This window comes from Vipera berus (genome assembly GCF_964194415.1).
Source record: "Vipera berus genome assembly, chromosome: 2".
Classification (NCBI taxonomy): Eukaryota; Metazoa; Chordata; class Lepidosauria; order Squamata; family Viperidae; genus Vipera; species Vipera berus.
Window position 1 is genome coordinate 280819080 of NC_138203.1, and position 144179 is coordinate 280963258.

Sequence of the window (144179 nt, forward strand, 5' to 3'; positions counted from 1 at the left end):
CCAGCCAGACTCTGGGAAGCATAGAAGGAAGTGCCTCCTGTCTTTCAAGAACCAAGGTGGAAAAAAAACATGGAGCTATTACAGGCCAGGAGACCATCTCATTAGTATAGTTGTCACTGCATCAAAATTACAAGATATAATGTTGCCTTTCAACATGGCTCCATGTCATCAGTCTCAATCGTAAGTCATTATTTATGAAGCGGTTGCATTCCCTCTGTTCGCAATTCTGACTATTTTTCTTATTTCGCTTACTCTTATGTTGCAGAATTGATCTAATTTCTTGAATTGATTTAATTTCCATGTCTTATTATGTGGAAGAGACTCAAATCCCAAGATGGGCAGAAAATACTTGAAAGAACTTCAGGTTATTTTCCTCTTTCCATCCAATCCTAAATCGATCAATTGAATATTGACTTTTGTTTAAAGATGTGATTGAAATGGTTGCAATAAACCTGGAACAGCCCATTTTCATATAGTTCAAACTGCTCATTGATAATCAATTCCTAATCTTTATAAGAATAGAGAATGACTTGTTTTTAGAGTTGCTTTTTTGGGTCATTTATGAAACAGCCTCTTCTTTTTGAGACGGTTCTACTTTAGTGATTGAATTATGTTGAATCCTGGTTATTGGGCAGATGAAAATTAGTACTGCTCTAACTAATGGTTTATTTGTGATTTTTAACGCTGGTGGAGGACTTTTTCCATCCCAACTTTGTAACACTAACAAATATTAAGTTATGATGGGTGACTATCTTTAGTGCCTGATTTTGGATCAGTATTGACTCAATAGGCTTATGGAAACAAAGGGGATTATATTGGGGAAAAAACTATTTTGGTGTTTCTATTATTGATGATGGTAATAATGTGAGCACTTTTTTACAGTACTTTATCTTATGATGCATCAAAAATTCCACGTTTCGTTTTCAACTTTGAAGTAGTCAACAGGAATCCCCAACTCCTCCACAATCTCACATTGGGTTATAATATCCATGACAAATATTTTAACACATTTGGCACTTCATAAGCCTTGCTGGACATACTCTCTACTGGAGAAGCCAATGTTCCCAACTACAGTTGTGGAAGGAAAGACAATCTTTTGTCTCTTCTTGATGCAGCTAAAAGGGACATCTCCACCCAGATGTCAACATTAGTAGGCACCTACAAAGTTCCACAGGTTTGTATGTGTTTCTCCATGTGGTAATGTGAGTGTGGTGGTGGTGTCTGTGAGCAATAGATGCAACTGTATCTTATCTATGGAGTTCAAGAGCTGCTTCTCACCATGGCCATTGGGGGTGTCATAGATGGAGATTGGGATGCTCGGTAGAGAGGAAGCAAGGATCAGAACAGACATATCCTCTCATGACACCATCCTCATTGCTTTAGGGCAGACATGTCAAACTCACGATGTCACATGACATTGCACAACGTATTGGGACAGTTTTGCCATTGCTGGCAATAGGGTGGGCATGGCTTCTGCATGACGCATCCGGCCCGCGGGCCATCAGTTTGACACCCCTGCTTTAGGGGCTTCTTCTATACACCTGTGATGGTGAAGAAAGGCTTTGTGTTCCATTAAAAAATCTTCTCTACAAAACTATGGTGCAGTAGTGATGGGAACTTGATATTTGGTACATGATATCAGCCAAAAGTTGAAACCTAATATTAAGAAAACCAAGATCATGGCATCCAGCCCTCTCAATTCCTGGCAAATAGATGGGGAAGAAATGGAGGCAGTGACAGATTTTATTTTCCTGGGCCCCAAGATCACCGCAGATGAGGACTGCAGTCAAGAAATTAAAAGACACTTGCTCCTGGGGAGGAAAGCCATGGCAAATCTAGACAGCACACTAAAAAGCAGAGACATCACCCTGCCAACAAAAGTGCGTATAGTCAAGGCTATGGTCTTCCCAGTTGCAGTGTATGGCTGTGAAAGTTGGACCATAAGAAAGGCTGAGCGCCAAAGAATTGAGGCCTTTGAACTCTTGTGCTAGAGAAGACTCCTGCGAGTCCCTTGGACTGCAAAGCGATCAAACCGGTCGATCCTAGAGGAGATCAACCCTGACTGCTCTTTAGAAGGCCAGATCCTGAAGTTGAAACTCAAATACTTTGGCCACCTAATGAGAAGGAAGGACTCACTGGAGAAGAGCCTAATGCTGGGAAAGGTTGAGGGCAAAAGAAGAAGGAGACGACAGAGAATGAGGTGGCTGGATGGAGTCACTGAAGCAGAAGACATGAGCCTAAATGGACTCCAGAAGATGGTAGAGGACAGGAAGGCCTGTAGGAACATTGTCCATGGGGTTGCGATGGGTAGGACATGACTTCACAACTAACAACAACAATCAGCCAAAAGAATTATATTTACAATGGTGTTCAAATCCCAGATTCATGAAAATGATTCCAATGGATTTATCTTACCTACAACTAATAATGCATACAGTATGTGTCTTATGGAGGGACCAGAGAATTAACTAACCACCTTATTAAAAAAATATTTGCCAACGTGTCAACTCCCTCCAAAACGTTCATTATCAAATTAATCATAAAAGGCTTGAAGATCAATAAGGACCCTGCAGAGTACTGGCTACTGTCTGAACTATTCAAAGCATATCCCACTTAGGGGAGCCTTTTATTGGCAATTCATTTATAGATATAAAAGATAACTGCTACATCCAGTTGGGTGGAAGATGGCAGTGGTAGCTTCTATTTATATATAAAAAGAAAATAAAAAAGGAGCTAGAAGTTACAGAACCAAAAAACTTTTGCTGCCTTTTAAGTGTTAGTGCAACATTTAATACAATAAACAGAAATATTATTGAGTAAATTGATTGCCTTTGCAATGGAACACAGACTGTTGGTACTGATCAAAGCTTGATTCAGAAACACTTGTTTGAGATTGTGGTTTGGTCTCAATGGAGCCATGAGAAGAAGGATCAATCCTTGCCAATGACAATTTTTATTAAGTCTAGACATTAATAACTTATCAGGATTAATGAAACATTCTGACATACAGATCTCTAAGGCACTAAATGCACATTGTAACATCCTGTTATATGTCAGCAATATATTATTATCCTAGTTGCATGTTGGGTTGTATAGGCTGTTAAGAAGACTTGGCTCCTACCCTCATAATAATTGTCTGTATTGATAAATCAAAATCAAGAGTTCTGGTCTAAAGGTTTTTGTGAGGTTGAAAAGCAAGTTAATACCTTTTCTTATCTGAGGTAGTTTATGTCTTAGACTGGATCTTGGCTTCTTCATCAAAGTAGCTCATTTAAAGAAATGACATGAATGAATTTATTTTATTTTTATTTATTTATTTTATTACATTTATATATTTACTGCTATTTTTTTAACAAAAAATCATACTTATTCATCTTCCAAAGCTCCATATATTAATGTATTTAATGTGAAAATTACCTCCAAGTTCTTATATCAAGCTGATATTTGGGATTTAAGATATATATCATGACTAGAAAAAACCCAGTTACAACATCTCACAATTATCTTGGGAGTGGATAAAAGGACTTAAGTTTCTGCTCTCAAACATGATTTGGGAATTTATACAATTTGTTTTTTTCTTCCTAAAATCATGGCATATAATTGTTGTAAAATTAAACTATTGAAACTGACAAACTGCCCATATAGTGTCTGTTTTGAACAAACAAAATTTCAATTACACAACTATTGAACATTATTATCTAAGGAGCTGTGGTCTTCCTGTCTCCTGTACAATTGGAGAAGAAGCTAAAAAGATTTCTGCACAAAGAATCTGAAATATTGAAGCAGAAAAAGATATTGCCATCTTCAGTATGGTTGGCACACTGGATGAGTGCTATAAATGTATCTTCCCAATTGTCATATATTTTAAACCAAAAATGCCTAAATATCTTTGGGTATTGTTTACTCGAGCAACATTTCTGCAGCTAGACACAATGGCTAATTTTGGCAGATTTAATGAAGTCTCTTATAATGAATAGAATTGAATTTGTGAAGTTCAAAAGATAGAAGACATATCTATTAGTTGAATATCAATTGTAACAAATATAATAGATTTATTATTTAATGTATAAGAAAGAGAGAGATTGGTATGTTGGACTGCACATTAGATATACAATGTATTGGGATCCTTATAATAAAAGAATATATATCCTGTGTAGTCAGAATTCAAAAAAATGCATACAATAGGGTCCCTTATTTATTTTTTTAAAAAACTGTTTAGCTAAGATCTGTGTATGGGTATCATTCTGGTAAATAGTAATAATAATACAGAAATATGATTTGCATTCTTTGTTCATATTCTTTTTTCATTTGTTGTTTTTTATTTATTTATACCTTATACATATTCTTGTTAAATTTCTGTGTTTTATATGCTGTATTTTAATACTGCCTAATATCTAATTAGAAATAAATAATTATAATACGTTCATGAGAAGCTACAGTATTAGGATTTATTTTAAAAAACAATATTTTGGACTTGATCTGTCCTCATATATAACACAATTTTCTTCTTTGCTTTTTCAGATTAGTTATGGTTTTGTTTCTGAGGCTCTGAGTGATAAAAGTCAATTCCCTTTTTTCCACCGAATGCACCCAAAACAAGGGATCCAGTACCCAGCAATTGTTCCACTGCTCCTTCATTTCAGATGGACCATGATTGGTCTCTTTGCCGCAGATACAGAAAATGGAGAGAATTTCATGAGGACTTTGACTCCTATGCTTGTCAGGAATGGAATTTGTGTTGTTCTATCACAACAGTTCTCAACAACTGGACATACAGCACCCCTCAAGGATGCCCTCTCTAAGTGGAGACAAGTCAATGTCTTTGTTCACTTCATAGAACATCCTTCCTTTTTGGATAGACTTCTTTATTTTCATTTACCACTGGAAAGTTTGCCAGGACCTGTTCAAAGGAAAGTCTGGATCATGACACTCTTTTGGCATTCAGAAATTCAATACTATTCTCTTTTCAAATATGTCCATAGTATTTGGACCTTTGCTTTTCAGAAGAAAAAAAAGCATAAAGATGATGACTTTGAACCCAATATCTTTGTGCAACACCAATTTGCAGATCAGTCCTTTCACTGTTCTTTTTCAAAGCATGTCTTTTCTGTGAAAGGCAGGAGAAGGTGCACCCAAAAAACACTCCTGGAGACCCCCCAAATATGGAATAGTAAATGGATCTCAAATGACCACGAGGTTTACACTGTCATTAAGACTCTGGTCTATGTCTTGAATGCTGCATATTCCTCCAGATCCAGGAAGAGGAAGGATGGCAAATATAGGTTGGCAGATCCAAGGCTACAGCCATGGCAGGTATGGAATCTTGACAAGGATCCATCCAATGTAATTCCTTTTGAAAAGGATTCCAAAGTATAATGAGGGGAACCACCTCAACCTACCAGTGCTAAGAAAGGTCCACACTGCAAAATGGAGGTTTTGGAGTGGGGAGAGAGACATACTTCCTAGAAATGATGAGTGGGGGAGCCTTACAATAAAGTAAAATTAGCCCATCTGGTCATGTTTCCCATTTTGTTACCTGAGAGAAGGTTAGCCTGGGAATTTTCTCCTTGAGCAATCCATGCTTTCTGGCAATCACAATGCTGTCCTGAAGAGTTTATGAATAATCTCATTATTTGTTTGTTGAATGTATTTGTGACTTACTCTACAATGTTCCCTATGGGTGAAAAAAATGGTCAATTGTATTTGTGTGTGTGTGTGTGTGTATTGTCAATATACAATTGACAAATTTTGCTGAACTTTGTTTTTCACTTTTGAGGATAGTGATAACATTTGTTCTCCTGAATAAGAATATTTACTAGTTTAAAAAACACAGAAGAAAGATTCAAATATGAAAAGACCATTATGGATGAAGAAATCAAGTCTTCTGCTTTTAAAACAACTGGATGTCTTCATTCTATTTATTTATTTATTTTATTTATTTTATTGATGGGATTTATATCTCACCCTATCTCCCGAAGGACTCAGGGCGGCTAACAACAAAACATATAATAAGTACAGAAATCAAGATAAAAATAAAATTGAAATCATCTGTGCAATAAATTAAAATTAAAGAAATTAAAAATAAATTAAAAATTCTAAATATAAATTTATATACATATAAATATAAATTCTAGTTCCATCCCTTTCTGGGGAAGAATGAGTTTTGCAATATTTCAAAGATGAAACTGTACTTGGACCAAAATGGAGATGTAGCAGCAGATCTGGACATCATAAGCTGGGTGGTTGTCCCCGGGAAGAATACCATCAAAGAATTACTGGGGAATTTTGAAAGACAGAAACTTGTTATCAACCGAGATGCTGTATCACGGCTAAATTTGCTCAACAAGGTGAGTGAAATATTGCAGTATTTTCTCTGTTTTCCAAAGCCTTAGGACCCATTTCAAGCAGGCTAAGTCTAATCAACATGGTGGATGATCTTTACTGAGAATTTGGTGTGGGGACTAGAATTCTTAATTTTCTGTGGTTGCTTTAGGACTATTGACCATGGTGTCCTTCAGATGCTAAAATATGGAACATAGTTTCATGCTCATTCAGTCATGTCAACATGAATGTTGGGTGATTATTATTTTTTTAGGGCACAGATCATGGCCCTTTTCTGTTCCTTCTACAATTTAGTATTTCTGTAAAAGTGGTGAGAGAGGGCTTAAAGTGCTGGGGATTGTGTTTACTTGTTCCTTTTTCTCAAAGAGCAAAACAGTAGGCTATTCTCTGCCCAAATTCATGTTTGGACTGAATCTGATAAATTTCAATCAAGACTGAATGGAGGTCCTGTTGGTCTCAGTGGGAAATAAGCTTTATCTTTTCCTGACTGGGGACAATCAACTAAGCAATCCACAGAAGGCCAGAGTTATCCTTGCTTCTCTTTCACCCCACAGGGATAGTGCAATAGGCCTCCTGCTCTTAAGAAGAATGTCCAAGACTTTTGGGTTATACCAAGTTAAGTGACAGGTCAGATGTAAGTTAATTCCCTCATCCAGAATACTGAAGCTCTGAAACCTGACTTTGAGCCAAAGAAAAGGCCTTTTTTGATAAATAATGAGTATTGAGGATCAATTTGAAAGGAAATCCTAGTTAGATTTGGCCTTTGGCTTGGAAGAGAGCAGTTTATCTAAAAAACTCCTTGAAAACAATTGTTTGTCGTGATTGTTAACTACATTAAGAGTCTCTAGGCAAAAAGGACCCCCAAATTTAACTAATAATAAAATGTGGATCTATCTTTTGATGCCAGTTGGTGTCACCTAATTGTAGTTCTTAAACCATAAGCATCTTGTCTTGATACATAGCTGGTTCTTAGAAACATCCCTTTCCGACACAGAGTTCAAATGGATGTGCAACACACTGCAGCAAAAGATGTCTGATCCTCTTTTAGGGTCACTTTCTCATTACCTCAAGTCTATCTCAATCAGAATAGAGCTGGAAGGGATCTTGGAGGTCTTCTAGTCCAACCCCCTGCTCAAGCAGGAGACCCTATATCATTCCAGACAAGTGGCTGTCCAGTCTCTTAAAAGCCTCCAGTGATGGGGCACCCACAACTTCTGAAGGCAAGCAGTTCCACTGGTCAATTATTCTCACTGTTAAGAAGTTTCTCCTTAATTCCAAGTTCTTCTCTCCTTAATCAGTTTCCATTCGTTGTTTCTCGTTTTGCTTTCTGATGCTTTGGAAAATAGGTTGGCTTATTTTACTGGAACACTGCTATCATGTCACCCCTAGTTCTTTTTTCTAGACTAGCTTTGTCATCTCACTACAGTTCAAGAAAGTAACCAATCAATTTTAGTTTTATTTAACTAAGATGGCAGCTATCTAAACTGAAGAAATGCAGCAATGAACAAATAACATCTCCTTTAAAGATGACAGCCCTAATTTTTAAGGAATTCTTCCTTTGTATCTTAAATAGGAAATTGTTTTGGATTACTTTTAAAGGCAAGTGGCTTTGCAATTATTTGAGTAGTAAAGGTAAAGTTTTCCCCACACATGCATGCTAGTCATTTCCGACTCTAGGGACCAGTGCTCATCTCCGTTTCAAAGCCGAAGAGCCAGTGCTTGTCCGAGGACGTCTCTGTGGTCATGTAGCCAGCATGACTAGATGCCAAAGGTGCACAGAACGCTGTTACCTTCCCACCATAGTGGTCCCTATTTTTCTACTTGCATTTTTACATGCTTTCGAATGTAGGTTGGCAGAAGCTGGGACGAGTAACAGGCGCTCACTCTGTTTCGCGGCATTCGGGATTCGACCCGCCAAACTGCCAACCTTCTGATCAACAAGCTCAGCATCCTAACACACTGAGCCACTGCGTCCCTTATGGTTCACAAGAAATACTTTCAAATACTGCTGGTCAGAAGTAACTTTTTTCCTCAGTTTCATTTGAATCTAATAGAAAATAATAATAATAAATCTTTTAGAATAAATTTTATCCTAAATATGACTAGATCTTCACATTTTAAAATCATGACTATATGAAGAATGGATGATACAGCCATGTGGAGGAACCCATTGGTTTTTGCTTAATGTTTAAATCTTTTCTCAATTCTATCCCTCTAGATGTTAATATTTTGAAAAGTCCTTTATTACAATTTGATATGGCAGTAGCCAAAGCTTAATGGACAATCTGCCAGTAATTGTATGTCTGACAATTCTTTGGAGTTAGTTAGAGATTTTATATCTTCCTAAGTGAAGTCCAAAGGGACGCGGTGGCTCAGTGGGTTAGGATGCTGAGCTTGTCAATCAGAAGGTCGGCAGTTTGGCGGGTTGAATCCCGAGTGCCGCGTAACAGAGTGAGTGCCTGTTACTCGTCCCAGCTTCTGCCAACCTAGCAGTTCTAAAGCACATAAAAATGCAAGTAGAAAAATAGGGACCACTACGGTGGGAAGGTAACAGCACTCTGTGCGCCTTTGGCGTCTAGTCATGCCGGCCACATGACCACAGAGACGTCCTCGGACAAGCACCAACTCTTCAGCTTTGAAACAGAGATGAGCACCGGCCCCTAGAGTTGGAAACGACTAGCACACATGTGCAGGGGAACCTTTACCTTTACCTATCTTAGCCAAATTACTATATATGTAATGAACCAGGAATTACCAAATATTTTAAGTGAAACCTTTTAAGTGAAGTCCAGAGACTGCAATGTTCATGTTTAGCCCAGTTTTCCATGTATGGTGAGTTCTAAAATACATTCTTTGGTATTTCTCATTTTTTTGCTTAGTCTCTGCCTCAGTCCAAATGTGTGGAAAAATGTTATCCTGGATTTGTCAAGTGGGCTCGGGAAGGGGAACCAGTTTGCTGCTACGATTGTGTCCCTTGTCTGAAGGGGACTATCTCCACTCAGGAAGGTGGGTGACACCAGAGGATTCATTCACCGCATTTTGTACTGGAATCATTCATTGCATTTTGATCAATGTGCATTTAAAAAGACAAATCTAAGGTTGACTATTTTGTTCTGGTTCTTTATTTTCAACAGGAACAATTTCTTACATAATGGGAGAAATAAGAAAGGATCTTGAAGGATGAGCTCGGAAGAGATAGAAGGACATGGTAGATTGGGCAATGTTATTTCTGTCAGAGGAAATCTCTCTTCTGCTTTTCAGTTTAATACTGTACTTCCGTGTTTGCCTTTCTTAAGAATGCTGAATTCTTTGACATTTCAGCAATGGTTTCAGTGAACGGTTCTACATCAGTCAAACAGTCAATCTTTACTAAGATGATATAAAAGTCTGATTTGGAGGACCAAATCAGAACCAGTGAGTTCGAGGAACAAGAGAAAAGCAAGTGGATTGTTCACAATAAAATCCATCAAGAGAGAATTAGTATGAGAGAAGGGTATATAAACTAAATTTATCATTATAAGTAATAAAATCTGCCTCTTTTGTCTCCAAAGCTTTAAATGTCCATGTTATGGATTAAGAGGTAAAACCAGGGCTTTTTTTTTCTCATAGAACGCTCAGAACGGATTTCCAGCACCTTTTTTGGATGGAACCTTGTAGGGTAGGCAAGGCGGGTTGTATGACACGTGTGAGTTCCAGCACCTTTTTTGGATGGAACCTTGTAGGGTAGGCAAGGCGGGTTGTATGACATGTGTGAGTTCTGGCACCTTTTTCTTTTACAAAAAAAAAAGCACTGGGTAAAACACAAATATAGTTTTAGACTAGTTCAACAGTTGTAGATTCAGCATAACTACCATCATGGATTGCTTGGTAGGATTGCTACCTAGTAGGATTGGGACAGCTCTTTTTCCAATTTTCTTGGTTATTAAATAGTGAAATACAAACAACTGCAATACCCACAAGAAAGGAATATAGTAGTGGTTCCAAAAGGAATAAAAGTCTTACATACAGTGTCAGGATTAAAAGGAATCAGACCTAAGAGAGAAGAGGTGGGGAAAAGAGATTAATAAAAAAAAATCCCCATAATATCCATTTATACCAATGTGGAGCTCATTCAGTCTTTACGTTTGTTATCCAATCTAGAATGGGAATATTTTGTTTCATCTTCTCATTTTTAGAATCATTTAAAGACTGCCAAAACAAATAAAAGACTGAATTTGTCTTCTTGTAGTATTTCAGGAATTAAGCTTATTTTGTGTTTACATCAAATTATTTTATCCATTTATTTCTTAAATTTACATGGCTGCCCATCTCATGCAAATTTACTCTGTGCATCATACAATAAAAGCAACAATAAAATATTTTGCAAAACAAGGTTAAAATAATGAAACATGATGCAGCCATCTCATATTGAAAGAGCAACATTTTAAGGGATTTCCAGAAGGCCTAAGGGTTGGAGCTAATCTCAATTGTGGGCAACTAATGCCTTTTTCCAGGAATGGATGTTACCACCAACTATCCTGAAGAGGGCAGTAGTGTGTTTGTCAAGTTTCCGACGTGTGGGCTTTTCAAGTGACTCTGAGGCATTGTTTATCTTAAAAGTCCTTTATTAGCCTAATACACCGGCAAATGCATGCTCGAAGGACGCTGGAATCTGAAATCTCCACCCCCTTGCACAATATATTAAACACAATTCTCCACCTTTCTAATTTTGTCATTAATCATATTCTCCAATCAATTTAAAGAATCAGTTTCCCAACCCACCAAGTTCTTATCTTCTTTAATTTCATATGGCCTTGAGGTACAATTTTCCTCCTCCCTCCTCCCAGCCTTAACCCTATCTCTTAAAGCAATATACAAGTTTAACATATGAAATAGTTGCTTCTTCATCTCTTGTCAAGCAAGAACATTTGATGTCAGCAGCGTTGACATTGTCCTTTTCTCAAGAGGCTCTTCATGGATCCAGCTGTGTCAGACAACCTTCATCCACTGTTCAACATTTTTAGGGAAGTTAGTTGAGAGCATGGTTGTTATTCAGGTACAGTACCAAGGCAGATAGTTGAGGTATAGTGGTGAGACAGAACAGGTTTCTCTTGTACATGACCTCTGGATAGGTGTTGTGTAGCTTTCCTGGCCCTTCTAGATTTCTATGTGGTCATTGCCGCTATCAAACATGGTATCCTTCTGGGTCAACTTGTGGTAGTTGAAGGCAATGTTTCTCCTTTCTCAGAAGGTTTCAGTTGGTGTTATTGGAGATTCTCTTCTTTTCTCCTTAAAATTTACATGAAACTGCAAGGTGAGGGCATTTGCCACCACATGGTGTGGTATTATCAGTAACCCACCCAGGGCTGAGCAGCAAGTCCTTAAGTGGACCTGGCAAAATACCTGGAGGTTAGGTGGATCTAGAGGAGAAGATCTGATTTCAACCTAACCCAGCAAGATATAGTGGCTTTTTTTTGTTTTTAGTCTCCAAAAGAATATGAAAAATTATCCCTGACTCTGGAATGGGGTGTTACTGCCTGGATGGAGGTGGTTCACAAGTTGGAATCTTCCTAAGCTCACAGTTATTGCAGGATGAGCAGGTGGCAGCCATGGCTAGAGCGGGGCTTCACACACATTCCTCTTGTGTACCAACTATACTCTTTCTTGGACGAGTGGGACTTGAATTACTGCAAAGTCCTCTCCATGAAGTTCCTTTTGAAGACCACCTGGAACATATAAATAGTCCAGAATGCAACAACATTGTTGGCTGCTGCTGCATTCTACCATATTATACTCCTATTATACAAGCTGTACAGGCTTCCTCATTTTCTTTCTAAATGCAATTAAATCACCTTTAATGCCATATATAGTATAGGACTGGGATATTGGTGGGGCTTCCTTTGCTTGATGATATCTGCTTATCCAACCAAAGCTGATGTAACAGCCACACTCCAGGTCTGTTCTCTCAAACATTGCTACCTTTTGGGTCCTTGGAAGCCTTCCTTTTATGTTGCAACTCATGCCCTATGGAACACACTCCCATTTGACATCCAACAGCACCCCCACCCTCCATAACTTCTGATTCTCTTCCTAAATGTTGGGATAAGGTGAGGTTGGTACAAAATAAGAATGTAGTGGGTTGCATCATAATAGTTGTTTGTGGCTCCAGGTATTTCATTTTTTTTTCCTTTTTGCTGTTATTATTCTTTTTAAAATTATATACATTGGGGCTGGGGTTGCGTTTTAATGTTTCCAAGGTTTGGTTTAACATGGCTGGTGAAAAATAAGTTCATATATATTTACCATTTCCTATGGCATTCTTGTCTCTCAACATAACTATAACCCAAAAATGTAAAAGGAAAAGCTATAAAAAAATATTACTGTCTGTTTTCTCAGATACTGAAAAATGCACCAAGTGCCCAGATGATCAATATCCAAATGAGAATCGAGTCCATTGTATCCCCAAAAGAATAACCTTCCTGTCCTATGATGAACACCTTGGCATCATCCTGGTCTCCTTTGCCCTACTCTTGTTCCTAACCACAGGCTTTGTTTTAATTATATTTTTTCAATACTTAGAAACTCCCATTGTCAAAGCCAACAACCGGGACCTCTCCTTCATCCTCCTGGTTTCCCTCCTGCTTTGCTTCTTGTGCTCCTTATTCTTCATTGGACAACCAAACAAAGTCACCTGTCTTCTCCGACAAACCGTGTTCAGCATTGTTTTCTCCGTAGCTGTGTCTTCTGTGTTGGCTAAATCAGTCATGGTGGTGCTGGCCTTCCTGGTCACAAAACCAGGGAACAGTGTGAAGAGATGGTTGGGGAAGAGCTTGGCCAACTCCATCATCCTTTCTTGTTCTGGAGTCCAAATTTTCATCTGCTCCACCTGGCTGGGAGTTTCTCCCCCATTTCCTGACTCTGACCTGCACTCCCAGCCTGGAGAGATCATTCTTCAATGCAATGAAGGGTCTGTCACTATGTTTTATATTGTCCTCAGCTACATGGGTTTCCTAGCAGCCATTTGCTTCATTGTAGCTTTCCTAGCCAGAAACCTACCTGGGGCCTTCAATGAAGCCAAGCTGATCACCTTCAGCATGCTGGTCTTCTGCAGCGTCTGGGTCACCTTCCTGCCCACTTACCTGAGCACCAAAGGAAAGTCCATGGTAGTTGTGCAGGTCTTCTCCATGTTGGCCTCCAGTGCTGGTTTACTGGGCTGCATCTTCTTCCCCAAGTGCTATATTATCATCCTGAGGCCAGATCTAAACACTAAGGAACATCTCATCATAAAAGTAGGAAAATGACAGAAAAATGTTTTTTTTTTAAAAAAACAAACTTCTAACTGTTAATTACTTATTGCATATACTGTATTACTGGGTTTCCATTCTTCCTTTTTTATCTCTTTCACAATTAAGGTTATTTAAAACTAAAGGAAAAATATGAAAAGTGTAAGACTAATCAAAATCCAAAAGAATAATCAAACAGTAAAATAAATGATTTAATAATTAAACAAGAGCCTTGGTGGAGCAGTGGGCTAATGCCTCCTTAAGTAACACCAGCTGCCTGCAATTATTGCAGGTTCACATCCCACCAGGCTCAAGGTTGACTCAGCCTTCCATCCTTCCGAGGTAGGTAAAATGAGGACCCAGATTGTTGGGGGCAATAAGCTGACTTTGTAATAATGCCGCTGGGGGGGGGGGCGCGAAAACCCTAATAATAAGCAGGCATATACATAGAATGAAGGCTATTGCTAAGCACATTTGATTTGTGCTTTAAATTGTAAGCTGCCCTAAGTCTTCGGAGAAGGGCGGGATATAAATGGGATTAAAATAAATAAATATAAATAAATAAAAATTAACATTGTGATTATTTATTTGCCACTTATATTGCTATGGTGGAGCTACTCTAAACAGCTTACAGTGATAAAAAGGAAGGAATAAAAAGAGTGCAAACAGAACAGAAGATAGTAGAACCATAAAATAAACAATGAAAAAGAACACAGCAAGAATACATTAATATGATAACCAAAATATGGAGAGCTGGAGAGCAAAGAACAAGGGGGTGGAGACGGAGTCTGCCAACAATCCAGAAGCTACCTTCAGCATGAAACTCCCCCATTGGGTCCCTGGGCCAACCAGCACAGCCATGTCTTCGGCTCTTGTGGAAGGATAGGAGGGTGGGTCAGATCTTACCATAATATATGGCATAACCGCTACTCAGATCTCCATTTTGTTGTGCCAATTTACTTTTTCTGGGATGGATGCTTTGATGGAGATAGCAGCATTTGGAAGAGGCAGTTAAGGTCTCTCTGCTTGTGACAGTAACAGGGAAGAATTAGGACAGAGTTTTTGAGGGAAGAAATTGGAATTGGTTTAAAGGAGGGAACTTGAAGGTATTTGTGAGGAATGTTTTTCAGGGAAGGAAGAAATCCCATGAAATGGCAATGGACATCGGTGATTCAGAAAAGGAGGAAAGGGGCTCAGAACAATTCCTGTCTCCTCCCTCCAAGTCTCTGGTTAAAATGAAAGTGAATGAGAAAGATTATTAATTTTTGTAGCAGTTTTAGCATTGAAAATATTCTCTTGTTGGAGCAATGAGGTTGGACTGCTGGGTTAGAATTTTGTAATGGTGCTGCTTTAAGTTAAAGAATGTTCTTTCAGGGAGTTGAATTAAAAGATTGAATCACACACACACACACACACACACACACACCTGGGGAAATGGGCAAAATCAGCATCCTCTAAACAACTCCCTCTCTCACAGAGGCATCAAAAATCATTGGGATTGGAGATTATGGACTGCTGGAGAAATCCCATCTTGCAGCAGTTAAAGAGGTGAATGTAGCTTTCTCTCTCTTCTTATCTCCCATTCCTTCTTTAAGGACCTGCATCAACTAGATCTCCCAAGAAAGCAGAACTCTTGAAACAGGGATTGTCTCAAAAATAACTCTTGTAATGTGTGTTCTTGTGCTCTTGTAATGGTTGGGGCAGCCAATTGCCATGGGGAAAGTAGAGGTTAAACCACTTCTGCCTTCACACTATTATATTGTGGCATTCGTGACAGCATGTTTGCTAGGATGTTCTTCTCTCCAGGCAGATAGTGAATGGAGAAATTAAAATGATGAAAGTGCTTGGCCTGGCCCACTTGCTTAGGAAACAACCTCCTGGGAGTTTTCAGAGCTTCCAGGTTCTTATGATCTGTCCAAACCTGGAAAGGGATTTTGCTTCCTTCTAAGAAATGCCACCAGGTTAAGAGGGCCCATCTTATTACGTATGCTTCCTTTTCCCAAGCAACCCACCTTTGTTCAGTCTCTGACAGTTTTTGGACGTGTAAGCACTGTAATTGGCCCTGCTGTGTTTTCTGCAGTAGCACTGCCCCCATTCCTACATCACTAGTGTTTGCCTGAATCTCAAACAACTTTTCCTGGTCTGAGTGTTTTCATACCGGTGCCGCAGAAAAAACTCTTAAGATTCCTTAAGTTTGAAATTTCCCATTTGCCTTCCTTCCAGAGATTTACTTATCTGTATGATCACTGTCCACATGTGGAATTGGAAGGTATTTCTGGCTGGCCTTCCCCTTTCCTTCCCTGTGTTGATTATTGTAGTCCTTGGATTCATGTCTCAGGATGTTTCTCTTCCAATGGAGGAGGAACAGCTATTTATGATTATTTTATACCTTTCTTTCACAGCCTCTGGAGGCAGGAGTGAAGGCAGTAGACCAATTCCCAGCCTTGGCCCATAGCAGGCTTATCTGTTCATTTGAAAAGCATTCATTCACCAATCAAAGTCTGCCTAAGCTCTGTTTTGCAATTCCCTCCCTGCAAAGTACCTGCTTAGGAAATTCATACATTAAGAAATAGGAAAAAGGCAGTCTGAACAGAGCCTCGGGGTCAGTATTTGCTTGACATAGAAAGGTCACTCTCACCCATCCTAAGCCAAACTGCACCTTGCTTTCTGGACACCTCCAGTGATTACTCAGGTGGGAAGTGAGCATGAGACCATAAATGGTACACAAACCTTAGTAGAAAAATGGAGTTTTGCACAGATATTGTTGCCTTACACAGCCTCCTAAATGATGCCATTATTTGGAAATGGGAAGGGTCATGGGATCAATCTCAAAACACCCACCCTACAGGACACCCCACCTGTTGGCCCTGGAAGCAACATGAAGATTGTGAATCCCACTGCTGACACAAGTTTATATAAAAACAAATACCACAACCCACCCCCACCTCCAATAATCAAGGCTCATTGCAGTTATTCTTTATTCAGTGGACACTCGAGGAATTTCCCTCCAGAATATAATGAGAGGAAATCCTGTAGACAAAAGGATTCTCTCATACTGATACATTTCAGGAAAGGAGGACAAAATGATAATAGCACATATGCATATTTCATACATAATCTAGGCATGAATATTCATAATTAGCAAGTCTCAAGTTATTTGACCACCAATCTACTGTTACTATCCTCAAGAAAAAGTTATTGTCTAAATAAAAAGTAACATATTAATTGCATTGCCATAGCAGCTTTGGTAAAATGTACTCAGAAACAAGGATGTCATGGTCGCAACCTGCAATCCTTCTGTATTTCCAGCTTGTTAATACTCTCCCACTACTGCAAGAACTAACCTTCCTCACAATCCTATCTGCCAATAGCCCTTTAGTGATTTGAAGCAAAAAAAAAAAAAGATGGCCTAGTCATCCATGGACCATATTCTAGGTTTGTCCTGTTGGAACATGTTGAGAGTTGACATTACCCTGTCTCTACATTTCTGCATTTCTTCTGGTTGTAAGGTGCTCCTTTTTATTCAGGTCTGGCCTCAGAATGATTATGTAACACTTGGGGATGAAGATGCAACCCAGAAGACCAGCACTGGAGGACAAGATGGAGAAGACCTGAACAGCCACCATGTATTTCCCTTTGGTACTCAGGTAGGTGGGCACAAAAGTCACCCAGACACTACAGAAGACCATCATGCTGAAGGTGATCAGCTTGGCTTCATTGAAGGCCCCAGGGAGATTTCTGCCCAGGAAGGCCACTGTGAAGCAAATGGCAGCTAAGAAGCCCATGTAGCTAAGAGTGATGTAGAACATGACAACAGAGCCTTCGTTGCATTGCAGAATGATCACTCCAGGCTGGGAGTGGAAGTCAGATTCAGGGAATGGGGGAGAAACTCCCAGCCAGATGGAACAGATGATAACTTGGACAGCAGAACAAAAAAGGATGATGGAGTTAGCCAAGCTCTTCCCCAACCATCTCTTTACTCGGTTTCCTGGTTTTGTGGCCAAGAAAGCCAGCACCACTGTGATTGTTTTGGCCAAGAGAGAAGAAATGGCAACTGAGAAGATGATGCTGAACATTGTTTGTCGGAGAAGGCAGGTGGCTTTTTTTGGTTGACCAATGAAGAGAAAAGAAGACAAGAAGCAGAGCAGGAGGGAGATCAGAAGTATGTAAGATAGGTTCTGGTTGTTGGCTTTGACAATGGGAGTTTCTCGGTATTTAATGAATATGATTAACACAAACATTGCTGTTAGGAACAAGAGCAGGGCAAAAGAGATCAGGATGATGCCCAGATTTTCTTCGTAAGACAGGAAGGATATAACTTTGGGGATACATTGGATACGATCCTTATTTGGAGATTTATCATCTGGACACTTGGTACATTTTTCTGTATCTGCAAAACCCCAAAAGAAACATTTATTTAATATTCTATCCTTTCACTTTTCAAGAAATAACTTCTTTGGAAAGCAATTGATACTAGGAGGATTTTCTAAGATGCATCTCTTAATGTCTTCACAGAAACTATTTTTTTTAAAAAAAGCAAAAAAACCTAGTTCTGGAAATAGTCTGGAATGCCTACTCTCATCAGTAGTAACATTCATGTAAGCAGGTGCACCCGTAACTATACAAATCAACTCATTGTGGACCAGCAATTCCTTCTAGTGATGATCAAGGGGAGACCTATATAGAATAAATTTCAAAGATTCTTCTAGAGGGTAGACCTAAGATAATTCCTCAAATTTCAAAGAATTCAGATATTCACAGAAAGATAAATGTGGAAAGAGAGATCCAAAATAAAAAGCAGAAGATATATTTTCTTTGGTAGTAGTAAAACCTGTCTCACATGCCATACATTCCTTCAAGGTCTTTTGGCTATTCCTCCTTTTAGGTAAGAAATTGTGACATTTGAAGATAAATAACATTTGACCTTTAACATATCCTTTAATACTGACTTCCATAAAAATGCTCTAGAGGCATCCCACAGTTCTGCTCTTTTCCTTGGTGTCACCCACCTTCCTGAGTGGAGATGGTCCCCTCTGGACAAGGAACACAGTCATAGCAGCAAACCGGCTCTCCTTCTCGCTTCCGCTTAACATATCCAGGATGACAACTTTCCACACATTTGGACTGAGGCAAAGGCTAAGGAGAAAAATAAGGAATGCCAAAGAAAATGTGTCTGGACTAAGCATCCATTGAAAATGGAGGTAGATATGAAGATTAGCTGAGTCCTCTCTCTGGGCTTCACTTCAACAAAAATATGAATTCTCTAACTAGTTTCAACTGATTGCAGGGGATACAATGAAAAATTCATATAGTTCCTGCCTTTCACTTCTGGCATATTTCATGGCAATAAATGACTTTTCTACTTAATAAAGTGTGGAAGGAAGGAACTCAGGAAAAGATTTTAGAATTAAATAACCACTAGTTGGTTCCTCTTTATGGCTGCATTAAGATGCATTTTTTCTATTTTTTATATATGTGTTGTTGTTGTTAGTTGCAAAGTCATGTCTGATCCATCACGACCCCATGGACAATGTTCCTCCAGGCTTTCCTGTCCTCTACCATCTTCTGGAGTCCATTTAAGCTCACGCCTACTGCTTCAGTGACTCCATCCAGCCACCTCATTCTCTGTCGTCCCCTTCTTCTCTTGCCCTCAGCCTTTCCCAGCATTAGGCTCTTCTCCAGTGAGTCCTTCCTTCTCATTAGGTGGCCAAAGTATTTGAGTTTTAGCTTCAGGATCTGGCCTTCTAAAGAGCAGTCAGGGTTGATCTCCTCTAAGACTGACCAATTTGATCGCCTTGCAGTCCAAGGGACTCGCAGGAGTCTTCTCCAGCACCATATTTCAAAATCTTCCTTCAGTGCTGGAGAAGAAAGAAGGATGATTTTTCATATATACATGATTATAAAGTATGTTGAACATATTAAATTTTAGGAAAAAATATATTTTTATTCTATTAGATTTGTTAAAATATAATAAATCTCTAATGAAGAAATAAATTTCTGACTAGATGAATCTGGAAAGGTTTCTTCTAGAGCAGACATGTCAAGCTCATGATGTCACGTGATGTTGCACAATGTATCGGGCCAGTTTTGCCATTGCCGGCAATGGGGTGGGCACGGCTTCCAGATGACGCATCCAGCCCATGGGCTGGCAGTTTGACACCCTTGTTGTAGAGTATATGAAACATTGCAAAGCTAGCCTCCTTTGATAGTAATTCAAAACTATCCTTCAATTAAGATATAAAGGAAAACTTCCTTACCAATTAGAGCTTACCAATTAGAGCTTTTGCCCAGCTTCGTCTGGTGCGCCAGTTGCGGCCCTATCTGGTCCAAGATGCCCTACGCACAGTCACCCATGCGCTCGTGACCTCCCGGCTAGACTACTGCAATGCTCTCTACATGGGGCTGCCCTTGAGGACCACTCAGAGGCTTCAACTGGTGCAGAATGCAGCCACGCGAGTTGTTATGGGAGTTTCCCGATACTCCCGTGTAACACCTCTTCTCCGTGAGCTGCATTGGCTTCCGGTTGCCCTCCGGGTGAGATTCAAGGTGCTGGTAATGACCTATAAAGCTCTAAATGGCTTGGGTCCGGATTATCTAAGGGAACACCTGTTGCCGGCATCAACTTCCCATCGTCCTGTGCACTCCCACAGGGAGGGCCTTCTAAGGGTACCGCCGGTTAAGGAATGCCGGCGGGTTATTCCCAGGGGAAGGGCATTCTCTGTGGGCACACCGGCCCTATGGAACCAACTTCCCATGGAATTCAGGACTGCCCCTGACCTTCGCTCATTTTGCCGGGACTTGAAAACCTGGTTTTTCAAGCTGTCTGGCCCAGACAGAGGGGTTTTAACTAATTTAATTTAATTGGGTTTTAGTTTAACTTCAGGGACTGTGATTAATCATAGTTTTAACTGATTTTAATTTTGTATGTTATGTATTTTAATTTCCCCTGTAAACCGCCCTGAGTCCTACGGGAATAGGGTGGTATATAAATTTAAATAATAAATAAATAAATAAATAATAAACATTGAAGGAGATGTTCTTTCTTTCTATATACATTTATTAATTGATATGGCTTCCATGCTGCAAAACTAAGACTAAAATTGACTGCCTAGTTTCTAGAACTGGAGTGAGATGAGATGGAGGTGAGGTCATGAGAACATGTCCCTCAAACAGGATAAGTCAGGCATATTTTGTCCCAAAAATGTTTTTCCAAAAGACAAATGAACTTTTTTTCCACCCCCTTGAAAATGTTTTGCTTCTCATCCAAGAAGCTTTTTCAGTCCTGACTAAATGGTGCAGAGTGAAAAGATTTATATTCTTTGCAGTCATCTGGTCATTAACTCTCTGAAAGTGGTTGAGGCCACTTGGGGGTTTATCTGTGCCCTCAGAGTCACCTGAATCAAAGTGCAAATGGATGTGGAATCTTCTTGGAATGGCTGAAAAGACTGTGTGGTAGATAGATAGATGATGTTCAATTTTAGCAGAGATGATCACTTTGACCCTTCTTTCAAATCAGTGGTCTTTGCTTTCTTCAAATAGGAGCCTTTGTCTCTCATATCTGCATCTTATTTCCCACATGGACCAATAGGAACTCCAACCAGTTATGATTATATTCATCTCATTCAGTCCAAACCTAATGCAGACACTGCTTAAAAGACTTTGAGGCTATTAGCAACACAAATGACAGAATGTAGATCAGGTTTCTCATCAGTTTGAAGGAGATTCTAACTTATAGAAGAGATACAGAAAGAACTGTGGTCTGTTTCCTGAAGAATAATCAAGCAGCATCTGATGTTGAACATGGATGAATCAGTTTAAAAGAGTATTCCATATCATAGCATCTGAAAGACACATTTGTGAGTACTACTGAAGCCCCCCTCCCCTCATGCAGTCTAAGAAAACTGTATGTTTTCTCCTCCATACATTCAACTCCAACTGAAGATCATCCACTCATGTTACTACAAATAACTCACTTGAAATGGGTCCTAATTTTTAGAAAAAAGAGAGAACACTGCAATATTTTACCTACCCTGTTGAGCAACTTTAGCAATGAAAGAGCCCTTTGGTTTATAATAAGTTTCTGTCTTTCAATACATCCCAGTTTCCTTTTGATCAATTTCCTACTGGGGGAAACCACCAAGCATTGGATGTCCATATCTGCGGTTACTTCTCCATTTTGGTCAAAGTAGAGTTTCAAATGGGAAAGATTGTAGAATTCATTCTTCTCCAGAAAGGGGTGGAACTAGAATGGAAACATCCAGGGATTTTAAAAGGAGACACCTTTGTTTCTGACACGGTCTGATATTTCACATATGAATCTTAGTTACCAATAAGTTGATAAGTGAACGAAAAGGTTTCAGCAAAATTTGTCAATTGTATATCAACAAAATAGGTATTGAATTGTAAAGGGAAACTCCTCCCCAGAAACCGAATATTCCCTCATATCTTACCATTCCAAAGAATCCCCATAAGAATTAAACAAGAAGCTTCTTTTTTCTTTGCTGAAACAATTGCTGGTCTAAACTTAGGGAAATTATGTTTTATTCAGAAGATACAATGTTGCCCATTCAGAAAATACTAATACTAATACTAATACTAATACTAATACTAATACTAATACTAATACTAATACTAATACTAATACTAATACTAATACTAATACTAATACTAATACTAATACTAATACTAATACTAATACTAATACTATCTAAGGGAACACCTGCTGCCGGCATCAACTTCCCATCGTCCTGTGCGCTCCCATAGGGAGGGCCTCCTTAGGGTCCCGCCAGTCAGGGAATGCCAGCGGGTGATCCCCAGAGGGAGGGCATTCTCTGTGGGCGCGCCTGCCCTTTGGAATGATTTACCTGTCGAACTCCGGACTGCCCCCGACCTGCGCTCGTTTCGCCGGGACCTGAAAACCTGGCTTTTCGATCTGTCTGGCCTGGACTGAGGGGGGCGGGTTAGTTTTAAATTTTAACAATGTTTTATTGTTGGGTTATTATTAATTTAATTCTTTTTAATTCTATTTTTATCTTAATTTATATTGTCTTTTAAATATTGCCCTGTAAACCGCCCTGAGTCCTTCAGGAATAGGGCGGTATAGAAAACCAATTAAATAAAAATAAATAAATAAATAAACAAACAGCGAAGTGATCTCTGAGCTGTCCACATAAGAAACAGATGCTGATCACCCAGGCTAGAGATAAATTAGAACATTAAAGGCGCACTTCCCTTTGCCCTCAAGGATCAGCTACAACACTTTACATGACAAAAGGAGAACTTATAACAAAAGTGAAACCTACTCCCTCCCACCCACCCACCCCCGCACCCCAGTTCTGAAAACAAGGAAAGAGCCCATCTTTATGCCTACATCTAAACACCTTGGAACAAAAGACACAATAAAAACCCACTAGGTCACCACCCTTTTTTTGTCAGCTGCCCCCAGTTGCTGTTGCTCTTACTGAGAAAATAAATGGCACCTATTTTCCAAACAGCAGCATGCTGCTTCTCTCCCAGTTGCAGAAAGAAACAGACCCTAAATGGAATCCATGCTCCATCATGGGGTGACACGATGCAATTGCTACATATTTTCTCATGAAGGATGAGATCTTGAAGTTGCTCAAAAAGACCCAGGGAATTGCCAGATGGCCACTCATAATAACCGCTCCTGGACTTCCGGATGGCAAGGCGTCACCAGAGGCAGCCATTCTTAGGCTGTCAGACTCGCAGCTCCGTAGAGCCACCGAAAACAGCGCTGATCAGCTGTTTCGGGAGAAGAGGAGGGGGCGAGCGCCCAGGTAGGGGTAGAGCTCTCCGGGGCTACAAGAACTTAAAGTTTTGGTGGCTGAAGGATTGAGCCCCCCCAAAGCCTGGGCATGCTCCGGACTGCGAGGCGCTTCTGCTCCGGGCTTTTTGGAGCAGAACAGGGCATCCGCAACCATCCCTGCTAGCAAGAAAAAACTTTGGAGAACGAGGACACAGGCAGAGCGATACAGGAGATTTAGGTGAAAATGGTCTTTTGATCTTTAACTCAATGGACTTTGCTGAGCTTGAAAGTGGAAGTGCGTAGCAAACAATAGTGGGTGAAAATGGCGGCTATATCTTCTAAAGTTCCTGCTCTGGTGCAGCAGTCTTTGTCGCAAGCCTTATTGCCCCTTGCACCCGTATTTGCATCAGCCCTTACAGTTAAAGATTTGCAGAATGTGATGCAAGAGATTATGGAAAAGCAATTGCAACAATTTGCTGAGATAATGGATAAAAAGCTGGAGGAGAAGTTAACAGAAAAATTAGCTGAGGTTATGGATGAAAAGATTACAGAGAAACTAACAGAAATAAGAGCAGACATTTTATCTGCATTTCAAGGCATGGCTATATGTATTGAGAATTTGGATGAAAGAGTGGAAGATCTCAGTCAAAATGATACTAGACTGGAAGTAAAAATGACAGAAACTGAAAATGTGGTAGAGAAAATTGATTGTGATTTGACCTCGGTACAGTATTATCAGATGGAGTTTGCTGTAAGGATTAGAGGCTTAAAAGAAAATCCTAAAGAAAATTTGAAGAAAATAGTTTCTGAGGCTCTGGAAGGGGTGCTGGGGTGAACAGCAGATGAAATAATGGAAGATATAGATAAAATTTTCCGTGTTAATTCGTGGATTGAAAGACAAAGGAAATTACCCAGAGATGTGGTGGTTTATTTTACAAAGAGAGTGATTAGAAATGAAGTTATTCAAGCCTCCTACAACATTGAATTTGTAATTGCTGAGCAAGAAGTCTTGATTTTAAAAGAGATCCCTCCAAGAATTTTAAGAAAAAGGAAGGAATTTGCTTTTTTGACACAAGAATTGAGACGACGTGATATCAAGTTTAGATGGGAGATACCAGTGGGTATGGTGGTGACCTATGAAGGAATGAGGCATCGTCTTACTACGGTGATTCAGGCATGTGATTTTTACAGTAATGTTTTAAAAGCAGCCCCCATACCACTTTTGGAATCTACAAGGAAGAAAGGTGAGAGAGAGTCTCAACGACACAGAGAAAATCTACAAGGTGCTGAAGGAACAATGCAGACAGATGAGAAAGTTACAGGAGTGGATCAAATTTCAGTGTCACTGGAGGAGGCCAGAAATTGGAAGAGGCGTGCTGCTTTTAGACGAACGAGACAAGCCTGAAGATTTAGTTGCAGAACTGAAGGAGATAATAATGCAATAACTATTATAAAGGGTGGTTTTAGAAGAGTAAACGGGAATTGAAATTGTTAAAAGAGTTAAATATTTGGGGATATATTTTTCACCCTCAAATGTAGAGTTATATAAAATAATTATGTTTTGTAATATTTTATGTTGTTTTAATTTTAAGATAATTACGAAAACTTAATTGGGAAGAATTGTAGTAGTGCTTACTGAAATTTTGAAGGTTGTGATTTGCTATTTGGTTGGTATGTATATCTATTGTGTGATAAGAAGTGGATAATGTGTATATACTTTGTGACATGCTCTGTTGCAAGTTTGGGAAAAACTATAGATGGAAGCTAACTTGTAAGCTATTTTTATGGGCAATAATGAAACATGTAATAGAAAATATAAAAATGATGTGATTATATATAAAAAATTTTAAGTTCGGAAAGTAATGTATGGTACTTGAAGCTGTATAATATATTAAGAGAAGGAAAGATTGCATAAACTTGGTTTTAGTATGGAAATTTAAAGCCCAGCTGGAAAGAAGAATAGAAAATTGGTTTTTTTAATGATTGATGTAAATTTGTTTTGTCTGTAATTGTTTTTATTGAGTATTTTTATTGACACTATTGTTGTGGATATCAAGTGGATGTTGAATTTAACTATGGCAGTAAGACTTTTAGTAAAAAGGAAGAACTACCGATTATAGAAGAATGGACTGTAAAGTTTTCAATTTCGAGGATATGGCAAAGACTTTAGTGTACCTGAAAGACTATTTGCAACAGAGAGATACTACGGAGTAAATATGGGACTAAAAAGTATTATCCAGCATTTGAATAATTATTGATGTGATATTTATACTGTTTGGAGTTAATTTATATGAGTTAAAGTGCGATAGTTTTAATAGTTTATGATTGTTTGCATAAGTTAGATTATGATTGTTTGTATTCTTATACCCTGTACTTAGCTCTGGGAAGTTGGGGAGGGGGGAGGGGGAAGGGAAGGAGGGGCTGGGAGGGTTGGGGAGTGGGAAGGGGGTGGGAGGGGAGGGGGTTGGGAGGGTTTTGTTTTGTTTTGTTAAAGATAAAATGTATTGTAAAACTTTTCAATTAAAAAAAAAAACTAACCGCTCCTGTGAGAGTTGACTGGCCACTGAGTTGTCCTGACTGGGATTATAACATTGCAACTCACTGGTACAAATATGATTCCACCAAAGGGATTTTTTGGGGGGAGACTTTGCAAGAAATTGGGTGTAGCATACAACTGAAAAAGGAAAGTGGAAATTGCCAGATGGACAGTCATAATAACCACCGGGGATGTTGCCCCAGTGAGAGTCACCTGGCCACTGATTCATCCTGACTGGGATTATAAAATTGCAATTGGGATGAACATAAGGGAATTTGTTGGAGATTTTTTCAAGAAATTGGACAGAAGCCGTTAAACTGGTCCGAGTTCCAGTAAATAATGCAAAAAGGGAAGGGGAAATACCAGATGCTTTCTGGGTTCACCTTCTGGAAGCAGGGGTTGCCCCTGCCCATTGAGATATGAGCAACCCCAAAGATGAATGAATCCTCTGACATTGTAGACTAGTCTGGCCGTGATAATAAGGGGCCATTTCCACCAAATTGTATATAACTGGTCTACTTTGGAGATCCCGGAGTTGTGCAGAATCGCCAACTTTGTGTTCGATCAAAAGGGAAAAAAAATGAAGGAGGAAGATAGAGAAAGAAAGGAGGAAGAGAAAGAAAAAAAGAGGGAAAGAAAGAGAAGGACAGAAAGGAGGGAGGACTTAAAAATGTTTTGCTACCCTATGGAACAATCGAAGGCACCCTGACTACCGGACTCCAGACTGACAGATCATGGTGTTTCCAATGTGAAGAAGGGGGAATGTTTTCATAAGAACTGCCCAGATTGTTTTAAGTCAAGAAGAGAGGGACATGTAAGAAGGTAATGTAGAGAAGCTTCCTTTACAATAATAGAAAATACTTTTGTTGTTGTTAGCTGCGAAGTCGTGTCCGACCCATCGCGACCCCATGGACAATATTCCTCCAGGCCTTCCTGTCCTCTAGAGTAGAATAGAATAGAATAGAATAGAATAGAATAGAATAGAATAGAATAGAATAGAATAGAATAGAATAGAATAGAATAGAATAGAATAGAATAGAATAGAATAGAATAGAATAGAATAGAATAGAATAGAATAGAATAGAATAGAATAGAATAGAATAGGGAATAGAATAGAATAGGGAATAGAATAGAATAGAATAGAATAGAATAGAATAGAATAGAATAGAATAGAATAGAATAGAATAGAATAGAATAGAATAGAATAGAATAGAATAGAATAGAATAGAATAGAATAGAATAGAATAGAATAGAGCTGGAAGGGACCCTTGTTGTTGTTAGCGGCGAAGTCGTGTCCGACCCATCGCGACCCCATGGACAACGTTCCTCCAGGCCTTCCTGTCCTCTACCATCTTCTGGAGTCCATTTAAGCTCACGCCTACTGCTTCATTGTCTCCATCCAGCCACCTCATTCTCTGTCGTCCCCTTCTTCTATTGCCCTCAATCTTTCCCAGCATTAGGCTCTTCTCCAGTGAGTCCTTCCTTCTCATCAGGTGGCCAAAGTATTTGAGTTTCAAAAATACTTTTAGCTCAGGTTTTAGATTTTGGCAGTGGTTTTCTCTCCAAGCTTATTTAGACTATACTATATTATACCTAGACTATAACCCAACCAAAAATCCCTGATATCAAACCACATTGAGATCTGTACAGCACGGAGACGGCATTGGTCGCGTTGGTGAATGATCTTTGGAGGGCTCGGGACAGGGGATATTCCTCTGTCCTAGTCCTATTAGACCTCTCAGCGACTTTCGATACCATCGACCATGCTGCGGCGCCTCAGGGGATTGGGAGTGGGAGGCACGGTTCTTCAGTGGTTCTCCTCCTATCTCCTGGGATGCTCGCAGTCGGTGTTGGCAGGGGGGCAGAGGTTGACCGCGAGGCCTCTCGTTTGTGGAGTTCCTCAGGGGTCGGTCCTCTCGCCTCTCCTGTTCAACATCTACATGAAACCGCTGGGTGAGATCATTCGTGGTTTTGGAGTTGGGTATCATCAGTATGCTGATGATACCCAGCTTTTCATTTCGACCCCAAACCACCCCAGTGATGCCCTCGACGTGATGTCCCGATGCCTGGAGGCGGTCCGGGTCTGGATGGGGAGGAACAGGCTTTGACTCAACCCTGACAAGACTGAGTGGCTGTGCGTACCGGCATCTCGGGATATTCAGGATATCCCGCCCCTCACTATGGGGGTCAGTTATTACCCCCTGTAGATAGGGCTCACAACTTGGGTGTCCTCCTAGATTCACAGCTCTCCCTAGAAGACCATATAGTAGCTGTGACTAGGGGGGCCTTCGCCCAGGTTCGCCTGGTGCGCCAGTTGCGGCCCTATCTAGACCGGGATGCCTTACGTACGGTCACTCATGCGCTCGTGACCTCTCGACTTGACTACTGCAATGCTCTCTACATGGGGCTACCCTTGAAGACCACTCGGAGGCTCCAACTGGTACAGAATGCAGCCGCAAGAGTTGTGTTGGGAGTTTCCCGATACTCCCATGTCACACCTTTGCTCCACGAGCTGCATTGGCTACCAGTTGTCTTCCGGGTGAGGTTCAAGGTGTTAGTAATGACCTACAAAGCCCTCCATGGCATGGGTCCGGAATACCTTGGGGAGCACCTGCGGCCGGCGTCAACTTCCCTCCGCCCAGTACGCTCCCACAGAGAGGGCCTCCTCAGGGTGCCACCGGTCAAAGAATGCCGACTGGTGGCCCCCAGGGGGAGGGCATTCTCTGTGGGTGCACCGGATCTTTGGAACCATCTTCTGGTCGAGCTCCGGATGGCACCCGATCTCCGCTCCTTCCGGCGCGATCTTAAAACCCATCTTTTTGAACAAGCTGGCCTGGCCTGATGGGACGGGGTTGGATTTTATAAAAGGATTTTAACTGTTAATCTGTATTAATTTATTATGGGCACTGTTTAATTACTTTTTAATAATTTTTAATTTTTGTATCTTGTTTTTATGTATTGCCCTGTTCACCGCCCTGAGTCCTTCGGGAGAAGGGCGGTATACAAATTAAATAAATAAATAAATAAATAAATAAATAAATAAATAAATAAATAAATAAATAAATAAATAAATAATAGTTCAATTTGGAACGAAAAAAAATCATGGGGCATGCCAACCCCTGCCACATAGGTGAATTTATTGAAGCTTGGTATTCTACCAAAGGAGCAATTAAGAAGCATATTGATGTGCCCGTCTTTACACTTTTTATACTTGTCCTTTTCATTTATCAGAGAGTTGTTTGCACAGCCATGCTGGTTTCTATTCAGATCTTTTATTTTTCTTCTTCATTGCTATTGTGCTAGGCTAGCCTTTTATAATACAATTTTTCAAAGTTTTCCAAACTTCATGATTTGTTTTCCCTTTCAGGATTTCCATCCATGGAATCCTTCCCAAGCACTCTCTAAATTTGTTGAAATAGGATCTCTTAAAGTCCAAGACTCTAATTTGATTTTTTTTATTTCTTATGCGTGCATTATGTTTAATTCTAATATTCTATGGTCACCCCCCCCCCCTCCCAGGATTCCTGTAACTTCAACCCTTTCTATCATTACATCTCTGTTAATGAAAATTAAGTTTGGTATGGCTGACCATCTAGTTCCCTTCTCTACCTTTCCTTCTCTACCTTTGAATTGATCAAGTTATTTAGAAATAAGCCATTAAAAGTTAGAACTGATGACCCAGTGGATTGTCTAAGTTCCCCCTTCATTTGCCAGCTTCCTTGCAAAATTGACAAAGAAACTACAAGCATGCAGAAGAAAACACCTGACAATGATAGGTTTAGCAAGGGTTTAGTATCGAAAAGAAACTTTTTGTGTAAATAGCTAAGCCAACTTTTTCTCAGGGCCCTTCATTTGGACCTCTGTCCTAAGCGTGAGACTCTCTGTTCCTGCAGGAATAAACACCTGAAAGTCACCTTCCTCGTTCCACTGTGATGTATTGGCCACTCATACCAGAAAAAAGAACCCAGGCCTTTAGGTATTCTCACAGAATCCTTCAAATTTATAAATTAAAATTCTACATTACTAATCACAAACCATACATACAGGAATATCTTTAAACATGCAAACATCCTTTTAAAATTAGTAGTTTTTGATATCAAAACATATCTGATGCTGGCTCCTTAATAAAATATTACCCAAGGAAGTAGACCGGGCAAATCTGTTGACTTTTTATAGCACAAGGAGGATGAGATGGTTCCCCTTCTTCTCCGGTGAATTCTTTCTACAAAGGAATTTAGTTTGCTGTATCATTGTTGGGACCGCATACCTGCCATGGCTGCAGCCTTGGAGCCTCCAATGTGTCTTGGACCTTCTTCCTTCTCCTCCAGGATCTTGACGAATACGCAGCCTTCAAAGCATGGGCCAAAGTCATAAAGATGATGTAAACAGAGTCACTATTTGCAATCCGGATGCTGCCCTTTTCCTCTTGGGTCTCCATTAGAGCTTTTTGGCTGCATCTTTTCCGGGCTTTGACAGAAAAGATATGCTTTGAAAAAGAACAGTGAAAAGACTTCTTTTGAAACTGGCGATCTATAAAGGAATAGGGTTCAAAGGCACCATATTTTGGACTCATTTTTTTCAGAAAATCAAAGCTCCAGATACTATGGAGGTACCTGAGATATCCATGATGAAACATTAAATACTTTCCCAAAGTTGTGGTGATCCAGACTTTCATTTCAGTGGATCCTGATATACTGTTAAGTGTTAAATGGAAAGAACCAAATGTGCTTGAAATGATAATATATTCTGTGAAGTGAACAAAGACATTGACTTGTTTCCACTTAGAGCTGGAATCTCTGAGGAGTACCGGAGGTCCAGTTGCTGGGAATCGTTGTGATATAACAACGCAAATTCCATTCCTGTCAAGCAAAGAAGGAAAAGTCCTCAGGAAATTCTCTCCCTTCTCTGTTTCTGGAGCAAGAAGGCCAATCAAAGTCCATCTGAAGTGGAGGAGCAATTGGACAATAGCTGGGTATTGAAACCCTTCTTTGGGGAGCATCTGATGGAAAAAATGGAATTTGCTTTTATCACTTAGAACCTCTGAAGTAATTTTATCACTGATCTGAAAAAAAGCAATGAAAAATGCTGCATTATATATGGGTTTAGGTCAAGTCCAAAATATAAACTTTTAATGAATCCAACTTTGTTCTGATGAACATATTAGAATATTGTTGATTAGCCATTGTTTAAAGGATTAAACACAAAATTTTAAAAAGACTACATATTAAACGTGGAATGCAAGAAACAAATTACCGGTAAGTAAAAAGAACAACAATCAAAATGCAAATTACATTTATCACCTCTACAGTTTACGCACAGACATGTGTGCAGATATTAACTGAAATCTATTGTTTTAATAAAGTGCCATGTTTATTTAATTTTTGAAGATTGCTACATCTTTATAGAATTTAGACTTTCTTCCAAATTATACAAGAGAAATGGAGACCACAGCTCCTCATATAATTTGTCAGTTGTCTAATCCAAGAGGTCTTTAGTTGAAATTTTGCCTTACTAACAGACACAATTATAGGAGTTTGTTAGTTTCCATAGCTTTAATTTTACACTATTTTTTTTTTATTTATTTTTTTTATTCCATTTATATCCCGCCCTTCTCCGAAGACTCAGGGCGGCTTACAAGCTTAGCAATAGCCTTCATTCTATGTATATGCCTGCTTATTAGGGCTTTCACACACACCCCAAGCGGCATTATTACAAAGTCAGCTTAATTGCCCCCAACAATCTGGGTCCTCATTTTACCTACCTGGGAAGGATGGAAGGCTGAGTCAACCTTGAGCCTGGTGGGAGGCGAACCTGCACTAATTGCAGGCAGCTGGTGTTACTGAAGGAGGCATTAGCCCACTGCTCCACCAAGGCTAGTACTTATATGCCCTCATTTTAGATAAAGAAGAAATTTTGTAAATTCCCAGATCAGCTCTGAGGGTAGCACATCCTTTTAACCACCTATAAGATATTTTAAAATACTATGATTTTGTTTTGTTTTTTCTAGTAGTGATATTTGTTTGACCACTAATATATGTTTCATTAATGCCAAATGCTGCAGTAAGATCTATAAAGGCAGTGGATCGTTGTTTCCCTGACTTACATAATATTTTGTAATTTGATGATTCAAGAAAAAGTCAATGATGAATCAACTCATAGAATCTCAGGGATGAAAGGGAACTTAGAGGGCTTCCAGTCCAATGTTCTGCTCAAGCGGGAGACCTTATACCATTCTGGAAAAATGGCTGTCAAATCTCCTTTTGAAATCTTTCAGTGACAGAGCACTGACAGTTTCATGAGGTAAACAGTTCCATTGATCAATTGTTCTCATAGTCAGGAAATTTGTCCTTAGTTCCATTTGAATCTCTCTTTAATGAGCTTCCACCCATTACTTCTTGTCCTCGCCACAGGTGCTTTGGAAAACAAGTCAAGCTCCTCTTCTCTCCCTCTAGTATCATGTCACCCCTAGTAGTTCCCTTCAATAGACTGGACATACCTAGTTTCCCTAACCATTCATTGTACATTTTAGCCCCTAGACCCCTTAGCATTTTGTTGTTCTTCTCTGTGCTCTTTCTAGAATCTCCGTATCATTTTTGTATCATGGTGACCAGAACTGGAAGCAGTAGTCCAAGAGTGGCCTCACTAGTGTAATATAAGTATAACTTTCATGTTATGATTCCTTGGTGCTTTCTGAGCTTGGTTGTTTTCTTGCAAACTTTTTATTACCCAGTAATATCATCTGTGCCACTAGCACCACTAGAATGTAAATTGAGAGCAATGGTGGGATTCAAATATCTGAACAACCGGTTCTCTGTGTGGATGCCGCTTCTGGAAGTCCATTTTGGGCTGGGCAACAACAACTAGATACCAGTTCTGCCAAACTGGTACAAACCAGCTGAATCCCACCACTGATTGAGAGGAAATCTCATTTCTTACTAGCATTGATGATGTTACCAAGTTTTGGTAATAAAATATCTGCAAGAAAACAATTAAGCTCAGAAAGCATCTAGGTAAAGGTAAAGGTTCCCCCGCACATGCGTGCTAGTCATTTCCGACTCTAGGGGCCGGTGCTCATCTCCGTTTCAAAGCCGAAGAGCCAGCGCTTGTCCGAGGACGTCTCCGTGGTCATGTGGCCGGCATGACTAGACGCCAAAGGCGCACGGAACGCTGTTACCTTCCCACTGGAGTGGTCCCTATTTTTCTACTTGCATTTTTATGTGCTTTCGAACTGCTAGGTTGGCAGAAGCTGGGACGAGTAACAGGCGCTCACTCTGTCACGCGGCACTCGGGATTCGATCCGCCAAACTGCCGACCTTCAGATCGACAAGCTCAGCGTCCTAACCCACTGAGCCACTGCGTCCCTTCAGAAAGCATCTAGGACCCGTCATTTCAACCCTTAGCTACAAATAATCTACTTTATCGCCTAGGTCTGCCTTAGTAGCATATAATCTATAACTGTGCATTTAGTTTTTCTTGCCTAAGTGTATGGCCTTACTTTTCTCTCATAACTGAGGTGCCTTTTGTTGGATTGGGCCCAGGGCTGAAGTCTGTCAAGATCTTTCTGAATCTTGAGTTAATCTCTCAAATCTACACCGCCCTGAGTCCTTCAGTAGAAGGGCGGTATAGAAATTAAACTATTATTATTATTATTATTATTATTATTATTATTATTATTATTATTATTATTATTATTATTATTATTATTATTATTATTATTATTATTATTATTATTATTAAAATGTTAGCAGTTTGCCCCAGCTTGGTCATCTGAAAATTTCATGAGTTCCTCTTCTTTCCCCTCTTCTAGGTCATTTATGAAGATGTTGAAAACCACTGGGCCTAAGGCAGAAGCTTGGGGTAGCTCAATCCATGCTTCCCTCCATACTGATATAGTTCCATTGAGGAACTCATATTATATGATCCTTTGATTGAACCCAGAGCCTCTCCTCACCTTCACAAGTGTGCAGCAGAAGCCCCCAAAGCAATAGGGATGGTGTCATAAGAGTATTTCACTGCTTTAATCCATTCTCCCACTCTAATGTGTAACCCAATCCCCAGCCATGAAACCTACAATGGACATAGTGAAAAGCAACTCTTAAATTCCTTAGAGAAGATATAGTTGGAGCCGGACTTCAGCAGTGAGGATGGTCGGATTCGACCACCGGCCCTTTGATCCCGCTGATGTGGTGGAATAGCCAACGATCAGCTGTTCCGCCACTTGAAAACCCCTCTCCTCGGGCGAAGAGGGGAGGGGGAGCTTCCAGGTAGGGGTAGAGCTTCCCTAGTGCCCCAGAACATTTGTTCTGGGGCATGAAGGGTGAGAGCCCCCCCAAAGCCTGGGAATGCTCCGGAATGAAGGACTCTTCTGCTTAAGCAGAACAAGACGCTGAATCCACTCCTGCCAGATCTGATTGTCATCTTGAGTGACTGTAGCAGCAGAGCTGATGCAGGAGCAGTATAAATAGCAAGTACAAAGCTTTAACTCTGAAACTCAAACTCTCTTCCTGCTCCAACGATCGTTTTAAAGAAGGGGAAGATGGTGCCTGACTGACTTTTTTTTCTAACAAGAAGTGAAAGTGTTTTTCTTCAAAGTAAAGTGACTGTTTGAACTGAGTAGGAATATGTAAAATGGACTTTCAAACCTTAAAAGAGTTTGCTATAATTTGGAGGTGTTAAAAAGTTATTTTCAAGATCTGGTTATTTCACAGTTTAACTACAAAGTAATAAATAGACTAGAAAGTGAAAGTGTGTATTGAAAGTCATTAGTTGCAAAAATGGCTCCCAAACCGCATAAACCCGTTTTTAAAAGTGTGGAGGCATTGCTTGTTCAGCAGTCTGGAACGCAGTCTTTGAAGTTACCCCCCGAAGCTGCTGCAACTGTATTGACTTTAAAAGATTTACAATATGCTTTAAACGATGCCTTAAAAATCCAGTCTGAAAAAATATTTGAGAAGGTGGCAGAATTCATTGAAAAGGAAAGCAAGAAAATAAGGGAGGATACTTTGATGGCACTTCAAGTGTTTTCAGGCTGGATGAACGTGTGGAAGAAGTGAAACAAAATAATCTGATGTTGGAGGCTAAAATAGGTGAAGTGGAGAATAAAATGGAAAACCTTGAAGATGAAATGATGATGATGCAATATAGAGATATGGAATTCGCATTGAGGATCAGAGGTTTGAAAGAGAACCCACAGAAGAATCTGGAAGAGACATTGGTGGATACTTTGGCGCCTATTTTGGGGTTTCAACCTGAAGATTTTTTTGGGAAGATAGATAAAGTATTTCGTGTTAATTCTTGGATTGCTAAACAAAGGAAACTGCCAAGGGATGTGGTTGTGTATTTTACAAAGAGAAAGATTAGAAATGAGATCATTCAAATCTCTTATAATAAAAGACTTAAAGTGGCTAATCAGGAGGTTTTGATTCTGAAAGAGATTCCTCCAAGAATTTTGAGAAAAAGGAAAGATTTTTTCTTTCTGGCAGATGAATTAAAGAAACAACAGCTTTGGTTCAGGTGGGAGATACCAATGGGGATTGTGGTGAATCATTCTGAAGAAAGATATTGCCTTAATACAGTAGGGAAGGCACGTGATTTTTATTCTAATGTATTGAAAGCAGGCTTACCGTCATCCTCAGAAGTTAAAAAAGGAAAGGAAGAAGAAGAGCGACAGTTACAAGAAATAGTTTTGGAAACTGTGCAATCCTTGGCTTTATTTAAAGATCTTAAGATTCAAAGAATGACACGGGCTGCATCTAGATTCAAGGAATAACAATAATAATAACAGTAGAGATTAAAGTCAAGTGTATGTAAGGAGGACATTGATAGAAACAAGATTTAGTAATGGAACTTGTTAAAGATAGTAGGATAATCAAGAACTAATAATGGTGGACATTTGGGGATGGTATTTACAGTAGATCTTAAAAATTAGTATGTATGTATTTAAATTGTTAGTCTAAATGTTGGAGATGTGGTTGTGATGATGCAATGTATTATTATGTATGGTTGAATTGTACAAGATTACAATTTTAAAAGTTAAAGTAATTTAGTGGAATATGTAAGATTTTTAAGAAAAAGATAAGGTTTTTCTTTTCTCTTTCTTCTTTTTCTTTTTTCTTTGTATAACTATTTTTGTAGGGTACTATTATAGATTGTATTGTTATAGAAATTAAATTTAATAACTATAGTAGAAATTTTGGTACGGTTATATTGGAAGAAGGCTGATTTGTTTATTATAGAAGAATGGATTTTGAAAGTTTTGAATTAGGTAGAAATTGTAGAATTTGGAATATGTGAAGAATATTTGTAATGGAGATATATTGTGATGTTTAAGGAGAGTTAAAGCGTGATTGGATTTAAAGTGTAATTATAGTTAGTTAGTATATTTTAGATTAAGATTGTGAAAAAATACCCTGTATTCAGCTTTGAGAAGTCAGGGGGTGGTGGTAGGGATATTGGGTGGGTTAGGGTATGGGTTAGGGATAAGGGGGGATGGGGTTTATGTCTAAAAATGTACTTTAAAACTTTTTAATAATAATAATAATAAAAAGATATAGTTGGAACCATCATGCACCCACTACCATCCCATTCACTTTACCAGGTAGGGGGAAAAACCCCCACAAACCTGCGCAACTTTGTAGGTGCCTACTAATGTTGACATCTGGATGGAGATTGGCCTGTCAGCTGCATCAACAAAAGTCAAAATGTTGTCGTTCCTTCCACAGCTGTAGTTGGGAACATTGGCTTCTCCAATAGAGAGCATGTCCAACAAGGCATCTGAAGTGCCAAGTGTGGTCAAATAGTTCTCATGTATGTTGTAGCCAAGTGTGAGATTCTGCAGGAGCTTCTTGTTTTTGTTAACCATTTGAAAGAAGTAAATAAAGCGTTGTATTCCTTTATGTCCATAAGGTTCGCTATGTAAAAACAAAATGCCCTGGTTAATAACAGCATGATCACAGCCATAATAAAATAATTTTTTATTTCAATTTCATCCACTTTATCAACACATGCCCATTGAGTCTGAAGCCAATGCTAATCCAAAACAAGAGGCAAATGATAGTCACCCATCAACAGTTAATATTTGTTACTGTTGAGAAAATGAGAAGGAGATATTCCTCCACCAGGGTTAAGAATCACAAATTATTATTTACAGCTGTACTAATTTTCATCAGCCCAGTACCCAGTCTGCAAAATAAGTCAATTGTTAAAGTAGAACCATCATAAAAGAAAGCAGATATCTCATAGAGAAATGCCATTCCCAAAACAAGTCATCTTCTATTCCTATAAGGACCAGGCATTGAATATCAATGAGATAAATAAAAATATCCAAATGAACTGGTCAGGGTTAGCTACAACAATCAGTACTTTAAACAAAAGTATTCAAGTCATGAATTCTGGATTGGATGTAGAGAGGAAAATAACTTGGATTTCTTTCAGGTACTTTTTCTGCCATGACTTTTCATTTGTGTCTCTTCCATAAAATAAGACAAAACAGGTAACCCATGGAAATCTGATTAACAAAAGTACTCAGTTTTTGAAATATAGGAATACGTGGAATAAGAAGAAAAGAATGTTACAACAGCAGATGGGAGGAATACAATTCCATCATGCTTAATAACTTACTAGTGAGACTGACTGTAAGGAGGCACTTCAAAAGTCAACATACTGCGCGCTAGTGTGTTTGCACTGGTGACTATACTAATGAGATGGTCTCCTTGCCCGTAGTAGCTCCATGGTCTTTTTCTATTCAAGTGTTCCAAATTCAGTGAGCACTTCGTTGTAAGCTTCACAGAGACTGTCTGGGGTACCAGCAATATAAGAAGCAGAAGCAGGAGGTCCATGATTCACGGGGCTGAATCAATCTCCTGTTTCCAAAGAAGAGTTAGGTTAATTCAAAGCACTCTCAGAAAATGGAATATCCAATGGCTTTTATCATTCAAACAGGGGGAAAAAAACTGAGCTTCATCTGAAAAAGAGAGAAGAGTGTATTCAATAGCACAGCCCCTACCTGTGTCTTAAATCTTGTGCAAAACATTCAGTGTGAGTATAGGCTTTGATGTGTTTTTTTCTGATGCAAGAGCCATTCCACGTTACTTCAGTCTGACTGTTATATCAAAGTCAGTCGCTGGAGAAATAGCAGACAAGATCTCAAAGACTGGGATCATAATCATTACTGTGGGTGAGAATTTTTTTTTTCCCTCTGGAACTTCTGAACTTCTTCCAGGACACTATGTACAGGGGGCAGCTGGAGGAAAAAAAAATGTTTGTGAAATGTTGCAGATACATCTCTGGGGATACTTTTCTATAGTGATTATCTTGCTTTCTTCTGTCAGGACATGTCCAGAAAGTAATGCTGGAGAAAGATACTGGAAAAGGGAAAATACTGCAGGAAGATACTGGAGAAGATAATCAAAAAAACAGATGTGCAAACATCTAGAAACAAATAAAGTTATAACTAAAAGCCAGCATGGGTTTGTTTTAAAAAAATCACATCAAACCAATCTTATTTCATTCTTTGACAAAGTGACTAAATTAATAGACCAGCGAAATGATGTGAATGTAGTATACTTAAACTTCAGCAAGGCATTCAGCAAAGTAGACCACAACCTACTTCTTGGTAAGCTAGAAAAATGTGGGATAGACAGCATCATCACCAGATGGATTTGTAACTGGCTAATAAACCATGCTCAATAGTAGTCCTTAATGGTACTACATCTACCTGGAGGGAAGTAAGCAGTGGGGTGCCACACAGTTCCATTTTAGGCCCTGTACTCTTTAATATCATTGTTGTGATTCAGGGTCAGCCTGTGGGTTCGGCAGTTGGGTCGGACGACTCAGAGGAGGATGGGGGTGTTGAAGAGCTTGCTGAGGGGGTTGGAGAGCTTGCTGAGGGGGTTGGAGAGCTTGCTGATGAGAGCCCTCAGCCAGGCCCCTCCCACCTGGTCATGACAGAGACCCAGCTGTGTGAGCCTGACAGCGTGGATGAAGATGACCCACAGCTGGCCCTGTTCAAGGATGCCCGATGCAGGAGGCAATCAGGAGTAAACAGAGGAAGGCAATGGGGCACCTCGGAAGGAGGCAGAGAGAAGCCACGCCCTGAACTGTATAAAAGGGGAATGCGTGGGAGGGCTGGTTTGCTGAAGGCAACTGCTTGAATAGTTCCTGTTTCATAGCTCATGTTTCATGGTTGGTGTCTTGTTTTGCTCTGTTTTATGTTAATAAATTTGGCAGGCTTAATTCCAGCCTCTTGCCGTTTGTAAAGGGGTTGTCCCTGCCTTTTCTGCAGGGCCGGTAGCAGGCTGGTACAGAACAATCATCATAAATGACTTAGATGAGGGAATAGAAGGGGAACTCATTAAATTTGCAGATGACACAAAGTTGGCAGGAATAGCCAACACCCCAGAAGACAAGCTCAGGATCCAAAAAGATCTCGACAGATATTGATAGACTTGGGCGTATCAAAAAAAAAATGAAATTTAAAGTGGAGAAAAGCAATATTTTACACTTAGGTAGGAAAAAAAACCCCAAAGGTACAAGTACAGTTTAAGCAGTGGCGTAGCGTGGGGGGTGCAGGGGGGGCCGGCCGCACCGGGTGCAACATCTGGGGGGGTGCGCTCGCACTGAGCTGCTCGGTAGCCACTGAGGCTCTGTGTCATTTCTGTCCGCGCCGCGGGCTGCGAAGAGGCGGGGCGGGGCCAGGCCGCCGACATACATGCCGCCCAGTGACAGGCGGCGCACGCGGGCCCAACCAGGAGAGGCCCCCTGCTGCAGAGGCCCTCCCCCTCTCCCGGCCCCCGCCCCCTCCCGTGTCTCCTTCATCCGCTCCGGGAGAGCGAGCCAGAAAGGGTAGTGGACGGATGGACGGGCGTGCGGGAGGGCGGCGGCAGGGTGAGTTTGGATTCCAGTTCCGCGAAGGAAGAAACTGGGGTCCCTTCTTTCTCAACGCACCGGACTGCTCCAGAATAAGAGCCTTCCTTAAAAGTCACCCGGTTCGGCTCCGTGATAGCCGGCGATGGAAAATATCTGGTCCAAACCCAAAACCCGAAGTGAACAAGTGCACGCGGTCTCACGCCTGCGCTTCCTGCTTGGAGAGCGCCGAGGGACTCTGCGCGGACTCTTCTTGGAAAGTCTACGCCGCTGCGGGGCGCGTCTTTTCAGCAGTGCCGTGACGTCACCGCCCGCCCGCCCCTCTATTTCCGCTTCCGGTTGCCTTGCCCCGCCCCGGGTGCTGACAACCCACGCTACGCCACTGAGTTTAAGTGAAACCTGGCTCAAAAACCAGGTAACCGTGATAGAGTGATAGTGGATGATCTTTAAATATGAGCCAGCAGTGTGCAGCATCAGCCAAAAAAATCTAATAAAATTCTTGATTACATCAACAGAGGCATAGAATCAAGATCACATGTAGTACTAGTACCGCTTTATATAGCCTTAGTAAGGCCATACCTCTACTTTTGGTCACCACATTACAATATAGATGTTGAGACTTTGGGAAAAGCGCAGAGAAGAGCCGGTTATTTTAAAAAAAAATTATTTTTTTTTTAATTTTTTAGCCGGTTATTTTAAAAGGTTAGGGAGGGGGAGGGTAGGGAGGGAATCTTTAACCGGCACTCAGTATGGACCTGTTAGAGGTCCTGACGGGACGGGGTCGGGGGGGTGGCTGCTGGTTCTGGGAATGTGGGGGTGGGGCTTCAAATCCCCACGGCGATAGGGAATGGCAGCAGGTGTTTGCGCGGAGGGCCATATCGACACCTGGGATCGCGCCCCCGCTATCTTCGAGCGGTGGCGCGCTCCGACCCTCCGGTTAGCACCCTCTTACCCAGGGATGAGGGTGATCAGGCCCCTGAGCTCAGGTTGGTCTATTTTAACGCTAGATCCGTAGTTAACAAAGCTCCCCTCATCCATGATCTGATCGAGGAGGAAGGTGCGGATCTAGCGTGCATCACGGAAACTTGGTTGGGTTCGGAGGGAGGGGTGCCTCTCACCGAGTTATGCCCGCCAGGTTTCCGGGTGCTGCACCAGCCACGGGCTCAGGGCAGGGGTGGTGGGGTGGCAGTGGTTATTCGGGAGACCTTGTGTCCCCGGGAGGCCACCATTGTCCAGATGGCCGGGAGTGAATCCCTCCTATTGAGATGTGGTTCTCGGGTTCAGTTGGGTTTGTTGCTTACATACCTGGCACCCAGCTGTGTGGCAACAGCCCTGCCTGAGCTGCTCGACACCCTCTCAGGGTTGGCGGTGGAGTTCCCCAGGCTTATAGTCCTGGGTGACTTCAACCTGCCGTCACTGGGAGGGTCGTCGGAGTTAGCTCGGGAGTTCATGGCTTCCATGACAGCCATGGGCCTGACCCAGGTTATTGAGGGCCCAACTCACGTGGGGGATCATACTCTCGACCTGGTATTCCTGTCTGGACAGTGGTTGGATGATCTGGGAGGGGGCTCCCCGTCCATCACCCCTCTGTCATGGTCAGATCACCACCTCCTGAGGCTGGTTTTCCGTCATGCCACCCCCCGCCGCTGGGCGGCGGAACCGACCAGGTGGTTCCGCCCCAGGCGCCTAATGGACCCGGATCGATTCCAGAGGACGCTTGGGCCTATACCTATCACCCTTACCCACAGCCCAGTCGATGCTCTGGTGGAGGCCTGGGAAACGGCTGCCACCAGGGCACTTGACTGCGTTGTACCCATGCGACCTCTGACCCGGCGCAGATCCCGTTGGGCCCCATGGTTCTCTGTGGAGCTCCGGGAGATTAAGCGTCGGAGACGAGGTCTAGAGAGCGGTTGGAGATCCAGCCGATCCGAATCCGACCGATTGCAGTTAAGAACCTTTATAAGGTCTTATCTTGCGGCGATAAGGACGGCGAAGTCTAACTACTTTGCCGCCCTTATCGCGTCCGCAGATAATCGCCCGGCCGCCCTGTTTAGGGTGACTCGCTCCCTCCTTAACCAGGAGGTGAGAGAGGATCCCTTACAGGGACGAGCCAAGGACTTTAGTCATCATCTGGCGGACAAAATCGCTCGGATCCAGACCGGCCTGGACTCTGACTGGGCAGAGTCTGATGTGGAGGAATCAGGCGGTCTTGAGCACGTTATCTGGAATGAGTTCGACCCTGTTTCCCCTGATGATGTGGACAGGATCATGGGGAGACTGAGCACCACCACCTGTTTGTTGGATCCGTGCCCCTCCTGGCTAGCTTATGCGGCTCGGGAGGGAACACGAGGCTGGTTCCATGCAGTAATAACTGCTTCTCTGAAGGAGGGTGTCTTCCCTGCCGCCTTGAAGGAGGCGGTGGTGAGACCCCTTCTCAAGAAGCCTGCTTTGGACCCGGCTGCTTTAGACAACTACCGTCCAGTCTCCAACCTTCGCTTTCTGGCGAAGGTTGTTGAGAGTGTGGTGGCGCATCAGCTCCCTCTGTTCCTGGAGGAAACTGATTATCTGGACCCGTACCAATCGGGTTTCAGGCCCGGACACAGCACGGAGACGGCATTGGTCGCGCTGGTGAATGATCTCTGGCGGGCTCGGGACAGGGGTTGCTCCTCTGTCCTGGTCCTATTAGATCTCTCAGTGGCTTTCGATACCATCGACCATGGTATCCTGCTGCGGCGTCTCAGGGGGCTGGGAGTGGGAGGCACCGTTCTACGGTGGTTCTCCTCCTACCTCCAGGGCCGCTCGCAGTCGGTGTTGACAGGAGGGCAGAGATCCGCCCCGAGGTCTTTCATTTGTGGAGTTCCTCAGGGGTCGGTCCTCTCGCCTCTCCTGTTCAACATCTATATGAAGCCGCTGGGCGAGATCATTCGTGGTTTTGGGGTGGGGTATCACCAGTACGCTAATGATACCCAACTTTTTCTTTCCACCCCGAACCAACCCAGTGATGCCCTCTCCGTGATGTCCCGGTGCCTGGAGGCGGTTCAGGTCTGGATGGGGAGAAACAGGCTTCGTCTCAATCCCGCCAAGACTGAGTGGCTGTGCATATCGGCATCTCGGGTTAACCAAGTTATTCTACCTTTAACGATGGGGGGTGAGGTGTTACCCCCCGTTGATAGGGCTCGCAACCTGGGCGTCCTCCTGGACTCACGGCTCACTTTTGAAGACCACATAGGAGCCGTGACCAGGGGGGCTTTTGCACAGGTTCGCCTGGTGCACCAGTTGCGTCCCTATGTGGACCGAGATGCCCTACGCACAGTTACTCATGCACTTGTGACCTCCCGTTTGGACTACTGTAACGCTCTCTACATGGGGCTGCCCTTGAAGACCACTCGGAGGCTTCAACTGGTGCAGAATGCGGCCGCGCGAGTTGTAATGGGGGTCTCCCGATACTCCCATGTAACACCTCTACTCTGTGAGCTGCATTGGCTTCCGGTTGCCCTCCGGGTGAAATTCAAGGTGCTGGTTATTACCTATAAAGCCCTACATGGCCTGGGTCCGGGCTATTTGAGGGAACACCTGCTGCCGGCATCAAACGCCCTTCGCCCAGTGCGCTCCCACAGGGAGGGTCTGCTCAGGGTGCCGCCGGTGAGAGATTGCCGGCGGGTGACACCCAGGGATAGGGCCTTCTCAGTGGGAGCGCCTGCCCTCTGGAACCAGCTGCCAGTGGAGCTGAGAACTGCCCCCGACCTCCGATCATTCCGCCGGGGCCTGAAGACCTGGCTCTTTGAGCTCTCGGGCCCAGGCTGAGGAGAAATTTTTAATTGGGGTTTTAAGTGTACAGGGTCAATTTAATATTTTTTAATTTGGTTTTTTTTAACTTTTGTATGGTGGATTTTTTAATTCCCTGTAAACCGCCCTGAGTCCTCAGGGAAAGGGCGGTATATAAATGTAACTAAATAAATAAATAAATAAATTTAGGATGATTAAAGGCCTGGAGAGGAAAGCATGAAGAACTGGGTATGGCTAGTTTAAAGAAAAGAAGGACTGTGGGGGGGGCATGATAGTAGTATTCCAGTATTTGAGGGGCTGCCATAAAGAAGAGGGGGTCAAATTATTTTCTGAACCACCTGAAGGCAAGACAAGAAAGAACATATGGAAACTAATCAAGGAGAGAAGCAATCTGGAATTAAGGAGAATCTTCCTAACAGTGAAGACAATTAACCAGTGGCACAGCTTGCCTGCAGAAGTTGTAGGCAACCACCTTTTCTGAAATGATATGTAGGGTCTCCTGCTTGAGCAGGGGGTTGGACTAGAAGACTTTCAAGGTCCCTTCCAGCTCTATTTTGATTGATTGATACTTCAATACACAAGAAATTGACTTCTGCTGTCCTCCATTGTAGTATATTGTCTCCAGAGAATGGTGGAAAAGGTCACCCCACCACTGAAGAAGGGAAGACCTCCAAGGTCCCTTCCAGCTCTGTTTGGATTGATTGATCACCTGGAGCCATGAAGTTTGGTGCCAGTCTAGGTTGTTGACACTTAACTCTAGTGGGTTTTTTTTTCTTCTAATACCATCTGTACCTTTGAACCCTGCCTAATGTTAAGAGCAGGTCTTCTTTGGGATTTTCCTTTCTATGGGATCTCCCTATATTAATCCTAAATTGGAGATGATTTTAGAATTTTTAGAAATTTTATTTCCCAGAATGGATAGAACTTTTTTTCCCTCTTGGCACTTTCTCTATTGTCCTTCCATACCCACGGAAGATACTGAGAGCCTCTATATTTCGAAGTTTTATAGTTTATTAAATAAAGAAAGGGTGTGAGGTCACAGCATGGTGGATGGTGCAACCTGATTTCTTGCCCACAGCCACCCAGAAACTGGTTTACAGGGATGTGGTGGTCCATTCTCTGGTTGTATGGATGCATTGGGGGCACATTGACAGGCACAGCTTGGTCTAGAAGGGAAAATGTGGGGTTAGAGTTAGAGGAACAAACTGGGAGAATAGGCAGGTCCAACCTGAAGTGAAGAACAAAGGAGGTCCCATATCATAGGTCCATTATTTGAATGTTGTCCCACTGTTTAGCCTTCAGCTTCTACTCTCAATGTCTGGCTATGAGATCCTTGTTGCATTTAATTTTTGTCTCTTGCTTTTGAATGCCAGGTTAATGTGTAACAAAGCTGATCTCATCCATAATGTCAGCTACAGTGGCCCACAGAATTCTGGATGTGCCCAGATGAGAGAAATCCTTTTTTCAGCCAGATAAGTGCCATTGCCAATATGTGGCTTTTCCCCAGAGGAAAGGAGGAGGGGTGGCTGTTTTCATCTATGGTTTGCTACAATCTCTCAGGAGGCTGGACTTAGATCTGTTTCTTGTCTCGGGCTAGCAATGGAAAATTTCTCTATCCTAGTGGAGTACATTGTATGAATGTCATCATTGCAGGAAGCAAAATGTCTCCAGCTTTTTACAATTATAAATGGTTGTTCAGCTTGTCTCCAATGAATTCATGCACTTCAAGGTTCCAATAATTCACTGACCCATTAACCAAGAAGTTTAACATCAGTAAACAAACCACGATTAAAGGTTTCAAGCGTAAATACAGCCATTCACTAAATGACCATTTCAAGTGGTTCATATATATATTTGGGGAAGGTCTTCTCAATCTCAACATTAAGATGTTGAGACTCTAGAAAGAGTGCAGAGAAGAGCAACATAGATGATCAGGTGTCTGGAGGCTAAAGATTAGATTAGATTGGATAACCTTTATTGTTATTTTTTCCTGTCAGCACAATGGCACAAATTAAAAAAAATAGTTGCTTCCTCTCAAAATGTACACAAACCTAACACACACATAAAGCATACTATATACAACATATGTATAGACTTACAACCTTACATATAAGTAACATATAAATATTAATCACTGTCCATCTTGAATACATACAGGTTGTGAAGAGGATGTGTAGTATCCCAGACAATCTTGCAGACCCTACTCAAGCAACGCTTATGTGCTATGTCCTGGATGAAATGGAGAGAACTGTCAATTATCTTTTCAGCCATCCTCACCACTCTCTGCCCTGCCTTCCTGTCTGAAGCAGTGATGCTTCTAAACCAGACTGTGATGCTGTATGACAGGATGCTCTCAATTGTCCCTCTGTAGAAAACATATGAAGAATGGTTGCAAGAACTGGGCATTGCTAGCTTAATGAGAAGGACTAGGGATGACATGATAGCAGTGTTCCAATATCTCAGGGGTTGCCACAAGGAACAAACAGTCAAGATGTTCTCCAAAGCATCTGAAGGCAGGACAAGAAGCAATGGATGGAAACTAATCAAGGAGAAAGGCAACCTATAACAAAGGAGGAATTTGCTGACAGAACAATTAATCAGTGGAACAACTTGCCTCCAGAAGTTGTGAATGCTCCAACACTGGAAGTTTTTAAGAAGAGATTGGACAACCATTTGTCTAAAATGGTATAGGGTTTTCTGCCTGAGCAGCGGGTTGGACTAAAGGGACCTCCAAGATCCCTCCCAATTCTGTTTTTCTATTATCCAAGGGGCTGTCACAAAGAAGAGGGGGACAACATATTCTCCAAAACACCCTCAGGCAGAACAAAAAACAATGGAGGGAAACTAATCAAGGAAGGAACCAACTAGAAATAAGAAGAAAATTCCTGATGGAGCAATGTACCAATGGAAAAGCCTCCCTTCAGAAGTTGTGATTGTTCTATCAATGGAGGCTTTTAAGAAGAGATTGGCCAGCCATTTGTCTGAAATGGTATAGGATTAAAGACAGATAATTCTTAGGTCCCAAATCCTCGACCCTTCTGTACCATAAAGAGGAGCTTGGTAGTGGGACAAGGGAGTTGGGGAAAGGAGATGGAAAAAGGGGTTGCTTTTAGTGGATGACCTTGGAAGGCAGAAACACAGCTGTATTTGCACTCAGCCCTTATTTTCCACAGGGCAGCACAGTTTGACAGCCCTGAGAGGAGGGAAGTCCAAAGTCTGAAATTCTCCAGTGTCAATTTTCGCCTAAAGCTAAGTTCTGACCATTTAGGCATTCCAGGTCAATTTGAAAAGTTAGTTGCACCTTGACTCCCTGTGTCTGCCAAATGTCTCCCCTGGAGGATTCTGCCAAACAACAGAGCTAAAAAGGAGCCTTGCTGGAGCAGTGGGCTAATGCCTCCTTAAGTAACACCAGCTGCCTGCAATTAGTGCAGGTTCGCATCCCACCAGGCTCAAGGTTGACTCAGCCTTCCATCCTTCCGAGGTAGGTAAAATGAGGACCCAGATTGTTGGGGGCAATTAAGCTGACTTTGTAATAATGCCGCTTGGGGTGTGTGTGAAAGCCCTAATAAGCAGGCATATACATAGAATGAAGGCTACTGCTAAGCTTGTAAGCCGCCCTGAGTCTTCGGAGAAGGGTGGGATATAAATGGAATTAAAATAAATAAAATAAAAAATAAAAACTTTATGATGATAATTCTCCTGTCAGGAGAGATCCATGACTAATTCAACAAGTTCTTGGACTCAGAGATTGTTGGGATTACTCTGGAGAGAAATGAAAGTGAGATAATCCCCATACACTTCATAATAATGGGGCAGCATGAGAATTAGTGGTCATCAAGTGTTGAGAGTTTTGGGACTTCCGGTTTCCTGTGAGCAGCGAAGCAGTCGAGGGATTCAGAATGCCAAGCCCTTCAGCTGAGTTTCTTTTGGTCTGGGGACCCTAAATGGGCCAGGAGCTGCCCTGGAGAGGTGGCAATGAAGGAAGGTAGTCCCAGGGACCTAGGAGAGATGGTGGTCTCCCCAATCGGTCCAGGAGAAGTCTTCCAGAAACCGACAGAAGAAAGGATACCTAACTCCATTGTTTAGCCCAAGCTGCAAACAACGGAAGTCAAAAGCTCTATTTTAAGCTGATTGTAAACAGTGTGTTTGAATCTGGGTAAGAATATTGATTTTCTCTATCCTACCTACTTTCCTGAAGAAGAGAATTCCCAAAAACAAAAGACCTCCAATAGAGAGAAGGAGGGAGGTTTTCCCCCACCTTTTGGCTATTGGAAGCGGTGAATTTCACCCTTCAGGGAGGGAAAAGATTAGAAAGATCTGAAAAATGAACCAATCCTGACCCCTACTGGTGGGTGAGGATTATTTGGGGATAAATTTCTGCCTCTGATCTTCAAAGTTCTCAATAAACACAGCTGTTTAGATAAAGTGAGACTTACAAATCTGAGGGAACAGAAACAAAAAAAAGACATTTTTGTGAACTTTCTGGACTATACATATCTATTTAATTCTGACTTCAAAGCCATTTCCAAAGGGGGGGGGAAGGGAAAAATATCTGGAGTTTTGGTCATTATAGAAAATCAGAGACTTATAGAAAATACTTCTCAAGAAATAATGAATACTTCACAAGAGGAAATATATAAGCTGCAACCAATTCAAAGGACAATGATCTCAAACTACAAAGAAATACAGAACAACTTTGAAAGTATAAATCAACTTATCTCCAAATTAATTCTACTCCAAGAAAACTCTCAGGAAAATACAGCAGAGATGACTAAACATAAATCCGAGGATAGAGACTTAAAGATGGAATTTTACAAAACAAAAGAATATGATCTAATTCAAGTGGAAGAAACAATAACTTACATTTCAACACTTCAAAGCAAATTTGAGGATAAGAAAAAGGACTGGAAAAAACATTCTACAGAGATACTAGGAAAAACAGCAGAACAGGAAAGACAAAAAGTGACAAGATAAGTGGAGAGAAAAGGAAGGAAAAAGATTCCTAATAAAAAGGAGTGGGAAAATGCCCATAACAAAAATACTGATTTATGTTCTTTATCTACAGTAATACCTATGACTAAATGGAAAAATCTTTCTATTCAGTAAAGTACATTGATTAAGAAAGATACTGGGCAAAGAAAAAAGATTAAAATGGAAACCAGGAAAATAGATGATGGGACCTACTGTATCAGAGAGAATACTTAAAAAATAAGCATTTGTTCGAATAAAGAAATAGAAAAAATTTGGAATATACCACTTTAAGAGGGATGAACTCTCCAAATAATATAGTATGCTTCTTTCTTTTCTGTAAAAAAAAAGCTGAAATATCTTAAATAAAGCAAATGTTTTAGGTACTTAAATGTGACTGAATTTAAGAAAAGTATAAAAAATGTTTTGAATCAGAGTCAAGGGAGTAGATGACTAGATCTATTGAATGGAATGTTTAAAGATTAAATATATTCTTACCTATGGTTAAAAAGAATAAGAAATTGAGGAAATAAATATATATTAACCTAGGAGGGATATATACTGCTCAAAAATAAAATAAAATAAAGGGAACAGAAAATAAGACATCTTCTATTAAATACAGTACATTGTGTTGTTTAAGTGTTCCCTTTATTTTTTTGAGCAGTATATATTTTAAGTAGTATGTTATTTCTTATGTTTCATTGCTCTTGCTTTTTCCCTCCTTTTTCATTTTTTCTTCTTCTCTCTTTCTATTCATTTATTTATTTCTTAAGAAAATGAAATTTGATATCACACAGAGGTTAAAGAAAAAACACTGGGGTGGGGGAGTGGGTAGTTAGTGCCCAAGCCTGTCATGGATCTAAAATAGGTCCCTGCAGAGTTGGTAGGAAATTTACTTTCCTTTGAAAGCTAATGCGCAAGTGTACCTCCACAAAAAGGCTGATGCAATAGTGTGGCCAGTTCCCAAGAACAAAATCAAAATTAGTTAAAAACTAATTATCAAAACTTTGCACAGTTAAAAAAAGAATCAGATTCATAGGAGGGAGAATGTTTTTGTGTCTTGGAAAGTGAATGCTTGTTTACAGGCTCACTTCCATCTTTGCAAAGGAGCTGTGGCAGGTGTTTCACTTCTCACCTATCATTATTGAACTGTTGGGGATTTCTTCCTCCCTCTTTTCTCTCCAGGGAGCTTTCCAGCTGTCACTTTTGAAACCAGTTCAGTGAATGGCAAATACAAGGGAAAATGCAAATTTATGTCCTATCCTGAGCTAGAAAGCCATATAGAGAATTCCTGGCTTGGCCTGCAATTTAAGTTTAAGTTTAAGTTTATTGAATTTATATACCACCCTTTTCCCGTAGGACTCAGGGTGGTTTACAAGGTAATTTAAAACATCTATACAATACAAAAGTTAAAAACAATTAAAAATAATTAAATTTGATCCCTGAAAAATCTAAAAACCCTAATTAAAAACTCTCAGCCTGGGCCGGAAAGCTCAAAGAGCCAGGTCTTCAGGTCCCGGCGGAATGAACGAAGGTCGGGGGCACTATGTGTCTCTGCATAATTTCAGACTGGCCTTCCTCCTCTCATGCCTCTTTTCTTCTAAAAAGGTAAAGGTAAAGGTTCCCCCGCACATGCGTGCTAGTCGTTTCCGACTCTAGGGGCCGGTGCTCATCTCCGTTTCAAAGCTGAAGAGCCAGCGCTTGTCCGAGGACGTCTCCATGGTCATGTGGCCGGCATGACTAGACACCAAAGGCACACGGAATGCTGTTACATTCCCACCGTAGTGGTCCCAATTTTTCTACTTGCATTTTTACGTGCTTTCGAACTGCTAGGTTGGCAGAAGCTGGGACGAGTAACAGGTGCTCACTCTGTTTCGCAGCACTGGGGATTCAACCCGCCAAACTGCCAACCTTCTGATCGACAAGCTCAGCATCCTAATTCACTGAGCCACTGCATCCCTTTCTTTTCTTCTAGAGATGTGCTTTTCAAAATGTGATCAATCAGTTCTTCAAGACTCACTTCAGTCTATTTCTAGGTGGACATTAAAACATCCTTACTTTAATCTATCTTGACTAAGGCAGCCTCATGGGCACATCCAAGATCTAAGGCTTCAGTTTCCCGTTTGGTTTTCTATAGCATTAGAATTCCATCCCAGATTCTAAGATGATTCTCTCTCTCTCTTTTCATCTAAGTTATTAATTCAAATGTTGGTGAATCCAATATCCAGAGTAGATATTGTGGCCAAATTCAATAGTTCATGGTTCTTATAAGAGAAATAATTGATGAGCCTTCCTTGCTTATATTTTCTCATCTAGCTTGATAACCACAACAGGATATTGCCTTCCCCCTCGCCCATATCTGCTAATTAGAATATTGGGGTTATTCTATTAAAAGTTCATTACATGTAGAGAATCTATCCATCCTAAGAAAGTTACTCAGTTATATGTTCTAACATTTTCTTAATAATGTTATACTCACTTGTGCTTTGCTGCCATATGGTTACAGGCTGCCATGATTTGGAGGGAGGGGGAACAATGGAAGGAGGAATGTTTGGGTAAAACCAAAAGTTGTGCACACCTCAGGAAGCTACGCCAAAGTCATACAACTAGAAGGAGGAGGGAGGCACATATTAACCTGGGTTCAGGCTGACTGTTATGAAAACATCTTGCATAGACAGGATAAGCTGAAATGGGATGGGCAGCTAGAGGTAAAGAATGGGGGGGGAGTTGAACTTAGGGATTTTGGTACATGATTGTCAGTTCTGGCTTTGCATTACTGCAATGCACTTGACTTCTAAATAAATTGTACCTGTCTCAACAAATGGAGCCAAGGATCATTTCTATTTAGGAGATTAAGCTGTGGCAGGTCTGACATAGTGATTTTGGATGGCTGGACTAATAATGAGCCTTGCCTGCCATGAATAATCATGCATGACATCAGTACTCCAGTCCACAAGATTGCCTGGGATGCTACAAATCCACTTCATGACCTGTTTTCCTTGTTACCTTCTGGGAGGAGGTGGTATCCGAAGCAGAACATCCAGATTCAGTCACAGTTTTGTTCCATATAGTATTAAACCTGTGAACTCCTCTTTCCACTCTGTATTCAAAATTGACCATGATTAATATTTATATATATAGATACATGCATGTGTTAAATGTTTGTTAAGCATTCAGAATACACTTGCTTAGTCCCAGACATGGGACAAATCTTATTTCCTGTTTCAGCCTAGCCCAGGGGCTGGCAACCTGAAACAGTGAAAGAGCCACTCAGAACCGGTTCCCTCACAAAGAAAAAACTGGGAGCTGCAAAGGACGCGCATACGCGCGCATGCGCAAAACAACAGGCTCCAACTCTCCCCCCCCCCAGGAAACAAGAGGTTCATGGACTGGTTTTCACACCACCTTCCAGCTGCTGCCACTACTGCTGCAAACTGGAAAGGGTGATTTGTAGCTTCGGAAGTCCCCCAAGCAGAAAAGCATGTCCCGATGAAGCCTTTTCCTACCAGGCTTTGCTGCAAAACCCCACATCGACAACCCCTCACTTGGACGATCGCCCAGAAGTGACCCAACAAACAGTTAGCACACCTTTCTCGGCCCACAAAATGCCACAAGAGCAGCAAACACCCTCTCTGAAGGGAACCGGGAACCCTTCTGCTCCCTAAACCCAATGATTGGCAAACGGCATCAGCTGGTCTTCTCGCTCCTTTCCCTCCCTCCCTCCACCACTGCTGCCTGCCTTTACTCCTCGCCTTTACCTTTGCTAAGTGTGCCCATGACGAGTTTGAAGAGGGTGCGGGCAAATTTTACGAAGCCGTGCTTGCACCACTTCCCGCACCAGCTCATGGCTCCCGAGGAGGAAGGGCTCGGCTTCTCTTCTGCTAGCTAGCCCAAAAAGTCCTCGCCAACTTTGAGAGCGCAAAACTCCCAATTGAAGCCAGGTGGGGGGAGAGGGAGGTGGCCCTTTTGCTGACGCTTCCCCAGATGCCGGGCTTCCCGCGCGAAGCTTGCAGCAATGGGGAGAGCCGAGGCACATGTGCTACTCCGTGTTAAAGGTGCAGCTGCTTTCCTGCCTCATAGGGACTCCTCCACCCTGGAATGCCCCCCCCCCCGTAGGATTGAGCAGCCCAAGGAATTCGCTGCCGCACCGCGCTTTGCCGGACCGCCTTCTGGGGCAGTGGAAAAGCAGCAAGGAATAAGGAGAACAGTAGTGGGGGCAAGGGACGGCTGCTGTGGAGCCTCTTTCGGCTTCTCCACCCGGTTGGTCTGTCCCCTCAGAAACGAAGGGAGCGACTGTTCTCAGTCGCGCCCTCCTTACAGTCTCCCTCTCTTGAGTCTTGATGCTTCATCCCAAATGCAGAAAGCAAGCTGAAACAAAGAGGGAGACTGCAAGAAGGGCAAGATCAGCGCTTTCGGCATTTGGGACGAAGACTCGAGAGAGGGAGACTGTAAGGAGGGCGTAGGCTGAGAAATGCCGAATCTCGTTTGTTCAGGCTCCGCTTGCCTGGCAAGTGGGAGAAATCTGCCCGGCCTCCCCTCTGGCCCCGAGCAGCACCTCTACCTTGCGCACGCGTTCAGTCAGCCTCCGTCTCCCCCCCACACCCCATCTGACCGACCTACACAGCTTTTTTCCAGCAGTCCTCCGTCTCTTCTTCTGCTGCCACCACATGCAGTCTGAAGAAGAGGTTTGTGGGCAGTCCCACAAACCAAAGAAGTTCAGCCAATCAATTCGCAAGATTTTATTTTTTGTGAAAAATTTGAATTGATTGGTTGAACTTTTTTTTTTCAGACTGCACATGGTGGAGGACTGGGAGCCGCAGGAGACGGCTGAAAGAGCCGCATGCGGCTCCGGAGCCGCGGGTTGCCGACTCGTGGCCTAGACCAAGGCCATCTACAGGCAGTAGCCACAGCAGTGGCAGCTCATATTTGTGTATTTTTTTTTGGCTTGCTAACAAACTATATACATGTATGTATATAGCATGTGTATGTGTGTTGTATATGTGTATGTTGATATATACTTTTGTGCTCACATTAAAAAAAATGACAGTAAAGGATATTTTATCTTATCTTTTTAAACTTCATTTTAAATTTATTGGAAAGAGATCCATACAGGAAAACATGTATAAAAGGAATGGATTGTGGAAAGACCTATAGCAAAGTAGTTTCCTTAATTCATATAAGAGGATCTGAAAAAAGTTGAAACAATGCACATGGCTTGAAATTCAAAAAGACATCTGGGCATCATTGTGAGAAGAATTACCCATCTGAAAAAGAGTTCAGGTTAATTTTCTTTATTTTTAACCTTAAGTCATTTTTTTCTCTGTGCTCTTACCTTTCAAGGTTAAAGCTTGGAAATAATTTGCATTTTTGTCTATACAAGTTGTGTCATCAGCAGAGCATTGGTTACCAATGTTTCTTCCTCCAGTTTTAAAACAAAACTCATTTTTTTCAAATCTCATTTTTCTGAATGACACATAGGACAAATAAATATGGGAAGTGCATTGTAACAGTATTTGAAAATGAGCTTGTGAGACAGGAGGAAGATCCATAGAGTAGAAAACTGGCACATAAAAAATCTACAGTCCATGACAGGAAGTGTTTGAAAAGGGACCTTCCATAGTTTTCTGGAGAGTAAAAGGAGAGGAGGGAAGAAATACTTTTAGGCTTGCAAGATTGATGCTAGCCCTTTAAAGTAGTAAAGACAAGAAGCACCACTAGGAGTAATCACTTTGTCATTATTGACTACTGCAACACTCTCTACATGGGGCTGCCCTTGAGGACAACTCAGAGGCTCCAGCTGGTGCAGAATGCAGCTGCACAGGTTGTGATGGGGGTTTCCCGATACTCCCATGTAACACCTCTACTCCGCAAGCTGAACTGGCTTCCGGTTGCCCTCCGGGTGAGATTCAAGGTGCTGGTGATGACCTATAAAGCCCTTAATGGCTTGGGTCTGGGATATCTGAGGGAACACCTGCTGCCGGTATCAAGCTCCCTTCGTCCTGTGCGCTCCCACAGGGAGGGTCTTCTCAGGGTACCGACGGTAAAAGATTGCCGGTGGACAATACCCAGGGGGAGGGCCTTCTCTGTAGGTGCGCCGGCCCTTTGGAACCAGCTGCCTGTAGAACTTAGGACTGCCCCTGACCTTCGCTCATTCTGCCAGGACCTGAAGACCTGGCTCTTCGAGCTTTCTGGCCTGGACTGAGAGTATTAACTGGGGTTTTAATTGTATTTTAATTGTAATTGGGGTTTTTAGTTCAAGGTTAGTGTAATCATTTTAATTGTTTTTAATTTTTGTAACTTGTTGTATTGTTTTTAAAAAACCTTGTGAACTGCCCTGAGTCCTATGGGAGAAGGGCGGTATATAAGTCTAATAAAATAAATAAATATTGTAAAGTTACTTTGTAGTTTGTTAAACTACTTTGTAGTTTGTTAAACACCAGCAATGCTCCAGACATCTCTTCTCTTGTTTTACTTCTCTTAAGTCATCTATGATTTATGGAGAGTGATGGGATTCACAAGAGGGGAGAGGTCAGATGGATGCAAATTTGTCTTATGCCTTAGCTGCCATCACCACCACCACCCTTATTCAAAGTAGTGGCCAAGCCTTTGGATAGAAAATTCAGCAGTAAAGCAAGAACAAACAGCAAGGATTGGAGATGACCTTGCCAATATTCTGATAATGTCGAAAAGTACAGAAGAGAACATATCATCTAGAAGGGCACCACAACACTTTCATTGGGGTTTAAATTTTCACCCTTCAACAGTAATCTCCTAAAACACAAGGCCCGGGGGCCAGATCCGGCCCGCGAAGTGGTTTCACGTGGCCCACGAAGCCATCCTGGAAACAGTGAGGGAATGGCCCCCACTACCCGGCCCCTTGAGGGCAACCGCAATGCTGATGCGGCCCTCAATGAAATTGAGTTTGACACCCCTGTCCTAAAATGTCCTAGTATTGTATGAAGGGCCACCCACTGCAGAACAGTGACCATAGGGCTGTATTTGTAAATTTTCACTAACTCTCTTTTTTCCAACTACTCCTTTGCACATGGAGCTCTGGAAGAAGTTCAGGATCCCCAGAGGAGAAGCTGCTTCTCACTGTCATCTCCATCTGGGTCTTGGAGATCTCTCTGCTGCTTTTACAGTGACTGCCTTTGAGGTAAACATCAGACTGAAGCAACATGGAAGGGATCTTGCCACAGAAAAGGATAAATACCTCAGGCAATGCACTGTGTGGCACAGGCTTCAGAAGAGAAAAGAGCTGGTGCTCTTGAATATATCTATCTTCTCCAGGCAAAGCTCGGTTTGTCTCTGTCTGAATCAGGAAAGCCACTGGCATTTCCATCTTCTGAATGGATTTTGAATTTTAACTCTTTCTGCTGCTTAGAAACAAGAGACGTTGCTGATTCAGCTGAAGGAGGAATGAATCTTGTGCTTCTGTTTCTGATGCTGTTGCTTTTGGTAATTCAAAGAAAGTGTGGGAGGCTCAGAACCAAATGCCCCCTGACTCTGAAGCAGCAGGACAGAAGACAAGCACAGAGTTATTACAGGCAAGGCAGCCATGTCATTAATACAGTTCTCACTGCGTCCAGAACTTTGTTTCAGCCATTACAGTTCAACGGGGCACCTTATACTGCTTTTCCTCGGTAAGACATCTGGTAGGATGGCCTTACGTTTGCTCCATTTGTATTTCCAACGCTCTTCTTCCTGTTTGTTTTCTCATTCCACTTATTCCTCTTGTTCCAAGACATGTGTGACTTGTTGGATCGTTTTGATTTATTGTTTATCTTATTTATTGTCTTACGTATCTTGCACGAGAGACTTAATTCCAAGGATGGGGCAGAAGAAAACCTAAAACGAGCTGAAAAGGAGAAACGCAGAAATCCAGAGGATCTTCCCTTTTCTCTTCCAGTCCTGAATTCATCACTTGAACACCAACTTTTATCTGGCATAGTGCCAGGGTTATAGCTGCCTCTGCCAGCCCATATTAAATGATGTTCTTTATAGGAATAAGGATGATTTGTTTTTTTTAGAATGGCTTTGCTGGCTAACTTGTACCAAACCATGTTCTAGCTTTTATGGTGGTTCTGTTTCAAAGATTGAATTATTAATGCTATTTATTGGAAAAGGGATGCGGTGGCTCAGTGGGTTAGGACGCTGAGCTTGTCAATCAGAAGGTTGGCAGTTTGGTGGGTCGAATCTCGAGTGCCATGTAACAGAATGAGCTCCTGTTACTTGTCCCAGCTTCTACCAACCTAGCAGTTCGAAAGCACGTAAAAATGCAAGTAAAAAAATAGGGACCACTACGGTGGGAAGGTAACAGCGTTCTGTGCGCCTTTGGCATCTAGTCATGCCGGCCACATGAACACGGAGACGTCCTTGGACAAATGCTGGCTCTTTGGCTTTGAAATGAAGATGAGCACCGGCCCCATGAGTCGGAAATGACTAGCACGCATGTGTGGGGGAACCTTTACCTTTTACCTTTATTTATTGGAAAAAGTAACATCAGTAGATTTACATTTCTATGAACTTCTCAATGCTCACAGAAATTAAATGGTAATGGGCAACTCTCATTTGGCTCTGGGTCTGTATCACTTTTGGCTTAAACCTAAGCAGTATTATTGACAAAGGAATAAATGAAAAAAATTTTTTTGAGGATGATGATGGTGATGATGATGATGGTGATGACCATGATGATCATGAGTATGATGATGATGATGATGATATAAACTTTTTTTTACAGTTTGCTATTTTTTGATCCTACAAGAACACTACAATTCATTTTTGTCATTCAAGTTGTCAACAAGAATCCTCAGCTCCTGCACAATCTCACACTGGGATACAACATCTATGACAACTCTTTGAGCACACTTTATACTTCAGATGCCTTGCTGGATGTGCTCTCTACTGGAAAAGCCAATCTTCCCAACTACAGTTGTGGAAGGAAGGAAAACCTTTTGGTTCTTCTTGATGCAGCTGACAGTGAAATCTCCATCCAGATGTCTACATTAGCAGACATCTACAAAGTCCCACAGGTTTGTGTTTGTGTGTTTCTCTTTCTAATAAAGTGAGATAGGTGGTGGTGGATGAGTGATAGAGGAAACCATCTGTTCTCTATTTGATTCAAGAGCTGATTTTCACCATAGACTTTGTATATACCATGGCTATGGATTGGAATCCATAGTGGGGAGAGGGCAAGGATGAAAGAAGTCCTATCCTTATATGACACCATCCCCATCACTTTGGGGGCTTCTGCTGCCAACTTGTCAAGATGAAGAGAGGCTCTGTATCAATCAAAGGGTCTTTCTACAAAAGGAAGGTGCAACAATTATGGGAAGTTCAAATTTAGGTACATAATCTTACCAAAATAATTATATTTTCAATGGTGAACGAATCCCAGCTTTATGACGTAATCCAAATGGATTATCTGAGCTACAGTTGATAAAATATTAATCTCTTATCAACTAGGAGGGACCATTAGAATTTATTAACCACTCTAATAATAAAAGTAGAAGTATATTACACAACATGTCAATTATTTTTACTCTAATATTTTCATGATCAAATTTATAATGAAAGGTTTGGAGAACATTAAATCCCCTGGAGAGGATTCTCTACCAGCTGAACTATTCAAAAAATATCCTGATTGGTGGGGTCCTCCCTTGGCAGGATAATTCATATGGATAGATGAAAAGTGCATTTTTTTACAGGAGGATAAACAAACTTTAAGCACAATGGATCCACTGTTGACAATTGCTTTGTCTTGAAACACCTAATTAGAAAATCTGTTAGTAAGCAGAAACAATGATTTGTTGCCTTTATAAATTCTAGTGTACCACCTGATAGTAGACAGAGAAATATTATGAAAGAAATTGATTACCATTAAAATAAAACTGAGACTTGCAGTTTGGAGTCAATTGCCAAGTAGGATCAATGTACACTTAGAAGGACTAATTAAGGATCCTGAAGTACACAATCCTAATGTGTTTCATACTATTATTACACCTTGTTGTATGTTGACATAATCTTAATATCATATTATTAAGCTGGGTTTTGTAGGCTGTTAAGTAGTTGGTTCCTGCTCTAATAATAATTCTCTGATTATTAATAACTCAAAGTGAAATATTATTGTCCTTCATAGCCTTAGATAGGTATTCTATGATGAGCTAATAGAGCAAACTTATTTAGCAGTAGTTTTTTTTTTCTGAGACTTGACCTTAGTAATAGCATTTAGGTCTTACATGCCATCCCATAGCAATTTACAACACTCTATGGGCAGTTTACAATGTCAGCATATTGCCACCAACAATCTGGATCCTTATTTTATCAACCTCAGAAGAATGGAATGCTGAATCAACCTTGAGCTCCATGAGGATCGAACTCCAGGCTGTAGGCAGAGTTTGCCTGCAATACTGCATTTTAACCACTGTCCCCTCAGGGCTCTTAGGTTCCTCATCATCAAAAGGCAATGCACAAATTTAAAAAAAATCTTAGCTATCCAATTTACTTAGCTCTTTTAATAAAGTATATAATGGCAAGTTTACTGCCACCCTCTTATATTGAACTGAAATTTGGAGCTTCCTGTTGTTGTTAGCTGTGAAGTCGTGTCCGACCCATCGCAACCCCATGGACAATGTTCCTCCAGGCCTTCCTGTCCTCTACCATCTTCTGGAGTCCATTTAAGCTCACGCCTACTGCTTCAGTGACTCCATCCAGCCACCTCATTCTCTGTCGTCCCCTTCTTTTCTTGCCCTCAACCTTTCCCAGCATTAGGCTCTTCTCCAGTGAGTCCTTTCTTCTCATTAGGTGGCCAAAGTATTTGAGTTTTAGCTTCAGGATCTGGCCTTCTAAAGAGCAGTCAGGGTTGATCTCCTCTAGGACTGACCGGTTTGATCACCTTGCAGTCCAAAGGACTCGCAGGAGTCTTCTCCAGCACCATAGTTCAGAGGCCTCAATTCTTTGTTGCTCAGCCTTTCTTATAGTCCAGCTTTCACTGCCATACATTGCAACTGGGAAGACCATAGCCTTGACTATACACACTTTTGTTGACAGGGTGATGTTGACCGGGAGCTTCCTAGGCTCTGTATTCTTCAGTATATTCATAAACTATTTAAAGGAGGGGATAGAGAACACCTCAAATTTGAAGACACCAAACTGACAGGAAAAGCGAACACTTTAGAAGATAGAGTCAAGATTCAGAAAGAGCTTGACAGACTTGATGGGGAAAGTAAGGTTCTACATTAGGCATGAAAAACCAAATGCACAGGTATACTATAGGTGGTATTTGGCTCAATAGCAGTAATTGTGAGTCCTAGTGTACAATCATTTAAATATGAGATAGTAGTTTGGTGAAACTGCCAAAAAGCCAGCATTAACAGAGGGATAGACTAGACTAGACTAGAATATGGGATAGGATAGGATAGGATAGGATAGGATAGGATAGGATAGGATAGGATAGGATAGGATAGGATAGGATAGGATAGGATAGGATAGGACAGGACAGGACAGGATAGAGCTGGAAGGTACCCTGGAGGTCTTCTAGTCCAGCCCCCTGCTCAAGCAGGAGAACCTATACCATCTCAGAAAAGTGACTGTCTAGCCTCTTCTTAAAAATCTCCAGGGATGATTGCCCTAATTGGTTGTAAAAATTTATCCCCAAATTCCATTTTCTCTAATACTTTCATCAAAAATTGCCAATCCAATTGATCAAAGGCTTTTTCAGCATCCAAAAAGATCAGCGCTGCAGGGATCTGATTGTTTCTTTCCAAAAATTCCAATAAATCTACAATATGTCTCACATTGTTCTTCATTTGTCTACCAATTATAAATCCAGTTTGATCACCATGAATTACTTGTTGTATTACCCTCATTAATCTATTAGCTAAATTTTTTGCAAATATCTTGTAGTCTGTATTCAAAAGTGATATTGGCCTATAATTTTTAGCTTGGGTGACATCCTGGTCTTCCTTCGGGATCAAAGAAATAGAAGCAGTCTTCCAAGATGGAGGTACCCTTCCTCCCATTTGAATTGTCTGAAACAATTCCCTTAAAGGCTTCACCATTTCTAACTGTAAATTTTTATAATACACAGCAGTCAATCCGTCAGTACCCGGCGCTTTACCCACTTTCAGTTGTTTAATTGCTAAAAAAAATTCTTCATCAGTTATCAATTGATTCATCCCTTCCTTTTGTTCTTGCGTAATAACAGGAATATTAGCTCTTGTCAAATAATTATCTATATCTACATCTCTAATCTTATCTCTAGCATACAACTTAGAATAAAAATCAACAAAAGTCTTTTTAATAAGACTCTGCTGGTACACTACCAGCAGCCCGTATAATAGTTAATAATAGTCTGACTGAATTATGCAATATTGAAAAAGGTACAAGGCAGGGGTGCCCATTGTCACCTCTATTATTTGTTTTAACATTAGAAATATTACTGATTAAAATACGCGATTCGGATAAAATTAAGGGAATCCAAATAAGAGATCAGGATTATAGATTGAGGGTGTTTGCAGATGATCTGGTTGTTATGGTAACTCAGCCCGATTATTCAGTTGCAGAATTGATGGAGATAATAACGCAATATGGGAAAGTTTCTGGATTTAAGATCAATATACAAAAAACTAAAATATTGTCTAAAAATATGACAGTATCACAAAAGGCTGTTTTAGAACAGCTAACGGGATTTGAAATAGTTAAAAGGGTTAAATACTTGGGGATATATTTGTCAGCCTCAAATGTGAAGTTATATAAAAATAATTATGAAACGTTATGGGGAAAAGTACAAAAAGAATTAGATAGTTGGAAAAAATTACAATTATCTTTACTGGGAAGAATCGCAGCAGTGAAAATGAATGTTTTGCCAAAATTTTTATTTTTATTTCAAATGATACCTATACTTAAAAAGGATTTAAATTTGGAGGAATGGCAAAAAGGAGTTAATAAATTTGTTTGGGCAGGGAAAAAGCCACGAGTTAAATTTAAGATAATGCAAGATACGCGTGAAAGAGGTGGTCTTAAAATGCCTAATCTCAAATTATATTATGAGGCTGCTGCTTTGTCAGCGATAAGTGACTGGTTTAATTTAACACAAGCGAGATTATTAAATCTTGAGGGTTATGACTTGTTATTTGGATGGCATGCATATTTATTGTATGATAAGAAGGTGGATAATGTGTTTAAGATACATATTTTAAGGTATGCTCTGTTGCGAGTCTGGAAAAAGTATAAAGGTAAAGGTAAAGGTTCCCCCGCACATGCATGCTAGTCGTTTCCGACTCTAGGGGCCGGTGCTCATCTCCGTTTCAAAGCCGAAGAGCCAGCGCTTGTCCGAGGACGTCTCCGTGGTCATGTGGCCGGCATGACTAGACGCCAAAGGCGCACGGAACGCTGTTACCTTCCCACCATAGTGGTCCCTATTTTTCTACTTGCATTTTTACGTGCTTTCGAACTGCTAGGTTGGCAGAAGCTGGGACGAGTAACAGGCGCTCACTCTGTTACGCGGCACTCGGGATTCGACCCGCCAAACTGCCGACCTTCTGATCGACAAGCTCAGCGTCCTAACCCACTGAGCCACCGCGTCCCTTGGAAAAAGTATAGACATGTTAAATTATAAGATACCTATTTGGGCAATACCTAAACACGCAATAGAAAATATAAATGTTGGATTTAAACATGATGTGACTACATATAAGGAAATTTTAAGTTTTGAGAGGAATGTATGGCAATTAAAGTCATACAACATTTTAAAAGAAGAAAAGATTGTACAAACCTGGTTTCAGTATGGGCAATTACAGGCTAGGTGGAAAGAGGACCAGAAAACTGGTTTTTTAATGATTGATGAAAATTTGGTAAAGCAAATTAGAAATCAAGGCCAAGCACATATAAAAAGGATATATCTTGCATTGATAGAAATTGATTCAGAGACGGAACTTGTTAAAGATTGTATGATAAAGTGGGCTCAGAATTTTCAAGAAGTTATTACAATGGATACTTGGGAAAAGATCTGGGTGAAAAATGCAAAATTTACACAGGCCCAAAATTTAAGAGAGAACTTTTACAAAATGTTTTATAGGTGGCACTTAGATCCTAAAAAATTAGCAAGTATGTATCCAAACTGCCAGCCCAAATGTTGGAGGTGTGGCTGTGAGGATGCAACGTATTTTCATATATGGTGGACTTGTAAAAGGGTTAAAGCTTTTTGGATTAAAATTTGGTGGAATTTGCAAAAAATATTCAAGAAAAGGATAAAGTTTTGTCCACAATTGTTTTTATTGGGTATTATCACAGATACTACCGTTGTGGACACTAAGTTGATGTTGAGTTTAATTACGGCAGCGAGACTTTTAGTAGGGCAATATTGGAAGAAGGAAGAACTGCCGACTATAGAAGAATGGACTTTAAAAGTTTCCAACTTGGCGGAAATGGCAAAGATCTCAGCGTATTTGAAAGACCAATCGCAACAGAGATATATTGTGGAGTGGAGGATGGATTGATTATATCCAGAATAAATATGGGACTAAAAAGTTTCATTTAGCATTTGAATAAGTAGCGGATATAATGTATAACTAGCTTGTAGTCATTTTACTAAGAGTTAAAGTGCAATAGAATTTAATATTTTATAGTTGTTTGCATATTTTAGATTATGTTTGTTTGTATTTTTATACCCTGTATTTTGCTCTGGGAAGTTGGGGAGGGGGGGAGGGGAAGGGAGGGGAGGGTTGGGGGGGTTGGGGAGAGGGGAGGGGGAGGGGGGTTGTATTCAGAAATGTATTGTAAAACTTTTCAATAAAAAAAAATCTCCAGGGATGGAGCACCCATGATTTTTGATGGCAAGCTGTTTCATTGGTTAATTGTCCTCATTGTCACAAAGTTTCTTCTTAATTCCAGGTTGCTTCTCACTTTGATCAGTTTCCAACCATTGTTTGGAAATAACATGACCCCCCTCTTCTTTGTGGCAGCCCCTCAGATACTGGAATACTGCTACCATGTCTCCCCTATTTCTTCTTTTAATTAGATTGGCTAAACACAAGTCCCACAGCTGTTCTTCATACATTTTGGTCTCCAGGCCTTTGATCATCTTAGTTGCTCTTCTCTGAACATTTTCCAGATTCTCATTATCTTTTTTTTGTGATATGGTGACCAAAATTGGCTGCAGTATTTGAGGTGTGGTCTTACTAAGGCTTCATAAAGTGGTACTAATACTTCTCATGATCTTAATTCTATGCCTCTGTTTATACAGCCCAAGATGGTATTAACCTTTTTTGGCTGCTGCTGCACACTGCTGGCTCATAGTCAAGTGATCATCCACTAGGACTCTAAGGTCCCTCTCACAGTTGCTGCTTTTAAGCCAGGTCTTGTCCAATCTGTACTTGTACCTTTGATTTTTTCCTGCCTAAATGTAAAACTTTACACGTCTAGCAGTGTGTGGGTGAGCATTATCGTGAACCAACATCACACCAGAAGTCAGGTTGCCCTGATGCTTGTTATGGATGACTCATCTGAGTTTTTGTAACATTTCACAGTAGACTTCTGAACTGATGGTCGAACCGCTCTCCATTAACTTCACTAGCAGTATTCCTTTGGCATCTTCACATTTGGTGGGATTTTCTATGGTACCACTTTTGGTGTGGTATTGGTTCACAATAATGCTCACCCACACAACACTAGATGCACCCAAGAACTTTTGAAGCAGTTCTGTTGGGATGTTTTTGATCACCCCCTCCTGTAGCCCAGATTTGGGACTGAGTGACTACTACTAAGGAATTTCAAACCTTGTAAGATGTTATGACAAGTGTCTCAATTTGAAGGGTGATTATGTCAAAAAGTAATGTAATGTTGTAGTTTTAGAATAATATAATAATAATAAAATGTATAATTGTATAATGTATAATGTATAATAAAAGTTCTGTGTCTGCAAGTGTCTGTCATTGATAAACAAATGGAGGTTTATTATCAAAAATGATATACTATGTGGACCTTTATTGGAACAAAACAGGTCAGTTGAGAAATGTACATGTCAGTCTGATTGTGGTAAATTGTATAAGTGATATATAAATATGATTTGAATTCTTTATTCTTATTCTTTGTTATTTAATTTCTTTTATTCTGTTTTATATAAGGATTTATATAAAAGGATTTTATATAAGGATTTATTAATATTTTGTTTTTTTTATTGAAAAGTTTTACAGTACATTTTTGAATACAAAACCCCTCTCATCTCCCTCCCCTCTCCCCAAACCTCCCCAACTCTCCCCTCCCTTCCCCTCCCCCCCTCCCTGACTTCCCAGAGCTAAATACAGGGTATAAAAATACAAACAAACATAATCTAAAATATGCAAACAACAATAAAATATTAAATTCTATCGCACTTTAACTCTTAATAAAATAACTACAAGCTAGTTATACATCATATAAATCCACTACTTATTCAAATGCTAAGTGAAACTTTTTAGTCCCATATTTATTCTGGATATAATCAATCCATCTTCTCCACTCCACAATATATCTCTGTTGCGATTGGTCTTTCAAATACGCTGAAATCTTTGCCATTTTCGCCAAATTGGAGACTTTTAAAGTCCATTCTTCTATAGTCGGCAGTTCTTCCTTCTTCCAATATTGCGCTACTAAAAGTCTCGCTGCCGTAATTAAATTCAACATCAGCTTAGTGTCCACAACGGTAGTATTTTCTGTTTTATGTTCTGTGTCATGATATTGCCTAATGGCTATTCAGTAATAAACTATTCTAACAGGTTGATGACCACTAAGTTGGTCACACTAAAAGCTAATATTTTGGACTTGACCTGACCTCAAATGTAACAAAGCATTCTTCATTGGTTTTTTAGATTGGTTATACAACTGCTGCAGATGTTCTGAGTGATAAAGGTCGATTCCCCTTTTTCTACCGCATGGCTCCCAAAGAAGGGGTCCACTACCCAGCAATTGTCCAACTGCTCCTCCATTTCAGATGGACCTTGATTGGTCTCTTTGCTTCAGGGACAGAGGAGGGAGACAAGTCCATGAGAGCTTTGACTCCTGTGCTCATCAGGAATGGAATTTGTGTTGTTATATCAAAACAATTGGCAAAATCTACACCTACAGAACCTCTCAGGGATCTTATTTCTCAGTGGAGACAAGTCAATGTCTTTGTTTTCTTCACAAAATTTGTTACTATCATCAATGGATTTCTTCCTCTTCATTTAACACTTGAAGGTTTGCCAGGACACATAGAAGGGAAAGTCTGGATCCTCTCAACCTTTTTGGAATTGACAATAAAAAGGGAAAGAGAGTTCAAATATGTCCATAGTATTTCAACATTTGTTTATCAGAGGAAAAAAAGGTCAAATTATAATGCCTATGAATCCAATCTCTTTGTGGAACCCCTTGTTATAGATCTTTATTTTTACTGTTCTTTTTCAAAGCATGTGTTTTCTGTCAAAGGCCGGAGACGATGCATCCAGAAAGCACCAAAAGATCCACTAGGGACAAGGAAAAGAATCCCAACAAAAAATGACCACCATTTTTACAGTATTGTTAAGACTCTGGCCCACTCCTTGAAGGCTGCGTATTCCTCCAGATCCTGGAGGAAAAGGAAGGAGGGCAAAGAGAATTTGTGGGGTCGAAGTCTGCAGCCATGGCAGGTAGGAGGTCTGACATGGATCCATTAATTTTAGTTGCTTTTGAGAAAGAATTCAAAGGAGAAGGAGGGGAACCTTCTCAACCAAAACACCAAGAAATGGTGTTTTCAAAGATAGGGCAGCATGATATATGTCATGGACACATATATCTAGGACACCTAGACCCATGCCTATTCCTTTTTAAACTAGCAGTATTTATTACACAGTGAGAACAATTAATCAGTGAAACAACTTGCCTCAAGAAGTTGTGGGGGCTCCATCACTGGAGGTTTTCAAGAAAAGATTGGACAATCCTTTGTCCCAAATGTTATAGGGTCTCCTCCTCAAGCAGGGGGTTGGACTAGGAGACCTCCAAGATCCCTTCTAACTGTTGTTCTATGGCTTTTATGACTTCCATTTTTAAATTAATTTTTGTATCAATGGGTTTGTGATTAGCATCATGGAATTTTATATTCATAAACGTGAAAGAGACCATGAGAGTCTCCTCCTCTTTTCTGGTTAACTGGCTCAGCTCTAAAACTGTTTCTCCTTTTAGGATGTTTTTCCCTCTCATTAACAGAATTTCCCCTCTTGTAACTGAGCTCATTTTTTCCATGTCCCACACTCTGGAATAACAATGAAAAGATCCTAAGCTTAGAATAACAGAGTTGGGAGGGACCTTGTAGGTCACCTAGTCCAACCCCCTGCTGAAACAGGGGACCCTATACTACTTCTGACTAGTAGCTGTCCAGTCTTTTCTTGAAAGCCTCAAATGATGAAGCACACACAACGTCTGAAGGCAAGCTGTTCCACTAGTTGATTATTCTCACTGTCAGAATTTTTTTCCCTTATTTCTAGATCAAATCGCTCCTTGATCAGTTTGCATCCATTGCTCTTTGTCTGGTCTTCAGGTGCTTTGTAAAATAGATTGTCTCCCTCTTCTCTGTGACTTCTGTATAAGATCTTTCAGTTATTTGAAAGAGTGCTGTATCCTTCCTTCTCCAAGGTGGAAATTTTGTAAGAGGGAAAAGGTGCTCCCAAACTCCTCCCATAGTCTAGCATGTCTCTACATCTTGTTGTCTTTCCTCAAGGCTAAGAGTAGCTCCTCTGATCTTTTCTTTGTCTTTGCTGACCTTCCCAAAACCTGATCCAATTTTTATGCAACTTCATCTACAAGAATGGCGTCTCTAAGGGGAAGTGGTACTTGACTTGGGGTCGTCCCAAATCAGGATATTCACTCCTTAGATTCTTATGGATGCATTTTCCTTCTTTCCATGAGCATTACACCATCGACTTACACTGGGTTTGCTATCAGCTACTATTTTGAGATCATTTTCACAAACATCCATGTCACATTTGGTATTTCTAATCCTTTTTCCCATTAATAAAATTATCACCAAATTAATAACTCCCCAGTTTTACAGTATGAGAGACATTATAAAATAAGTACAATTTTAAGACAGTTTTTAGACACTTAATTATCACACCATCCAGTCCTAACTTAACTTGGTTCCTAATCTTCATATCAGGAAGTACTTTGTTAATACTTTGCTAGCTCAAATTATATCACCAGCATTTCCACAATCAAGTTAGGAAGCACAATGATATGTTAGATGATATTGGTGGATGGAACAGGGGAAAGGGATGCTACGCTGAAACAACCAAATGAGAAGAATGGAGCTCACAGCTACCTAGTGGGAAGGGAAAGAATGCATCCTCTAACTTTTCTAGCTTGTTCCTTCAGATTTGCCAGATTTGTTAATGTAGTCTTATAGTAAAGTGGGATTAGATGATGTGGTCAGGTTGACTCAGCCTTCCATCCTTCCGAGGTAGGTAAAATGAGGACCCAGATTGTTGGGGGCAATTAAGCTGACTTTGTAATAATGCCGCTTGGGGTGTGTGTGAAAGCCCTAATAAGCAGGCATATACATAGAATGAAGGCTACTGCTAAGCTTGAAAGCCGCCCTGAGTCTTCGGAGAAGGGCGGGATATAAATGGAATTAAAATAAAAAATAAATAAATGTTTCCCATCTGGTCTAGCTGTGAGAAGATTAGCCTGGCAACTTTTCTTGAGAAATCCATGTTTTCTGGTAATCTCGATGTTGTTTTCAAAGAGTTTATGAATACTCACTTTGTCGTTGTTTTTGTTTGTTTTCAATTTATTTGCGACCTGCTCTGGAATGTTTCCTCTAACTGACATATTTTGTCAATCATATTTAGTCAATACATATTTTCTCATTAGAGTATTGCAGAAATTTTGCTGCACCTTTTGGGTTTCACCTTTGGGGACAGTGGTAAGAATTGTTCTGCTAACTAAGAATACTTGCAAATGAGACAACTCCAGAAGCAGATGGATATATGAAAAGATCACATGGGTTAAGAAACCATGGCTTCTAATTTTACAATTCCTGGATGTTTCCACTTTAGTTCCACCCCTTTCTGAAGAAGAATAATTTGTACAATCTTTCACTGCTGAAACTGTATTTGGATGAAAATGAAGATATAACTGCAGATCTGGACATTGTGAGCTGGATGTTTCTCTCCAAGGGGAATCCCACCAAAGAGAAACTGGGGAGTTTTGACAGACAGAGACTTACTATCAACCAAGATGTTCTGTCACAGCTCAAGTTGCTGAACAAGGTGGGGAAAATATTGGTGTCTTTTCTCTTTTTTACAAAGCCTTAGGATCCATTTAAACTAAGCTAAGCCTAATCTGGGGACGCGGTGGCTCAGTGGGTTAGGACGCTGAGCTTGTCGATCAGATGGTCGGCAGTTTGGTGGGTCGAATCCCGAGTGCCGCGTAACAGAGTGAGCGCCTGTTACTCGTCCCAGCTTCTGCCAACCTAGCAGTTTGAAAGCATGTAAAAATGCAAGTAGAAAAATTGGGACCACTATGGTGGGAAGGTAACAGCGTTCTGTGCACCTTTGGCATCTAGTCATGTCGGCTACATGACCACGGAGACGTCCTTGGACAAGTGCTGGCTCTTCGGTTTTGAAACGGAGATGAGCACCAGCCCCTAGAGTTGGAAACGACTAGCACGCATGTGCAGGGGAACCTTTACCTTTACCTTTACCTTAAGCCTAGTCTAAATGGTGATTAAACTTCACTGAGAAGTGAATGTGTGGAGTAAAAACTTTCATAATTTTCTTAGACAGATAGGGAAGCTTCAGTTCTATTGACCAAGATATCCTTCAAATGCTATAATATGGAACAGTCTTTTAAACTGACTGGGGAATATCCAAAATAAAAATTTTGATGATTGTTCTTTAGGACATCAATCGTCCATTTTGTGTCCCTTCTGCAATTCAGGATCTCCATAAGACTGGTGAGAGAGGTCATCTAGTGATGGGGAGTCTGCTGCTGATGGCCTCCACATTGCTTGTTTCTTGCCTTCAAATAGCAAAGAAAAAAGCAGTTCTCTTGACTAGCACCCAAGTTCAGAATTGGACTGAATCCAATGAAATTGAATCAAGACTGCATGGAGGTCCTGCTCGTCTCAGAAGGAAATAACATTTATTTTATTTATTTATTTTATTTGGAGTTAAGATTCAGCATGTCCTGGTTGGAGACAGAATACTCTGAAAGGGGAGGTCCATATGTGATGTTTTTAAGGAACCCAGCCTGAAAATAGGAGTCTATGCCTGTCCTTGACCCCACTGGGATCCTGCAATGGTTTTCTAGGAAGTCACTTCAACAGAACACCCTCCAATGTTATGCTTATCTTGATTGTTAGCTACCTTCAGCCCATCTGGGCACAAAGGAGGCTCCAAATTTAATTAACAATAAATGTGCATCTGCCTTTTTATGCCAGTTGGTGTTGTCAAATTATAGTTCTTCATATTTCTATGAAGAATGGAAAAATGTGTCTTAATATGAGGATGAACCCATTGGTTGTCACTTAATGCTTAAACCTTTTCTCGATTCCATCACTCCAGAATTTATTAATCCTTTCCTGCAGTTTGATATGTCAGAAGCAAAACCAAGGAACTAAATGAAGAATCTGTCCGTAGTTATAACTGCTAAAATTGTTCTGTACTACTTAGGAATTTTTATACTTAGATGATACTAAATGAAACCAAGAAGCTACTTCGATAATGTTCACGTCTATCTCTGTTCTTCATTTATTGTGACTCCTTACATATTTTCTTTTCTTTTTTTTTCTGTTTTTCTGCTTAGTCTCTGCCCCAGTCCAAATGTGTGGACAGTTGTTGTCCTGGATTTTTCAAGCAGACTCGGGAAGGAGAGCCAATTTGCTGCTATGACTGCATTCCCTGTCCAGAGGGGACCATCTCCATTCAGGAAGGTGAGCAACAGCAGAGGAGAGATTACTGGATTCATGCACAGCATTTTAATCAATGTGTTGTTAACAGACACATCTAAAGCTTGAATATTTTGTCCTTGTTTGTTAATTTTTTTTTATTTTTTTATTTTAATTCCATTTATATCCCGCCCTTCTCCGAAGACTCAGGGCGGCTTACAAGCTAAGCAGTAGCCTTCATTCTATGTATATGCCTGCTTATTAGGGCTTTCACACACACACCCCAAGCGGCATTATTACAAAGTCAGCTTAATTGCCCCCAACAATCTGGGTCCTCATTTTACCTACCTCAGAAGGATGGAAGGCTGAGTCAACCTTGAGCCTGGTGGGACTCGAACCTGCACTAATTGCAGGCAGCTGGTGTTACTTAAGGAGGCATTAGCCCACTGCTCCACCAAGGCTCTTTATGCCTAATTTCTTCCATATGGGAAGGAATAAATAATAATAATAATAATAAAGATCTTAAAGGATAAGGCAGGAAGAGAGAGAGGAACATGGTGGATTGGGCAAGGCTACATCTGCCACAGAAAGTCTCTCTTTTACTTGTCAGTTGGGAAGTATCCTTCCACATTGCCCTTTCTGAATTCTTAGAAAGTTGAGAAATGATTTCAGGTGAATTGCTTTTTCTCACCTAAGCAAACTGTATTTATAGGCCAATGATACTTTTAATAATAATAATAATAATAATAATAATAATAATAATAATAATAATAATAATAATAATAATAATAAACCTTTATTGTCAAAGTACAACATGTGTACATTGAGATTAGCTGAGCCTCCCCCCATGCTCTCTCCCCCCAACACACAGTGACAACAAATCCTCCATCCCACCACACTATGTGAACCAACTACACCACACACTGGCCTCCCAAGTCAATTCTGCATAAGTTCACAGAGATTATGTCCCATTTAAAAGCCTAACAGCCCATGGATAAAAGCTATTTTTCAGCCTGTTGGTACGGCTGGCTATATTCCTATATCTCCTACCGGATGGTAGGAGAGTAAAGAGATACCGTCCAGGGTGTGAGTCATCCCTGAGAATCTTCCTCACTCTTCCAAGGCAACAAGCCCTGGCGAGGTCATCCAGTGGTGTCAGGGAACAGCCCACAATGTCTTGTGCTGAGCTCACCACCCTCTGTAATACTTTCCTGTCCGTGGCTGTCAGACCAGCATACCAAACCACAATACCATACGAGAGGACGCTCTCTATAGTAGACCGGTAAAAGAGGGTCATTAGCCGTTTTTCGACCCTGTTCTTCCGCAAGACCCTAAGAAAGTGAAGATCATCTAGACAAATCAGTGTGAGAAGAGAGCAAATACATCATGATGTTACATGTGATGTAACCAGTGACCTGGAACCTTGTCATTAGAGGGTCTCCAGTTCTGCTGAAAGAATAACATTTTAAGGAATTTCTAGAGGCCCTCAGGGATTGCAAATTATTTTGCCCTTAGTTGTACTGAATGCCTATTTCCAGCAATGAGTGGTATCTACATCTGTCTTGAAGGAGACAGTTGACCACCTCCTTCTCAGAAGGCCCAACATGGACCCAAGCATGATAGATTAATTTTGCACAATGTGCAAGATTTTGGGGACAATTTGTTGAGAGCATGATTGTACCACAGATACAGTATCCATGTTGATGCCTGAGTTAGTACTGAAGTGGGAAGGGTTGCTTGTAGATGATCTCTGGATGGGGTTGGAGCAAACATCCTGGCCCTTCTGGATAGCTCAGTGACTTTTGCTACCCTCAGCCAAGATATTCTTCTTGACCAGCTTTCTGCAATGGTTCTCCTTTCTTCTCACATAGTTTCAGTTGGTGGTGTTGGGGGCAGAGGGCAGATCCTAGGGCTCTTCAGTGGGACATTCCTTAAGGCTTGTACCTCCCTCCTCATGGCTATAGCTTGCTGAGCATGTGCATGACATCCCAAAAAGGGCCCTTAAAGGAAAGTTTTCTTGTGCACCAGCTGTATACTTTGTTGGACTAGGGCAGGGGTAGGCAACCTCGGCTCTTTTATGACTCATGGAGTTCAACTCCCAGAATTCCTGAGTCAGCTATGCTAGGGAGCTTGCCTTGTTTATTTCCTGCTTGAATTACTGCTGTGTGCTTTACCTGGGGTTGATGTTACTGTTGAAGACCACCTGGAATTTATGAATGATCTAGACTGCAATTGCAGGAATAGTGTTCAGTGTCTGTATGTTCTACTATATCAGAACCCTGCACAGACTCCCAGTTTCTTTCCAACTGCAATTTAAACTCACTTTAAAAACCTTACAATAGGTGGAGGGAATCTGCAGGACTTTCTCTCCTTGTCATTATCAGTTTTTCTCACCAGAGCAGATAAAACAAACGTGTCCCGGTTCATTCCCTAAAACATGGCCACCTTATGGCTCATTGGAAACCTGCTTTATCTGTTGCAACTCCTGCTCTATTAAACCTTCCCAATTCCAACAGGCAGGCAGCCTTCTAAAAGGTGTAGGGATGTAGTTCTTCTCACAGGTGTTGAGATAAAATGAGGTTAGTGCAGGATGAGAATGTGGTAGGTTGCATCAGTTAAGATGATTGCAACTACAAGTATTTCTCTTTGGGGCCTTATTTCTTGTTGCAATGGTTTTCATAGTTGTATTCTTTGGGGAAAATTTGCTGGGCTATCAGGTGTCCAAATTTTTTTAAAAAATGTTTTATGTATGCATGCATACAGACTCCTCTCTTTACTATTTACAATAGCATTCCTGTCTCTCAATATCAGCTGTCATTCAAAGGTCTTTCTCAAAATGTGAAAGGAGAAACCATTTAAAAAAATACTTTCTGTTTTCTCAGATACTGAAAAATGCTCCAAGTGCCCAGATGATCAATATCCAAATGAAGACCGAACCCAGTGTATGCCCAAAAGATTATCTTTCCTGTCCTATGAGGAACATCTGGGCATCATCCTGGTCATCTTTGCCCTACTCTTATTCCTAGCCACAGGCTTTGTTTTAATCATATTCATTAAATACCTAGAAACTCCCATTGTCAAAGCCAACAACAGGGACCTCTCCTACATCCTCCTGGTCTCCCTTTTGCTTTGCTTCTTATCTACCTTGTTCTTCATTGGCCAACCAAGAAAAGCCTCCTGTCTTCTCCGACAAGTGGTGTTCAGCATTGTCTTCTCAGTAGCTGTGTCTTCTGTGTTGGCCAAAACAATCACAGTGGTCCTAGCATTCCAGGCCTCAAAACCAGGAAACAAGATGAGAAGATGGTTGGGGAAGAGCTTGTCCAACTCCATCATCATTTCTTGTTCTGCTGTCCAAATTTTCATCTGTGCTATGTGGCTGGGAATTTCTCCCCCGTTTCCTGACTATGACCTCCACTCCCAGCCAGAGGTTATCATACTTCAATGCAATGAAGGCTCTATCACCATGTTTTATGTTGTTCTTGGCTATATGTGTTTACTTGCTGTCATTTGCTTCACTGTAGCTTTCTTGGCTAGAAACCTGCCTGGGGCATTCAACGAAGCCAAACTGATCACTTTCAGCATGTTGGTGTTCTGTAGTGTCTGGGCTTCCTTCCTGCCCACCTACCTGAGCACCAAAGGAAAATCCATGGTAGTTGTGCAGGTCTTCTCCATCTTAGCCTCCAGTGCTGGGCTTCTGGGCTGCATCTTCTTCCCAAAGTGCTACATTATCATCCTGAGGCCAGATTTAAATACTAAAGAACATCTTGTGATAAAAGTAGGGAACAGTTAATAAAATTGTTTTTAGGCTCATAAGATTTCATTTTTCATTGCAGTTATTATTGTGCTTGTTTGCTTCCTTTGCATCAATTAAAGTGGAATAGAATTCATCAAATTTCAAACCAACATAACCATCAAACAGTAAAATATATGAATTAATAATTAAAATTGTCATGCAGCCAGGGATGGACAGGATGAGAAATTAGACAGTTATATTAACATGAGTCAAATACACAGGAGAAAAGATTCCAAAATAATGCAATAAAGAATACAGACCCACATCAATTAAACTTAGGTGTCAAACCCTTTCGTGGGAAAGAGGGATCTTCCCGTGCCTTTATGACTATTGCCTCCTTCCTTTTCAGATTCAAATGGAGATACAAACCAGATCTCCTTCTCCCTTCCCTCCCTTTGTTGTCCTCAGTTCAAAAGGTTTTCCCTGGTCTTTGAAGACGGCCTACAGGCAGGCTGAATAAACTTCTTCTCTTCTCCCCTCGGGAAAATGGCAGAATCCAGGGAGGGGTGTAATATTTTAGACATACATTTATGAATGGGATATAAATGGATTCTGACAGTCTGCTCTCCTTTAAAAAAAAGATAGGTCCATCTGTAGGGGAATATATATATCAGCCACCAGCCTGATGATGACGGATGGGATTTATATATATATATATATGGATCCTTGGTTTTTCGGGTTTTTCCCCGCGTAGAACTAAAGGTGTAGGCGCAACGTTTCGACGGAATCCCATCCGTCATCATCAGGCTTTAGCTTCCTTCTTCTGGGAGCTTCCTCCCAGAAGAAGGAAGCTAAAGCCTGATGATGACGGATGGGATTCCGTCGAAACGTTGCGCCTACACCTTTAGTTCTACGCGGGGAAAAACCCGAAAAACCAAGGATCCACATACAGGCACCCGCGAAAACCTCAGAAAACATATATATATATATATATATATATATATATATATATATATATATATATATATATATATATATATATATATATATATATATATATATATATATATATATATATATATATATATATATATATATATATATATATATATATATATATATATATATATATATATATATATATATATATATATATATATATATATATATATATATATATATTAGAGGGACGCGGTGGCTCAGTGGGTTAGGACGCTGAGCTTGTCGATCAGAAGGTCGGCAGTTTGGCGGGTCGAATCCCGAGTGCCGCGTAACAGAGTGAGCGCCTGTTACTCGTCCCAGCTTCTGCCCACCTAGCAGTTCGAAAGCACGTAAAAATGCAAGTAGAAAAATAGGGACCACTACGGTGGGAAGGTAACAGCGTTCCGTGCGCCTTTGGTGTCTAGTCATGCTGGCCGGTTTGTTTGGATATTATGTATGAAATCTCTTAAGCAACTTTGGTGCTTAGCATGGAGTTTATTGACCCACTCATTTTCTGAAGAAGGGAGGTGTTTCCAAGCCACTAAATATTGGATCGTTCCGTGGTGTTTTCTGGAATCTAAAATTTCTTTCACCTCAAAATGTTGTTCTCCTTCCACCATGATGGGAGGTGGGGGGGTTTGTTCGTAGGGGTGATTGTTGTTCTCTCTTTATTAAACTGCAGTGAAAGATTGGGTGTATTTATCTAAGAGTTTTGGGTAGTCCTAATTCAACTGTTACTGGGTTTATGATTCTTTTAATTGGAAAAGGTCCAATATATTTTGTTCCTAGTTTTTTACAGGGTTGGAGTGATTTAAAGTATTTTGTGGATAAATATACCATGTCTCCCACCCTGAATGTTGTGGGATCGGCTCTTTTTTTGTCCGCCTGTGTCTTGTATGCTTGTCTAGCATCTTCTAATGCTTTCCTAACAATTGGCCAGATGTTTTGTAATTGAGCAATCCATTCCTTTAGTTTGGGAATTACCGGTTCCTTTGGGGTTAGTTCTGGTATGGGGTTGAAACTTTGACCTGTAGCTACTTGAAAAAGAGTGTAACCTGTGCTGGAGTGGACTGCATTATTATATGCCACTTCTGCGAAAGGCAGTAGGTCCATCCAGTTTGTTTGCTGGAAATTAATAAAACACCTTAAATATTGCTCAAGTACTGAATTAGATTTTTCACATTGGTCATTCGATTGTGGGTGATGACTAGATGTCAGTCCTTGGTTGGTTCCCAAAAGGGATAAAAATTCTTTCCAAAATGCCGACATAAATTGCACCCCTCTATCAGATATTATGCGTTGTGGTGCCCCATGCAATCTGTAAATATGCTGTACAAAAAGTTTTGCTAATGCTTTTGCAGTCAGGATTTTTTGGCAAGGTATGAAATGTACTTGCTTAGAGAAGAGATCTGTGACAGTCCAGACTACAGTGTTTCCGTTGCTTTCAAGTAGTTCCACAATAAAATCCATGGCTATTTCTTTCCATGGGGCTGAGGGGTTTGCCACCGGTTGTAACAGTCCTGGCAATTTCTCTTGCAGCCTCTTAGCCATCATGCAAATTTGACAGCTGCCCACATAGCTTTCTATGTCATTTTTCATGGATGGCCATGAAAATTGCCTTTTAGTTAAGTGTAATGTTTTTACAAACCCGAAATGTCCTGCTGATTTTGTATCATGGCACAGTTGCATGAAATTGATCCTCTGGGTGGCAGGTATATATAACTTCTCACCCACCCAAGGTAGCCCATCTTTAATTGTGCACACATGTCTATTTTTCTGGAACCATTCATCGCTTTCCAAAGACTTTGGGAATTCTATTCCAGTTTGGCTATCCACCTTCGGCTTCATTTTTACTTGTGTCCTGGTGGTGACTGCTGCTGCTAGTTGTTGTTCAGGCACAAGTGGTTTAAATTCAGTAACCTGTGTGCTGTTATATTGGGGCATGCAAGATAATGCATCTGCCAGGAAGTTCCCCCCCCCCCGGTAAGTGTTTGAGAGTGAAATTGAATCGGTGAAAATGTTGAGACCAGCGGGCTTGCTTAGGTGTGAGCTTCCTGGGCATTTTTAGTGCTTCCAAATTTTTGTGATCTGTCCAGACTTGGAAGGGTATTTCATTTCCTTCCAGGAACTGGTGCCATGTAATTAATGCCCATCTCAATGAGAACACTTCCTTTCCCCATATGGGCCAACATTGTTCCGTTTCCGTGAGTTTTCTGGATGTATATGCACATGGTTGCAATGCCCCCTCCTTTCATTTTCAACATGGCTATTTGGCCAAATGAAGGGATGAATTGGTGGTAGAAATTTGCAAACCCTAGGAAGCTTTGCAATTGCTTCCGTGTGGTGGGGGGGTGCCCATTCTAATACTGTCCTGACTTTCTCAGGGTTCATTTCTATGCTCTCTGGGGATATGCGATATCCCAGGTAGTCAATTCTTTCCTGGTGGAATTCACACTTTGATAATTTGGCATATAGGTGGGCAGTGTTGTGATTCAGTGTCAGCCTGTGGGTTCAGCAGCTGAATCGGACAATTCTGAGGAGGAGGAGGAGGAGGGGATTGGAGAGCCTGCAGAGGAAAGTTCTGAGGCATCGCAGAGCTCTCAGCCAGGCCCCTCCCATCTTGTTCTTCCTCAGACCCAGCTGTGTGAGCCTGAAAGCTTGGACGAAGACAATTCACAGCTGGCTTTGTTGAAGGACTCTTGAAGCAGGAGGCAGATAAGCTGGAGTGAACAAAGGAAGGCAATGAGGCACCTCGGGAGGAGGCAAAGAGAAGCCACGCCTTGAAACTGTATTTAAAAGGGGAATGTGTGGGAGGTGCTGGTTGCTGAAGGCAACCGTTTGAACAGCTTCTGATTTAGTCGTGGTTAGTATTTGTTTTGCTCGGTTTTGGATCTGTTTCATTTCATTTGTGTAAATAAATTTGGTTGGCTTACTTTCAGCCTATTGACCTTTGAAAAGGGGTTGTCCCTGACATTTCTGCAGGGCCGGTAGTAGGCTGGAACAGAACAGTTTGCCTTCAGCCCGTTTCTGGCAGGAGTTGATGCATGCATTAGATATCAAGATTTGCCTCTTGTCCGTGCATCATCCTCAAACTGACAGGGGAACCGAGAAGGTCATCGGTATACTGGAACAATATCTGCACTGCTACGTCAATCTCTAGCAAAACAATTGGGTGGACTATCTGGCCATAGCTGAGTTTATATTCAACAATTCACAGCACACCTTCACACAGATGACACCGTTCTTGGCCAATGTGGGATATCACCCCTGGTTTTTCCCCTTTCTCCAGTGGACTCACTGGAGCTGGCAGCAAACGACTACATGGCAGAGTTACAGGCAATCCATCAATTGGTGCGACATAAGTTAGAGAAGGCCAAGGCCGATTACAAAAGGTTTGCTGATCGGTCAAGGCGGAATACACCTCCACTATCGGTGGGAGATTGGGTCTGGTTGTCCAGAAGGAACCTACCATCAACATGGCCAGTTAGAAAGTTAGATCACCGATATTTAGGACTGTTCCCAATCGAGGCTGTCATCAATCCGGTTGCCTATTGACTTTTGTAAAGGGGTTGTCCCTGACATTTCTGCAGGGTAGTAGGCTGGAACAGAACAGGCAGCTGGAACAGGGTAGTAGGCTGGAACAGAACAGGCAGCTCGCAACTTTTTGAGGACTGCTCTGACTAGGTTAATATGTTCCTCTTTGGTCTCAGTGAAGATAAAGAAGTCATATAGGTAAACCAGGACCCCCTTATATAGGTGCTCTCTTAGCACGTGATTAATGAATTGCATGAAGACTGTGGGGGCCCCTTGCAGTCCAAATGGCAGTACTTTGAACTGGTAGCAACCCAATTGGCAGTTGAATGCAGTCTTCCATTCATCTCCTTCCTTAATCCTAATATGGTAATATGCTTCCCTCAGGTCTAGTTTAGTAAAAATCCTTCCTTTCGATAGCTGGGATAGCATGTCCTTCATTAGGGGTAAGGGGTACAGATTGCATTCGCTAATTGTGTTCAAATTTCTGTAATCTATACAACAGCTGTAAGAACCATCCTTCTTCTCCCTGAGCAGAACCAGGGTGCCACTTTGGGTCTGGCAGGCTCGATAAAACCTCTTTCTAAGTTTTTCTTTATGAATCTTTCCATTTCTGCCATTTCCCTTGGGCTCATGGCATACATCCTGGGCTTTGGGAGTTTTGCCCCAGGTTTAAATTCTATAGCACAGTCTGTAGGGCAGTGGGGGGGAAGCTCATCTGCCTGTTCCTCACTGAAAACCTCAGCAAGGTCCCTGTATTCCTCCGGTATCTCTGGTAACCCCTTCTCTTCCCCCACTGATGCTGTCTCCTCTCTCCAGGTTGGGGGGATGCTTTGGGGTTTTAAGCTTTTCTGCTACCCCTCTGGGAAATAGAGTTCAGTTGTCCTCCAATTTATTCTGGGGTTCCATTTCTTTAACCATTCCAGTCCTAAAATCAATGGGCATTCCATGCCTGGGGCCACTATAAACGTTATGTCTTCCTCATGAGACCCCAGGGATAGATGAATTGGTAAAGTGGCTAGGGTAGCTGGTTCCCCCCTGCTATTGACTCATCTAATTGACTAAAGGAGATTGGTTGTTTTAGCCTCCTCACTGGGATGCTGAATCTCCCCACCAGCGTCGGGCTGATGAGGCAGTGGGTGCAACCAGAGTCTATTAGTGCTTTTACTTTGACAGCTTCAGGCATAGAGGAAGCTAGTATAGTCACTGTCTTAAGAATGGGTGGAATGGATCCACTTACCAATGGTTCTCCCTCTGAGCTGTCTTTTGAGGTGTCCACCGCCCCTGCGGTGTAGGTCAGAATCCAATCCCAGTTCTTGGCAGGGGTTGTGGACACTACTGCCTCTTTCCCCTTCATGGAAAATTCTTTAGGGTTGCCTTGGGGCTTCCCTAACTTCTTGGGAAGTGATGCCTATGTTTTATGCTGTGAGCAACATTCTGTGGCACGGTGGCCCTCTCTCCCGCAATTGAAACAGCCCGTTGACTTTTTAGCTGTGGATGGTGTGTTTTCCCCCTCACGTGTTTGCTCAGGTGGTGGGCAGCCCCATGGTTTTCCTTGGTGGTGTCTCTTCAGTAGGTCTATTTCCACCTCCTCCGCCAGGACATACCAGTCATCGAGATGGTGTGGGTCTCCTCGAGGCAGGCAAGCATCATACAGGTCGTAGTTTGGCCCATCTTTGAAATGGCTAAGGAGGATATCTTCTTGCCAGTTCAGCTTGTTGGCAATGGCTCGGAATTCTTGGGTATATTCAGCCACCACCTGTCTGCCCTGTCTCACCATTTTGATTCTCTCCTGGGCCTTATGGTCAGCCAAAGGATCCTCGAACTGCCGCCTCAAGGATGCCTTGAATCAGTTGAAATCGTTGAGTTCTGGGGCGTGGGAGTCATGTAGGTTCACCACCCAGTCTGCAACCGGTCCGTCCAGGGTGGATTGCACAATGCGGATACGGGTTTTGTCGCTAGGGATGTCCTGTCCATATTCTTCCATATAGCTGAGGACTTGGGTTAGGAAAAACCCCAAACGTGATGGCTCCCCCTTGAATTTTGCTTCCAGGGGTGGAAATCTTTGACTGGATCATTTTTTTTTAATCCCATTTATATCCCGCCCTTCTCCGAAGACTCAGGGCAGCTTACAATTTAAGCACAAACCAATGTGCTTAGCAATAGCCTTCATTCTATGTATATGCCTGCTTATTAGGGCTTTCGCCCCCCCCTAAGCGGCATTATTACAAAGTCAGCTTATTGCCCCCAACAATCTGGGTCCTCATTTTACCTACCTCGGAAGGATGGAAGGCTGAGTCAACCTTGAGCCTGGTGGTATGTGAACCTGCACTAATTGCAGGCAGCTGGTGTTACTTAAGGAGGCATTAGCCCACTACTCCACCAAGGCTCATTGTATGCACCATGGGTGGTATTGCCTCCCATCCTGATCCCTGTGTGTGGTTCTGGGGTGGGTGGGTACTACTGAGGCAGCAAAACCTGTTCCAGTGGATGGCCCCGGTGTTGCACGTATCGGATCCCCTCCATTGTCTCTCCAGTTGCGGCTCCAGGTGCTGCTGCGGCTGCGGTACTCAGCTTTCTCCTCTCTTAGTGATCTAAGGGTTGTCTTCATCAGGTCAATAGCTTTCTCTAGGATCCGCTCCTCTTCACTGACGTGCAGGGAGCTCTCCATCTCTTGCCTCCATCTCGGTTGGTGGTCACTCCGCCTCGGGACCACTTCCCCCGATACCTTTTCCCACTCACTTTTCCTTCCAACGCCCATCGACCATTGGGGGTTTTGGTCATTCTGCTCCCCCACTTCTTCTCCGGAGGAATATGACACTTCAGCTTCCCACCGTTCCTGGGATTTTGTTTGGGAGGAAGACTCCCTTTCAGTGGGGCTTCCCTCCTCTCTTGCTCCGTCTTCAGACATTGTATTTATTGCAAAGTCCGCCGGTAAGGTTTTCCCTTCCAGGTTGACTCTTATAGCAGATCCTGTCTACTGTCAGGACCCACCCCAATCCACATCTTAGGAAAATAAAGAACTCTTGGAGCCAAGTCTTGTCCAAAAGGAATTTTTACTAGGACATGATTGGTTGTGGAAATACAAGACAGGATCTGGCATTGTGTTACACTTTGATACTTTATAAAGAGTTCCCGGTTCAACCCCCTCCCCTCAAACCCATTTAGTCAGACCCACATCAATTAAACTTAGGTGTCAAACCCTTTCGTGGGAAAGAGGGATCTTCCCATGCCTTTATGACTATTGCCTCCTTCCTTTTCAGATTCAAATGGAAATACAAACCAGATCTCCTTCTCCCTTCCCTCCCTTTGTTGTCCTCAGTTCAAAAGGTTTTCCTGGTCTTTGAAGACGGCCTACAGGCAGGCTGAATAAACTTCTTCTCTTCTCCCCTCGGGAATATGGCAGAATCCAGGGAGGGGTGTAATATTTTAGACATACATTTATGAATGGGATATAAATGGATTCTGACAGTGGGAAAATATTGCTGTTTTTATCACCCTTTGCCCTTATCACTATGAGGTAGTATCTCTAATATGGGCTCTTGCATATGATTGGTCAGATTCCCTTAGAGCAGAGGAGTCAAACTTGCAACGTCATGTGACCTGTCGTGACATATCGTGATTTTTTTTTCATTGCCGGCAATGGGCTGAGTACAGTTTTGGCATGACACATTTAACCTGCGGGCTGGAAGTTTGACACCCGTGCCTTAGAGTTTTCCTTCAATATATTCTCCACACAGCCATCAACTGTTTTAGCTCCTGAGCTTCTTTGTAAATCAAAGTATACCCAAGGATTAGCACAGGGTGATCCAAGGACCAATCCACCTGCCCAATATAGGCAGCCACTGAGGGCTTATCTGGATCGGAAGATCCAGTGAAAGCAACCGTGTTAGGCATCAACCTGACATTCAAAAGCAACAGTCAAAAACTGGAGCCACCAGGGAACTGGTAGCCAGGCACTGAGTGTAGAAGCCTAAAACCATACAGTAGGACCACCTTGGAGTAGCAGTTCAGATGTCACCAACATGACTCACCTTCTACCTGTCACCATCAGGATGGTTCTCTCTATCTTGTCAACTTACCTCTCTCACTCAAACCCCCAGTTAACTCCTAAAGGCCAAAATGAACATGTCAATGTCCTCTCCCTCCTGATAAAAAATATAATCCCAAGAGAAAATGTATGTCCTCTGTAGGTTTAGTAAAATAAAAAAAAATGTCAAAAGATATCATTTCTCAGTGTCTTACATGAATGTGGAAGGACAACATATTGACTGTCAAGGAAGAAAAAATAAAAAGTTAAATCTACTCTAACTTTCTCCCTTTCTCCTTTCTACTCTGCTTATTTCTACTCCAAACATTAGTGAGTGTTTAAGGGTGATGGTTGCTGTCTTGGCATTAGAAGACAGGCAGCACTAGAGATAAGAGTCATCAATCTAAAATGTCACCAAATCTGATAGCTTTGACTGACATTGTCTCAGTGGTCTCTGGAGACACATTACCACATCTGAAGGACAGCAGAAGTTCCAAAGGTGTTGAAGTAGCATCTTCCAGCATCACTTTCTTGACATGTCCTGACAGGAAGGACCACAGCCACAACAAAACAATGTCCCCAGGGTGGATTTGTGATTTTTTTTCTCCACTAAGATGTTTTTCTCCTGCTATTCCTCTGCAAATGCAGCACCAAAGAAGTTCAGGATACCAAGAGGAGTTTTTTCTCTGTGTAATTTCCACAACTCTGTTTTTTGACACCTCTTCTGCTACTTCTCTTCCTTTTATTTAAACAAGAGCTGAAGCAACATGGAAGGGATTGTGTATCAAAAGAGGATGAATGCCCAGGTCACATTCTGTGTGGCACATGTTTTGGGACAGACAGAGGCTGTGCTCTTGAATGTACCTTTCTCTCTTTTCCTGGTGACACTTAGTTTGTCTCTGTCTGAATCAGGAAAGTCACCGGCATTTACAACTTGCAAGAGCTTTCTATCTCTTGTTGTTCTTGTTGAGAAACAGGAAGGGGGTTGATTCAGTCTATGAATCATGAACCTCCTTGTTCTTCTTCTGATGATGCCAATGTCCCAGCTAATCTCTGGGAAACTTAGAATGAAGTGTCTGCTGAATTTCAAGCACCAGGATGAAAAAAAACCATGGAGCTATTACAGGCCAGGAGACCATCTCATTAGTATGATCACCACTGGAACAAAAATACTGCAGACAACAACATTGCCTTTCAACGTGGCTCCTTATTTTCAATTTGAGACGTAAGTCACTCACTAGGATGGAATTGCATTCCTTTTATTTGCAGTTCTAACACTCTCATTCTTTTCCTGTTTCATTTATGCCTACAGTATATTGCAGGATCTGTCTAATTTCTTGAATTGTTTTGATTTCCATTACTCCTTCCTTTTGTCTTATTTTTTTGGAAGAGACTCAAATCCAAAGATGGGGCAGAAAAAAAAGCTGAAAAAAGGCCAGATTCTATACTTTTTCCCAGTCCAATCCTGAGTTTCACTTGAATATCAATTCTGTAACTTTCCTGATCTAAAGTGACATATATACTAACTTTGGTTTAAAGTAGTTATTGAGTGGTTTGTAGTTGCCCCTGCCTAGCCATTTTCCATATTTTTATAACCACTTATTCATATTCAATGCCTAATTCTTATAGGAACAGAGAATGACTTGATTTTAGAATTGCTTTTCTGAGTCATTTATGAAACAGCCTCTTCCTATAATGATGTTTCTCCTTTAATGATTGAGTGATTCTGAATCCTGGTTACTTGGCAATGAAAATTAGTACTGTTACACATAATGGTCCATTTGTGATTCTTAGTGAAAAAATATTCTCCCCCTCATCTCCCCAACACTCATTAAAATGAAGTGGTGACGGGTAACTATCACTTGCCTCTGGTTGTGGATCAGTATTGGCTTAAGACTCAGAAGGCTTGTGGAGACAAAGAGAATTAAATTAAAAAGGTATTTTATTATTGCTACTGATGATGATGTTGTTGTTGATGTTGATGATAACATGAACATTTTTTACCTTAGTTCACCTTTTGATAAGTTAAGAATACTACGTTACATTTTTAACATTCAAATCGTCAACAAGACTCCCCAGCTTCTGGAAAATCTCACACTTGGCTACAATATCCATGACAACTGTTTGAACACACTTGTGACTTCAGATTCCTTGCTGGACATGCTCTCTACTGGGGGAGCCAATGTTCCCAACTACAGCTGTGGAAGGAAGGACAACATTTTGGCTCTTGTTGATGCAGCAACCAATGACATCTCCATCCAGATGTCAACATTAGGAGGCACCTATAAAGTCCCTCAGGTTAGTATGTATATTTTTCTATAGGTAATTTGAGTCCAGTGCTATGTAATAGATCCAACCATATTTTCACTTTGGAATTGAAGAACTGCTTTTCACCATGGCCATTCCAGGCGCCATGGTTAGGGATTGGGATCCACAATGTTTAGGAGGCAAGGATCAAATCAGTGATATCCTCTCATGACATCATCATCATTGCTTAGGGTTTTTACACCACCTCAAAAAGTAAAATACTTTTCTGTTTTCACAACCCAGTGTACTCTTGTGGTTACTGTGTGACTCTTACTGCTCTAAGTACCCTTCCTTGTCTGTGCAACTCCTTGGTAGCACAAGGAGACCCCTGCACAACAATTCCTAACATTCACACTTGGGAAGGTGAGGAGAGGCTCTGTGTTCAATCAAAAGGTCTTCTGTACAAAAGGAAGGTATAGCAGAGATAAGAAATTGTCTTTTGTGCATAATCTTAACAAAATAATATATTCAATGGTAAATAAATTCCAGATTCATGAAAAGAAACCAGCTGGATTATTTTAGCTGATAAAACACATATGGCCTATGAACCTGTAGGGGCTCATTGCTCATTATCATTAATCAACCATTTTATTTTCAAAATTATAAGCATATTATCCAACATGTCAACTGTTTTTTACCCTAAAACATTCATGATGAAATTCATCATAAATCACTAAATCTCCTTTGAAGGACTTTCTGCCGGCTGAACTATTAAAAAACAATATCCTTAATAGTGGTGCCCTCTATTGGGTGATTCATTTACAATAAAATATCAATAATTCTTACAATATACAGTTTGTTCAAAGATGTTAATATTATTTTTATATGTTTTAAAAAACAGAGTAAAATACAATTGAATGCCCATTGGTCTGATAGGTATTGTGGCTAAAATATATGCTGCGATCCTCTTAAGTAGATTTGAGAGTGGGTGGATGAACAAAGTATTATTTGCTGGTTTTCAATGCAGGTTTGGCTGACCAAGAGCACTCAGCATGTAGTCCTCAATGGAACTGCATCTACATGGAGAAAGGCATGCAGTGTGGTACCTCAAGTTTCTGTCTTGGGCCCAGTGCCCAATCATTTTATTATATCTATGAAAACTGACAGACTTCCAAAATTTTTAGAAGAGACAAAATTTCAATTAAAGACTTCTTGAATTGTACAACTGACACATTAGAAGCTGTGGTCTTCCTTTCTCTTGTGTAACAGGAGAAAGCTAAAACATTGTTGTATAATGAATTCAGATATTGAAGCAGAAAAAGATATAGCCATGCTCAGTGGGGATGGCACATTGAAATGGATGAGCCACTATAAACATACTTCCAAATTGGCAATTATTTCAATGCAGAAATACCTAAAGTTAAAGAGGTATTTACTCAAATATGATTTGAGCACTGGACATAATGGTTAATTATGGAAGATTTACCCAAGACCCTTGTAACGAAGAGACATGTATTTGCCAAGCCCCAGAGACATACAAAATACATCTATTATTTAAGTGTCAATTGTATAAGAAAGAGATTGATTATCCTGGATGGCCGATTAGACAAACTATCTATTTGGATCCTTATATTAAAATGACATATTTCTCATTTACTGTAGCCAATATTAAAGAAGTATATTCAATATGGCTCTTTATTTGAACAAACATTTCCTTTGGCATATGGACATGTGGCTCTGATTACCATAAGTTGTAGGGATAATACAGAAATTTGATTTGCATTCTTTATTCTTATTCTTTCTAAGTTATTTTGTTTTATATTATTCTTATATACACTTTTGTTAATGTTATGCTTTTTATTCTTTATTTTCATATGGATTAATGACTAATCAGCAATGATCTATAAGAATGTATATCAAGGAATTGCATAGCAGCTGTCCAGATGAAGTCAGAGACACTAACATAAACTTGTAGTTTTATATAAATATATTTAACATTCCAATTTACATCATCCAGAAAGAAAAATACAAGATAATCAGGAACACAGGAATATAATGAGGCAAGTTAAAACAGTATACAGAACACAGAGAAGAAGAAAAACGGAGGGGGGGAAAGGGAAACTCCCCCTTTTTGGCAAACAGTCATAGTGTAGATTGCCTCATCCATGTCAGCACTCTCTAACTAATCAACTCAGAGGCTCCAACTGGTACAGAATGCAGCCGCGCGAGTTGTGTTGGGAGTTTCCCGACACTCCCATGTCACACCTCTGCTCTGCGAGCTGCATTGGCTTCCAGTTGTCTTCCGGGTGAGATTCAAGGTGTTAGTAATGACCTACAAAGCCCCACATGGCATGGGTCCGGAATACCTTGGGGAGCACCTGCGGCCGGCGTCAACTTCCCTCCGCCCAGTACGCTCCCACAGAGAGGGCCTCCTCAGGGTGCCACCGGTCAAAGAATGCTGACTGTTGGCCCCCAGGGGGAGGGCGTTCTCTGTGGGCGCGCCGGATTTATGGAACCATCTTCCGGTCGAGCTCCGGATGGCACCTGATATCCGCTCCTTCTGGCGCGATCTTAAAACCTACCTCTTTGAACAAGCTGGCCTGGCCTGATGGGATGGGGTCAGGTTTTATAAATGATCTTAACCTTTTAATCTGTATTAATTTATTACGGGCATTGCTGTTTAATTACTTTTTAATTTTTATACCTTGTTTTTTATTATGTATTGCCCTGTTCACCGCCCTGAGTCCTTCGGGAGAAGGGCGGTATACAAATTAAATTAATAAATAATAAATAAATAAACTACAGCTGTGTGTTCTGGCTTATTGAATTTACTGTTCCAGCTATTAAATTCAGTATCCTAACCATATGTCTATGAGAAACAAATTATATCTCTTTAAAGCTAATATTTTGGAATTGATTTGACCCAAAATATAACACTGTATTTGTCACTTGTTTTTCAGATTGATTTTGAATTATTTTCAGAGGTGCAGCATGATAAAAGTCAATTGCCTTTTTATCACCAGCTTTTTCCTAACAAAAAGATCCTCTACCCAGGAATTGTCCAAGTGCTACTCCATTTCAGATGGACCCTGGTTGGTCTCTTTGCTTCAGACACAGAAAATGGAGAGAATTTCATGAGGACTTTTGCTCCTTTGCTTGTCAAGAATGGAATCTGTGTTGTTATATCACAACAATTCTCAACAACTCGACTTACAGCACCCCACAGCGATCTCCTCTCTAAGTGGAGACAAGTCAATGTCTTTCTTCACTACATAGAATATGGTGCCATTCTGGACAGGATTATTCCTTTCCATTTAACACTTACACATTTGCCAGGACCTATTGAAAGGAAAGTGTGGATCACAACACTCGTTGGATTATTTCCATTGGAATACAACAGACATCTCAAATATGTGAATAGCATCTGGACTATTGATTTTGAGAGAAAAAAGTGGCCAATAAAGGATACCTTTAAATCTTATTACTTTCTGGATCCACCCTTTGGAGATAAGTCATTTCATTGTTCTTTTTCAAAGCACATCTTTTCTGCCAAAGGCCAGAAAAAATGCACCGAGAAATCACCACTGGTGACCCAAAAGAAAAAGAACATGATCCAGGATGTTAATTTCCACCATTTTTACAGTGCAATTAAGACTCTGGCCCATGCCTTGAATGCTGCGTATTCCTCCAGATCCAGGAGGAGACTGAAGGATGGCAAAGTGAGTTTGGGGGCTCCAAGGCTGCAACCGTGGCAGGTATGGAGTCCTGACAAGGATCCATCAAACTTAGTTCCTTTGGAAAAGGAATCCAAAGAAGAAAGAGAGGAACCGTATCAACCTACTTGTGTTGGGAGGACTGCAACAAGTTTAGCCCATCTAATCACTAAAGCAATAATGTGCACAAGAATGGGAACTATGACAGATATAGTTTGATATTAATTATTGCCATTTTTAAATGACACATGCATTTTTAAAATAAATTTATCTGTGTGATTTGTGTTTGTGATTAGCATCATAGAATTTTACCTTCATAAATCTGAAGGAGCCCCTTAGACCACCTAACTCAACTTCTCATTCTCTGCAGGAATCCTAGTTAAAACTTCTCTGACTGATGGCTGCTTGGTCTTTGCATTGAGATCATTAGTGAAGGAGAAACTGAACTTCTCTGTGTCTCTGGCTCAGCACAAAAATGCCTCCTCTTCTAAGATGATTTTTCCTTTTATTCAGTCAGAATCTTCTCTATTGTAACTGAATTGATTTTTCCATGTCTTACTGTCTGGAATAACATTGAACAGATCTTAAGCATTTCTGTAACATCTTTCATTTACTGTATTCTCCATCCAAGAGCTTTTATTAGTTTGAAAAGATGTTCCCAGACTCCTGATTTTCGCATTCCAGTAGACCAACATGGATCTTCTCCCTGTTGTCCTACCTTGAGGCTAAGAGCAGCTTCTTTCATCTCTTCCTTGCCTTCATGACTGTCCCCTAAAGCTGATCCAGTTTTTCTGCAATTTTTTCCCCCAAATGTGGTGCCTGCAAGGGGGCAGTTGGGGGTCTTCCCTCCCCTCCCCCAAGAAACCGCCATTCATTACCTGAGATTCTTATGGATACATGTGTTTTCTTTCCATTAACATCAAACTGCCGATTGATATTTGGTTTTCAATCAACTAATATTTTGAGATCATTTTCACAAATACTACCATCAAGTTTAATATCCTTCATAATTCTTGCTCTACATTTCATTTTTCTTCTTTCTTTCTTCTTCCACATGTACTTTGCTTTCTCTTAGATTCCATTCAGTTATTTTTCAGCCCATTTTGATGAATCATCAAGATTTTGAATTTTGAATTCTATATCTGGTTCTATCTTATACATTTAGCACCCAATTTGATATCAGCTGCCAACAAGTAGCCTTTAAATTCTATTTCATCCAAGGGAAACCCCCTGCTCAGTTAGGAAGCCCCATACCATTTCAGGGAAATCATTGTCCAATTTCTTTTAAAAAAACGTTCAGTATTGGAGCATTCACAACTTCTGGAGGCAAGTTGTTCCACTGATTAATTGTTCTAACTGTCAGGAAATTTCTCCTTATTTCTTGGTTGCTTCTCTTCTTGATTAGTTTCAATCTGTTGCTTCTTGTCCTGCCTTCAGGTGCTTTGGAGAATAGGTTGACTACTTCTTCTTTGTGACACCCCCTTAGATATTGGAACACTGCTATCGTGTCACCCTTAGTTCTTCTTTTCATTAAATTAGACAAATCCAGTTCCAGCAACTATTCTTCACATGTTTTAGCTTCCAATCCCCAAATCATCTTTGTTGCTCTTCTCTGCACTCTTTCTAGAGTTTCAACATCTTTTTAACTTTGTGGGAATCAATACTGGCTTCAGTATTCCAAGTGTGGTCTTACCAAGGTATTATAAAGTGGTATTAACACTTCACATGATCTTGGTTCTATAATATATAATAATGTGAGCAAAGTACACATGAAATTTAAATGTCTACATAGTAGCTGATATTTACAGCTTTGTTCTTATATGAGACACCATAGTGAGTCAAGTCCTAGTTGCTAAAATAAGGTATTTTCTACTGGATTTATTTATGCACTTTTCTCTATTAGGAAATCATAATATTTTCTGTAAGCTTTCTCTTTTTGAAAAAGATTACAATTTTAAACTCAATTTCATCCACTTAATTATTATACTATCCAGGCGTCATTTAGCTAGATTCTAATCATTACTTCAGGAATTAGTTGATTGATGCTTTGTTGAAATCAAGTACCGGTAATCAGAAAAAAAGAGGGGAGAAGCCCACAACTACATAAAGATAGAAACTCAAGTTGTAAAGAGTTGGTGGGAGATTGGTACCTTCAGACATGCACAATTGCCTTGCATTATGAAATGAACAACATATAAATTTGATGATAGATAGATAGATAGATAGATAGATAGATAGATAGATAGATAGATAGATAGATAGATAGACAGACAGACAGACAGATACAGTAGATATAGATAGATAGATAGATAGATAGATGAAGGTAGATATTTTCTTCCTGTAGCCTAAAAATAAAGTAGAATTAGCTCATCTGGATGTGTTTCCAGTCTGGTCTACATAGGAGGAGATTAGTCTGGCATCTTTCTTCTTGACAAATTCATGCTTCCTGGTAATCTACATGTTATTTGGAAGGAGATGATGAATATGCTTTCTTTGTGCAAGTTATTTCTGACCTGCTTTTGAATGTTTCATATGATTAAAAATGTTGTCAGTTATATTTTTTTTCAAAAATTATATTGTCAATACATGATTGACAAATTTTGCTGAATCTTTTTTTTATTTTTAAAGACAGCAGTAAAACTTGTTCTTCTAAAAATATTTACAAGTTAGACCACTGTGGAAGAAAGATTCAAATGAGAACAGACAAAAAGGAATAAGTTACCATGTTTATTGCTTCTGAAATTCCTTGATGTTCCCATTCTAGTTCCATCCCTTTCTGGAGAAGAATGAATTCTGCAATCTTTCCAACTATGAATTGTATTTGGACCAAAATGGAGATTTAAAAGCTGATCTGCGTATCATTAGCTGGGTATTTCTTTCCAAAAAGAATCTCAAGAAAGACAAACTGTTGACTTTTGAAAGACAGAGACTTATTATCAACCAAGGTCATCTGTCATGGCTAAAGTTGCACAACAGGGTAGGAGAAATATTGAGGATTTTTTTTTCTATCCACCATGGCTCAGAGTTGAAATGGGGAAGCTACATGAAAACGGTAAGAGAGGCCCTCAAGTGTGAGGGATTATGGTTCGCTTATTCCTTGTCCTCAAACAAGAAGGGAAATTTGTTGACCAGTGCCTGAGTTCAGGCTTGCACTGAATTTTGATGACATTGAATAAAGACTAGATGGCGATTCTTTTGGTTCCTGTAGGAAATAACCTTTGGAATCAGATTCACCTTGTCCTGGTTGGGCTACTGTCCCATAGAAGGGCAGGGCAAGAAGTTTTTAAGAAACCCAGACCTGGGCAGAGTTATCTATTCCAATTTTCACCCCACTGGGATAGTGCAGTAGGCCTTCTGCTCCTATGAAGGAGGTTGACATGGAGCCAAAACGACTGGATTGCTGAGAGATAGTGCCCTGACCCAGAAAATTGAAGTATTGAAATATGATTTCGACTCAGAGAAAAGCCTTTCCTGATATCTGAAAAAATGAGGGACAATTTAAAAGGAAATATTTCTTAGATTTAGCTTTGGTTTATAAGTGGGCACGTCATCTAAAAACCCTTTGAACACAATTGTTCATCTTGATTGTTACCTACATTAAGTCATTCTGGGAAGAAAATGAGGCTCCAAACTTAACTAATAACAAATATGGGTTTGTTCTTCCAAGCCAGTTGCTGTTACCTAATTGTAGTTCTTCAACAGAAAGGACCTTGTGTTCGATATCTAGCTGGGCCTTAGAAATTCCCACACACAGCTCATATGCAGCAAAAGATTCTTGACTTACACTTTCTGAGGGACATGCTCTCATGACCTCACCTGTACCTCATATCACTATAGTTTTAGAAACTGAGCAGTCACTTTTATTTCAAGAGTATGTCAGCATGTTGGGATGGCTAGCACTAACATATTTTCTTTGGAATTCATTATTTTTCTATTTAGTCTCTGCCTCAATCTAAATGTGTGGAAAAATGTCGTCCTGGATTTGTCAAGCAAAAGCAAGAAGGAGAGCCATTTTGCTGCTATGACTGTTTTCCTTGTCCGGAAGGGACTATCTCCACTCAGGAAGGTGGGTGACACCAAATAAAAGACAGGCCTTGAGGAAGTGGATTCATCCAGAGCAATTTTCATTAAGGTGAAAGTTATAGGACAGAATGAATCTACACTGATTTTTTTTTCAAACTACATGATTTCTTATCGAAAAGAAAAAATAGTAAAAACCTTGATAGGGATTGAACAGTAAAACATACTGGACAAGTTTTACTACTGCCAGAGAAAATACTGCTTTTTAGTTCACATCCGTGCTTCCACATTTATCTTTTTAGGAATGTCTGATCTCTTTGAAACTTAGATAAGTGTCTTAGGTCCATTTCCTGGAAGGAGTATTGCAATACTCTCTACATGGGTCTCCCCTTGTAGATCACTGGAAGGTATCACTGGTCCACAATGAGGTGGTATGAACAGTTACGGATGCACCTCATTACACCAATATTACCACTGGTCCCAGTGGTCATTCCAGATTAGGACTACCTTTCTCTTACAGCCAACTACATTTCAGAAGACAGGCAGAACTGTGATGACACAATGGTTAGAATGCAGTATTGTAGGCTAATTCTGCTGACTGCCAACAGTTTGATTCTCACTGGCTCAGGATTAACTCAGTTCTTCATCCTTCTAAGGTCAGTAAAGTGAGGACGCAGATTGTTGGGGGCAATATGCTGACTTTGTAAACCACTTAGAGAGGGCTGTAAAGCATTGTAAAGCAGCACAGTATATAAGTCTAAGTAATTTTGCTATTTCTATCCTCTGATTCCTGTTTGGTTCTGAGTAAGTACCATCTGGAAGGACTCCAAAAGTGTGCCTAGTAAGATGAACTGATTCATTATTTACTGCTAATAACCTGGATTACCATGAAAACTCTACAGAATACACAGGAGATTGTATTGGTCCTAGGTTTTCCCCAATTTCATAGAACTTAGCTCTGTATGGTTTAGAAAATGATGTTTTTCCTATCTTCTTTTTGAGGAGAGGTTAAGAAATAAATTTTACAAAACACTGCTAGTATCAGCTGTTATCCCAAAAAATGTTACTTAAAATGTAAAGGACAAAATGTTAAATAAATATTGGTTTTTGTTTTCTCAGATTCAGAAAAATGCACCAAGTGCCCAGATATTCAATATCCAAATGAGGAACGAGTCCAATGTGTCCCCAAACTTATAAGCTTCCTGTCTTATGAAGAATATCTGGGCATCATCCTTGTCTCTTTTGCTCTACTTTTCTTTCTAACCACAGTCCTTGTCTTAGTCATATTCATTAAATATCTAGAAACTCCAATTGTCAAAGCCAACAACCGGGACCTTTCTTACATCCTCCTGGTCTCCCTCCTGTTTTGCTTCTTGTCTCCTTTTCTCTTCATTGGTCAACCAAGGAAAGCCACCTGTTTTCTCCGACAAACTGTTTTCAGCATCATTTTTTCAGTTGCAATTTCTTCTCTCTTGGCCAAAACAATCACAGTGGTACTTGCTTTTTTTGCTACAAATCCAGGCAACCAGTTGAAGAGATGGTTGGGGAAGAGCTTGGCCAATTCCATCATCCTTTCTTGTTCTGCTATTCAAATTATCATCTGCTTCATCTGGCTGGGTGTTTTTCCCTCATTCCTTGACTCTGACCTCTACTCTCAGCCAGGAGTAATCATCCTGCAATGCAATGAAGGCTCTGTTGTCATGTTCTACATTACCCTCAGTTACTTGGGCTTTCTGGCTTTCATTTGTTTCACAGTGGCTTTCCTGGCCAGGAATCTGCCTAGTGCCTTCAACGAAGCAAAGCTGATCACTTTCAGCATGCTGGTCTTCTGCAGTGTCTGGGTGAGTTTTGTGCCCACCTACCTGAGCACCAAAGGGAAATACATGGTGACTGTGCAGGTCTTCTCCATTTTGTCCTCCAGTGCTGGTCTGCTCAGCTGCATCTTCATCCCCAAATGCTACACAATAATTCTGCGGCCAGACCTGAATACAAAAGAGCATCTTACAAACAGGAAAAAATGTAGAAATGTGAAGAGAGATAATTAAATTCTCAAAATTTTCAAGTAGGATAAACCTAGGAAATGGTCCAAACAGTTCTCCATGCAGGAATGAGCCAATTATTTTACTTGAAAAAATAAAATCCACACCATGAGGTTAATGAAATGTTTTTGGGACAAGATCTTTTCAATCTCCTCGTGCTCCTGCTCCTGCTCCTCCTGCTCCTCCTGCTCCTCCTGCTCCTGCTCCTGCTCCTGCTCCTGCTCCTGCTCCTGCTCCTCCTCCTCCTCCTCCTCCTCCTCCTCCTCCTCCTCCTCCTCCTCCTCCTCCTCTGTGGTCATCTTGTCTGGCCATCCAAGGAGAACTGATGTTTCGTGTAATAAAATGGAAATGCTTTAACTGCAGATTATAGAATAGTAGAATAGAAGAGTAAAGGACCTGAATGACACCAGATTTTGTTCTTTCAAAGTACACCTGACCTGAAAAGGCATGAAAGGATGATATTAGTAGTGTGCAATAGAGTGTTCAGCTTTGAGAGCAAAAGAGAAATAAAATTATTATAAAGTTAGTAGTTGCTATGGAGTAGCAAGTGATTTCTCCAATTGCAGATGGAAAGGTGGGCACTGGGAATGCTAATCTGTTCATTCTGCTCAGTTGTGGCACCTCTTCTTACTGACCCCTACAGAAAGTGATGGAAATACATGTGGAATGAGGTAGGTGGCTAACATGGTGGCATTCTCAGAGGAAGTGTCAATCTCAGTCCCTTCAAGGACAATGAAAAGGTCTTTCTGCTTTCTACAGCTAGAGCTGGGAATATTGGCCTCCCCAACTGAGAGCAGGTCCAGCACAGCATCCTGAGCCATTTTGGGATATAAATAATTGTTGCGGAGATTGTAATCCAGCTGGATATAGGGAAAGAGCTGAAAATGCTGATTGAGCTCTTGGATGGCAAAAAGAAGTAGAGGCCTTTGCAGCAGTGGGTGGATCCTCCCCTAATAAACAGCAGTATAAAATAATTAGAATAGAGAGAACCCAAAAGAAAGAGAGAAGCAACAGAAAAAGCTAAAAGCACAGAAAGGAGAGTAGAAATGAATTTAAAAAACAGAAAGCTATAAAGCTATAGAATATGTTAATCTCGCTCTATACTGTCAAGTTTCCGATGCATGGGCTTTTCAAGTGACTCTGAGGCATTGTTTACCTTAAAAGTCTTTTATTAGCCTAATACGCCGGCAAATGCTTGCTCAAAGGAAGCTGGAATCTGAAATCTCCACCCCTTGCACAATATATTAAAACACAATTCTCCACCTTTCTAATTTTGTCATTAATCATATTCTCCAATTAATTCAAAGAATCAGTTTCCCTTCCGTTAGAAGACCTGCCAAGGCCTTATCTTCTTTAGTTAGAGATGGCCTTGAAAGTGCATTCCTACTCATCCCTCCTCCCAACCTTAAATTAATCTTTTAAAGTAATACACAAGTTTAACATATGAAATGGCTACTTCTTCATCTCTTGTCAAGCAATAACATTCAATGTTAGCAGCATTGGCAGTTACATTTTAACTATCTCTACTTTATTCTGTCCAATTACTAAAACAATAAAACACAAGCTTATTTTTCTGGACTTTTTATGCAAAAATTCCATAAGCATGTTTCAGTCATCAATAAATGTAGATATCACCCTTTTTCTAATAAAAGAAGTCAGTTTGTCCATCTCAGCAAATTTTGCCAATTTCATCAACCATTCCTTAATGGTGATTAGTGCTAAATTTTTCCAACTTTGTGCATATTGTAATCTTGCCGCAGTAGTCATATATTGAAATAATGTTTCATGGCAGTTTTCTAACTGATCAACATCAATCCTCAAAAGAAATGTGCTGGCTTCAATTGAATATTTTCTTTAAAATCCTCTGTCTCCATGTATGAGCTTGAAAACAATTTTTAAAGCTTTTTTTACATGTTCATAAATTATATTATGTCTCTTCATATTGTTCTTCTTTCCAACTCTAGAAAGTTTTCCAATAAAACCCCATGATGGACTCTCTGGAAATGTGTTTTAGTTCAGTTGGCATGAGAACCAAAACTAGGAGCAGCCCAAACAGTCTTTTCTTGTGTACCCAACAACTCATCCCCTCCAAGATACAGACACACCCAGAGATTCAATTGCTGAATTGAAATTCAAAAGTTAGCATATGTTTGTGTATGTATATGGGAGAGGAGAAGTAAGGAAGAAGATTGCTATGGTTGACAATATTGACAAACTTGCCTTGAAACCTCATCTTTCCCCTTATTTCTTCAGAAAATCAAAATTATTTTTTTATTCCTTGGATGTTAAATCTTCACTCATTTTCTTTATTAGATATATATCCCAAATTACTTCAGAAGGTCAAACTAGTGGGCATAGTCTCCATTCTTTACTCTCCTCCATCTTATCACTGTTTGGGATAAATGGTTGAGTAAATGTCATGAAATTGCCCATGAATCTTCCATAGTGGACTTGAACTGGGTCTCCTGCTTCTCATCCAGTATCTGGACTTCAGCATCACAGTTGATCTGAACTCTCCCTTAAAAACTGTGGTTTCCTTTCCAGGATTCCACAAATTCTTCACCATCAGCCCCAATCTAAATTTTCTCTCCATCTTTTGTATAGATGGATGAAAGAAGTTTCTCTTAACGTACTCAAAATTGTCAAATTTTTAAAATTTCTTCTGTTCCCCACCCCAAATTCTCTTCTTTCATCTCATCCTAATTACCGGGCAAATATCTCCAACACACAATCTGTAGGGAAGACTTTGTTTAAAAAGTAGAGGCACAGAAACATTTGGGGGAAAAGACCTTGTCATTGTGGAATACTTGATTTTAGGTATTATCAAATTTGTCTTGGAGTTCAAAATAGAAAATACTAACAAATTCCATGACATTAGCAAGAGACTACTGCAGTTTAGACTACTGCAACGCTCTCTACATGGGGCTGCCCTTGAGGACCACTCGGAGGCTTCAACTGGTGCAGAATGCGGCTGCGCGAGTTGTGATGGGGGTTTCCCGATACTCCCATGTAACACCTCTACTCTGCGAGCTGCATTGGCTTCCGGTTGCCCTTCGGGTGAGATTCAAGGTGCTGGTGATGACCTATAAAGCCCTAAATGGCTTGGGTCCGGGATATCTGAGGGAACACCTGCTGCCGGCATCAAGTTCCCTTCGTCCTGTGCGCTCCCACAGGGAGGGCCTTCTCAGGATACTTCCGGTTAAGGAATGCCGGCGGGTTATTCCCAGGGGAAGAACGTTCTCTGTGGGTGCGCCAGCCCTATGGAACCAATTCCCCATGGAACTTAGGACTGCCCCCGACCTTCGCTCATTTCGCCGGGACCTGAAAACTTGGCTCTTTGAGCTGTCTGGCCGAGGCTGAGGGATTTTAATTTTATTGGGTTTTAGTTTAAATTTTGGGGATTTGATTTAATTAATTTTTAATCTGATTTTAATTTTTGTATGTTTGTTTTTAACCCTCCCTGTACACTGCCCTGAGTCCTGTGGGAATAGGGCGGTATATAAATTTAATAAAATAAAAATAAAATAAATGCTTATAAGGAAAAGAAAATTCATGTTATAAAGGAGAAGCCAGCATTAATAAACTGAAAGACTTTATGGAATCTTTATGAATTCAGTGTGGAGGTTTCAATTATCTTCTGTGCAATGATTATTCCCATTATGAAGGAATCAATTTCCACAGAGTAAACAACGACACTGATTTGTGTCCACTGGTGGAATAGAAAATATTGAGATTTTGTTGCCTATTCCTGTATTTGGTGGTGCCTTTTCCTTTCTGTAAGGGACGCGGTGGCTCAGTGGGTTAGGACGCTGAGCTTGTCGATCAGAAGGTCGGCAGTTTGGCGGGTCGAATCCCGAGTGCCGCGTAACAGAGTGAGAGCCTGTTACTCGTCCCAGCTTCTGCCAACCTAGCAGTTCGAAAGCACATAAAAATGCAAGTAGAAAAATAGGGACCACTACGGTGGGAAGGTAACAGTGCTCCATGCGCCTTTGGCGTCTAGTCATGCCAGCCACATGACCACGGAGACGTCCTCGGACAAACGCTGGCTCTTCGGCTTTGAAACGGAGATGAGCACCAGCCCCTAGAGTTGGAAACAACTAGCACGCATGTGCGGGGGAACCTTTACCTTTACCTTTACCTTTTCCTTTCTGTACTTGGTGGTGCCTTTTCAATGTCTTTCATGAGGACTCTTTTTGACTCTTTTAGACAGATGAAGGTTCAGCAAGAGAAGCTGCTAAATGTTGCAGAACCTGCTTCAACTGCACCCCTCCCCCAAAATGAGTTTCAGACAACTCAGGTTCTTCTTGTCACATTTCAGTCAGGCCTTCTGTGGTCAGACCTGTATCTGATAAATTCCCCTTTCTGAATCATTGATATCGGAGGGCATATCGGGGATGGACAAAGAGATTTCTGAGTCAGCTTGAATTGAAACCTGACCTGACTGGCTACAAGGGAAATTTATTTATTTATTTATTTATTTATTTATTTATTTATTTATTTATTTATCCATTCATCCATTCATCCATTCATTTATTTCCGTATTATTCTATATAGAAGTAACTGGTTTCTCAATATAAGAAACTGGAAGAAGTTTTCTCTCACTGAGAAAGGTGAATACAGAGAATGAACTGGGTGAAGAGCTTAACTGAGTGAGAAAAAAAACTGGCCTAGAGTTTGAAAAAATGGAGATTTCAGGCAACATATTCTTCATCAGTTAAATTCACGGCCTTGAAACTAGTGAAGCCTGTCTGAATTATTTGGTCACCTTATCCCAAATCCTAAGGCATTCTGAATAGATCATGGCAGTGAGGGAAACTGTTAATGGAAAATCAACCCAGAGAGATATCTTGAATAAACCACCTCAGTACTCAGCTTTATTCCAAATAGAGCTCCAGCTGTGAATAAAGTGACAGATGGAGGGATCTTTTCATTTCTCCCTTCTGCTTACAGTTGTTTCTTGAAAGAAGGGGGAGGGGAAGGACAGGGAATGGATACAAAGAGACATCTGGCATAAAACAACTGAATCCTCAGACAAGCTTTATTCCAACTAGAGCTCCAGCTATGAATAGAGTGGCAGATGGAGCAATCAGCCAATTGAAAAGTTTGCCTTCAGACATTGTGGATGCTCACTGGAGGCTTTCAAAGAAGAAGAAGAAGATAAGATAGAAAAATGTGGGTTAGATAGCATCACCACCAGATGGATTTGTAGCTGGCTGACAGGCCGTACTCAGCATGTGGTCCTCAATGGAACTGCATCTACATGGAAATAAGTGTGTAGTGGGGTGCCCCAGGGCTCTGTTCTGGGCCCAGTGCTCTTCAATATCTTCATCAACAATTTGGATGAGGGGATAGATGGGGAACTCATCAAATTTGCAGATGACACCAAGCTGGCAGGAATAGCCAATACTCCAGAAGATAGGCTGAAGATACAGGAGGATCTGGACAGACTCAAACACTGGGCACTATCTAACAAAATGAAATTCAATTGTGAAAAAAAGTAAGGTTCTGCATTTAGGCAGGAAAAATCAAATGCACAGGTATAGTATAGGTGGTACCTTGCTCGATAGTAGTAACTGTGAGAGGGATCTCGGAGTCCTAGTGGACAATCACTTAAATATGAGCCAGCAGTGTGCTGCAGCTGCCAAAAAAGCCAACACAGTGCTAGGCTGCATTAACAGAGGGATAGAATCAAGATCACGTGAAGTACTAAGCACTTTACAATGCCTTGGTAAGGCCACACCTGGAATACTGCATCCAGTTTTGGTCACCACGATGTAAAAAAGATGTCGAGACTCTAGAAAGAGTACAGAGAAGAGCAACAAAGATGATTGGGGGACTGGAGACTAAAACATATAGGGAACAGTTGCTGGAATTGGGTACGTGTAGTTTAACAAAGAGAAGGGTGAGGGGTGACATGATAGCAGTGTTCCAATATCTCAGGGGCTACCACAAAGAAGAGGGAGCCAAGTTATTCTCCAAAGCACCTGAAAGCAGGACAAGAAGAAGAAGAAGAAGAAGAAGAAGAAGAAGAAGAAGAAGAAGAAGAAGAAGAAGAAGAAGAAGAAGAAGAAGAAGAAGAAGAAGAAGAAGAAGAAGACTAGACAACCATTTATTTGAAATGATATAGGGTCTTCTGCTGGAACAAGGGTTTGGACTAGAAGACCTTCAAGATCCCTTCCAATCCTATTATTCTATATTCAATCTTTCCATTTCTACCTTCTACTTTGAGTTGTTTCTTGAAGGAAAGATGGGAAGATCAGGGAATGGACCACCGGCTTTGCTTTCTCTCCTGTCTGGGCTTCAGCTCCCACATTTTCCCTACATTAGGATGATGCCAAGAATCCTAACCTCTAGGCAGCTTCCAGACAAGGTGGGCTCTGCCTGTAGCTCCCTGGTCTGGATAGTAAAGCCTTTGGAATGAACTCCTGTCATTTTGCATCATAGATTCTTTTCCCATTCCATGGCAGACTTCTGAAACTTTCCCATTTGGAGGCCAGCAGATCATGTGGCCTATTTGGGTAAGAGACTCTCAGGCTGCTTTCTTTCTTCATTCCTGGATCAGACAGGTTGTTGGGAGAATGATGAGTCAAAATTGAAGTCATGTAATTCTGAGCTCCCTCAAGGATTATGATGTCCCCCAACAACTGTAGAAATAACTGGGGAGGGTCATCCAGAGTGTTGCCACTGGGGGTCATCTGCGTGCTCTTGACATCCACCTTCATCTACTTTCAAGAGTAAGTCATAGAGATAAAGAGAGCATGTTCACACACTTATATTTCCATATTCACCCTATCTAAGGAAAAAGACTCCTTCCCCCTCTTTGTGGGGAGTCTCATATCTTCTGCAGCTGTCTTATATTAATATAACTATCACATTGTAATTATTAATTCATTTATATTGCTGTTTGATGATTATGTTGAAATTTAATTTCATTAGCTTTACACACTTCATAAGTTTATTTCCTTTGGTTTTAAATAATTTTAATTGTAAAACTGATGAAAAGGAAGCATACAAGTCAAATAATAACTGCAATGAAAAAAACAAATTTCATGATCCAAAAAACCAATGTTAACATTACCTCCCTACTTTTAACATTAAATGTCCCTTAATGTTCAGATCTGGCCTCAGAATCATAATATAGCACTTGGGGAAGAAGATGCAGCTCAGCAGTCCAGAACTGGAGGTCAAGATGGAGAAGACCTGAACAGCCACCATGTGTTTTCCCTAGGTGCTAAGATAGGTGGGCAGGAATGAGACCCAGACACTCCAGAAGATCAGCATGCTGAAGATGATTAGCTTGGCTTCGTTGAAGGCCCCAGGGAGGTTCCTGGCCAGGAAAGCTTCAATGAAGCAAATGGCAGTTAGGAAACACATATAGATGAGGACAACATAAAACATGACAACAGATCCTTCATTGCATTGCAGGATTATCTCTCCAGGCTGGGAATGGAGATCAGAGTCAGGGAATGGGGGAGAAACTCCATGCCAGATGGAGCACATGATAATTTGGACAGAACAAGAAAGAATGATGGAATTAGCCAAGCTCTTCCCCAACCATCTTCTTACTTTATTCCCCAGTTTTGAGGCTAAGAATGCCAGCACCACTGTGATTGTTTTGGCCAACACAGAAGACACAGCTACTGAGAAGACAATGCTGAACACTGTTTGTCGGAGAAGGCAGGTGGCTTCCCTTGGTCAGCCAATGAAAAGAAAAAAGAGGACAAGAAGCAAAACAGAAGAGAGATCAGGAGGATGTAGGAGAGTTTCCTGTTGTTGGCTTTGAAAATGGGAGTTTCTAAGTATTTAAGGAATATGATTAAAATGAAGCCTCTGGTTAGGAACAAGAGTAGGGCAAAGGAGACCAGGATAATTCCCAGATGCTTTTCATGGGACAGGAAGGTTATTCTTTCGGGGATACATTGGACTCGGTTCTCAGTTGGATATCGATCATCTTTTTTATTTTTTATTTTTTTATTTAATTATATTTGTATACCGCCCTTTTCCCGAAGGACTCAGGGCGGTGAACAGGGCACATATAAAAAAATACAAAATACAAAAATTAAAAAAGAATTAAATGGTAGCCCAGCTAAAACAATCAATAACAATATTAAAAATCCCCAATAAAAACCCCAGCACATCCCCCATCAGGCCAGGCCGGCTTGTTCAAATAGATGGGTCTTCAGACCGCGTCGGAAGGAGCGAAGGTCAGGTGCCATCCGGAGCTCGACCAGCAGCTGATTCCATAAAGCCGGAGCGCCCACAGAGAAGGCCCTCCCCCTGGGGGCCACCAGCCGACATTCTGGGCCCTTGATGCACTTTTCAGTATCTGAGAAAATAGAAAGTAATCTTTCTTAAACAGTCTCTCCTTTTGCATTTCAAGAAAGATCTTGTTTGGATGACAGCTGATACCTAGAGTCAGGAAAGCAATAGTAAATAAGAGCCTGCACACACATATATAAAACATTTGTCTGGCTGATTATCTTAAATCAAGCTTAGGGAAGCTTAAAGCCCAGCAAAACAAACAAACAAATACCCAATATGTACCAAGAAGTGACAACAACAAGCACAAAACATAAATCCCAAAAGAGAATTACTTGGTGCCACAACAACCCTTCACTGATGCAAATTTGTCTAACTCCTCAGAATCCCCTTTTCACTCATGCTCTCAGTTCTTCCTTTTACGTCAAGGTGTACATATGAATGTGCCCCCATCCAGACCAGAAACCTGTCTCTTGGTTAGATCTCATCCCAAAAATTGATCATTCTAGAATGGATGGGAAATGAAATTTCACTTCAGGTGCAAGCAATTTTAAAATCAGCTTCAATTTAGGATTAATATACAGGGTTGTCATATAAAAGAAAACTGCAAGCAGGTGGTATTCTTAGCATTAGACAGGGTTCAAATGTTGTGATAGTTTCCTTGGTGTTGGAAGAAAGGTAGGCCCAAATTCATTGACATAAATCGTTACTAAATTCCATAGCTCTAAGTGGCCTTCCTCAGCAGACTCTGGGAACTAGAGACCATGTTGAAGGAGAGCAGGAGTCATTATCCGGGTATTGAACTATCTTCCTTCAACATCACTTTCTGCACATGTCCTGACAAAAAGGATAGCCAACTGCTACAGAACAGTGTCCAAAGGGGTATAACTGTGATTTTTACAGTAATATATTTTTTTTCTCCAGCTGCCCCTCTGCACATAAAGTCCTGGAAGAACTTCTGAATCCCAAGGGGAGAATTTTCTTCTTATTGTAATTATCATGATCATGGACCTCTTTTGCTATTCCTCCAGTGACTAATGGAATGGAAACATCAGACTGAAGCAGCATGGAAGGGATTTTGCATGAGAAAAGAATAAATGCATTGAATGATGCTCTTTCTACCACATGTTTTGGGACAGTCAGTGTCTGTCCTCTTGAATGTATCTTCATCTTCTTTCCAAATGAAACTTGGTTTGTCTATGTCAGAATCAGGGAAGCACTGGTACTTCCATCTTCTGAGAGTTCTTTTAATTCTTCAAACTCTTTTTCTTATTCTTCCTTATAAAGAAGGGGTTGATTCAGACGCATGAATTATGGACCTCCTTCATCTACTTCTGCTGCTGCTAGGGTTGCATCTAGTCTCTGGGAAACATAGAATGAAGTGCCCACTCAGATTGGAGAGCTTGGATGTGAAAAAACCATGGAGCTATTACAGGCCAGGAGACCATCTCATTGGCATCATCATCAGTGCAACAAGAATATTGCATACAACTTTGTCTTTTGATACGGCTCCTTCTAGTCAGTCGTAAGTCATTCAGTGTGTTACGGTTGCATTCAGTTTATTTGCAATTCTAACACTCTCCTTTTTTGTTTTCTTTTTAATTTATCCCTATGTTTAGTTTAGTTTAGTTTAGTTTATTATATTTGTATACCGCCCTTCTCCCGAAGGACTCAGGGCGGTGAACAGGGCATATATAAAAATACAAATTACAAAAATTAAAAAGAGAATTAAATACGAGCCCGAACTAAAAACAGTAGCAAAATGTAAAAAATCCCCAATAAAAGCCCCAACGCATCCCCCATCAGGCCAGGCCCCATGTTGCAGCGGTATTTCTAATATTTGTCTCTTCCCTTCTCTTTGTCTTATTTTGTGGAAGACGCTCAAATCCAAACATGAGACTGAAAGAAAATCTTTAAAAAATCATTTGTTTTCTTCTTGTCCAAGGCTGAGTCCATCATTTGACTCCTGACTTTTGTTTAAAATAGTGATTGAAAGGGTTGTAGCTGCCTCTGTCTAATCCATTTCCACATAGTTATAGCTACTCATTTATATTTAATGCTTAATTTTCAGAGGAATTGATGACATTTTTTAAAAAATTGTTTTGTTGGGTCACGTATCAAAATTCCTCTTCTTATGGTAGTTCTCCTTGAATAATTGAATTGTTTTGCAAGGCAGTTACTAGGTTGGTGTAAATTAGTAGTGCTACAAATAATGGTATGTTTCTGATTCTTAAAAATGGTGAAGGACTATATTTATCTCATCTTCCCAATACTCATGAATATTCAGTGGTGATGGGTGACTATCATTTGCTTCTGATCTTAGATCAGTATTGGATTAAGACTTAATAGGCTTTGGAGACAAATAGAAATAAAACACAAAAAGCATTTTGTTGTTGAAGATGATGATAAAATTAATATAATTTTACAGTAGTTTACCTTTTGATGAGTCAAGAAACATACGCTTCATTTTCGCCATTCAAGAGGTCAACATGAGATCCCAGCTCTTGCACAATCTCACACTTGGCTACAACATCCATGACAATTCTTTGAGCACCCTTCGCACTTCAGATGCCTTGATGGACATGCTTTCAACTGGAGAAGCTAATATTCCCAACTATAGCTGTGGAAGGAAGGACAACCTTTTGGCTCTTCTTGATGGAGCTGATAGTGATGTCTCCATCCAGATGTCAACAGTGGTAGCCACCTACAAAGTGCCTCAGGTTGTGTCTATGCTTTTCTATCTTTGCATATGTGTATCTGATAGCAATAAATTGTAGAGGTGATACAGAAATATGCTTTGCATTCTTCTTCTTTTTTCCTTAATTTCATCCTTTTATTCGTTTTATATGTGGTCTTGTTAATATTTTCTGTTTTATATTTTGCATGGCTAATGAATATTTAACAATAAACTATTCTAGCATGTGCTCAGGAATCAAGATTTATTTATTAAAATATTTTTTTTAAATAAACCCCTAATATAACCAAACATTCTTCATTGTGTTTTCAGATAAGCAGTAGAATGTCTTCAGCAGATCTGAGTGATAAAAGACAATTTCCCTTTTTCTATCGTATGTTCACCAAATTAGGGTTCCATTATCCAAGAATTGTCCAACTGCTCCTCCATTTCAGATGGATCTTGATTGGCCTCTTTGCTTCAGACACCGAGGAGGGAGAGCATTTCTTGAGGACTTTTACCACTACCCTTTTCAGGAATGGAATTTGTGTTGTTATATCACAGCGATTTTCAATGAATAAACATACAGAACCCATCAGGAATGCCATCTCTAAGTGGAGACAAGTCAATGTCTTTGTTCACTTCATGGAATACATTCCCCTTTTGGACAGAGTTATCCCTCTCCATTTAATAATTGAATGTTACTTAGGACGAATTAAAGGGAAAATCTGGATCATTGCAGTCTTGGGGCAATATCAGATGAAAAGGCACAAACTTTTCAAATATGTCCATAGTGTTTGGACCTTTAATTTTCAGGGGAAAAAACGGCCAGAAGATTATGACTTTGAACCCAATCTGTTTGTGGAAAGCCACTTGGAATATGAGACATTTAACTGTTCTTTTTCAAAGCAGGTCTTTTCTGTCAAAGGCCGGAGAAGATGCACCCAGAAAGAGCCACTAGAGACCCAAAAGAAAAAGAAGAGGATCTGGATCCGAAATGAGCACCATGTTTACGCTCTCATTAAGACTCTGGTCCACGCCTTGAATGCTGCATATTCCTCCAGATCCAGGTGGAGAAGAAAAGAGATGGGAAAGAAATTTGGGGGTCCAATGCTGCAGCCATGGCAGGTATGGGCTTCCAACAAGGATCCATCAAATTTAGTTCTAGTAGAGAAGAAAGCTAAAGGAGAAGGTGGAGAACCATCTTTATCCACAGTGTACTACAAAAATGCAACAGGTTTGGCCAATCTAATCACTTGGGGAATATTGTTCAAAAGAAGTTGCACCATGACAATTGTATTTTGAAATTAAACATTAATTTTAAAATGAGAAGGGGGAAAAACTCTGATGTTAGGAAAGATTGAAGGCAAAAGGAGAAGTGGATGGCAGAGGATCAGATGATTAGATAATGCCATCAGTGCAGTGAAGATGAATTTGGACAAACTCTGGGGGACAGTGGAGTATGGGGGGACTAGCATGGTCTTGTCCATGGAGTCACAACGTAGCGACTCAACAACAAAAACATATATTTTGTCAATATGATTGAAATTGTTTTACTGAACATTTATACATTGGAAAAATTCTCATCTCAGAATATTTTCAAGTTGGACAACTGTGGAAGAAAGATTAAAATTTGAAAAGGGATAAGAAAGTAAGGTTTCTGGTTTTGTTTTGTTTTTAAAAAAATCCTGATTATTTCCATTCCAGTTCCACCCATTCCTGGAGAAGAATGAATTTTACAATTTTTCCTGGAAGGATCTCTACTTGGACAAAAATGGAGGTATTACAGCAGACCCAAACATCATGAGCTGGGTGGTTCTCCCCAATAAGGATCTCATCACAGAGCAACTGGGGAGTTTTGAAAGAGAGAATCTTTTTATCAATCAAGATGCTCTTTCACGGCTAAAGTTACTCAACAAGGTAGGAAATATATTGATGTCTCTTCATTGTTTTCAAAAGACTTAGGACCCATTTCAAAGAGATTAAGCCTACTCACCAAGTTGGATGACCTTCACTGAGACTTGAATGTGACAAGTAGAGCTCTTATAGCTTTCTTAGATGGCTCGACAGGCTTCAGTACTATAGAACAGGGCTTTTCAACCGGTGGAATGTGTACCACTAGTGGTATGGGAGTACCTAGCTGGTGGTACGTGGCGTCGCCTTCCTCCCCACACACCCCCTTCTCCTTCTCCCCCCTCCATGCTCCGCTCCTTCCCAGCTCACTTGCTGCCAGAAAGCATGCTGCTTGGCAGCGACCTGCAGCAACCCTACAGAAGGCACGCGCATCTGCAGAGCGAGGCCCCACCCTCCCCAGGGACTTGTGCAGCAACCGGATTGACTTCTGATCGGCGCTTCTTCGGGGCACACATGGCTGGGAAGACGCGTCAGAGTCCCAAGTACCTGTAAGGCAATTGGCCTGCTCCTCCCCCATTGCCCGCCAGCCCCGGGAGAGCCCCGCATGAGTGCCTCGCTGGCTGTGAATCCCTGTCTTTCGAGCAGGAGCAGTTGTCAAGCCCCGGGCTCAACAATTAACTGAGTGGGGGGAATCCATGCAGCAACCTGGCTACCTGGCCTGCCAGCTGCTCGTTGCTCCGCCAGTAAGCTGGAGGGCTGAGACTCCAGATTTGAACCTCTGACCAGAGGAGAACACCGCTGACCAGCTGAGATACGGGGACTCCAGATCTGACGCTGCTGGCCAGCTGGAAGTCCCAGCGGGTGGCCCCGACACCACCGAACAGCCAGGAGTGTTGGCAACCTTCTTTCGGGGCTGCCAGTCAGCTGGGAGCCTGGGGCTTGACAGCCACTCCTGCTCAAAACCACCAGCACTCCCAGGTGACTGGCGGTCACGAGACAAGGTTGCCGATGCTCCCGGCTGTTCAACGGTGTCGGGGCTGCCTGATGGGACTTCCAGCTGGCCAGTGGCATCAGATCCAGAGTCCCAGCCTCCCAGCTGATCAGCAGCATTCTCCTCTGGTCAGCGGCTCAAATGCAGAGTCTCAGCCAGGCAGGAGCCCGGGATCAGCGTTTCTGAGCGTGACTTTTGAGCACAACTCATCTGATCCTGGGCTCCTGCCCAGCTCAATTATCAAGCAGCCCCTTTTCTGCAAGGAAGTGAGCTGGGCAGGAGCCTGGGATCAGCTGAGTCATACTCAGAAATTGCACTCAGAAATGCTGGTCCCGGGCTCCTGCCCGGCTCACTTGCTTGCAGAAAATAAGCTGCTTGCTAAGTGAGCTGGGCAGGAAACCTGGGATCAGCGTTTCTGAACGTGACTTCTGAGCATGAGTCAGCTGATCCTGGGCTCCTGCCCAGCTCAATCAGCAAGCAGCCTCTTTTCTGCAAGCAAGTGAGCTGGGCAGAAGGCCGGGATCTGCTGAATCACACTCAGAAATCGCACTCAGAAACGCTGATTCTGGCCTGCTGCCCAGCTCATTTAGCAAGCAGCCTCTTTTCTGCAAGCAAGTGAGCTGGGCAGGAGCCCAGGATCAGCTGAGTCGTGCTCAGAAATCGTGCTCAGAAACACTGATCCAAGGCTCCTGCCTGGCTCACTTGCTTGCGGAAAATAAGCTGCTTGCTAAGTGAGCTGGGCAGGATCCCAGGAACAGCTGAGTGGCGCTCAGAAATCGTGCTCAGAAGCGCCGATCCTGGGCTGCTGCCCAGCTCATTTAGCAAGCAGCCTCTTCCGCAAGCAAGTGAGCTGGGCCGGAGCCCAGGTAACACCGGCATTTGCGCCTTTTCCACAGCGCAGACCCGAGGGCTGCTTCATTCCCACTCATCTTCTCACAGGAACTGGGCTGCCTGCACTGGTGGGAAATGCGGCAATTCTTTTTCTGCAGCGGTGGAGCACAGGCGTCACTTGGGAAAGACTCTGCAAGATGCACCTTTGCAGCAGGTTTCCCCTTCTGTTATATATCAGAGGTTTGAAAGGCAAGCTGCTCCCAGGGCCTAAAAGTAGAATCCAAACAGTGAGAGTGATGCAGCTCTCCAACTCTCTGCTACAGGATAAAACAGTCTCAAAGTTGGGTCCAGAGATTACTTTGCCCAAGCAAGGGTGACTTGGTGGCAATGCGGGTTTCCTTTGGAGGAGGGAGAAAAGCATCATTCTCTTCCTTTGGGCGGGTGCAAATGGAACTTAAGAACAGTAGCAATGCAGCCAGAAATGGGTATCTCTTGACAGAGCTGGGGAGAGCTATGGGAAGAACGATGTAATCAGAGAGGATTGGGGAACCTGGCTCATACGCTGGGCTCTGGTAGGGGAAAAATGACTGGGAGAAGTAGCCGGTTCATAATGTATGTGCCTGAAAACAGGAGGTGAACCGGTGACATCCCCACCCTGCCTGTGTGCACACAGAGGCTGAGGCACATGAGCTCTCCTCTGCCTTTGTGCGTGCACAGGCAGGGCTGTGATGTCAGTGGTTTTACTTTGCCTGGCTGCTCTGTGTGGATGAGAATGTGCCGCTACCTGCCAAAACCAGGCTGGGATCTGGGCAGCATAGCAAAGGACAATAGGAGGGAGGAAGGGAGAGAGGGAGGGAGGGAGGGAAGGAAGGAAGGAAGGGACAAAGAGGGAGAGAAAGAAAGGAAAGAAAGAAGGAAGGAAGGGACAATGGGAGAGAGGGAAGGCACCCATCCCAGTCCCACTCCCCTCCACCAGAGACCCACAGATCCTCCCCTACAGGCACCCCACAATCTGAGTGATGACCTGGCCATTGATCATATGACCCTGGGACACTGGGACACTGAATGTTATAAGTATGAATCAGTTGCCAAGCATCCAAATGTAAATCACATGACCCCGGGGAAGCTGCAATAAGTGTGAAAAATGGTCATAATTCACTTTTCAGTGCCATTGTAACTTCAAACAGTCACTAAGCGAATTGTTGTACTTTATCATTTTTTTTCCTTTTTTGGGGGGTCAGGTTTTTGACACCTTGCTGGGTGACTGGTGGTATATTGCCTTTATCCTAAAAGTGGTACAATGGGTGAAAAGGTTGAAACGCCCTGCTATATAAGACAGTATCCTTCAGTTACTATAATAAGGAACACGTTTTTAAAATGTTTCAGCCTTGTCTATCATGGGATGCTGGGTGACTATACTTTAGGACACTTAGCATGCTCTTTCATGTCCCCTCTACAATTTAGTATCTCCATAAAACTGGTGAGGCCCTCAGTTGCTGGAGATAGCCTCTATTTTTCTTGTTCCTTGTCCTCAAATACTAAATAAGAAGGCAATTCTGTTACCAGTGCCCAAGTTAAGATTTGTACTGAATCAAGACAGGATGCATGGCCTCTGGGTCCAAATAAGAATTGAGATTGAGACTTAGAATTGAGATTGTCCTGGTTGGGGACAAGGGCTCCTGAAAGAGAAGTTCTATATTCTATGATGTTTTAAAGCATCCCAGACCTGGCCAGAGTTATTCAGGCATCTCTTTCACACCCACTGGGATAATAAAATAGGCCTTCTACTCCTAAGAAGGAAATCCATTTTCTCGGTCAGGGCATTATCTCATATCAGACCAATTATTATGATTTCAGACTACATGAAATAATAATAATTAGTCTGATATGAGATAATGCCCTGACTGAGAAAATGGAACCCACGGAAACAAGACTTTGATCTAAAGAAAAGTATTTCCTTATGTTAGAATTAATGAGTGATAGTTTGAAAAAAAATACTACTTAGATTTGGCCTTTGTCCTGAAAGAAGGTACTTCATCAGAAATGCCTTGAATGCAATTATTTATCTTGATTCTAGCTACCCTAAGTCTCCCTTGGCAAAAGGAAGGCTCCAAATTTAACTAATAATAAATATGAGTCTATCTTTCCATGCCAGTTGGTGTCAGATAATTGTAGTTCTTCAGCAGAAAGGACCTTGTCTTTGATACTTAGCTGGGCATTAGAAATATCCCTTTATGACAAAGGGTTCATTCTTACATCTCATGTGCTGAAGCGAAAGATGCCTGATTCATCCTTTTTGAGGGACACATTCTCAATAAATATACAAATAAACAAACAACACCTCATTTAAGGTTTACACTCTTAATTTGTAAGGAACTTTCTTTTGCGTCTGTAGGAAGGCCCCCCTCCCCAGATTAAAATATTCTTTATTCTTAATATTAAATAGAGGTAGAATATTATATTTCCCCAAAGGAGAAATGGAGGGGAAAAATCTTAACAAAGGTAGAAACAGCCCCAGTCTTTCTGCCATAGGAAAACAGCTTCAAACTAAGAAACCTGGAGAGGCTCGCCTTTAAGAATGCAGAATTTTTAATCTATTAAGAAAGACCAGGCCAATCTATTTATAAACAAAATATCTTCATCCCCCATAGCTGCAGGGATTAAGAATTTACATTCCCCCACCCAAATTCTAAGGATAGAACATGATCTTTAGGACATAATAGGATTAACCTACTACCATTAACACAAGGCTTATTACATTGTTCAACCCCATAGAGCATTTCAATCAGAACCCTATAAAGATCCATCTACTTAGTCAGCCATTTTGTTAACTATCCCTGAAGTACATGCTGTTGCTTGTTCTGCTCATCAATAAACAGACCTTCTTTCCTAAGCAGCCTTCATTTTATTCCCCAATTGGAACTGGACCTGATTTTTCTTTCAACATGTCTTAACTAGAAGACTGTTTCAGACTAATGTACTTTCAAAGGAGAATGGCTTTCCAATGTTTGAGGTAGTCCAGCTTCCTGACGAGATCCTACTGGTCAGGTTTATCTCTTGATTAAATTTTATTCTAGTTTAATAAATATAATAGAATAAAAGTTTAATAAATTTTTAGAAGACACATAAAAATAATACAAATAGATCATAGTATTTTCAAATATAGATATATATGAAGAATGGAGGAATGCATGTTAATACAGTTATGAGGAGGGACCCACTGATTTTCACTTATTACTTAAATCTTTTCTCAGCTTCATCCCCCTAGACATTATTAAGTAGAAAATTCATTATTGCAATGTGATCTACTAGAAGCAAAAGGTAGGAAGTAAATGAAGAATCTGCAACTGGTTGTATCTCTTACAATCTGGGACTAGTTAGAGAGTTCATATTTATTTAAGTGAAGACCTGAAACTATTTGGCTAACGTTTATGTTGACTTCCATTTTCCATGGACAGTGAGCCCTAATATATTTTCTTTGTCATTCCTTATTTTTCTGCTTAGCCTCTGCCTCAGTCCAAATGTGTGGAAAATTGTCATCCTGGATTTGTCAAGCAGGGTCGGGAAGAAGAACCAGTTTGCTGCTATGACTGTGTTCCTTGTCCAGAGGGGACCATCTCCACTCAGGAAGGTAGGTGACTCTGGAGGGCAGGATATTGGACTCATGCAAATCATTTTGATCATTGTGCATAATATTAATAACACATCTATGCTTGACTATTTTGCTGTTTTCTTGACTTTCAATATGTCCAATTTCTTCCGTAATTTTAGGTCCAAGAAAAAGATTTTGAATGATGAGGTAGCAAGTGGTAGTAGGGCATGGTGAATTGGGCAAGGTTACTCTTGCCAGAGGAAATCACTTGTACTTGTCGGTTTGGAACTGACACACGTTTGCTTTATTAGAAACATCTGAATTTTTTGATAGTTGAGGAATGGTACCAGGTCATTGGATCTTGGTCACCCAAGCCATTTTTACATTACAGGCAAAATGGAATGGAGTGGATTGGAACGGAACAGAACAGAACGGAATGGAACAGAGCAGAGCAGAGCAGAGCAGAGCAGAGCAGAGCAGAGCAGAACAGAACAGAACAGAACAGAACAGAACAGAACAGAACAGAATAGAATAGAATAGAATAGAATAGAATAGAATAGAATAGAATACTTTATTGGCCAATTGTGTTTGGACACACAAGGAATTAGTCTCTGGTGCATAAGCTCTCAATGTACTCCACATGAGGTTGTTCCACAACTGGAATGGTCCAGATGCAATAGTATGCACATGTTGGGTTTCCCTACATTTTATCATATTACATGCCCATGGTATGACCTGGACAGACACCCAGTTTCTTTCCAATTGTAATTTAATTCATTTTTAAAACCCCACTTCACATTGATACCAGAGTATCAATGAGACCTCCTCTCCCTCAAGTTATCTGCCTTTCCCACCAGAACAGTTATAATAAACATGTTCTAGATGTTTTAGATGTTTTCCTTGGAACCTGCCTTTTTGTTGAAACTTCTGCCCTATTGAACACCGTCCCCCTTGAATTGCAACAGGCCATTTTAAATTTCCAGAGATCTAGTTCTTCTTTTTCCAGGCAAGGGATAAAGCAAGGTCAGTGCAGGATAAAAATATGGTGGTTTGTATTGGTGAAGGTTAGTCGTGGCATCAGTTATTTCACTTTTCTCCTTCCTTTTTGGGGGGATTGTTTTTACAGTGATGTATATTGTGGATTTTTCCTGGAATGTAAGGTTCCCAAACTTTGTTTAAGATGCTCAGCCAGATAAATGTTTTACATATGTTGCAGGCTGCTATTTACCATTTACTATCACTTTCCTATCTCTACTTATAGGTATTACCCCCCGTTGATAGGGCTCGCAACTTGGGAGTCATCCTGGATTCACGGCTCAGTTTGGAAGATCATATAGGAGCCGTGACCAGGGGGGCTTTTGCCCAGATTCGCCTGGTGTGCCAGTTGCGCCCCTATCTGGACTGAGATGCTCTATGTACAGTCACTCATGCGCTCGTGACCTCCCGGTTAGACTACTGCAATGCCCTCTACATGGGGCTGCCCTTGAGGACCACCTGAAGGGTTCAACTGGTGCAGAATTCAGCCGTGCGAGTTTTGATGGGAGCTTCCCGATACTCCCGTGTAACACCTCTTCTCCGTGAGCTGCATTGGCTTCCGGTTGCCCTCCGGGTGAGATTCAAGGTGCTGGTAATGACCTATAAAGCCCTAAATGGCTTGGGTCCAGACTATCTAAGGGAACACCTGCTGCCGGCATCATCTTCCCATCGTCCTATGCGCCTCCACAGGGAGGGCCTTCTCAGGGTACTGCCGGTTAATGAATGCCGGTGGGTTATTGCCAGGGCAAGGGCGTTCTCTGTGGGTGCGCCTGCCCTATGGAACCAACTACCCACAGAACTTAGGACTGCCCCCGACCTTCGCTCATTTCACTGGGACCTGAAAACTTTGCTCTTTGATCTGTTTGGTCCAGACTGTGGGGTTGTTAATTTAATTGGATTTTAGATTTACTCTTGGGGCTTGAATTTAATTTAATTGTTTTTAATTTTTTGTATTCATGGTTTTAACTGCCCTGTAAACCGCCCTGAGTCCTACAGGAATAGGGCGGTATACAAATCCAATAAAATAAATAAATAAATAAATAAATAAATAAATAAATAAATAAATAAATAAATAAATAAATAAGCTTTCATCCAAAGGCATTTCATGAAATGTGAAACACTATAAAAATATTATTTTCTGTTTCTTCAGATATTGAAAAATGCACCAAGTGTCCAGATGATCACTATCCAACTGAGAACAGAGTCCAATGTATCCCCAAAAGAATAACCTTCCTGTCTTATGAAGAACATCTGGGCATCGTCCTGGTCTCATTTGCCCTACTATTGTTCCTAACCACAGGCTTCATTTTAATAATGTTTATTAAATATCTAGAAACTCCTGTTGTCAAAGCCAACAACCGGGACCTCTCTTACATCCTCCTTGTCTCTCTCCTGCTTTGCTTCTTGTCTCCTTTTCTCTTCATTGGCCGACCAAGGAAAGCCACCTGCCTTCTCCGACAAACAGTGTTCAGCATTGTCTTCTCAGTAGCTGTGTCTTCTGTGTTGGCCAAAACAATCACAGTGGTGCTGGCATTCCTGGCATCAAAACCAGGGAATAAAGTCAGAAGATGGTTGGGGAAGAGCTTGGCCAACTCCATCGTCCTTTGTGGTTGTTCTGGTCAAATTTTCATCTGTGCCATGTGGTTGGTAATTTCTCCCCCATTCCCTGACTCTGATCTGCACTCCCAGCCTGGAGAGATCACCCTTCAATGCAACGAAGGTTCTGTCACCATGTTTTATGTTGTCCTTGGCTACATGGGCTTTATGGCTGCCATTTGCTTCACAGTGGCTTTCCTGGCCAGGAACCTTCCTGGTGCCTTCAACGAAGCTAAGCTGATCACCTTCAGCATGCTGGTCTTCTGCAGTGTCTGGGTCTCATTCCTGCCCACCTACCTTAGCACCAAGGGGAAATACATGGTGGCTGTTCAGGTCTTCTCCATCTTGGCCTCCAGTGCTGGACTACTGGGATTCATCTTCTTCCCCAAGTGCTACATTATCATCCTCAGGCCAGATCTGAACACTAAGGAACATCTAATGATAAAAGTTGGGAAGTAATATTAAAATTGTTTCTTAGGTTCATAACAATTAAATTTTCCATGGCAATTATTATTAGGCTTGTATGGTTCCTTTGCATCCATCTTGATAATTAAGGTTGTTTAAAACCGAAGGAAATAATAAATATTAAGAGTTTAAGACTAATGAAATTAAATTCCAAGAAAATCATCCAAGAGTAAAATAAATGAATTAATAAGTAAAAGTGTCCTGGTAGGAGAAGAGCAGGGAGAACTGGGGGAAAGTTAACCATATTACCAGCAGAGTCTCTGTTGTTGTTAGCTGCGAAGTCGTGTCCGACCCATCGCGACCCCATGGACAATGTTCCTCCAGGCCTTCCTGTCCTCTACCATCTTCTGGAGTCCATTTAAGCTCACGCCTACTGCTTCAGTGACTCCATCCAGCCACCTCATTCTCTGTCGTCCCCTTCTTCTATTGCCCTCGATCTTTCCCAGCATGAGGCTCTTCTCCAGTGAGTCCTTCCTTCTCATTAGGTGGCCAAAGGATTTGAGTTTTAGCTTCAGGATCTGGCCTTTCTCCAGTGAGTCCTTCCTTCTCATTAGGTGGCCAAAGTATTTGAGTTTTAGCTTCAGGATCTGGCCTTCTAAAGAGCAGTCAGGGTTGATCTCCTCTAGGACTGACCGGTTTGATCGCCTTGCAGTCCAAGGGACTCGCAGGAGTCTTCTCCAGCACCAGAGTTCAACGGCCTCAATTCTTTGGCGCTCAGCCTTTCTTATAGTCCAATTTTCACTGCCATATATTGCAACTGGGAAGACCATGGTCTTGACTATATGCACTTTTGTTGACAGGGTGATGTCTCTGCTTTTTAGTGTGCTGTCTAGATTTGCCATGGCTTTCCTCCCCAGGAGCAAGCGTCTTTTAATTTCTTGGCTACAGTCCCCAACTGCAGTGATCTTGGAGCCCAGGAAAATAAAATCTGTCACTACCTCCATTTCTTCCCCATCTATTTTCCAGGAATTGAGAGGGCCGGATGCCATGATCTTGGTTTTCTTAATGTTAAGTTTCAACCCAAGTTTTGCACTCTCCTTCTTCACCCGCAACAAGAGGCTCTTTAGTTCTTCTTCACTTTGCAGAGTCTCTACATTGCCACAAATGGTCCAATTCTGTTGGCCCTTATCTGGTCACACTGGCTGAGGAATTCTGGGAGTTGAAGTCCACAAGTCATAAAAGGGCCCTGCTGTACACCTTCTGAACTGAAATTGAACATTATTATGTGGAGTTCCTATTAACTGGGGAAAAAACATGGAAATTTCTGCAGTGATCCATTCATATTGAGAGAGTTACCATGTCATCCAATTAATAGGTAATGCTCTGGGCATAGAACTAAAATATTTAATATAAGAAATGCTCCAAATATTCTAGAATATTTAGAACAGCATAATAAAAAAGCTGTACTGTTATTTCTTGATGTGAAGGTAGCATTTGACAGTATGAGGTGGGGGGGTTGTTTAAAATTTTGCAAAATATGGGCTTGGGAAATATAAAATTGACATACAGGTCAAAATCAGTACTAATTATCATTACAGGAGAATTGACTAAAGGGAGAACACAAGTTTGCCCACTTCTACCTCTGTTATTTATACTAGCATTAGAGAGTCTTAATAGAGAAAGAAGACCAGATGAGGTGGGGTGAAGGTGAACATTTGCAGATGATTTAGCTAATATAATAGTTGAAAACCCTGTTTATGTGTGTGTTATGGTGTGTCTATGTGTGTGTATATATAAATAATTATAGAAAATAAAATACAATTAATAGAGGAAACTGGTTTACAAATGAAAATATATAACATGTCTAGGTATTATTAGGTTTAATATAAATTGTGTGTTCTTTTCAGAATAATTATATTAAACTATGCAATGAAATTTTAAAAAAGATTTATTGAAAATATTTGTGGGATAGGTTGCAATTATCACTACTGGATAAAATCTCTGTGATAAAAAAAATAATGTATTACCTAGAAAGATATTTTTGTTTCAAACAATATCAGATTTTTTTAAATGATGCATTTTATAAACGTAAAGGTAAAGGTCCCCCGCACATGCGTGCTAGTTGTTTCCAACTCTAGGGGCCGGTGCTCATCTCTGTTTCAAAGCCGAAGCTTGTCCGAGGATGTCTCCGTGGTCATGTGGCCGGCGTGACTAGACGCCAAAGGCGCATGGAACGCTGTTACCTTCCCACCGTAGTGGTCCCTATTTTTCTACTTGCATTTTTACGTGCTTTCGAACTGCTAGGTTGGCAGAAGCTGGGACGAGTAACAGGCGCTCGCTCTGTTATGCGGCACTCGGGATTTGACCTGCCAAACTGCCGACCTTCTGATTAACAAGCTCAGCATCCTAACCCACTGAGCCACCGCGTCCCTACGCATTTTATAAACAATGCTAAAAAGATATATCTAGATTTGTACAGTGGGATAAGAAACCAGGAGTCAAATATAAAATTGTCTGGGTAGTAAAAGGAAGATGAGTTTTGAAAACATGAAGAGATATTTTACCATGCATCATGGATCTGTGAAAAAGCAAAAAAAGAAAAGAAAAAAGGAACAATATATATGAAAATACAAAGAATTTTGAAGATTAATATTTTAAAGGAACCACATTTTTTTTTTTAAATTGGCACTTGTGGACAATGAACTAGAAAAGACCTATACAGTAGTCTTGCTGATTTATACATAACTGATTTGTCTGTAATCAGCAAGACTACTATATACACAGCAGTGGAAGAATATTGACGTTCCCTCAATTGAATAATGGATTGTGAAATTGTCATAACTTGCAGAAATGGCAGAACTTTCCCATTTATTGAAGTAGGAAAAAAATTTTTTTATGAAAGACTGAAAACCTTTTACGGACTTTTTGCTGAAGGAAGAAATAATGAAATGACGATTAATGGATTTGTTGTTCGAAAAAGTTGTGGATGAAGGGCTTTATATGACATCTAGTAGACAAAAGGAGTGACAAGCTATTAAAGGAAGATTGAAAGTTACTTATTTCTTGACTTGTGTTTTTCTTTCTATCTTTCTCACTTTTGTTTCCTGCACTTTGTTCTTTTTTCTTTTTCCTTTGCATTTATCTTTTAATCTGAAAAAATATTCTTAATAAATAATATTCTTAATAAATTTATTTTATTTTAATTTAATTTATTAATATTTCTATACCGCCCTTCTCCCGAAGGACTCAGGGCGGTGTACAGGGCAAGAATAAAATACAAAATTACAAAAGTTAAAAGTAAATTAAATACATGCCCGTTAAAAGAACAATTAATACATAATAAAAAAACCCCAATAAAATAATAATAAACCCCACCCCAATCCCCCCTCAGGCCAGGCCGGCTTGTTCGAACAAGTATGTTTTTAGGTCGCGGCGGAAGGAGCGGAGATCGGGTGCCATCCGGAGCTCAACTGGTAGCTGGTTCCATAATTCTGGGGCGCCCACAGAGAAAGATCTCCCCCTGGGGGCCATCAATCTACATTCTCTGACCGGTGGCACCCTGAGGAGGCCCTCTCTGTGGGAACGCACAGGGCGGAGGGAAGTTGATGCCGGCAGCAGGTGTTCCCTAAGGTACTCCGGACCCCTGCCATGTAGGGCTTTAAACACCATTACTAGTACCTTGAATCTCACCCGGAAGACAACTGGCAACCAATGCAGCTCACGGAGCAGAGGTGTAACGTGGGAGTATCGGGAGACTCCCAACACAACTCTCACGGCTGCATAAATAATAAATAAATCATCAGAGTGTTAAGAACTGGATAAATAAGTGTAATTGCAAGAAAGCTGATTCTGGCTAATGAATAGGAAAAACAGATCAGAAGGAAGAGCAAATCATTTAACTTGCTTTGATTCCCAATCCCTAGCATGCATCAATTTATATAAAATCAAAAGGAGGGAATCTTCCCTTCTTTAAAGGTAAAGGGAAAGGTTCTCCCGCACATGCGTGCTAGTCGTTTCCAACTCTAGGGGCCGGTGCTCATCTCCGTTTCAAAGCCGAAGAGCCAGCGCTTGTCCAAGGACATCTCCGTGGTCATGTGGCTGGCATGACTAGACGCAAAAAGGCGCACGGAACGCTGTTACCTCCCCACCATAGTGGTCCCTATTTTTCTACTTGCATTTTTACGTGCTTTCAAACTGCTAGGTTGGCAGAAGCTGGGACGAGTAACAGGCACTCACTCTGCTATGTGACACTCAGGATTCAACCCGCCAAACTGCCGACCTTCTGATCGACAAGCTCAGCGTCCTAACCCAGTGAGCCACCGCGTCCCTATCTGTCAAAAAGAAAAAAAAAGAAGCTTCAACAGAAAGGTGACCCAGTTTCTGGTTCAAATGTATCCTAAAGTATTCATCCTACACTCAACCACAACACTTATACATACCCACCCACTTTCCCATACACTCAAAATCAAAGAGAAATGGGGAAAAAAGACATTTATTATAACTGGGAGTCCATTTTTACCACAAAGAAATCTCAGTGTTTTTTTTTGAAATGAATTTTAAAAACATTAAAGTGTCAAACAGCATTTTTTTATAATTATTAACTAAAATATTGGGAATCACAAACACAAAACTCAATTTATTATTTTACTTTGACATCAAATGTTCTTTTGTATTCAGATCTGGTCTTAGGAAAATAATGTAACATTTGGGGAGAAAGATTAATAGCAACAGGCTAGCACTGGAAGCCAACATGGAGAAGATTTGCACAGCAACCATATACTTCCCCTTAGTGCTCAGGTAGGTGGGTACAAAGGATATCCAGACACTACAGAAGACCATCATGCTGAAGGTGATCAGCTTGGCTTCATTGAAGCCCCCAGGTAGATTCCTAGCTAGGAAAGCCATCATGAAGCAGATGACAGCCAGGAAGCCCATGTAGCCAAGAGCAAGGTAGAACATGGCAACAGAGCCCACATTACATTGCAGGATGATCTCAGCAGATTCTGAATACATATCCAACTCAGGGAATGGGGGAGAAGTGCCCAGCCAGATGCTGCAGAGGACAACTTGGACACCAGAGCAAGAAAGGACAATAGAACTGGCCAAGCTCTTCCCCAACCATCTCTGCACTTTATTGTTTGGTTTTGTAGCCAAGAAGGCTAACACAACCATGACAGTTTTGGCCAAGATAGTAGAAATGGCAACTGTGAAGATGTTGCTGAATGCTGTTTGTTGGACAAGGCAAATGGTTCTCCTTGGCCAGCCAATGAATAGGAAAGTGGTCAAAAAGGAAAGTAGGAGGGAGATAAGAAGGATGTATGAGAGATTACGATTGTTGGCTTTGACTACGGGAGTTTCTTGGAATTTAATGAATATTCCAAAGACAAAACCTGTTATTAAAGACAGGAACAAAGCAAGGGTTGCTAGGATGATCCCCAAACTTTCTTGATAGGATAGGAAAGTTTCAATTTTTGGTATACAATCATCTTGATTGATGTTTGGATGTTGATGTGCTGGACATTTTGTGCATTTTTCAGCATCTGAAAAGGAACAAGATTAATATCTACCATAAAGCAGATTATTTCACCAGATGCATCATTGGAGAGGAAACTGATGATGGTGTGGATGAATGTGTATGGAGAAAGGAAGTATGGAGAATGGTTAGTAAGTGTCTTCAGTATAAACAGAAGGACAAGTGACACATTTTGAAGGTGAAATCCAAAGCAACCCAAAGCAGCCCTGCTAGCAATGACCCATGGAGGGATGCTCATTGCACTGCTTGTACTGGACTAGCTGAAGCACAGAAAGGAATAAGTGGTTAACTGGCACTTTTAAGCTCTGAATCTTTTAAGAAGGAAGATATTTCACAATAGATCCAGCAGTGGGTCTGCATTTGCAAACCAATTGTTAGGGAAGCTGATGTATTAAATTATCCTTGGCAAATGTTAATGCCCTATTCCACTGATCGTAGAAAGGGTCAGGTCTTGTCTTCATCTGACTGGTGGATTTCCATGTTTCCTTAACTCCCACCCATTCCAGGGAACCAAGCACCAATGGTTTCTGTACCCTTCGCATCTGGAAGTGTTTAAGAAGAGACTGGACAGCCATTTGTCTGAAATGATATAGGGTTTCCTGCCTGAGCAGGGGGCTGGACTAGGTGACCTCCAAGGTCCCTTCCAACTTTATTATTATCTCCCTTGAAAACTGATGAAAACAATTCAGCCTCAATGTTCTTTCTTTGATGGGGGATAAATTTGTCAGTTTCACTCACTTTTTTAAAAAAAATAGAGAGTCCATCATTTCAAAGAAGGAAGGAAGGAAGAGCTATCTGTTGGAATAATAATAATAATAATAATAATAATAATAATAATAATAATAATAATAATAATAATAATAATAATAATAATAATAATAATAATAAGAAGAAGAAGAAGAAGAAGAAGAAGAAGAAGAAGAAGAAGAAGAAGAAGAAGAAGAAGAAGAAGAAGAAGAAGAAGAAGAAGAAGAAGAAGAAGAAGAAGAAGTTGGAAGGGATCTTGGAGGTCATCTCGTCCAACCACCTGCTCAGGCAGGAAACCTTATACCATTTCAGACAAGTGGCTGGCCAGTCTCTTCTTAAAAACTTCCAGTGTTGGAGCATTCACCACTTCTGGAGGCAGGTTGTTCCACTGGTTAATTGTTCTAACTGTCAGGAAGTTTCTCCTTAGTTCTAGGTTGCTTCTCTCCTTGACTAGTTTCCATCCGTTGCTTCTTGTCCTGCCTTCAGGTGCTTTGGAGAATAGCTTGACTCCCTCTTCTTTGTGGCAGCCCCTGAGATATTGGAACACTGCTATCATGTCACCCCTCACCCTTCTCTTAAATCTGTTGTTCTTAAATCTGTTTAAAAAACTTGCTATAAATTATTTGTATTAAAAGAAATTGGGTTTTTTTAATGCCAAGTTTTAAAATACCTTTCAAAACATACTTCCATGAGCAATGTCAGAGTTTATGGTCTCTCCCAATGTCTGGCCCTGTTCTCTGGTTTCATTCACCTTCCATGGTGGAGATGGTTCCTTCTGGACAAGGAAGGCACTTGTAGCAGCAGATGGGCTTCCCTTCCAGAGCCACCTTCATGAATCCATGATGACAGCTTTCCACACACCTGGAAGTTGGTAGGGACTGAGGATTGAAAAGAAGTGCACAGAAAAACTCATTGTATTTTCAGGGAGAAAAAAATAAAGACTTTATTTTTCATGGCCAACTGAAAATAATATGAAATTTGTACTCTTGAGACCTGATTAGCTGACATGAAAACTCAAATGCATTGAAAGAAAACACCCTCTCACCACAAAGCACAATCCTGGTTTTTTGCCACTTTCAGTGGAATAAAAGAAATATTAGTCTCAGAGTCTTCAGCATTTCTACCTGCATGGTGCTCTTCTGGTCAGTGGTAATTTTAAAATCCTGAGACGCCCTTTTTTCTAGACTCCCAAATTTCACTCTCTTGATAGATTTGTTTGGAAAAACATCCCAATTCACAATGTCCAAGTTAGCTGTCAGATCTCCTTTCTCATCCAAATATACCCCATCTATGGAATTATTGTGAAACTGAGAGCTTTGAAGGAAGGGATGAAGCTGGAAAAGGGGGAAAAAAGAGTTTTGAAAGGACATCAAAACGTTTTTAAAATCACCTCTTGGTCTATGCTGGGTGGGATCTCGACATTTCTCTCTTTCCAGAAACAGATGCTGTTTTCAGTTCCAATCTTGATTAGGAGATTATCAATAAACATAGAAATAATAACAGTTGCTAACATAATGTTGAAAGATCTAGAGCTGAAGGGAAAAGAATTCAGATCCGGGTCGATAGAGATGCTCTGAACCAGCCAGGCAGCCTCGTCTCCAAACCCCCCACCCCCCCGAGCAACTGCCCGCTGAACTTTTATTCACCTCCAACATGACAAAAACTCCATCAATCTCATACAACATAGGATACATAGGGATAATTGGATACCTAGTGAGAACTTTTCAGGTGCCTATGAGATCATACAAAAACAAGATACTAAAAGATATATGTGAAATAGCGTTTCCCAAACCTCCCACATGCCAGCCTGTGAGCCAGGAGAGTACGCTCTTCACTGTAACTCACGTGGAGGCCAATAAAGGGGTCTGGGAAAGCTGAAGGCTGAGAGGCCAAATTTTTGGGAGGCCAAATTCTGGCCGTTCCCACATAGACCAGAATGATGATAGCAAGTGACAAGAATTTCAACATCTGCTCATAGCCTTGTTCTCACAGCATTAACAGAGTAATAGAATTGAAAGGGACCTTGGAGGTTTTCTAGTTCAACCCCATTCTCAAGCAGGAGACCATATAACTTTTCAGTCAAAAGGATGTCTAATCTCTTCTTAAAAACCTGCAATGTTGGAGCACCCGCAACTTCTGAAAGGAAGCCATTCCACTGATTAATTTTTCTCACTCTCAGGAAATGTATCCTTGTTTCCAGCTTTATCACAGCAATGCTGATATATAATTCTTCCAAAGGTAAATAACTAATTCTTGTTTCATTGAAATGTTATTAATCTAAAAGAAATTGTTCTAAGGTTTTTCTCTTGGTTGTATCATTCATTGCCCAATTGGGGTAGTTTCTCATTTTCCACCTTCCTGTGTTGTTCTCCAGGGTCTTCAATGGTGAAGACCAGTGATTTACCATGAGAAGTATCACTGATGACCCAAATATATGGGCCCACAACAACTTTCTTCTTGATAACAATCATTCATGTCTAAAATTCAAGATTATTACCTGACTGTACTCAAAAGTCTAAAGTATAACCTCAGGTTGGCTCCTTCCTAGCAGAACTTTAAGACTTAAAAAATACCTGCAGAAAAGAACAGTTTCTTCCAAGGTCACACAACACTCTAATGCACTAGAAATAGTGTGGGTGTTGTGTCTGTTGTCTTTTGTGTAAATAAACCTTCTTGTACATTTCTCCCCCGATTTCCTTTGATGAGAAGACTCCAAAAATTTGGTTATCTTTCTTTGGGGTCTATGTTGTTGGTTTTTTCCTTGCCCTGTTTCTTTTTACAACGGACCGATGCATAAAGTGAATCACTTCATCAAAATGCCTCCATTTCTTCTCAACTTTTCCTTCCTTCCATGAAATGCATTGAGATAGAAATTAAATTCTCATAAAAATAAGGAATTTCTCATTTTATTCAGGCTGCCTAGCATAGTAGTGACAAATATTCTTTGTGCTGTATTCCCTCCAAACGGCCAGCTACTCAATATTTTTACCATTAACATCAAATTTTAATTACAATCTGCTAACAAAGAAACTTCAGCTTCTCAGCCCAGAGAAGATTGCCATGTGCTGACCTTGTGAGAGACTCCATTGTTTGGTCTATCCAACCCTATTGGGACACTAGTTGTTGTTAGTTACAAAGTCGTGTTCAACCCCTCGTGACCCCATAGACAACATTCCTCCAGGCCTTCCTGTCCTCTACCATCTTCTGGAGTCCTTTAAGCTCACACCTACTGCTTCAGTGACTCCATCCAGCCACCTCATTCTCTGTCATCCCCTTCTTCTCTTGCCCTCAATCTTTCCCAGAATTAGGCTCTTCTCCAGTGAGTCCTTCCTTCTCACTAGGTGCCCAAAGTATTTGAGTTTCAACATCCATTCCTGGAAAAAGGCATTAGTTGCCCACAATTGAGATTAGCTCCAACCCTTAGGCCTTCTGGAAATCCCTTAAAATGTTGCTCTTTCAATATGAGATGGTTGCATCATGTTTCATTATTTTAACCTTGTTTTGCAAAATATTTTATTGTTGCTTTTATTGTATGATGCACAGAGTAAATTTGCATGAGATGGGCAGCAATGTAAATTTAAGAAATAAATGGATAAAATAATTTTGTTGTTGTTGTTAGTTGCGAAGTCATGTCCGACCCATCGCAAACCTATGGACAATGTTCCTCCAGGCCTTCCTGTCCTCTACCATCTTCTGGAGTCCATTTAAGCTCACAACTACTGCTTCAGTGACTCCATCCAGCCACCTCATTCTCTGTCGTCCTCTTCTTCTATTGCCCTCAATCTTTCCCAGCATTAGGCTCTTCTCCAGTGAATCCTTCCTTCTCATTAGGTGGCCAAAGTATTTGAGTTTTAGCTTCAGGATCTGGCCTTCTAAAGAGCAGTCAGGGTTGATCTCCTCTAGGACTGACTGGTTTGATCACCTTGCTGTCCAAGGGACTCGCAGGAATCTTCTCCAGCACCATAGTTCAAAATCCTCAATTCTTGGGACACTAGAGAATTGGCCAAAGAATGATGCTAATTGTAGCCAAGGAAGGGCAGCAAATTGGGGATGGGTTAGAAGAGTTATATTTCCCCACCCCCAGAAGAGATTGATTGGGGTTCTCTGGGACCCAGAAATACTCCTATTTTTAGAGTGAAGGGTCAAAGTAGAGTGACATGGACTCAATATAATTCTTAGCAAAAGAAACAGTTACTAAAAATATTCCAATGAATTAGATAAAAGGATGGCTGAACAACCAAGAAATTGTGGTATTGCCAAGGTATATAAAATGTTCTTGAAACTGAATTTGGAAAAATGAATATGCAAAACATTGTATAATTCAATAGGCAAGGAACTTTGGGTATAATATCATGCCTGAGCAAAGGGAAAAATATATGAATGAAAGGTTTAAAAGAGAAAGAGTTGTGGTGGCTCAGTAGCTTAATGATGCTGGAGATGGTCTCAGCTTTGGTGGTTCAAGTCCTAGCACTGCATGGCAGGTTGAGCTCCTGCCGCTTGCCTCACCTTCTGTCCAGCTAACAATTCAAAAGCATGTTCTATGCAACTAGATAGATAAGAAGAAGATGAGCTGGTGCTCTGTCAGATTCCTGACAACTCTGAACCTTATCAGCTGTAGTGCGCATTGGTAAAGCAGCTCCAGGAGGAGTGGTGGGTGGTGCTTGGGTGATGCTTCAGGAAGAGCAGCATTTTTTCTGCTTGGGTGTGAAACCAGTTCACCCTCTTGGGAAGGAAACAAGTGTTTCCTATAACAGGGCTGGTACCTTGGCAAGCCAAACTCCTACTCTACAGTAGCATTGTGGTCTCCTGGCTACTGTAACAATGCCACATGCGAATAATAATAATTTAAAAGAGAACTTTTATAAAATAATCTATCATTGTTTCGATAAATTGTCAAAGAGGTATAAAGTTATTCCAAATGTATGTTGGAAATGACAATGTAAAAGAGGAACTTTTTATTATCTTTGGTGGACTTGTGATAGAGCAAAGAAATACTGGAGTCAGATTCATATTTTAATGCAGAAGATTCTTAACATAAATATCATACTGAAATCAGAGATGTTTCTTTTAGTTCTCTGGACAAAGAAGTCGGGGAAAAAAACATCTTGAACATTTACTGTATATTCTGACTGCAGCAAGAATTCTTTATGCACAAAAATGGAAAGATATATAACTTGCCACAATGGAAGAATGGGTGGAAAAACTGATGTAGCTAGCAGAGATGGGCCAAATTAACTGTTTTACCAAAAAAATAAATACATCTAGTTTTGTTTATACCTGGTGAACCACATTTAGATTTTGTGGTCAGAGAGAAAAAAAAAATGAAAGTTTTAATTTGGGGTTTGCTGATTAAATAAGTCAGTTGTTACAGAGATGGCTAGTATATTAAGTATGTAAAAGTAAATAGTTGAGGCTGTATCTTCCTGTATTTATTCTATTGCATTGAAAAAAAAAGTTGGAAGTTAATGCTTTTTTCTTCTATTCCCCTCTACAGCACAATTTTCATTTCTCCTTTTTCCCTTCCCCATTTCTCTACTGTCTTAATTTTCATTTGTATTTTATGTTATAAAATTTGATATAAAATAAAAAAAAGTTTTTTAAGAGAAAGATAAAGTTTTCTCCGCAATTGTTTTTATTGGGTATTGTTGTAGATTGTGATGTTAAAGAAACTAACTTGATGTTGAATATGATAACAGCAGCACGGTTACTGGTGGGACAATATTGGAAGAAGGATAGTTTGCCCACTATAGAAGAATGGGTGTTTAAAGTTTCGAATCTTGCAGAAATGTCTAAGATTTCTGCTTATTTGAAAGATCATTCACAGGAAAGATATATTTCAGTTTGGAGGAGATGGATAAATTATATTCAGAACAAATATGGGACTAAAAAGTTCCATTTAGCTTATGAGTAAATTTTAGTGGGATATTGTTATTGGTACTTTGTTTGTAGTTATGTTAAAGGGGAGTTAAAGTTTTGATAGTTGAGGAATGGTACCAGGTCATCGTATCTTGGTCACCCAAGCCATTTTTACATTACAGGCAAAATGGAATGGAGTGGATTGGAACGGAACAGAACAGAACAGAACGGAATGGAGCAGAGCAGAGCAGAGCAGAGCAGAGCAGAGCAGAGCAGAGCAGAGCAGAGCAGAGCAGAGCAGAACAGAACAGAACAGAACAGAACAGAACAGAACAGAATAGAATAGAATAGAATAGAATAGAATAGAATAGAATAGAATAGAATAGAATAGAATAGAATAGAATAGAATAGAATAGAATAGAATAGAATAGAATAGAATAGAATAGAATAGAATAGAATAGAATAGAATACTTTATTGACCAATTGTGTTTGGACACACAAGGAATTAGTCTCTGGTGCATAAGCTCTCAATGTACACCACATGAGGTTGTTCCACAAGGGGTTACTCTTGAAGATCAACTGGAATGGTCCAGATGCAATAGTATGCACATGTTGGGTTTCCCTACATTTTATCATATTACACCCCCATGGTATGACCCAGACAGACACCCAGTTTCTTTCCAATTGTAATTTAATTCATTTTTAAAACCCTATTTCACATTGATACCAGAGTATCAATGAGACCTCCTCTCCCTCAGGTTATCTGCCTTTCCCACCAGAACAGTTATAATAAACATGTTCCAGTTGTTTTAGATGTTTTCCTTGGAACCTGCCTTTTTCTTGAAACTTCTGCCCTATTGAACACCGTCCCCCTTGAATTGCAACAGGCCATTTTAAATTTCCAGAGATCTAGTTCTTCTTTTTCCAGGCAAGGGATAAAGCAAGGTCAGTGCAGGATAAAAATATGGTGGTTTGTATTGGTGAAGTCGTGGCATCAGTTATTTCACTTTTCTCCTTCCTTTTTTGGGGGGATTGTTTTTACAGTGACGTATATTGTGGATTTTTCCTGGAATGTAAGGTTCTCAAACTTTGTTTTTTTATTTTTTTATTTTAATTCCATTTATATCCCGCCCTTCTCTGAAGACTCAGGGCGGCTTACAAGCTTAGCAGTAGCCTTCATTCTATGTATGTGCCTGCTTATTAGGGCTTTCACCCCCCCAAGTGGCATTATTACAAAGTCAGCTTAATTTCCCCCAACAATCTGGGTCCTCATTTTACCTACCTCGGAAGGATGGAAGGCTGAGTCAACCTTGAGCCTGGTGGGATGCGAACCTGCACTAATTGCTGGCAGCTGGTGTTACTTAAGGAGGCATTAGCCCACTGCTCCACCAAGGCTCCACCAAGGTTTAAGATGCTCAGCCAGATAAATGTTTTACATATGTATGCAGGCTGCTATTTACCATTTACTATCACTTTCCTATCTCTACTTATAAGCTTTCATCCAAAGGCATTTCATGAAATGTGAGACACTATAAAAATATTATTTTCTGTTTCTTCAGATATTGAAAAATGCACCAAGTGTCCAGATGATCACTATCCAACTGAGAACAGAGTCCAATGTATCCCCAAAAGAATAACCTTCCTGTCTTATGAAGAACATCTGGGCATCGTCCTGGTCTCATTTGCCCTACTGTTGTTCCTAACCACAGGATTCATTTTAATAATGTTTATTAAATATATAGAAACTCCCGTTGTCAAAGCCAACAACCGGGACCTCTCTTACATCCTTCTTGTCTCTCTCCTGCTTTGCTTCTTGTCTCCTTTTCTCTTCATTGGCCCACCAAGGAAAGCCACCTGCCTTCTCCGACAAACAGTGTTCAGCATTGTCTTCTCAGTAGCTGTGTCTTCTGTGTTGGCCAAAACAATCACAGTGGTGCTGGCATTCCTGGCATCAAAACCAGGGAATAAAGTCAGAAGATGGTTGGGGAAGAGCTTGGCCAACTCCATTGTCCTTTGTGGTTGTTCTGGTCAAATTTTCATCTGTGCCATGTGGTTGGTAATTTCTCCCCCATTCCCTGACTCTGATCTACACTCCCAGCCTGGAGAGATCACCCTTCAATGCAACGAAGGTTCTGTCACCATGTTTTATGTTGTCCTTGGCTACATGGGCTTTATGGCTGCCATTTGCTTCACAGTGGCTTTCCTGGCCAGGAACCTTCCTGGTGCCTTCAACGAAGCTAAGCTGATCACCTTCAGCATGCTGGTCTTCTGCAGTGTCTGGGTCTCATTCCTGCCCACCTACCTTAGCACCAAGGGGAAATACATGGTGGCTGTTCAGGTCTTCTCCATCTTGGCCTCTAGTGCTGGACTACTGGGATTCATCTTCTTCCCCAAGTGCTACATTATCATCCTCAGGCCAGATCTGAACACTAAGGAACATCTAATGATAAAAGTTGGGAAGTAATATTAAAATTGTTTCTTAGGTTCATAACAATTAAATTTTCCATTGCAATTATTATTAGGCTTGTATGGTTCCTTTGCATCCATCTTGATAATTAAGGTTGTTTAAAACCGAAGGAAATAATAAATATTAAGAGTTTAAGACTAATGAAATTAAATTCCAAGAAAATCATCCAAGAGTAAAATAAATGAATTAATAAGTAAAAGTGTCCTGATAGGAGAAGAGCAGGGAGAACTGGGGGAAAGTTAACCATATTACCAGCAGAGTCTCTACATTGCCACAAATGGTCCAATTCTGTTGACCCTTATCTGGTCACACTGGCTGAGGAATTCTGGGAGTTGAAGTCCACAAGTCATAAAAGGGCCCTGCTGTACACCTTCTGAACTGAAATTGAACATTATTATGTGGAGTTCCTATTAACTGGGGAAAAACATGGAAATTTCTGCAGTGATCCATTCATATTGAGAGAGTTACCATGTCATCCAATTAATAGGTAATGCTCTGGGCATAGAACTAAAATATTTAATATAAGAAATGCTCCAAATATTCTAGAATATTTAGAACAGCATAATAAAAAAGCTGTACTGTTATTTCTTGATCTGAAGGTAGCATTTGACAGTATGAGCTGGGGGGGTTGTTTAAAATTTTGCAAAATATGGGCTTGGGAAATATAAAATTGACATACAGGTCAAAATCAGTACTAATTATCATTACAGGAGAATTGACTAAAGGGAGAACACAAGTTTGCCCACTTCTACCTCTGTTATTTATACTAGCATTAGAGAGTCTTAATAGAGAAAGAAGACCAGATGAGGTGGGGTGAAGGTGAACATTTGCAGATGATTTAGCTAATATAATAGTTGAAAACCCTGTTTATGTGTGTGTTATGGTGTGTCTATGTGTGTGTATATATAAATAATTATAGAAAATCAAATACAATTAATAGAGGAAACTGGTTTACAAATGAAAATATATAACATGTCTAGGTATTATTAGGTTTAATATAAATTGTGTGTTCTTTTCAGAATAATTATATTAAACTATGCAATGAAATTTTAAAAAAGATTTATTGAAAATATTTGTGGGATAGGTTGCAATTATCACTACTGGATAAAATCTCTGTGATAAAAAAAATAATGTATTACCTAGAAAGATATTTTTGTTTCAAACAATATCAGATTTTTTTAAATGATGCATTTTATAAACGTAAAGGTAAAGGTCCCCCGCACATGCGTGCTAGTTGTTTCCAACTCTAGGGGCCGGTGCTCATCTCTGTTTCAAAGCCGAAGCTTGTCCGAGGATGTCTCCGTGGTCATGTGGCCGGCGTGACTAGACGCCAAAGGCGCATGGAACGCTGTTACCTTCCCACCGTAGTGGTCCCTATTTTTCTACTTGCATTTTTACGTGCTTTCGAACTGCTAGGTTTGCAGAAGCTGGGACGAGTAACAGGCGCTCGCTCTGTTATGCGGCACTCGGGATTTGACCTGCCAAACTGCCGACCTTCTGATTAACAAGCTCAGCATCCTAACCCACTGAGCCACCGCGTCCCTACGCATTTTATAAACAATGCTAAAAAGATATATCTAGATTTGTACAGTGGGATAAGAAACCAGGAGTCAAATATAAAATTGTCTGGGTAGTAAAAGGAAGATGAGTTTTGAAAACATGAAGAGATATTTTACCATGCATCATGGATCTGTGAAAAAGCAAAAAAAGAAAAGAAAAAAGGAACAATATATATGAAAATACAAAGAATTTTGAAGATTAATATTTTAAAGGAACCACATTTTTTTTAAAATTGGCACTTGTGGACAATGAACTAGAAAAGACCTATACAGTAGTCTTGCTGATTTATACATAACTGATTTGTCTGTAATCAGCAAGACTACTATATACACAGCAGTGGAAGAATATTGACGTTCCCTCAATTGAATAATGGATTGTGAAATTGTCATAACTTGCAGAAATGGCAGAACTTTCCCATTTATTGAAGTAGGAAAAAAATTTTTTTATGAAAGACTGAAAACCTTTTACGGACTTTTTGCTGAAGGAAGAAATAATGAAATGACGATTAATGGATTTGTTGTTCGAAAAAGTTGTGGATGAAGGGCTTTATATGACATCTAGTAGACAAAAGGAGTGACAAGCTATTAAAGGAAGATTGAAAGTTACTTATTTCTTGACTTGTGTTTTTCTTTCTATCTTTCTCACTTTTGTTTCCTGCACTTTGTTCTTTTTTCTTTTTCCTTTGCATTTATCTTTTAATCTGAAAAAATATTCTTAATAAATAATATTCTTAATAAATTTATTTTATTTTAATTTAATTTATTAATATTTCTATACCGCCCTTCTCCCGAAGGACTCAGGGCGGTGTACAGGGCAAGAATAAAATACAAAATTACAAAAGTTAAAAGTAAATTAAATACATGCCCGTTAAAAGAACAATTAATACATAATAAAAAAACCCCAATAAAATAATAATAAACCCCACCCCAATCCCCCCTCAGGCCAGGCCGGCTTGTTCGAACAAGTATGTTTTTAGGTCGCGGCGGAAGGAGCGGAGATCGGGTGCCATCCGGAGCTCAACTGGTAGCTGGTTCCATAATTCTGGGGCGCCCACAGAGAAAGATCTCCGCCTGGGGGCCATCAATCTACATTCTCTGACCGGTGGCACCCTGAGGAGGCCCTCTCTGTGGGAACGCACAGGGCGGAGGGAAGTTGATGCCGGCAGCAGGTGTTCCCTAAGGTACTCCGGACCCCTGCCATGTAGGGCTTTAAACACCATTACTAGTACCTTGAATCTCACCCGGAAGACAACTGGCAACCAATGCAGCTCACGGAGCAGAGGTGTAACGTGGGAGTATCGGGAGACTCCCAACACAACTCTCACGGCTGCATAAATAATAAATAAATCATCAGAGTGTTAAGAACTGGATAAATAAGTGTAATTGCAAGAAAGCTGATTCTGGCTAATGAATAGGAAAAACAGATCAGAAGGAAGAGCAAATCATTTAACTTGCTTTGATTCCCAATCCCTTGCATGCATCAATTTATATAAAATCAAAAGGAGGGAATCTTCCCTTCTTTAAAGGTAAAGGGAAAGGTTCTCCCGCACATGCGTGCTAGTCGTTTCCAACTCTAGGGGCCGGTGCTCATCTCCGTTTCAAAGCCGAAGAGCCAGCGCTTGTCCGAGGACATCTCCGTGGTCATGTGGCTGGCATGACTAGACGCAAAAAGGCGCACGGAACGCTGTTACCTCCCCACCATAGTGGTCCCTATTTTTCTACTTGCATTTTTACGTGCTTTCAAACTGCTAGGTTGGCAGAAGCTGGGACGAGTAACAGGCACTCACTCTGCTATGTGACACTCAGGATTCAACCCGCCAAACTGCCGACCTTCTGATCGACAAGCTCAGCGTCCTAACCCAGTGAGCCACCGCGTCCCTATCTGTCAAAAAGAAAAAAAAGAAGCTTCAACAGAAAGGTGACCCAGTTTCTGGTTCAAATGTATCCTAAAGTATTCATCCTACACTCAACCACAACACTTATACATACCCACCCACTTTCCCATACACTCAAAATCAAAGAGAAATGGGGAAAAAAGACATTTATTATAACTGGGAGTCCATTTTTACCACAAAGAAATCTCAGTGTTTTTTTTTGAAATGAATTTAAAAAACATTAAAGTGTCAAACAGCATTTTTTTATAATTATTAACTAAAATATTGGGAATCACAAACACAAAACTCAATTTATTATTTTACTTTGACATCAAATGTTCTTTTGTATTCAGATCTGGTCTTAGGAAAATAATGTAACATTTGGGGAGAAAGATTAATAGCAACAGGCTAGCACTGGAAGCCAACATGGAGAAGATTTGCACAGCAACCATATACTTCCCCTTAGTGCTCAGGTAGGTGGGTACAAAGGATATCCAGACACTACAGAAGACCATCATGCTGAAGGTGATCAGCTTGGCTTCATTGAAGCCCCCAGGTAGATTCCTAGCTAGGAAAGCCATCATGAAGCAGATGACAGCCAGGAAGCCCATGTAGCCAAGAGCAAGGTAGAACATGGCAACAGAGCCCACATTACATTGCAGGATGATCTCAGCAGATTCTGAATACATATCCAACTCAGGGAATGGGGGAGAAGTGCCCAGCCAGATACTGCAGAGGACAACTTGGACACCAGAGCAAGAAAGGACAATAGAACTGGCCAAGCTCTTCCCCAACCATCTCTGCACTTTATTGTTTGGTTTTGTAGCCAAGAAGGCTAACACAACCATGACAGTTTTGGCCAAGATAGTAGAAATGGCAACTGTGAAGATGTTGCTGAATGCTGTTTGTTGGACAAGGCAAATGGTTCTCCTTGGCCAGCCAATGAATAGGAAAGTGGTCAAAAAGGAAAGTAGGAGGGAGATAAGAAGGATGTATGAGAGATCACGATTGTTGGCTTTGACTACGGGGGTTTCTTGGAATTTAATGAATATTCCAAAGACAAAACCTGTTATTAAAGACAGGAACAAAGCAAGGGTTGCTAGGATGATCCCCAAACTTTCTTGATAGGATAGGAAAGTTTCAAATTTTGGTATACAATCATCTTGATTGATGTTTGGATGTTGATGTGCTGGACATTTTGTGCATTTTTCAGCATCTGAAAAGGAACAAGGTTAATATCTACCATAAAGCAGATTATTTCACCAGATGTATCATTGGAGAGAAACTGATGATGGTGTGGATGAATGTGTATGGAGTATGGAGAATGGTTAGCAAGTGTCTTCAGTATAAACAGAAGGACAAGTGATACATTTTGAAGGTGAAATCCAAAGCAACCCAAAGCAGCCCTGCTAGCAATGACCCATGGAGGGATGCTCATTGCACTTCTTGTACTGGAGTAGCTGAAGCACAGAAAGGAATAAGTAGTTAACTGGCACTTTTAAGCTCTGAATCTTTTAAGAAGGAAGATATTTCACAATAGATCCAGCAGTGGGTCTGCATTTGCAAACCAATTGTTAGGGAAGCTGATGTATTAAATTATCCTTGGCAAATGTTAATGCCCTATTCCACTGATCGTAGAAAGGGTCAGGTCTTGTCTTCATCTGACTGGTGGATTTCCATGTTTCCTTAACTCCCACCCATTCCAGGGAACCAAGCACCAATGGTTTCTGTACCTTTCGCATCTGGAAGTGTTTAAGAAGAGACTGGACAGCCATTTGTCTGAAATGATATAGGGTTTCCTGCCTGAGCAGGGGGCTGGACTAGGTGACCTCCAAGGTCCCTTCCAACTTTATTATTATCTCCCTTGAAAACCGATGAAAACAATTCAGCCTCAATGTTCTTTCTTTGATGGGGGATAAATTTGTCAGTTTCACTCACTTTTAAAAAAAATAGAGAGTCCATCATTTCAAAGAAGGAAGGAAGGAAGGAAGAGCTATCTGTTGGAATAATAATAATAATAATAATAATAATAATAATAATAATAATAATAATAATAATAATAATAATAATAATAATAATAATAATAATAATAATAATAATAATAATAATAATAATAATAATAATAATAATAATAATAATAAGAAGAAGAAGAAGAAGAAGAAGAAGAAGAAGAAGAAGAAGAAGAAGAAGAAGAAGAAGAAGAAGAAGAAGAAGAAGAAGAAGAAGAAGAAGAAGAAGAAGAAGAAGAAGAAGAAGAAGAAGAAGTTGGAAGGGATCTTGGAGGTCATCTCGTCCAACCACCTGCTCAGGCAGGAAACCTTATACCATTTCAGACAAGTGGCTGGCCAGTCTCTTCTTAAAAACTTCCAGTGTTGGAGCATTCACCACTTCTGGAGGCAGGTTGTTCCACTGGTTAATTGTTCTAACTGTCAGGAAGTTTCTCCTTAGTTCTAGGTTGCTTCTCTCCTTGACTAGTTTCCATCCGTTGCTTCTTGTCCTGCCTTCAGGTGCTTTGGAGAATAGCTTGACTCCCTCTTCTTTGTGGCAGCCCCTGAGATATTGGAACACTGCTATCATGTCACCCCTCACCCTTCTCTTAAATCTGTTGTTCTTAAATCTGTTTAAAAAACTTGCTATAAATTATTTGTATTAAAAGAAATTGGGTTTTTTTAATGCCAAGTTTTAAAATACCTTTCAAAACATACTTCCATGAGCAATGTCAGAGTTTATGGTCTCTCCCAATGTCTGGCCCTGTTCTCTGGTTTCACTCACCTTCCATGGTGGAGATGGTTCCTTCTGGACAAGGAAGGCACTTGTAGCAGCAGATGGGCTTCCCTTCCAGAGCCACCTTCATGAATCCATGATGACAGCTTTCCACACACCTGGAAGTTGGTAGGGACTGAGGATTGAAAAGAAGTGCACAGAAAAACTCATTGTATTTTCAGGGAGAAAAAAATAAAGACTTTATTTTTCATGGCCAACTGAAAATAATATGAAATTTGTACTCTTGAGACCTGATTAGCTGACATGAAAACTCAAATGCATTGAAAGAAAACACCCTCTCACCACAAAGCACAATCCTGGTTTTTTGCCACTTTCAGTGGAATAAAAGAAATATTAGTCTCAGAGTCTTCAGCATTTCTACCTGCATGGTGCTCTTCTGGTCAGTGGTAATTTTAAAATCCTGAGACGCCCTTTTTTCTAGACTCCCAAATTTCACTCTCTTGATAGATTTGTTTGGAAAAACATCCCAATTCACAATGTCCAAGTTAGCTGTCAGATCTCCTTTCTCATCCAAATATACCCCATCTATGGAATTATTGTGAAACTGAGAGCTTTGAAGGAAGGGATGAAGCTGGAAAGGGGAAAAAAAGAGTTTAGAAGGGACATCAGAACATTTTTAAAATCACCTCTTGATCTATGCTGGGTGGGATCTCAACATTTCTCTCTTTCCAGAAACAGATGCTGTTTTCAGTTCCAATCTTGATTAGGAGATTATCAATAAACATAGAAATAATAACAGTTGCTAACATAATGTTGAAAGATCTAGACCTGAAGGGAAAAGAATTCAGATCCGGGTCGATAGAGATGCTCTGAACCAGCCAGGCAGCCTCGTCTCCAAACCCCCCACCCCCCCCGAGCAACTGCCCACTGAACTTTTATTCACCTCCAACATGACAAAAACTCCATCCATCTCATACAACATAGGATACATAGGGATAATTGGATACCTAGTGAGAACTTCTCAGGTGCCTATGAGATCATACAAAAACAAGATACTAAAAGATATATGTGAAAGCTTTATCATAGCGTTTCCCAAACCTCCCACATGCCAGCCTGTGAGCCAGGAGAGTACGCTCTTCACTGTAACTCACATGGAGGCCAATAAAGGGGTCTAGGAAAGCTGAAGGCTGAGAGGCCAAATTCTTGGGAGGCCAAATTCTGGCCGTTCCCACATAGATCAGAATGATGATAGCAAGTGACAAGAAGTTCAACATCTGCTCATAGCCTTGTTCTCATAGAATTGAAAGGGACCTTGGAGGTTTTCTAATTCAACCCCATTCTCAAGCAGGAGACCATATAACTTTTCAGTCAAAAGGATGTCTAATCTCTTCTTAAAAACCTGCAATGTTGGAGCACCCGCAACTTCTGAAGGGAAGCCATTCCACTGATTAATTTTTCTCACTCTCAGGAAATGTATCCTTGTTTCCAGCTTTATCACAGCAATGCTGATACATAATTCTTCCAAAGGTAAATAACTAATTCTTGTTTCATTGAAATGTTATTAATCTAAAAGAAATTGTTCTAAGATTTTTCTCTTGGTTGTATTATTCATTGCCCAATTGGGGTAGTTTCTCATTTTCCACCCTCCTGTGTCCCACTTTCCTCCAGGGTCTTCAATGGTGAAGACCAGTGATTTACCATGAGAAGTATCACTGATGACCCAAATATATGGGCCCACAACAACTTTCTTCTTGATAACAATCATTCATGTCTAAAATTCAAGATTATTACCTGACTGTGCCCAAAAGTCTAAAGTATAACCTCAGGTTGGCTCCTTCCTAGCAGAACTTTAAGACTTAAAAAATACCTGCAGAAAAGAACAGTTTCTTCTAAGGTCACACAACACTCTAATGCACTAGAAATAGTGTGGATGTTGTGTCCGTTGTCTTTTGTGTAAATGATCCTTCTTGCACATTTCTCCCCTGATTTCCTTTGATGAGAAGACTCCAAAAATTTGGTTATCTTTCTTTGGGGTCTATGTTGTTGTTTTTTTCCTTGCCCTGTTTCTTTTTACAACGGACCGATGCATAAAGTGAATCACTTCATCAAAATGCCTCCATTTCTTCTCAACTTTTCCTTCCTTCCATGAAATGCATTGAGATAGAAATTAAATTCTCATAAAAATAAGGAATTTCTCATTTTATTCAGGCTGCCTAGCATAGGAGTGACAAATATTCTTTGTGCTGTATTCCCTCCAAATGGCCAGCTACTCAATATTTTTATCATTAACATCGAATTTTAATTACAATCTGCTAACAAAGAAACTTCAGCTTCTCAGCCCAGAGAAGGTTGCCATGTGCTGATCTTGTGAGAGACTCCATTGTTTGGTCTATCCAACCCTATTGGGACACTAGTTGTTGTTAGTTACAAAGTCGTGTTCAACCCCTCGTGACCCCATAGACAACATTCCTCCAGGCCTTCCTGTCCTCTACCATCTTCTGGAGTCCTTTAAGCTCACACCTACTGCTTCAGTGACTCCATCCAGCCACCTCATTCTCTGTCGTCCCCTTCTTCTCTTGCCCTCAATCTTTCCCAGAATTAGGCTCTTCTCCAGTGAGTCCTTCCTTCTCACTAGGTGCCCAAAGTGTTTGAGTTTCAACTTCAGGATCTGGCCTTCTAAAGAGCAGTCAGGGTTGATCTCCTCTAGGACTGACTGGTTTGATCACCTTGCTGTCCAAGGGACTCGCAGGAATCTTCTCCAGCACCATAGTTCAAAATCCTCAATTCTTGGGACACTAGAGAATTGGCCAAAGAATGATGCTAATTGTAGCCAAGGAAGGGCAGCAAATTGGGGATGGGTTAGAAGAGTTATATTTCCCCACCCCCAGAAGAGATTGATTGGGGTTCTCTGGGACCCAGAAATACTCCTATTTTTAGAGTGAAGGGTCAAAGTAGAGTGACATGGACTCAATATAATTCTTAGCAAAAGAAACAGTTACTAAAAATATTCCAATGAATTAGATAAAAGGATGGCTGAATAACCAAGAAATTGTGGTATTGCCAAGGTATATAAAATGTTCTTGAAACTGAATTTGGAAAAATGAATATGCAAAACATTGTATAATTCAATAGGCAAGGAACTTTGGGTATAATATCATGCCTGAGCAAAGGGAAAAATATATGAATGAAAGGTTTAAAAGAGAAAGAGTTGTGGTGGCTCAGTAGCTTAATGATGCTGGAGATGGTCTCAGCTTTGGTGGTTCAAGTCCTAGCACTGCATGGCAGGTTGAGCTCCTGCCGCTTGCCTCAGCTTCTGTCCAGCTAACAATTCAAAAGCATGTTCTACGCAAGTAGATAGATAAGAAGAAGATGAGCTGGTGCTCTGTCAGATTCCTGACGACTTTGAACCTTATCAGTTGTAGTGCGCATTGGTAAAGCAGCTCCAGGAGGAGTGGTGGGTGGTGCTTGGGTGATGCTTCAGGAAGAGCAGCATTTTTTCCGTTTGGGTGTGAAACCAGTTCACCCTCTTGGGAAGGAAACAAGTGTTTCCTATAACAGGGCTGGTACCTTGGCAAGCCAAACTCTTACTCTACAGTAGCATTGTGGTCTCCTGTCTACTGTAACAATGCCACATGCGAATAATAATAATTTAAAAGAGAACTTTTATAAAATAATCTATCATTGTTTCGATAAATTGTCAAAGAGGTATAAAGTTATTCCAAATGTATGTTGGAAATGACAATGTAAAAGAGGAACTTTTTATTATCTTTGGTGGACTTGTGATAGAGCAAAGAAATACTGGAGTCAGATTCATATTTTAATGCAGAAGATTCTTAACATAAATATCATACTGAAATCAGAGATGTTTCTTTTAGTTCTCTGGACAAAGAAGTCGGGGAAAAAAACATCTTGAACATTTACTGTATATTCTGACTGCAGCAAGAATTCTTTATGCACAAAAATGGAAAGATATATAACTTGCCACAATGGAAGAATGGGTGGAAAAACTGATGTAGCTAGCAGAGATGGGCCAAATTAACTGTTTTACCAAAAAAATAAATACATCTAGTTTTGTTTATACCTGGTGAACCACATTTAGATTTTGTGGTCAGAGAGAAAAAAAAAATGAAAGTTTTAATTTGGGGTTTGCTGATTAAATAAGTCAGTTGTTACAGAGATGGCTAGTATATTAAGTATGTAAAAGTAAATAGTTGAGGCTGTATCTTCCTGTATTTATTCTATTGCATTGAAAAAAAAAGTTGGAAGTTAATGCTTTTTTCTTCTATTCCCCTCTACAGCACAATTTTCATTTCTCCTTTTTCCCTTCCCCATTTCTCTACTGTCTTAATTTTCATTTGTATTTTATGTTATAAAATTTGATATAAAATAAAAAAAAGTTTTTTAAGAGAAAGATAAAGTTTTCTCCGCAATTGTTTTTATTGGGTATTGTTGTAGATTGTGATGTTAAAGAAACTAACTTGATGTTGAATATGATAACAGCAGCACGGTTACTGGTGGGACAATATTGGAAGAAGGATAGTTTGCCCACTATAGAAGAATGGGTGTTTAAAGTTTCGAATCTTGCAGAAATGTCTAAGATTTCTGCTTATTTGAAAGATCATTCACAGGAAAGATATATTTCAGTTTGGAGGAGATGGATAAATTATATTCAGAACAAATATGGGACTAAAAAGTTCCATTTAGCTTATGAGTAAATTTTAGTGGGATATTGTTATTGGTACTTTGTTTGTAGTTATGTTAAAGGGGAGTTAAAGTTTTGATAGTTGAGGAATGGTACCAGGTCATCGTATCTTGGTCACCCAAGCCATTTTTACATTACAGGCAAAATGGAATGGAGTGGATTGGAACGGAACAGAACAGAACAGAACGGAATGGAGCAGAGCAGAGCAGAGCAGAGCAGAGCAGAGCAGAGCAGAGCAGAGCAGAGCAGAACAGAACAGAACAGAACAGAACAGAACAGAACAGAACAGAACAGAACAGAATAGAATAGAATAGAATAGAATAGAATAGAATAGAATAGAATAGAATAGAATAGAATAGAATAGAATAGAATAGAATAGAATAGAATAGAATAGAATACTTTATTGACCAATTGTGTTTGGACACACAAGGAATTAGTCTCTGGTGCATAAGCTCTCAATGTACACCACATGAGGTTGTTCCACAAGGGGTTACTCTTGAAGATCAACTGGAATGGTCCAGATGCAATAGTATGCACATGTTGGGTTTCCCTACATTTTATCATATTACACCCCCATGGTATGACCCAGACAGACACCCAGTTTCTTTCCAATTGTAATTTAATTCATTTTTAAAACCCTATTTCACATTGATACCAGAGTATCAATGAGACCTCCTCTCCCTCAGGTTATCTGCCTTTCCCACCAGAACAGTTATAATAAACATGTTCCAGTTGTTTTAGATGTTTTCCTTGGAACCTGCCTTTTTCTTGAAACTTCTGCCCTATTGAACACCGTCCCCCTTGAATTGCAACAGGCCATTTTAAATTTCCAGAGATCTAGTTCTTCTTTTTCCAGGCAAGGGATAAAGCAAGGTCAGTGCAGGATAAAAATATGGTGGTTTGTATTGGTGAAGTCGTGGCATCAGTTATTTCACTTTTCTCCTTCCTTTTTTGGGGGGATTGTTTTTACAGTGACGTATATTGTGGATTTTTCCTGGAATGTAAGGTTCTCAAACTTTGTTTTTTTATTTTTTTATTTTAATTCCATTTATATCCCGCCCTTCTCTGAAGACTCAGGGCGGCTTACAAGCTTAGCAGTAGCCTTCATTCTATGTATGTGCCTGCTTATTAGGGCTTTCACCCCCCCAAGTGGCATTATTACAAAGTCAGCTTAATTTCCCCCAACAATCTGGGTCCTCATTTTACCTACCTCGGAAGGATGGAAGGCTGAGTCAACCTTGAGCCTGGTGGGATGCGAACCTGCACTAATTGCTGGCAGCTGGTGTTACTTAAGGAGGCATTAGCCCACTGCTCCACCAAGGCTCCACCAAGGTTTAAGATGCTCAGCCAGATAAATGTTTTACATATGTATGCAGGCTGCTATTTACCATTTACTATCACTTTCCTATCTCTACTTATAAGCTTTCATCCAAAGGCATTTCATGAAATGTGAGACACTATAAAAATATTATTTTCTGTTTCTTCAGATATTGAAAAATGCACCAAGTGTCCAGATGATCACTATCCAACTGAGAACAGAGTCCAATGTATCCCCAAAAGAATAACCTTCCTGTCTTATGAAGAACATCTGGGCATCGTCCTGGTCTCATTTGCCCTACTGTTGTTCCTAACCACAGGATTCATTTTAATAATGTTTATTAAATATATAGAAACTCCCGTTGTCAAAGCCAACAACCGGGACCTCTCTTACATCCTTCTTGTCTCTCTCCTGCTTTGCTTCTTGTCTCCTTTTCTCTTCATTGGCCCACCAAGGAAAGCCACCTGCCTTCTCCGACAAACAGTGTTCAGCATTGTCTTCTCAGTAGCTGTGTCTTCTGTGTTGGCCAAAACAATCACAGTGGTGCTGGCATTCCTGGCATCAAAACCAGGGAATAAAGTCAGAAGATGGTTGGGGAAGAGCTTGGCCAACTCCATTGTCCTTTGTGGTTGTTCTGGTCAAATTTTCATCTGTGCCATGTGGTTGGTAATTTCTCCCCCATTCCCTGACTCTGATCTACACTCCCAGCCTGGAGAGATCACCCTTCAATGCAACGAAGGTTCTGTCACCATGTTTTATGTTGTCCTTGGCTACATGGGCTTTATGGCTGCCATTTGCTTCACAGTGGCTTTCCTGGCCAGGAACCTTCCTGGTGCCTTCAACGAAGCTAAGCTGATCACCTTCAGCATGCTGGTCTTCTGCAGTGTCTGGGTCTCATTCCTGCCCACCTACCTTAGCACCAAGGGGAAATACATGGTGGCTGTTCAGGTCTTCTCCATCTTGGCCTCTAGTGCTGGACTACTGGGATTCATCTTCTTCCCCAAGTGCTACATTATCATCCTCAGGCCAGATCTGAACACTAAGGAACATCTAATGATAAAAGTTGGGAAGTAATATTAAAATTGTTTCTTAGGTTCATAACAATTAAATTTTCCATTGCAATTATTATTAGGCTTGTATGGTTCCTTTGCATCCATCTTGATAATTAAGGTTGTTTAAAACCGAAGGAAATAATAAATATTAAGAGTTTAAGACTAATGAAATTAAATTCCAAGAAAATCATCCAAGAGTAAAATAAATGAATTAATAAGTAAAAGTGTCCTGATAGGAGAAGAGCAGGGAGAACTGGGGGAAAGTTAACCATATTACCAGCAGAGTCTCTACATTGCCACAAATGGTCCAATTCTGTTGACCCTTATCTGGTCACACTGGCTGAGGAATTCTGGGAGTTGAAGTCCACAAGTCATAAAAGGGCCCTGCTGTACACCTTCTGAACTGAAATTGAACA

At 40.8% G+C, this 144179-nt stretch overlaps 2 protein-coding genes across 2 annotated transcripts; one reads left to right on the forward strand and one right to left on the reverse strand.

Moving 5' to 3' along the window:
* Nucleotides 1-17083: 17083 nt before the first annotated feature.
* Nucleotides 17084-95515, reverse strand: LOC308663023 (vomeronasal type-2 receptor 26-like; the record flags this gene model as incomplete). Its single annotated transcript, XM_081319166.1, has 3 exons — nt 17084-17994; nt 18614-18740; nt 95354-95515. 3 exons carry the CDS (start codon nt 95513-95515, stop codon nt 17084-17086), a joined length of 1200 nt encoding a protein of 399 aa, XP_081175292.1.
* A 9927-nt stretch (nt 95516-105442) lies between these two features.
* On the forward strand, nt 105443-115985 carry LOC308663024 (vomeronasal type-2 receptor 26-like; the record flags this gene model as incomplete). The annotated part of the gene is made up of 5 exons (XM_081319167.1): nt 105443-105673; nt 105961-106755; nt 107335-107547; nt 112808-112934; nt 115081-115985. 5 exons carry the CDS (start codon nt 105443-105445, stop codon nt 115983-115985), a joined length of 2271 nt encoding a protein of 756 aa, XP_081175293.1.
* Nucleotides 115986-144179: the final 28194 nt, after the last annotated feature.